Raw genomic sequence first — 144179 nt, forward strand, 5'->3', positions numbered from 1 at the left:
TAAGGGCTACAATGACAATAATAATGAGGGAATACGCTATTATTACAACAACCTAACATGCCCATATCCTTCAAAAAAGTGTTGTCCTCAACACTTGAGTAGTTCTAGATGCTTCTGTATAAAAATCTCATCCTCTCGTGTGGAACCTTCAATGGGTAAGTTCTTCCACTTGAGGAGATACTTTGAAATTGATCAATTTTGTAGTTGTCAAGCTATTGTTTCTGTGACTTCTTCAGGTTCCAATATGATTTTTCCTTCCTCATCAAGCTCTAGCAATATTATTTGAGATGGGAGCTTGTAACCTATAACCTTCTTTAAGCATGAAACATGGAAAACTAGGTGCACTCGGGAAGATGTAGGAAGTATGGCATAGTACCAATCTTTTGCAACACCTTGTACGGACCATAATATGTTGGTGATAATTTATTATCCTTCTCAACTTGCTTGAGGAACATTTGTTTGTATGGTTCTAGTTGTAGAAATACCCAGTCACCTACATCAAAACTTCTTTCATTGCAATGTTGATATTCCTATTCTTTCATTCTATTCTAAGAAAAGGTGAGGTTATCCTTGAAGAGTTGAAGAACTTGTTGTTGATGCTCGAGTGATCTTCCACTGCTTGAACCTTAGAATTTTCTCTTAAAGATGATGTGATAGATGGTGGATGATATCCGTAAAGTGCCATAAATGGTGTCATTTTTTCCACAGTATGGAAGGAAGTGTTATACCACCATTCATCCAGAGGCAACCCGTTGACCCATTGTGCATGTTTATTAGTTACAAAGCAACGAGGATATCCTTCCAAATATTTTTTCACTATCTTAGTTTTCCCATCATATTGATGATGATAAAATGAGCTATGAGCTAACTATGTACTCAAACAGGAAAATAATTCCATCTAAAAAATTTCAATGAAAATGGGATCTTTATCGCTTACAATAACTTTTGGGTTTCCATGTAGATTTTATATTGTTTCCATAAATTTAGTAGCAACTATATTGGATTTAATTAGATGTGATAATGCACAAAAGTGTGCATACTTCGTAAGTCTATCAACTACCACATTTATGACACTCTTTCCTTCAAACTTAGGCAGACCTGTGATAAAATCCATTAATTAGACCTCCTCCCAACATTAACTTGGAATGGATAAAGGTTGTAACAGACCTAAGGTATTAATTGTTTCAACTTTATTTTGTTGGAAAACTAAGAATTCCACCACAAACTTTTGAATATCAGATTTAAGGCCATCCCAAAAAAAATCCTTCTTAACCCTGTGGTAAGTTTTAAAAATCTCGAGTGCCCTCCTAATGGAGAGGTGTGCAATTTGAGAAGAATCTTTTGTTTGAGTTGGGAATTCTTACATAGGTGTAAGTGATGTTTTTACCATAACGAATCATTTTTCCAGCTAAATGTATCAGATGTATCGAGATCTTGCTATAAATTTTGAATGAATGCCCACACTTCTTCGTAATTATTCCATTCATCCCTTGCTTTGTTTATCCAATCTGGTTGGATAATAGAAATGGCACGAAATAATGCTTCCACATCCTCATCCTTTCTTGAGAGTGCATATTCAACAACATTTTTCTTCCATTTTTTGTAGATGATTACAAATTCATAACCCAACATTTTTGCCATCAATTTTTGTTGCTCTTCTAAAGGGAATCTTTGTTCTAAAAATTATTTAAGACTATCATGATCCATTTTTACCTTGAAGTGTCTTCCCATTAGGTAAGGTCGCCATTTCTTAAGTGAATTTAGTATTGTCAACATTTACTTCTCATAAATAGCTTTTTGTAAATACTTTATTTTGATTGGATGACTTTCAAAAGAAATGGGTCTTCCCTCTTGCATTAAAACTACACCAATTCCATTTCAGAAGGCATCACATTCCACAATAAAGGTTTTTCTGAAGTCTGGGGTAGCTAATAATTGTGCTCGGCACATTGTCTCTTTAATAGGTTCAAAGGCTATCGTTTCTTATGGAGTCCAAGAAAATGCATCTTTCTTCAGTAATGTTGTTAGAGGTGCTAATATTCTCCCATAATTCTTAACAAACTTGTGATAATACCTTGTCAACCCGAGAAATTCCACCTCCTGTACTCCAAAGAAACAATTGGAGGTTTTTGCATATAATTGTTTATCCTCCAATAGTTTGAGAACCATGTCAACATGTTGAAAATGATCCTTCCAAGAATTTCTTCAGATTAGTATATCATCAAAAAATACTAACACAAATTTTCTAAGGAAGGGTTTGAAAATGGAATTCATCAAGCCTGGAAATGTAGAAGGTCCATTGGTAAGGCCAAAAGGAATGACCAAGAATTCATAATGAACTTGATGAGTTCTAAATGTTGTCTTCATAATGTCTTCAGTCTTCATTATGATTTGATGATATCCTGAATGAAGATCCAACTTGGTGAAGTAAATTGCTCCGTGTAATTCATCCAATAATTCATAAATGACTGGAATGAGAAATTTATCATTAATAGTGAGCTTGTTGAGCTCCCTATAATCCGGACACATGCGCCATGATCCATCCTTCTTGTGCACCAATACTACTAGAGGAGAGAAAGAACTTTGACTAGGTTGAATTATACTAGCCTCTAGCATTTCTGCAACCATACGTTCAATTTCACTCTTTTGGGCATAAGGATATTTGTAAGGCCTGATGTTTGGAGTAACACTTCCTAGAATCAAATGAATAGCATGGTCATGATCACAAATAGGTGGGGGGACTTCGGGAGCCTCAAATTCCTTGGAATGATTGTCCAAGAGTTTTTGGAGATCTGGAGAAATAGATGATTTCGATGTGGGAACCTCTAGTGAACATAATTATGCAATTATGCCTCATTGTTATTCCTTTAGAAGTTTTGTCATGCTATTAGAGTTGATTATCTTTCTCAGTTTCCCTATGATAACCCTTAATTCAACTTCCTTTCCTTCCCAAAAATAATTCAAGAAAAGTTCTTGAAAATTAAAATATATTGCACCCAAAGATTGTATACATTGGACTCCTAGTACGAATTCATCACCACCCATTGGAATGGAAAGCATGGACTATTCAATACATATTCTCCCATGGATAACTTGATATTATGGCATGTTCTAGAGTAATTTATGGTTCCTCCATTTGCAACCATCACTTGAAACTCTAGTGTTGGATATAGGAAGCAATTCAATTCCTTTGCTATCTTACAATGAATAAAATTATCGCTACTACCCGAATCAATCAACACTATTAGCTTTTTCTTCTTCATATGTCCTTCTATCTTTAGAGTTTGAGGAGTGGTAATTCATGCCAATGCATTACGAGATATGGTTACATTAATTTATTCTTTCTCTAGGGTTGGTTCCTGGTGTATATCCTCTTATTTGTACATTTCTTATTCCTTTTCTTCCTTCTCTTCATAATCTATGTTAAATAATTTCTTCTCAGCACACTTATGACCTTTACTGTATTTTCTATCACGAATATAACAAAGCCCTTTTGTTTTTTTTTCTTCCAATTGTTGTGGTGTTAACCTTATATGTTCTGCAAGGCTAGGGGTAGAAACACTTCCATATTTATAGTTGTGAGTGGTCGGTTTCCTTGTTGCCATAAATTTTCTTTCAATTTTTCTTGCCAACCTGGATGCGTTTTCCAATGAATCAGGTTTCCAAAGGAGAACCTCATGTTGGATGTTATCCTTTAAGGTCCCTATGAACACATCAATCCTATTCTCCTCTAGAATATCATTTACCCTTACATTCAATTTTTTCAAAGTCCTGAATGTGCTCCACCATTGAACCTTTTTGTTTGAGATTTATCAATTGACTAAACAAGGTGTTTCTTCGTATCCTCATAATATGCCATCATTTCCTCTACAAAAATTGACCAAGTGACAATTTTTTTACTAGATAAAATCGAGCGATACCATACAAACTTATTGTGTTGTAGATCTGATCCAAAAGATATATGATAACAGAAATAAACCCAAGAGAGAACAAGATCAAATAGATAGAAATGATTCTCTTTACTATCAAAACCCTTACGGTAGGGCAACACCATACATTCACTCCTTAAGGAAGGAGAGCACTCCACAAGCCATATTACCTCGATCTCACTGGTGCCTCGCTCGCTTGATATGGAAGTTGACCGTGGCAGCTCTTCTGTGTGTAGTAGGTGGATCGTCTCTCCTTTCTATCCATCATGTGACTACTTGGTTTCCATGATGGTTGTCTTGCAGGGTGATGTGGGTGATGATATGTTGAAGTTTTAACCCACGATGGCTTTTGCTTGACTTCACCCTGTTGTGGTGCCTGTTGTGGTGTCTTCTTTTTCAATATGACTTCAACCACTGAGCCCTCCTCTGATGTATCATCACCTGTAACCTTTTCTTCTGCAGCCTCTGTTTGTGTTTGATTGTCGATCATCAAAGGCTCATCATCTGATATGTCAGTCCCTTGAACATCTTCTGCTTCAGCCTCCATGTGCTCTACCTGTTTATGGATGGAAATATCCTGTAATGTAATTTTCTTCTTTTTATACCATAGCTTCAGGAATTTCTTCTGCACATTAATATTGATAGTACCCACGGATTCCATCCAAGGGTATCCCAAAACAACATCCATGTTATCCATATCTGAAGCATAAAAATCACCATGAAACACATACTTATCCATAGAAAGCTTCAAATCCTTATAGATTTGAACATCCTTATCATCAACCTCTGTATGTTCAATTTGTTTTGCCGGGACTTGCAATTTCTTTGCCAAGTTGACATTTATAAGATTTTGTTTGCAACTCGGATTGATAGACACAATGATTTATTGAAATGGTCACAGATCCGTCAATATTGCTCAGAATCTCTATTATAACCTGTTTTCAGAAATGGAACAACCACTTTTCATCTGCCCATGTGGTAGAAATCTTGATCCAGGCACTTGAAATTTCAGATCTGCGCTGCTACTCTCCCGCCGTCACCCAAAATTTCTGCAAAAAGAGCTGATTTTAATTCAGCGATATCTCCCTCATCCAGACTCCGATTTGACTGATTTTTTTTTTTAAATAATGTGTTTTTTCCCAAAGATTCCAGATCTACAATTAGATCTTACATATCTAGCACCAGGACATCTAGATCTGCACCGCAAACTCGCTGTCCTGAAAATTGTCTGCAACCCCACTGATTTTTAAATCAGTGATATCTCCTTCATCCGGACTCCGATTCAATCGATTTTTTTTTTGAAATCGGCTATTTTTGCACAAGGAATACAGATTTGCAATTAGATTCTTCAGATCTTGCACTAAAATGTACAGATCTGATCTACAAATTCGCCACCCAAAAAATCCCTGAAAAATGAAAAAAAATTCTCCACGGTTTGCCCAAGAAAGTGCTCTGATACCAATTGTTGTAGATCTAACCCAGAAATATTATAGATCTGATATGAAAATCAAAGATAATGCAAATAATCCCAAGAATAAGATGAAATGATTCTTTATTATCAAACCCTTATGGTAGGCAACACCATACCAATTTTTTTGCTCTCTATTACCTTGGGTACCTCCCTTGGTACCCCATATTACCCCCCTTGGTACATAACATATTGGGTTGAAAATATAAAGTTACAATGTACCTTTTGTGTGTTTTTCACATTATGGAGATTAAAATATTGCTCCATCTATATTATCCATGTTACGGGATCTTTTCCATCAAAATTCCTCATATTGATCTTTGGAAAATGGTTGGTTTTTGATCCAATGTTAGAGTCTATGGAATCATGATTAGTATTTATTTTTTTCTCATCATGAGTTTCATCTAGTACCTTTTCTCCATTAGGATGCATTTCTTGTAGCAACCTTATCAAACTTTCCTTGAAACCTTCCATGTTTGCTTTTAACCCATCCTTAAAATCTTCCATATTATCTTTCATGTGAACCATATTAGCTTTCATGTCATCCATATTAGCTTTCATACCATTATTTAATCCTTCTATGTCTGATTTTAAGATATTCTTCAAACCATCCATCTTAGCTTCCTTTTCATTTTTGGTTACTCTTTGTGAGAGCGAAAATTGTTTCACTTGGTGTCGTAAGTTTGATATATCATGTTTCATTTATTCTTCTTCTTCATGCGTCATAGTAGAACTTTCGGGTTTCTTACTAGGTGTTTCCCTTTTCTTTCTGCAGGGAATGAATTAATGAGTATTATGCTTCATTATTCCCTTTGAATCACTTCAAATTATTTTTCAAATAAAACTGATGCAAATTTTTAAAAAAATGCACACCTTTTTTTTCTTTGTAGGAGCTTGATATTGAATATGTTGTATCTTTGTAATGGTAGATCTCCAAGGTATGAAATTTCAACCTGTTGTAGCCCTCTCAGTCCTCTTTCCAACCCAACAATTCTAAATGTGATTGGATTCTCCAAGAAAGTGTTATGCCCAATCTCCCACAATGGTTTGATTATAGACTAGTTCAGTAGAGCGAACTTGTACAAAGTGCCATGTGTCACTTTGTCTTCTTTCAGACTTGAAAACTATACCCAAAAAACTACAGTATGTTCTCTTTCTGTCACTCTTTACAAGATTAAAATCAAATGCTCACAAAGAATGTTATAATGATTTTCCCAAGGTCACCTGTTTGCGATGGAATTTTGGAGCCTGCAAAAACCCTAACTTCCTTCGATCATATCTCTGAAAATATAGCGCGAAATATATGAAATTCGGACATGATGTTCCTCAATATTTTGTGTCAAATGTGTTTTTTCAGCTTCGTAGATAAAAATTATAGATAAAATTCCATGAGGACTTGTTTGAAGCAAACAAACCCTAGAATTCAAACCTATGATACCAAATGTTATGCAACCAACTCACAAAAATGATAGAAAAATAGATCAACGACTTTAAAATTAGCCTCTTCAAGGGGAAAACCTCCTTTACATTACACAAATGAACAATTCTTGGATGATTCAAATGACAAACATCCTTTCTATATACAGGAATTTAAGGGTTCGCAATATAATAAGAGTCAACATAACAATAATAATGTAAGGGCACAACAATAACAATAGTGGGCTTCTATGGAGCACAATAATAACAATATGGGGACAACATGGGCACAACAATAACAATAAGGGCTATAATGAAAGTAATAATGGGGGAATACACTATTATTATAGGGACCTAACAAAAGATTGTTCTTGAATTGCACACCTCTCCATTAGGAGGGCACTCGGGATTTTTAAAAACTTATCACAGGCTTAAGAAGGAATTTTTTTGGGATAGATTCAAATATGATATTTAAAAGTGTGTGGTGGAATGTTTGGTTTTCCAAAAGAATAAAGTTGAAAAAATTAAGACCCCGAGTTTGTTACAACCTTTACCCATTCCAAGTCAACTTTGGGAGGAGGTTTCAATGGATTTTATCACAGGTCTACCAATGTTTGAAGGAAAGAGTGTCGTCATGGTTGTAGTTGATATAATTACCAAGTATGAACACTTTTGTGGATTATCTCATCCACTAAATACAGTGTCTACTGCATTTATGTAATCAATACAAAAGTTGCATGGAAACCCAAAGATTATTGTAAGCTACAGAGATCCCATTTTCACTCGAAATTTTTGGATGGAATTATTTTCTTGTTTGGGTACTCAGTTAGCTCATATCACATCTTATCATTCTCAATTAGATGAAAAAATAGAGATAGTGAACAAATTTTTGGAAGGATATCTTCATTTCTTTGTATCTGATAAACAAACAAAATGGGTCAAGTGTTTACCTATTGTTGAATGTTGGTATAATACTACAACAAAAATGACCAAGAGCTTCAATATTTATGATCCCCTATACATGTGAAACAACAATTATGCAAAGGTGTACTACCCATGGATCCACGGCACATGTCATTGGCTAGAGGAAGATCCTTCTAGGTATTGATACAACTCCTATAGGCTCAATGAACAAATCAACATAGCGGTAGAATGGAAAGCAACATTAGAGGAAATAGGACCACAAGAAGCAACAAAAACAACAACAATAGGAGTTAGCAGCAAACCCCCACAAGGAAAAGGGAAGAGGAATATTTCTAAGAGCGTAGAGGCTGAGAAAATCTACAGTTTCAAAGAAGATCCAGTTGTAGAGAAAGTAGCTTTGGAGATAGAGGGAAAGAGGTGACAACACGAAAGGAGAGTAGAGTGGAAGAAAAGAGAGAAGAAAAGGTTGGAAGATATAAAGAGGAGATTACAAGAGATAGAGAAGAAGTTGAAAGCAGAAAAAGGGCTCAGAAGGAGAGAAACGTAAGAAAGGAAGAAATAGGAACAAGAAGGACAAGGCGCACTGATAGAATAAACTGTGTAGATACAGGTTGAAGAAGTAGAGCATTCAGTAGATGAAGAAGAGGGTGAGAAGGTGCAAGTTTGGGAACTTGCTTAGCAGGTTGAGCAATTGGTTGAGGCAAAAAACATGGAGACTGAATAGGAGCTACAGGACCAAGTCCTCATTCTCATGCCATGGGCATGTGAGGTCGCACCAGAGGCTCTATCACTTGCATAATCACAACCAGTCCTGAGCGAGAAAGGAGAAGTTGTTCTTCTTGATGATGATCTAGAGAAGGATGTGTAAAATTTGGAATTTGATAAGCCACAATGGAGGACTTTAAAGGCATGAAGAAAGTAGCTCCCAGATGATCATACATCACTTGGGAACACAGAAGAAAAGGAGATTGTACCAAATGTGAGAAGTCATCTAGTTTCCATGGCTGAGGCTTCTAAGACTTATATAGAAGCCATGAATTCAATAGTCAAGTTCTTGATAGCAAAGAATGATTGGATGGAAAAGCAATTGGAAGAGGCCAGTTAGAGAGTAGAGTAGTCCGCAGGATCCTCTATGGCAGAAATGAAGAAAGAAATACTAGCAGAGGTATCAACTTTGGAGACCACCACGGAGATAATGTATAGTAGATTTGTCACTGTGCACAAAGTGGTTGTCCATCTATATGGATTTCAACAATAGTGCGTACAGACAACCAAAACTCTCAAAGACATTCACGCTACTATTGCACACATGGAGGAATGGACAATGAGGTACAAGTGACCCCCTATTTACTTCCACAAAAGGATGAAACCACAGGCTAAGCTAGACAAAGCACAGATTCAGATGTTGATGTGGAACCATGAGAAACTCCCTCCACTCATCACTAGCTTTGAGGCTTCCTATGCACAGCTGTTCAAGAGTTTGTATTTCATAGTGCAAATGCAGAAGATCTCTTCCATAGGAACTCTCACCCAAGCCATGAGGAAGAAACAAGTCATGCTGGATGTGGACAAGTACATAGAGCAGTTGATGCGAAAAGCCACCAGCGATGACTTGTAGCTCAGAGCATAGAACATGCATAAGTAAATCTGCGGTCCAGTGACACTCAAGATAATGTTGTACATGCTTTAGGATGAGCTAGACAGAGGCTTCAGAACCATATACCTGGAACCCATGGAGGCAAGAGTCTATTTCGACAAATACGTCACCAAACAGTATGGGGACATAATAGCACAATACCAAGCTTGGTATTAGTTTTTCACCGAAGACCATCATGGGGAGGTTACCGAGTTGGTATTTCCCTAAGACCCCAAGTGATATCGTTTGTCTTTTTAGGCCGACTCAAGCCTATTTTTGTCTCACATGGGTATATGTGGGAATTATATTATTGTAAATATATTGTAAGTTAAGTTCCAAGTGTCATTAGTTGAATGTGATAAGTCACTATGTAATGTGATGAGTCATGAGGATAGTCCAAGAGTCAAAGGGGAATGTCAAGGGTCACCCCACCCTTTCTTATATATAGAACCTCATAACTCATAGTACAGGATTTTGGGAGCTATGCTTTTGGCTAGGCATTTATCTGAGAAGGCTTGGAGAGTATTGTGATGAGCCTTCGCTTCTCCACAGTGTCGAGCGAGTACATCTCTTTGGAGAAGTAGATGGTGTTGGCTATAATGTTCCAATATTGGAGCTAGTGGTTGTCAAAGGTGTACTCATGGATGGAACTTTCACTTAATATATATAAAAAAGGAAACACGTTTTCATGCATATGTTTTTATTGAAGTTCTACTATTTTCATTACTTTAACAATGTATGTTATTTAACTTATGCATTTGTGTATGAACTATTTTGTATGCATTTGTATGAATCTTGGTGTAGACATGTTGTTTCTTCAACCCATCACTTTGGATTGTGGACTATTCCACTTTATAGCTTGTGATGTCATTAAGCACGCGTGTTCCTTTCATGATGCATACTATTATAGGATTCTAAGGGACACACTTCCTTTTCCACTTCATGTGATAGAACCCCCATGCATCTCACTTGTCTCACTGCAATTGATCCAGATTTAAACAAGAACACAAAAAACTATAGATATAACCAAAAATACATAGATGTAGCAGAAATGACACTTCGTTTCATTAATATCAAATATAGAAATATGTTTACAAATAGAGTGGAAATAGACTAGCTCAGGCAATGGTAGCTTATCTCTAAGAAGAGATGTGGCGGCTACATGACTTTGAGCCATGCTACAATGAGGCTCAAAGGCCTACTTTTATCTAGAAACAATGGAAAACCCTAAACATCCAAAAACCTAACTCTAGGAGTTCCAAACTATGGGCCCCATTTGGGTAAATTGGTATATCAACTTCTCGGGTTCGTAACTTTGGGGTATCATCTCCTTTTGATGCACACAATACCTCGTTAGAATGAAATATCCAAGGAATACAACTTTTGAATGGCCAGCATCAATCCATGACACATTTTGGCCCAAATTTTCCCAATACACGTCATTTAGGGCCTCAAAATAGCTCTAGAAGTTTAGGACCTGAAAAACTGCCAAAAATAGTAAATTGTGCTACAAATAAAGAAACTGAAAAAATGAAAGAAGCAATGGTGGGTGTTGGGTCCCTATAATACTAGTGATTAACCCATTACCATTATAGTTATACCCCTTATTTATATTGTTGTGCCCCTTGTTGAGCCTCAAACCTGCACCTTCCTATACACCCTCTCAGCCTTCCTTTTCCACTTATTGCATCCACCCAGTTGTTAAATCATTGCAGTGTAGTTTAAAAAGAGATCTTTACATGGTTTTATAACTATGCTTATGGTTTTTGTTTGGTTTAGTTTTTGTTCATGCAGCTGCAGAAACTTGTCAGTTTCCGCAGCCAACACAGGTTTCCGCAGCCAGCACAGGATTCCGCAGCTATTTTGTTAAAAGCTGTGCTACAGGTGTCCTATGAAGAAACGAGCCACATGGGCAAGCTCCCGGTGACGGATACATGGAACGTGTCCCTTCGAATCAGCCAAATCATCCATGGAAGGTCACGGTCAACGAAGGTCAAAGGCAGAGCCAACCAAGGAGTCCAGCGGTGGCACGTCTCTGTTTTGAGCACGTGAACGTTATGTGGCACAGTCCTCAGCTCACGAAGACACCGGCACACATGGAGATCACTTTTGTAACCGGAATCTAACAGCAACCACTCCAGAGATTTAATAGACATGATGACAGTTACGCTAGATCTCGGCTGAAGGGATCTACGTGTCTTTGGCAACACAGTCAATAGCGTAGAAGTTAGTTAGCTAGTTTCAACATTTTGTCATTATAAATAACGCATCGATGAACGCTGTAAAAGAGTTTTTTCCTTGATATGTAAATTCTGAACTGTTGTGTTATCACCCCATTGTTTATATATGTTGCTATTTTAATATATGAGAAGAATTTTTTGAGTCTATTCGTGTGACTACTTGTTGACCGGCTGAAGTGGCAGAGGGCCCCTGTGCGCTGAAGCCTTGTAAAGTTTTCATTTGGTTTTATTATGTTCTTGTATCATTAGCTTGTACATAAAACACTGTTTGATGTTTCTTAACTCACTGCTGTTTAGATTTTCACCTCTGTTTTCTTATAACTGTCAACTGATCAGTGCTTTTCTGCAGGTTTTCTTAGGCATCCCGGGCAAATTTTCATCTTTTTGATAACTATTGACATATGAGATCATCTTGTCCTTCCTGCTAACTTTCATTTTCTGAAGTTTAATTTCAGCACTGTCTTTTTCAGGTTGTGATTTGCTTACTTATTTTTTTGTTATTTAGATATCATACTGCTCATCAATTTATGGTTTCTTTCTATAGTGAAGTGACTCTATTAGCAAGAAATCAGAATATTACTAACTGTAGTATGGTTTAGTTATCATATTGATTAGACTTATTCATGATTGCTTCCCAAAAGGTAGATTGAGCTGAAGGGTAAAGGATCAGAAGAGTTGAAGTAGTGTGATTAGTTTCCTTTCTGCAATTTAATTTCTTGCAATTTAGTTATCATATTGCTTAGACTTATTCATGATTGCTTCCCACAAGGTAGATTGAGCTGAAGGGTAAAGGATCAGAAGAGTTGAAGTAGTGTGATTAGTTTCCTTTCTGCAATTTAATTTCTTGCAATTTAGTTATCATATTGCTTAAACTTATTCATGGTTGCTTCCCACAAGGTAGATTGAGCTGAAGGGTAAAGGATCAGAAGAGTTAAAGTAGTGTGACTAGTTTCTTTTATGCAATTTAATTTCTTGCCAATTAGATAGCATATTGCTTGACTTATTCATGATTACTTCCCACAAGGTAGATTGAGCTGAAGGGTGAAGGATATGAAGAGTTTAAGTAGTGTGAATTAGTTGCTTTGCTTTTGGTTTGAGTTGCTTTAAGTTCAGTTTTTACTTTCTTTTCATTCAGCAGCAAGGATACTGGGCCATTTTCATTAGTTCACTTTTTGATGCATTTACTTTCTCTTAAGAATTGATTTCAGTTTAGTTGTTTTAAAGCTTTCTTCTTGAGCACTTTCAAGTTTGAGAAAATCACCATAGAAACCACCATCACCATCCATACTTCATACTTCACTTTCACTCTCACCATCACACATTAGGAAAGATAAATCCAAAAATAAACTAAAAACTCAAAAGCGACAAAAGATTAAGGAAATGGTTATCTAGTACATATAGTACACTTCACTTCGTCAGTTTACGAATCCCGGATTGAAATTTTAAATAGCAATTTAGATCACACTAAATTGACCAAACATTTTGGTGCCGTTGCCGGGGAAGTGAAATTAGGTAGCCAATTTCTAAAAAAAAAAAGAGAAAATTTCAAGGAAGGAAAATTGATAACCTCTCAAAGTATGCTCTCTTCTTGCACCTAGAGTGACCTGGAAGATCAGAAAGAGAATTAGTAGCCCGACTTGAAGAAAAATAAAAAAATGACATGCATAGAGCAAGAGATTCTAGGGGAAGATTTTTAGCTAGAGCCAAGAGTTCGATTTTTACAACTCCATCTACTTCAAGGAATAGACAAGAGACACCTCCGTCATCTCCAACTTACACTCCTAGCCTTAGGATTATTGGAATTCAAGAGGTAGTAGTTGACTCTCACACACCTTCCATCGAATCTGAATTAGAAAGAGATCCTTTCCTTCCTTCTACAGAGAGACAAATTGTAATTGAAGAAGTAGAATCATCTGAAGAAGAAGAGGGAGAAATTCCTTCTTGTTCACCCTTAGTAGAGGAACCAGAGGACTCTGAAGTTTCCAGGGAAAATACCATGACAGAGGAAGGAGCAAATGGATTTGGTAGAGGTATAGGAGGAGGAGGAAATAATGGAGGAGGTAGAGGTAACATTGGGGGAAATCGGGATGGAGATAACTCATTCGGATTTCCTATAGTCAATGAGGACTCCCGAGCCACAATGAAAAACATCTCACCATCTGTCCTCCCAAACTTCCATGGGTTAAGAAATGAGGACCCTGAAACATTTCTATTTGAGTTTGAGGTCGTGTGTCGAACTTATGATTATCTGGAAGACTCTCAAAAACTCAAACTGTTTCCTTCAACATTGAAAGGAGCAGCCTTGAAATGGTTCATGGGATTACTCACTCAATCCATTAGGACTTGGAATGATATGAAACAAACATTTTTGGATAGGTACCTGGATGATTGTATGCCCACCAATTACAAGGATGAGGTATTCAAAATGGTGCAAAGAGAAGATGAAAACTTGGAGGATTTACTTGAAAGATTCCAATACAACCTGAAAAGAGAAAAAATGAGTAACTTAGATGAGGATACCTTGAAAGCCCTTCTATTAAAAGCCATTAGAGATGAATGGATAGATATTTTGAACATGATGGGGAAAGGAGACATATCTCAACTTCCACTTCATGATATAGCAGAGCTATGTGTCCATCTCTCAAGGGGGAAATCTAAAACTCAAAAAGGGCCTAGAGATCCTTCTCTCATCAGAGCAAACAAATCTGCAACTGGATCAGTAAGTAGGGCTGAGATTGGCAACATGCTTGATGAATTCAAGACTGACATCTTAGGGAGTCTTAGTGAGCAACTAGACACTCTTAAGATTCACAATAAGCAAAAATCAGAAGTTGAGGCTTTGGCCATCTTTTGCCCAAAGTGTAGAAAGAAACATGCTCTAAGGGAATGTCCCTTGGATGCAAAAGTTGTAGAAACATGTGTAATTTGTTCAGAGAATCATGAGACCAAGGATTGTCCTTCAATTCCTGGGCTCAAAGCTGTCTTTCAAGAAGATCCAAATACAATCGAGTCTCTCTATTTTGTTGCAAGGAGACCTTGGCAGGGGCAACAAAATCAAGGTTTTAACAACTCTATGAATTTTCAACCCCCACCAAATTGGAATCCTTGGCAACAACCTTGGTCCCAACCTTGAAATCCTTTTCAATCATGGGTACAAGGTATGCAAAATCTTTATGGGAGATTCGCTCAATTTTATCAATATCCTCCATCTTTTCAAAACCAACAAGCTACACAACTTCCAAATCAAAATCCACAATTATCATTGCCATTTCAACAACAACAACCTTCTCAACAAAATCCAAATTCTCAACTCTTGCTTCCATTCCAACAAAAGTTAAATCAACTTCCTTCTCAGCCATTGCCAAACCCCAATAACAAAAACCCTCAAAATGCTTACATGATGGAAGGTCAACAATTTCCTGCCTACGTGATTGTTCCTCTCAATGATGTACAACTCAGATCAGGTAGAGTCCTAGATAAGCCTTCTATAGATGCTCAAAAGCAAAGCATTTCTGAGGAAGATTCTCTTGAAGCCAATAACGGTTCTGAAGCATCTCTTCAAAACCCAAGCAATCAAAAAGAAAAAGAAAAAGAGTTAACCCCCACAACTCCTATAGTTGAGCAACCTGCATCTTCATCCACACCTCCTTTTCCTGAAAGATTACAAATTGACAAAGGGGTAGAAAAACAAATCTTGTTGCCTGACTATGATTTTCTAGATGAATTGAAGAATATCTGTATCAAGATTCCCTTGTTACAAGCCATTAAAGAGATTCCTATTCTAGCGAAAACAATAAAGGAGATGAGTCTTAAAAGACCAGGAAGGAAACCAGGAGATACAAGAAGAATCCACCTGGTAGGAAAAATTGCAGATATCATGATGGGAAATATTACTATGCAGAAGTATGTAGATCCCGATAGTCCAATTGTCAAAACACATATCAATGGGGTAGAAATACCAAATATTTTGATTGATTTAGGGGTTGATATCAACATCATGAGTAGACAGACTATGGAACAGCTAAAACTTACTAATCTTCTTTTTACACCTACTTTATTGCAACTTGCAGATCGATCAATTATTAAACCAGATGGTGTATTAGAAAACATCTCAGTCTCCTTAGACTCTTGGGAATATCCAGTAGATTTCATGATTTTAACTCCCAAGAGTAATTTAGGAGGACATCCTCTCATCTTAGGAAGACCTTGGCTAGCCACAGCTGATGCTTTTATTAGTTGTAGGTCTGGGGATATGTATATTTCTGATGGTAATTCGACAAAGAAGTTCAATCTGCATCCTCCAGCAAAAGCAATTACAGAAATAGGAGATAATGAGTGGGTTGATGATGAAGATACTATACAACCTGTCTTTACCATTTCTGAGATCAGTGAAGATAGTCAAATTCTGAACACATTAGAAAACTTTGAAATATCTTCAGAATATGACCACACACAATTTCAGTTGGATTCTAACATTGAGTGTCTATCATCTAGACAAATGTCTCTTTTCTCTATGGAAGAGTTTGGTAGTTCCGCCATTGAGATTTTTTGAGGAAAAACATTGAATATCAACAAAAACTTGGAAAAATCACAACAGGAAGAGCTAACCAAAATCTTGCAAAAACATTCTATTGCATTTGCATGGGAGTATACCGATATGAAAGGTATTGACCCTAAGACTTGCATTCATCACATCTACATTGAGGAAAACAGTAGACCAATCAGACAACCTCAAAGAAGGATGAATCCAAACCTTAGGGAGATAGTGAAAGAAGAGCTCCAAAAGTTACTTAATGTAAACTTCATTTATCCAATTTCAGATAGCCGGTGGGTTTCTCCTTTGGTTATAGTACCTAAAAAGAATGGTAAATGGAGGGTTTGCATTGATTACAAAGAATTGAACAAAGCAACTTTGAAGGATCACTTTCCTTTACTCTTTATTGATCAGGTATTAGATACTTTAGCAGGAAAAAAGTATTTCTCATTTTTGGATGGTTTTAGTGGTTACAATCAAATTCAGGTAGCACCTGAAGATCAAGACAAGAGCACATTTACTTGTCCATGGGGAACTTTTGCTTACTGCGTACTTCCTTTTGGATTATGTAATGCACCTGCAACATTTCAAAGGGCAGTACTAGGAATATTTTCTTGATCTAATTCATGATTGTGTAGAGGTTTATATGGATGATTTTACAGTTTATGGTAATTCATTTGAAGACGCATTAGAGAATTTGGAAAAAGTCCTTATAAGATGTAAAGAAACGAACCTTTCATTAAGTCATGAGAAATGATTTATGATGTTTACTGAAGGGATTGTTTTAGGACATCATATTTCAGGGGATGGGATTAAAGTTGACAGATCAAAAGTTGAAGTCATCTCCAAGTTGCCTATTCTAAATTGTCAAAAAGATGTTAGAAGTTTTCTTGGATTTACTGGATATTATAGAAGATTTATTGAAAACTTCACTAAAATAGCATCTCCACTCTTCAAATTACTTACAAAAGACTGTGAATTCAAATGGGATCCTGATTGTCAATCTGCATTTGAAACTTTGAAAACAAGAATATCTGAAGCACCCATTTTAAGAGGGCCAAATTGGAAACTTCCTTTCCATATTTCTACAGATGCTTCAGATACAACTCTAGGAGCTGTGTTGGGTCAAAAGGATTTAGTTCCTTATGCCATTTACTACACCAGTAAAAATTTGACTCCCACTAAGTTAAATTATACTGTGACTGAGAAAGAGTTCTTAGCTGTTGTTCATGCAATCAACAAGTTTAGACATTATATAACAGGCTATGAAACTTTTGTCCATACTGATCATTCTACAATTAGATATCTCATGAACAAACCTGTTACTAATGGCAGAGTTACAAGATGGATTTTACTTTTACAAGAATTCAATATTACTGTGTTAGATAGAGCAGGGAAACAAAATACAGTAGCTGATTTCTTGTCTAGAATCCAAAACACTAACGAAGATTCTCCTTCAGAGGATAAGTTTCCAGATGAATATTTGTTTGCAGTAACTACTAAAACTCCTTGGTATGCAGATATTGCTAACTATTTGGTTACAGGGAAGCTACCTCCACACTTATTTCCTAATGAGAAAAGGAAAATTATTTAGGAGAGTTCAAATTATTCATGGATTTCTAATGAATTGTTTAAGACAGGGCTAGATTGTGTGATCAGAGATGTGTTCGGGAAGATGAAATACCTGACATCCTCAAGGCATGTCATGATGAACCATGTGGTGGACACTTTGCTGACAAAAGGACGGCCTATAAAATCCTTTCTTTAGGATATTATTGGCCTTCTCTCTTCAATGATGCAAAACAATATGTCAGAAGGTGTGACAGCTGCCAGAGAGTTGGGAGACCGACTCTTTCAAATGAAATGCCATTACAGCCATAGGTACTCATCGAACCCTTTGAAAAATGGGCTTTAGATTTCATTGGACCCATTAATCCACCATCTAGACAAAAGAAATATATATTGGTTTGCACTGATTATGTCACTAAATGGGTAGAAGCCAAGGCATTGCCTTCTGCCACTGAAAATTCAGTTCTTCAATTTCTTTTTGAGGATATTTTTACTCGTTTTGGTGTTCCAAGAGAAATTTTGATAGATCAGGGAAGTCAATTCACATCTAACTTGATGGAGAAGCTGATGGAAGAATACAAAATCAAGCACAGAAAATCTACTCCTTACCATCCTCAAGCAAATGGTCAAGTGGAATCTACAAACAAAGTTCTTGAGAGCATCATCACCAAAACTGTTCATCTCCATATAAGAGATTGGGCAGAAAGGCTCCCTGAAGCCTTATGGGCCTACAGAACTACATGGAGGAACACAACAGGACATTCTCCCTATGAACTTGTTTATGGGAAAGAAGTCCTGCTCCCCATTGAGTTTCAAGTCAAGACTTTCAAGATGGCAGTTCAGTTGGGGATGAATCTATCAGAAGCCCAAAAGCACAGAATGGAGCAGCTGAATGAGCTAGATGAGATCAGACAAGATGCAATTTTAAGGACTAATCTAGTTCAACATCAGAGAGCTAAGTGGCATTACAGATATATTAAAGAGAGAAAGTTTCAAGAGGGAGATTGGGCTTTACTATTTGATTCCAAGTTTAAAGACTTCAAAGGGAAGTTTCAGACTCATTGGCTTGGGTATGAGATTGATAAAGTCTTTAACAATGGAGCAGTAAGAATCAAGACCATTGATGAATTTCAGACTCCTCTTATTGTGAATGGCCACCGATTGAAAATTTATCATAAGCCACTTTCAAAAGAGGAGTTTGTCAAAATGTTCCAAGAGAATTCTGCAATAAGGCTGGTGGAGAAGAATCCTTCTCTCCCACCAGCCTAATCTTGTTTCTTTCAGTTTTTGTAAAAAAAAAAAAAAGAGAGAGAGAGAAAAAAAGAAAAAAAATGTGTATAAGCCTGAAAACCAATCCCAGATTGGCGGTCTTATGCAGAAAATATAGAGTGAAAATCAGGGACACCTGGCACTCTATATTTTCCAAAAAAAAATCTCCTCTCCTTCTCTTTCCATCTTCACTTCATCCCACTTGTCATTTCACTTCATTCCACTTCATTTTCACTTCATCCCACTCATTCCATTTCATTTCATTAATAAAAACCCCTTTTAGGACTATTTTCATTCAGTTAGTTCTTCTCTAACTATCTTTGTGTAGTTAAAGGGGTGCTGTCTCAGTTTCCGCAGCTGGGAAACCGTTTCCGCAGCTAGAAACAGTTTCCGCAGCCAGAAACGATTTCCGCAGCCAGCATCACTCTGTTTTCAAAAATACAATCAACTGTTAGTGCCATAATAATGAAATGTAGGTGTAATTGAGCTAAAGACATGGGGCATCTCCAAGATATCAAAGAAGAGCAACTGGTTAGAAGCCTTGAGCAAGAATTGACAAAGTTTCCAAAGGTACGATCAAAAATCTTTATCAAATAACAATTCAAGTCATAATTACGTATAGTTATTAAACCATAACAGGCTCTCCTATGTGCAATGATTTGATATATTAGCCCACTATCACTCTAATTCTGCGATGTCACTCCACACACCTCGCATTTATCTCCCTAACGGTCTCATGATTACTCCGAGTTTGAACTCAAGTATTACTGCACTTCTAGTTATTACCCGTACTCTTGAGACGTGACCTATTGTGTTACGGCTCTTCCCAGCTGTAATTTCCATATCCGTCTGTTGAGACGTGTAAAATCTCATACACAGTCATCCTGCCGTTACTCCACTCGCTTATCACTCCACTCATACTCCACTTATATCATACTCCTTGCATTCGTCCACATTTCATTTTATGAACTCGTTTATCACTGCTTACCCACTGTTCCTCATGTAATTCGGGTATTTCCATTCACTGTTCTCTATTTCCAACTGCAGTCACTACAGTTTGCTCTAAACCCTGACTACCGTCATTACAGTCTATCCTAAACCCTGTAACAGAGCTATTTTTTCCCTTAACCCTCACACGCAGAAGAACTCTCAGTGGAATTTAAAACAGAGGATGGGAAAATTACTGAGAGCTGAGCTGGAAGGATCGAAATACTTGGAGGGTTATCCTCAAGTTAAGGAATTGCTGAAGAAAGTCAGATGGCTACGATTTATCCAGAAGTTTAAAGGCTATAACAAGGAGGTGACGAAAGCTTTTGCAAGGTCGTTTAATGGACAAACAGTGGAGATTGGAGATTTAAAATTCACAGTGACCGAGGCCACAGTAGCAGCTGCCACAGGCCTACCTCAAGAGGGTGAAAGGTGGTTTAAAAATAGAAGTGTGGACGATCAAATATGGAGAACCATGCTACAAAACCAAGGTATGGATACCACCGTATTCACAAGAGGCATCCCTGTTCATGTATTAAAAGAGGAATGGTCTAGTCTACTATTAGTCATTCAAAAATTTATCACGTGTGAAGGTCATTTTGGCTCTATGTATATGTATCATGTCAGGCTGATGATGAATTTCATAGACGGTCACACTCTTAATTTGCCTCATTTTCTGCTATCAAGTTTTAAAAATATGAGTTTTACACTTCAAAAGCAGGTAGGCAATATTGAACCTCATTTTTACCACCATGGGCTCATCAAAATTCTTATTGAGGATCAGTTGAAGAAAACTGAGGATACATGGGAGCAATTCTTAACAAGAAACTACTTCCAAGAGCCGTCTGAGGCCTCTGGAAGCAGTCCACCAAAAATTCCAAGGAAAAGTAGGAGGAAAGAAAAAAACATTACAATCCAAGACTCCCGTACAATAGAAATTCAAGAAACCGTCCAAAAAGGAAAAGAAGATAGAGCTAGAAGTAAGAAACAGAAGAAGGGAAAAGGCAAAAGGACCATCCAAGAAGTCTATTCATCCCCTGAGCAGTCCATAGAAGAGGATTATCAACCTCTGTCAGAAATATTAATAGATCTTCAAACCGCTGCCATAGCCAAAAAAAGCAAAAAGGAAAACAGAGTGCACAAGAGAAGAGTACTAGTTCATACTTAAGAAGGAGCACTAGGCTAAAAGGGAAGGGGAATAAAACCAAAGAAAAACAATCTCACTTTATTGATTTAGATGAAGAGACACTTGAGAAATCTCCAACTCAGCCAAGCATTGAGTCAAGTCCTCCACGTGAGGAAAGCCCTTTTCAGCTGGAAAGAGAGAGCAGTCCTCCACCAGATTTTGAGTTTAGGCCGAGAAAGACACCTGAGGTAGATTCTAATCAGCAAGAGGCATACATTACCTGGAAACCTTATAACAATCAGCTGCAGGACCAAGTACCTCTCTGCCACCTGATGCACAAGTTCAGTCTTCGAAACAGGAAATATTTGAGTTAGAAGTCCTAAATAGGCATATCATACAAGAAAATGAAGCACTCAAAGAGCAGAGTAAAGTAGACAAGATTGCCTATGATAATACTATGCTCCATTTAGGACTGTGGCAAAAGAAAAACAGAAAACTAAAGAAGAAGTGCAAAAAGTTAAGCAGAGCATTGATTAACCTCAAGTTCAAATGCCTAGTCAGGAAGCCAAGGATGATGTTAGCATCAAGGAAGAAGAAAAGAGGGCTAGATGTCCTTGCAGAAGCATTAGAACATATGGATTAGAGGGAAATAACTCAATTTTGGTTGCATGAGGACATGCAACACCTTCACAGTGGGGGTATGTTGAGCCTCAAACCTGCACCTTCCTATACACCCTCTCAGCCTTCCTTTTCCACTTATTGCATCCACCCAGCTGTTAAATCAATGCATTGTAGTTTAAAAAGAGATCTTTACATGGTTTTCTGACTATGCTTATGACTGTTGTTTGGTTTAGTTTTTGTTCATGCAGCTGCGGAAACTTGTCAGTTTCCGCAGCCAGCACAGGTTTCCGCAGCCAACACAGGATTCTGCAGCTATTTTGTTAAAAGCTGTGCTACAGGTGTCCTATGAAGAAACGAGCGACATGGGCAAGCTCCAGGTGACAGATACATGGAACGTGTCCCTTTGAATCAGCCAAATCATCCATGGAAGGTCACGGTCAACGAAGGTCAAAGGCAGAGCCAACCAAGGAGTCCAGTGGTGGCACGTCTCTGTTTTGAGCACGTGAACGTTACGTGGCACAGTCCTCAGCTCACGAAGACATCGGCACACCTGGAGATCACTTTTGTAACCGGAATCTAACAACAACCACTCCAGAGATTTAATAGACATGATGATAGTTACGCTAGATCTCGGCTGAAGGGATCTACGTGTCTTTGGCAACACAGTCAATAGCGTAGAAGTTAGTTAGCTAGTTTCAGCATTTTGTCATTATAAATAACGCGTTTATGAACGCTGTAAAAGAGTTTTTTCCTTGATATGTAAATTCTGAACTGTTGTGTTATCACCCCACTGTTTATATATGTTGTTGTTTTAATATATGAGAAGACTTTTCCGAGTTTATTAATGTGACTACTTGTTGACCGGCTGAAGTGGCAGAGGGCCCCTGCGCGCTGAATCCTTGTAAAGTTTTCGTTTGGTTTTATTACGTTCTTGTATCATTAGCTTGTACATAACACACTGTTTGATGTTTCTTAACTCACTGCTATTTAGATTTTCACCTCTGTTTTCTTATAACTGTCAACTGATCAGTGCTTTTCTGCAGGTTTTCTTAGGCAGCCCGGGCAAATTTTCATCTTTTTGATAACTATTGACATATGAGATCATCTTGTCCTTCCTGCAAACTTTCATTTTCTGAAGTTTAATTTCAGCACTGTCTTTTTCAAGTTGTGATTTGCTTACTTATTTTTTTGTTATTTAGATATCATACTGCTCATCAATTTATGGTTTCTTTCTATAGTGAAGTGACTCTATTAGCAAGAAATCAGAATATTACTAACTGTAGTGTGATTTAGTTATCATATTGCTTAGACTTATTCATGATTGCTTCCAACAAGGTAGATTGAGCTGAAGGGTAAAGGATCAGAAGAGTTGAAGTAGTGTGATTAGTTTCCTTTCCACAATTTAATTTCTTGCAATTTAGTTATCATATTGCTTAGACTTATTCATGATTGCTTCCCACAAGGTAGATTGAGCTGAAGGGTAAAGGATCAGAAGAGTTGAAGTAGTGTGATTAGTTTCCTCTTTGAAATTTAATTTTTTACAATTTAGTTATCATATTGCTTAAACTTATTCATGGTTTCTTCCCACAAGGTAGATTGAGCTGAAGGGTAAAGGACCAGAAGAGTTAAAGTAGTGTGACTAGTTTCTTTTATGCAATTTAATTTCTTGCCATTTAGATAGCATATTGCTTGACTTATTCATGATTACTTCCCACAAGGTAGATTGAGCTGAAGGGTAAAGGATCTGAAGAGTTTAAGTAGTGTGAATTAGTTGCTTTGCTTTTGGTTTGAGTTGCTTTAAGTTCAGTTTTTACTTTCTTTTAATTCAGCAGCAAGGATACTGGGCCATTGTCATTAGTTCACTTTTTGATGCATTTACTTTCTCTTAAGAATTGATTTCAGTTTAGTTGTTCTAAAGCTTTCTTCTTGAGCACTTTCAAGTTTGAGAAAATCACCATAGAAACCACCATAACCATCCATACTTCATACTTCACTTTCACTCTCACCATCACACATTAGGGAAAGATAAATCCAAAAATAAACTAAAAACTCAAAAACGACAAAAGATTAAGGAAATGGTTATCTAGTACATATAGTACACTTCACTTTGTTAGTTTACGAATCCCGGATTGACATTTTAAATAGCAATTTAGATCACACTAAATTGACCAAACACCCCCATTGCCCCCATATTGTTATTAATGTGCCCATAGAATCCCTCTATTGTTGTTTTTGTGGCTTTATATTATTATTGTTAGGTCGGTTGGATTATATTGTGACTCCTTAGACTCCTATATATAGAAAGGAGGTTTTGTCATTTGAATCATCCAAGAATTGTTCATTTATGTAATATAAAGGAGGCGGACCCCTCGAAGAGGCTGAATTCTAAGGCGTTGATCTATCTTTTCTATCTTTTCTTGAGCTGGTTTCATAACATTTGGTATCGAAGCTTTGGATTCTAGGGTTTCGCTACTCCAAATAGGTCATCGTGGAATTTTCGCTATAACCTTTTTTCTTTCACATTTCAGAAGTCGCAAAAAAAACCCATTTCAGAAGAGATCGCGCTGAACCTTGGGTCAAAATTTCAGAGATTTTCACGCGATATTTTCGGAGATATGATCTGAGGAATTTGGTCTTTTTGGAGACTCCTGAATGACACTCAAAACAGGTGACCTAGGGAAAATCATCATAACTTTCTTTCTGAGCATCAGATTGAAATTTCGTAAGAAGGTACAGAAAGAGGACGGACTTTAGTTTTCTTTTATATATTTTTCAAAGTCAAAGGTTGAGACAGTGACACGTGGCACTTCATACAAGTGTGCTCTACTGAACTAGTCTATAATCAGGTCACTGCGGGAGATTGTCCATAACGCTTTCTTGGAGAATCCAATTTGGATCAGACTAGTGCGATTGGAAGGAGGACATAGAAGGATACTACAGGTCACAATTTCAGAACTCGATGATTTGGAATTACAGAGATACATCAGATTCAATATCAGGCTTCTACAAAGTAAAAAAAAGGTGTGTCATTTTTTTTTTAATTTTTTCATAAGCTTGGTTTGAAGGAATTCAAAGGGCATAGTAAAGCATTATTATCGGTAACTGATGCCCCGAGGAAAGAAAATGAAAACACCTAGTAAGAAACCTGAAAGCTCTAGCATGACTCATGAAGAAGAGGAAGAAATGCTACATGATATATCAAAATTACAAGAACAAGTACAACAAATGCCACGCTCACAAAAGCTAACAGATGCTAAGATAAATGGTGTGGAATCTAAGATGAAGGGCATGGAAGCTAAGATGGATGATCTGAAGACAAATTTGAGGACAGATTTGAAGACAGACATGGCAGATTTGAAGACAGATTTGACAAATTTTCTACAAGAAATACTTACTAATGGTGAAATGGTTGTAAAGGAAACTCATGATGTGAACAAAAGAAATGTTAATCATGATTCCATAGACTCTAATTTTGGATTGAAGACCCACCATATTCCAAAAATCGATATGAGGAAGTTTGATGGCATGGATCCCACTACATGGATATTACAGATGGAGCAGTTCTTCGATCTCAATAATGTGCAAAACACACAAAAGGTACGTATGGCAACTTTATATTTGGAACCAAATCAGTTTGTATGGTATCAACGACTTTGCTCTCGTAAACAATTTATCACTTGGGCAATTTTTATAGAAGAATTGATAGCACGTTATGAGGATACAAAAAGCAACACTTTTTTTAGCCAATTGATAAGTTTCAAACAAAAGGGTTCAATAATGGAGCACATTGAGGAGTTCCAAAAATTGAACATAAGGGTAAAAGGTATTCCAGAGCAACATAGGATTGATGTGTTCATAGGGTCTTTAAAAGATAATATCCAACATGATGTTCGACTTTGGGAACCTGATTCATTAGAGAAGGCATTCAGGTTAGCAAGAAAAATGGAAAGCAAAATTATGGCAACCAGGAAGCATACCACTGACAACTATAAAGACGGAAGTGCAGTTGCCCCTAGTCTTCCACAACCTATAAGGTTGACACCACAACAATTGGAAGAAAAAAGAGCAAAAGGGCTTTGTTATAGTTGTGATAGCAAATACACTAAAGGTCATAAGTGTGCTGAGAAGAAATTATTCTACATAGATTGTGAAGAGGAAGAAGAAAAGGAGCAAGAAAGGTCAAAAGAACAGGATATGCTCTAGGAAAAAAAGCCTAGATGAAGAACGAATAAATCCGACCATATCTTGTAATGCATTGGCAGGAATTACCACTCCTCAAACCATCAAGATAGAAGGACAAATCAAGAAGAAAAAGGTGATAGTGTTGATTGATTCAGGAAGCACCCACAATTTTATTCATTGTAGGGTAGCGAAAGAATTGAATTGCTTCCTATATCCGGCACCAGAGTGTCAAGTGATGATTGCAAATGGAGGAACAATAAATTGCTCTGGAAAGTGCCATAATATCAAGCTATCCATGGGAGAATATGTATTGACTAGCCCAATGCTTTCCATTCCAATGGGAGGTGCTGATGTTGTACTAGGAGTCCAATGGCTACAATCCTTGGGTACAATAGCTTTTAATTTTCAAGAACCTTTCATCAAATTTTCTACGGAAGGAAAGGAAGTTGAATTAAGGGGTATTGCAGGGAAACCAAGAAAGATAATCAGCTCTAATGGTATGAAAAAGCTTCTAAAAAAGGAGCAAAGGGGTGTAATTGCACAATTATGTTCGCTAGATGTTTCCACATTAGAATCATCTATTTATCTAGATCTCCAAAAAGTCCTGGATAATCATTCCAAGGTATTTGAGACTCCCAAAGGTCTCCCACCTATGCATGATCATGATCATGCTATTCATCTGATTCCAGGAAGTGTTCATCCAAACATCAGGCCGTACAGATACCCCTATGTCCAAAAAAATGAAATTGAACGTATGGTTGCAGAAATGCTAGAGGCTGGTATAATTCAACCGAGTCAAAGTTCTTTCTCTGCTCCAGTAATATTGGTGCACAAGAAGGATGGATCATGGCGCATGTGTCCAGATTATAGGGAGCTCAACAAGCTCACTATTAAAGATAAGTTCCCCATTCCTGTCATTGATGAATTACTGGATGAATTGCATGGATCAATTTACTTCACCAAGTTGGATCTTCGTTCAGGATATCATCAAATAAGAATGAAGATTGAAGACATTCCGAAACGGCATTTAGAACTCATGAAGGTCATTATGAATTTTTGGTCATGCCTTTTGGCCTTTCCAATGCACCTTCAACATTTCAAGGTTTGATGAATTCAATTTTCAAACCATTCCTTAGAAAATTTGTGTTAGTATTTTTTGATGATATACTTATCTACAGCAAGTCTTGGAAGGATCATGTTGAACATGTTGACAGGGTGCTACAACTATTGGAGGAGAAACAATTATATTCCAAAAGATCCAAATGTTTCTTTGGAGTCCAGGAGGTGGAATATTTGGGTCATATTGTATCTCATGAAGGAGTTAAGGTAGACCCTACCAAAATTAAAGTCATTAAGGAATGGAAAATCCCCACATCCATAAAGCATTTGCGCGGATTTCTTCGGTTGACAAGGTATTATCGCAAGTTTGTTAAGAATTATGGGAGAATAGCAGCACCTTTAACGACATTATTGAAGAAAGATGCATTTTCCTGGACTCCAAAAGCAACAAAGGCCTTTGAACATCTTAAAGAGGCAAAGTGCCAAGCACCGGTCTTAGCTACACCAGACTTCACAAAAACCTTTATTGTGGAATGTGATGCTTTAGGAAATTGAATTGGTGCTGTTCTAGTGCAAGATGAAAGACCCATTGCTTTTGAAATTCGTCCAATCAAGGGAAAGTTTCTAAGCAAAGCTATTTATGAGGAAGAAATGTTGGCAATACTCCATGCACTTAAGAAATGGCGACCCTACCTAATGGGAAGACACTTCAAGGTAAAAACGGATCATGATAGCATTAAATACTTTTTAGGACAAAGATTATCCTCTGAAGAGCAACAAAAGTGGGTCACAAAGATGTTGGGTTATGACTTTGAAATCATCTACAAAAAAGGGCAACAAAATGTGGTGGCAGATGCACTCTCAAGGAAGGATGAGGATGTGGAAGCATTGTTGTGCGCTATTTCTATCATCCAACCAGATTGGATAAATGAAGCAAGGGAGGAATGGAAGAATGACGAAGAAGTGTGGGCACTTATTCGAAAGCTACAACAAGATTCCAATATGTATGATACATTTAGCTGGAAAAATGATTCGTTATGGTACAAAGATCACTTATACCTCTGTAAGAATTCCTAGCTAAAACAAAAGATTCTTATGAAATTGCACACTTCTCCCTTAGGAGGGCACTCAGGATTTTTAAAAACTTACCACAGGGTCAAGAAGGAATTTTTTTGGGATGGCCTTAAATCTGATATTCAAAAGTTTGTGGCAGAATGTTTGGTTTGCCAACAATATAAAGTTGAAACAATTAAGACACCGGGTCTATTACAACCTTTATCCATTCCAAGCCAACGTTGGGAGGAGGTATCAATGGATTTTATCACAGTTTTACCCAAGTATGAGGGAAAGAGTGTCATCATGGTGGTATTTGACAGACTTACCAAGTATGCACACTTTTGTGCATTACCACATCCATTTAAAGCCAGTACAGTTTCTACTACATTTATGGAAACAATTCAAAAGCTACATAGAAACCCAAAGATTATTGTAAGTGACAGAGATCCCATTTTGTTAAGTTATGGTATGTTCTATGCTTATAACAGTTTACTTCTTTTTCTTATTATATTCCATGAATTAGCAATCACATGTACATAAAGTAAAGTGCAGATAGAACATTAAACGATCGACAGAAAACAAGCCAAGACAAGAGACACAAGATGTGGCGGCTAGCCAGGGACAAAACTCACAATGTGTGGGGAAACCCTTTGATCAAATCTTCTTTTATCTTCAATAATTTAGCAGAGAGAAATAGTACAATAAATCTGATTCATATCAGCAGTAGCAAACCCTAGATCAGTAGCATCAGCATTAGCGGCTTCATTATCAAACTAGGGCAGATCATATCTCACAAACCGACAGTCGGATTGACTTCATTCCACCACCAAAAGTTTCGGCTTCCAGAGGAGGTTCAGATGAACCTATAGTGCAGTTCAGATGAGGAGATCTTCTAGGCCACGCAAGTCAATCTTCACTTTTGCAGTTGCAGCTTCAGTTTCAGCAGTTTCCGGCTTCAAACTAGGGCAGTCGATATCTTGCAAACCGTTCGTCGGATTGACTTCATTCCACCACCAAAAGTTGCGGCTTTCAAAGGAGGTTTAGATGAACCTACAACACAGTTCCAAAGAGGAGATTATCTAGGCCACGCAAGTAAATATTTACTTCTGCAGTTGCAGCTTCAAATTCAACAGCTTCCGGCTTCACATGTGTGAGAGAGAGAGACCCATTTCAGCGCAGTAGAGAGGAGACTCATATCTGTGCAGTAGAGAGAGAGAGATGTGATGAGATGAGTGAGTCTAAATGAGGAAAAGTCCTCTTATATTTATACACAACGTTGGTGGGTGAATAGATGCGACTGTTGGGCTTCTGAGCCTACGTGAGTTGTAGGTCGGCTTGATAATAATTCCATAATCAAAATAAATTCATATCTCCATGAATATTTATCGGAATTGGATGATCTTTATATCAATCCTACACCTCTCGACGAGAGGAATCTAATAAAAATATTATTAGCCTTGAATAAGATGACCCACATGAATTTTTGCCCTGGTTTCCAATTTTAACACTCCATCTCAACCATGGAGAACTTCATCTGCAATTTGTCTATCGGTCGTTACTATTCATCCATCAAATGCACTGCCTTGTATAGCCTGAACCTTGCCCTGCTCTGCTCTATTTTGCCTGTTCTGCTTTGTCTTGTTCTGCCCTGCACTGATCTGTACTGATTTGTTCTATTCTGCTCTACTCTTGCATTGTTCTGTTCTACTCTACTTTTTTCCGAATTAGGAAGAAGAAGAAATGATCGAGGATGTATCATACTGACTCAAAGTCAGTCTCAGGGTATGTACCACTGGTCCCAGACTAGTCTCAACCAACCCAAAGTTAGCATCATAGTGAGTACAACTCCAATGGTCCCAAACCAATATCATCATCCACTGACTCAAAGTAAGTCTCAGAGTATGTACCACTGATCCCAGACCAGTCTTAACCGACCTGAAGTCAGCGTCATAGTATGGTACAACTCCTACCACTGGTCCCAGACCAGTATCATTGATCCCAGATCAATGGAGGTCATCCTAGCGTAGGGAGTACGGTAGTTACAACGATGCGTCCATCGGTACTACTATGGTCCCTAACTTCATTTCCCTGCTCCTTGATTAGATGAGAGGTACTTCCCATGAGTCCCAGACTGCATGGGTAGGATGCCTCGACAGGAGAACTAATCAATCCTGTCCTCACAGGAGAACACATCAATCCTGCTACAATTGACATGGAGAACACATCAATCCAGGCCTCACAGGAGAACACATCAATCCTGCTACAATTTCCATGGAGAACACATCAATCCAGGCCTCACAGGAGAACACATCAATCCTGCTACAATTTTTATGGAGAACACATCAATCCAGGCCTCACAGGAGAACACATCAATCCTGATACAATGTCGCCACGGGGTGTACATGTATACCACTAGGGGATAGTGAATAATCGTGTGGTCATATGCTGCTCCAAGAAGCACCCCGCACCCCCCTGGAGCTCTCAGAGCTCAATGCATCATACATGACCCTCATTGGAGGGTCTTTGAACAACTCCAAGTTGTTCACAGAAAGTCAGAAATTTTACTTTCCCAAGGGGTTTTGTCAGAATGTCGGCGACCTCTTCATCTGTACCGATATGATGGAGCCTTATAGCTCCCCATTGCACCATATCTCGAATATAATGGTATCTGATATCAATATGCTTGGAGCGATCATCGAATACGGGATTCTTTGACAAATGAATCCCACTTTGGTTGTCACAAAGGATCATAGTGGTATCCAATGTGAATCCAAACAACTCACTGAAGAGCTTTCGCAACCAAAATGCCTCACAAGAAGCCATGCTAGCAGCAATATACCCTGCTTCGGCGGTGCTCAAAACCACCGACTTTTGTTTCCTGCTCATCCAGGATATCAAAGTAGATCCCAACGAGAAACAACACCTGGAAGTGCTCTTACAGTCCTCCACATTGCCTGCCCAGTCAGCATCTGTGTATCCAAATAGTCTCACATCTTTGGCAACGTATCTTAATCCATAAGTGATAGTGCCACGAAGATATCTCAGCAGATTCTTGCCACCAATCCAGTGTATGTGGTGGGGTTCAACCATATGCTGGCTCAACATGTTGACTGCAAAGCATATATCTGGATGGGAGTTCACTAAGAACATTAATGCTCTAACGAGTTGCTGATACTCGGTAGCATTTCGTAAAACAGGTCCAGCAGCACTACCGCTTAACTTCTTGAAGTCAAGCTCCATCGGAGTAGTTACAGGCTTGCAGTCCACCATTTCGAATCTTTCCAATATCTTCACCACATATTTTCCTTGAGATAGGAAAATTTCTCCTGGCTTTTGCCACACTTCAAGTCCTAGGAAGTAGTGCATCAGTCCTAGGTCTTTCATTTCAAATTCAGAGGCCAACTCCCTCTTACATTTGTGAATGAGAGGGTCTGCACCTGTTAGAAAGAGGTCATCCACATACAATACCAGTATGAGAGGCTTGTCATCTTCAACCTTAAAGTAAAGTTTAGGATCGGCTTCACTCCTAGTGAATCCCAACTTCATCAATTAGCTATCGATCCTCTCATACCATGCTCGAGGTGCTTGCTTTAGCCCATAGAGAGCTTTCTTCAACCTACATACATGAGATTTTCGATCATAAATCTCAAATCCTTCGGGTTGCTCAACGTACACCTCTTCTTTGATCGAGCCATGCAAGAACGCAGTCTTGACATCCATTTGATGTAGGTTCCATCCTTGTGAAGCGGCAAGGGCTATGATCAAGCGGATGGTCATATATCTGGCAACAGGTGCAAATATCTCATCATAGTCTATACCTTCCTTTTGGGAGAAACCTCGAGCAACAAAACGAGCCTTATACTTTTCCGTGCTTCCATCTGCTGCATGCTTTATCTTGTAAAGCCATTTGGAAGTAACAACAGTCTTGTCCTGGGGTCTAGGAACTACTTCCCAAAGATCATTCTTTATGATAGACTCATATTCTTCGGTCATAGCATCCTTCCATACTTGATGCTTGACGGCATCTGAGAATGACGAAGGCTCATTTTGTATGATCGTGCTCATGATGGTCAGGTATACTTGATACCTATTAGGTTTCTTACTTTCACGAAAGGTTCCTTGAGGTGCAGCATGTCCTTCAGCATCATCAAGTAACCCCTTAAGCCATGAAGGCCTCTTCCTAGAAGAGGAAGGCTCATATGGAGGAGGATCAATCGGATTCATGGGTTCTTCTACATCAGGAATTGATTCATCATCCTTTTCTTTCGGTTCCCTGACGTCGGCTTCTTAAGAGCTACTCAAAGTCAGCAGATTGTCCACCTTGCTGAGAGCCATATCTTTGTCAAAGGTGACATCATGACTAATCACGACTTCCCTTTGACCGGTGGTGAACATTTCTTCAGGAGTTTAGGAACCCAATGCTTGATGAGGGCATCCATTTTGTACATATACGACAGTGATTGTAGTTTCAACCCATAGAAACTTTGGAAGTCTTTGATCATGTAGCATGGCCCGGACAACTTCCATCATCGTGTGGTTCTTCCTTCCTGCCACACCATTCTACTCAAGAGTATGTGGTGTAGTAGTCTCCATCTTAATGCCAGCCTCAGATATGCCTGAGTGAACCAACTATAATACATCGGAGGTCTTGCTTTGGCTTGAGGGGAATGGTCCCCTTTTGAGCTTTCCTTCGACACATCCCGGACATACACCTTCTTTCTCTACTTGGAATTCGGGCATCCCTGTCACCATTTTTTTTACACCAAGTAGAGCTTTGTAATGAAGGTGGGCAAACCTCTGATGCCAAAGTTCGGACTGAAGAGTTGTGTCACAAGACATGACACCTAGCGGACTTCCATCGACCTGATATGATGAATCAACACTAAACCCAAGAGTAAAGGCATTTCCATATACATACCTTGCCATTGCTTAAGGTTACCTTGTAGCCTTTGTCTTCCATTGCCAAGATGGACACTAGGTTCTTTTTGAGGTCAGGTGCATTTAATACATCCTGGACTTTCTAGCCTTCTTCAATGGTTGTCCTCTTCCTCGATCCCCAGCTCTCCTCTTACCTTTGCTGTTGAATTTGTCATTCCTTTGATTTGCCATCAGAGGGATTTTGATCATTGTCCCGGTGTGAGTCCTTTCTATCAGGACATTCCCTTGCATAGTGACCTGCTTTATTGCAAATGAAACATCGACCTTTTCTTCCACCCTTAAATCCAGCCTTTCTTTTCGATTTAGACCCAAAATTATTTCTTTTCTTAGCATGAGAAGAAAAAACAGCAGGACGACCTTTAGGCAAGGGAATTTCCTGCTCTTCTACCCTTGTTTGTTCTTGAATGCATCTAGCCATTAATTCCACGAAACTAGGAATTACATTATTGTTCAGAAGAGTAGTCCTGAACACATACCATTCAGATGGTAATCCTCCGAGAGTTGTGAGTGCCATTTCTCTGTCAGTAATGGTTTCCCCAATAGATAGGAGATCGTTCTTGATCTCGGTGATTCTTAAGAAGTATGCTTGCATACTTTCATCTTTACCCTTTTTGATTTCCCTCAACTTATTTCTAAGAAACAAAACTTGATTTGCATCATTAACTTTAAATAAACTCACCAGTCTGTCGTAGATTTCCTTGGAGGTGTCTAGATCAGAGATGTAGGCCACCGATCGCTTGTCGATAGAGTCCCGGATGATCTTCTTTGTTTTGACTTCTCCATTTTTCCATTTGTTCCAGGCAGCAGCAGATGCATTTGATGAAGGCTCAACAATATTGCCTCTTACATGGTCCAGTACTCCTTGATCTTCAAGGGTTAGATCGATAGACATCTTCCATCTGTGATAGTCAACTTTCTCACGGAGCTTGTCTTCGGCAGGAAAGAGTGTTGAGGACCCCACAGTTCTTTTAGGATAGCCTTGCCAATCTTCTCTTCAATGATTTCTCTTGCTCTTGCTTGGGCTTTGTCTTCACCTCAGCTATGATACCATGTTAAGTTATGGTATGTTCTATGCTTATAACAGTTTACTTCTTTTTCTTATTATATTCCACCGATTAGCAATCACATGTACATAAAGTAAAGTGCAGATAGAACATTAAACGATCGACAGAAAACAAGCCAAGACAAGAGACACAAGATGTGGCAGCTAGCCAGGGACAAACCCCACAATGTGTGGGGAAACCCTTTCATCAAATCTTCTTTTATCTTCAATAATTTAGCAGAGAGAAATAGTATAATAAATCTGATTCATATCAGCAGTAGCAAACCCTAGATCAGTAGCATCAGCATTAGCGGCTTCATTATCAAACTAGGGCAGACCATATCTAACAAATCGACAGTCGGATTGACTTCATTCCACCACAAAAAGTTTCAGATGAACCTACAACACAGTTTAGATGAGGAGATCTTCTAGGCCACGCAAGTCAATCTTTACTTCTGTAGTTGCAGCTTCAGTTTCAGCAGTTTCCGGCTTCAAACTAGGGCAGTCGATATCTTGCAAACCGTTCGTCGGATTGACTTCATTCCACCACCAAAAGTTGCAGCTTTCAAAGGAGGTTCAGATGAACCTACAACGTAGTTCCAAATAGGAGATCTTCTAGGCCACGCAAGTCAATCTTTACTTCTGCAGTTGCAGCTTCAAATTCAACAGCTTCCGGCTTCACATGTGTGAGAGAGAGAGACCCATTTCAGCGCAGTAGAGAAGAGACTCATATCTGTGCAGTAGAGAGAGAGAGATGTGATTAGATGAGTGAGTCTAAATGAGGAAAATTCCTCTTATATTTATACACAACGTTGGTGGGTGAATAGATGCGACTGTTGGGCTTCTGAGCCTACATGAGTTGTAGGTCGGCTTGATAATAATTCCATAATCAAAATAAATTCATATCTCCATGAATACTTATCGGAATTGGATGATATTTATATCAATCCTACACCTCTCGATGAGAGGAATCTAATAAAAATATTATTAGCCTTGAATAAGATGAACCACATGAAGTTTTTCACTGGTTGCCAATTTTAACACATTTTCACTGGAAATTTTTGGACAGAATAATTTTCTTGTCTTGGTACTCAGTTAGCTCATAGCTCATCTTATCATCCTCAATCTGATGGTCAAACTGAGATAGTAAAGAAATGTTTGGAAGGATATCTTCATTTCTTTGTATCTGATAAACAGACACAATGGGTCAAATGGTTGCCTCTGGCTGAATGGTGGTATAACACTTCCTTTCATACAGCAACAAAAATGACCCCATTTATGGCACTTTATGGGTATCAGCCACCATCCATCACATCATATTTAAGAGAAAATTCTAAGGTTGAGGCAGTGGAACATCACATCGAACATCAACAACAAGTCCTCCAACTCTTAAAGGATAACCTCGTGTTGGCACATAATAGAATGAAACAACAGGCACATCAACATTGCAGTGAAAGAAGTTTTGATGTAGGTGATTGGGTATTCCTATGGCTACAACCATATAAGAAAATGTCCCTCAAGCAAGCTAAGAAGGATAGTAAATTATCACCAAAGTATTATGGTCCGTACAAGGTGTTGCAAAAGATTGGTACTATGGCATACAAATTGGAGCTTCCTGCATCTTCTCGATTGCACCCAGTTTTCCATGTTTCATGCTTAAAGAAGGTTATAGGCGACAAGCTCCCAGTTCTAACAATATTGCCAGAACTTGACGAGGAAGGAAAAATTATATTGGAACCGGAAGCAGTTATAGAAAGAGGAACTCGACAACTACGAAATCGATCAATTTCAGAGTACCTTATCAAGTGGAAGAACTTATCTGCTGAAGATTCCACATGGGAGGATGAGAATTTTATGCAGAAGTATCCAGAACTACTCAAGCGTTGAGGAAAACACTTTTTAGAAGGAGAGGGGCATGTTGGGTCCCTATAATTGTAGTGATTACCCCATTACTATTGTAGTTATACCCCTTATTTATATTGTTGTGCCCCCATTTCCCCCATATTGTTATTAATGTGCCCATAGAATCCCTCTATTGTTATTTTTGTGGCTTTATATTATTATTGTTAGGTCGGCTGGATTATATTGGGACTCCTCAGACTCCTATATATAGAAAGGAGGTTTTGTCATTTGAATCATCCAAGAATTGTTCATTTATGTAATGTAAAGGAGGTTTCCCCCTCGAAGAGGCTGAATTCTAAGGCGTTGATCTATCTTTTCTATCTTTTCTTGAGCTGGTTTCATAACAGTGGGCGTCCAAAGGGAATAGGCAGGTGGAAAAAATATCCACCTGGATCATTCCTCCCCCCTTAGGAATCAATGGTCCTGATTACATTGAGTTCCTCCATGAGATGAGGAAACTTCTGCTAAACTTGGTCCCTGGTGAGCCACTTGCCTTGGTGAAGGAGTTTGCCTACTTTGACAACTTGATATAGTTGGATCCTTTTCTTTCAGGTGTTCTTGATCTAGTTTTCCATGATTGGATTGGTTGTGGCTTGTTCCATGCAGTTTGGATTTAACGTTGTAGGTGTGAGTTGTTCAACAATCTTTGGTGTGTCCGGCAATGGTGGGAAGTATGGTCGAAGATGGTCCACATTGAATACTAGGTGTAGGCTAAGGAATGGTGGAATGTTGAGCTCAAATTCATTGTCTCCCACAACCTTGGTAATGGTGTAAGGATCATATCAGAGTGGTATGAGTTTCTGATAAGCTACGGTAAGGAATTACTTCTGCAAATGCAACCAAACTTTGTCACCCACCTGAAGCTTCTGTGGCACCCAATGTTGATCATGTCTCTAGTTGTAATTGGTGTTTGATTTCTACAAAATTTCATGGAACTGTTGGAATATGTGTTGGATGTGCTCAATCAATTTTTTTTCCTTGTGTTTGTATGAAATATAGGGGTCGGTGGTTTGTGTGGATGACTATTTCCTTCCCCAAAATGTAATTCTTCCATTGTCGGTAGGCCTTAACAATGGAATACATCTCTTTGTCATAAGTGGGATACTTCTGGACTGTGTCTAAACGTTTCTCACTTGGATATGCCACTAGATGCCCCTGCTGAGTAAGGATTGCCCCATTAGCATAGTGATAGGCATATGTCTCAATCTCAGATGGTTGTTCCAAGTTTGGTAATGTAAGCACTAGTGCAGAGTAGAGGTGATGTTTCAACTCTGCGAATGCTTTCTAGTGAGATTCATACCAAAAGAATTTTTCTTTCACTCCTCCCTTGGTGACTTGACTCAAGGGATAAGTGATATGAGAGAACCCCAACATTAACCTTTGGTAGAAATGGCAAAGACTTAGAAAGATACGGAGCTCTATCAGAGTGGTTTCGGTTGGCCAATACAAAATTACTTGGATCTAGGCTAGATCCACATGCACCCCACGTTCATCAATAATGTATCCCAGATATTGAACCTGGGTCATGCTAAAAGTGCATTTATCCAAATTGACACATAGTTTGTTTTCCTGTAACGTTTGGAGAACCTGTCGGATGTGGTGGAGGTGCTCTTCCCAACTCTAGATGAAGATCAGGATGTCATCCAAGTATACCACTCCAAATGAGTTGGTGAACGACACAAGATGTTAGAAAATTATATATTACGAAGCAATGGAACACATAAAATATTGCATAAATGTTAACACAAAAAACATATAAAACAAGAGAGACACAGATATACATGGTTCACCTAGTATGGGCTACTTCCACCCCGAACAGCTAGTCCTTCCTTTCTATTATCTAGGAAAATGAAGAGACACAACCTACAGTAGATCCACTGTAATATCCTCTATTTTCTCTCATAGTCTCACCTCTCAGTTTCTCGCTCAAAGAATACACATCTATATCCCAGCCTCAAATATAATGCCCTCGTACAAAGAGAGGGGTTTGCCTTCTAGGGCAAGAAAGCCCTAAACTAAACATAAGTTCTACTGTCAGATCATCCGCCTAATGAACAGCCCAAATTGACTAGAAATTACTATACTTTTACAAGGCAATTTTACATCTATTTTTGGCTTCAGGGGCGCTGCCCCTGAGCCCCCACCAGGGGACTGCTAGCCCACGGACCCCCCAGCCAGGGGGAATCAGCCCCCCCAGACCCCCGCGGGGGGGACAACCCCCCCCTCGCACCCCCTCGCGTGGAGGGGTGTACAAACCTCCTAGGGTATACATCCGGCTGAAACAAAGACCTCTGAAAAATCGTGCTCAATAATGTATCCCAGATATTGAACCTAGGCCATCTTAAAAGTGCATTTATCCAAATTGGCACACAGTTTGTGTTGCTGTAACATTTGGAGAACCTGTCAGATGTGGTCGAGGTGCTCTTCCAAACTCTGGATGAAGATCAGGATGTCATCCAAGTATACCACTACAAATGAGTTGGTGAATGGCACAAGATGTCATCTATCAGTCTCATGAAGGTTGTAGGAGCTTTCGTCAACCCAGAAGGCATAACCAACCATTCGAAAAAGCCCTCCTTGGCTTTGAAGGTAGTCTTCCACACATCTGAGGGTTAGACTAGTACTTCGTGATATCTAGACTTCAAGTAGACCTTGCTAAAATAATTCCCCCCTCTTGAATTGGTATAGAAGGTCATCCATCCATGGGATCAAGTACCTATTCCAGAGGTCTCCATGTCCCATCCTCCTTCTATACTAACATAATCAGGCTCCCACAAGGCGATGAATTTGGTCAGATGTGACCTTTCTACAATAGCTCTTGAATTTTCCACTTGATTTTGTCATTCTCCAAAATGGAGCATCAATAGATTGGCCCATTGGGAAGCGACGCACCTGGGATTAGGTCGATGGAGTTCTTGACCTGATAGTGCATAGGCACCCCTATGGGGGAGGTAAAGATATCCTCATACTCCTCCATGACCTTGTCCATCTGTTGTTGTCGTGTGGATGCATCCTGTCTAGCAGTCGTGTGGATGCATCCTGTCTAGCAGTCGTGTGCACCATCTTCTTCTTTCCCTGAGGGTGTATCATCACGAAAACAAATTTCTCGGTCTTGGAAATGAGCTTACTGTATTGTTTTGCAGTAACCAAGGATATGGCGGTAGGTTTTGCTATCACTGGTATACTATATAACTCATTTCCCAACATAACAATAACAGCATGAGGCCTCGACTCATACACAACATGTCTCTTCCACAAGTATGGTTGGCCTAATAATACATCATAAACATCAAGGGGAGTAACGTCACATAATACCTCATACGTGAAGGGCTTGATGCTTTATGGAAGGTGAGATTGTTGGCTCACAAAAAGATTCTATCCTTGGTGAAGCCACCCGATGGTGTACGATTGTGGGTGTGCTGTGGTTGGTAAGCCCAACTAGTTCATGACCTCTACTAAAATGAGGTTCTTTTTGGTTCTTGCTGTCGATAATGAACTATAGAGGGGAACCCTTTACCCACATCTAGTTGTTGAAGAGGTGCTCCTCTTCCTCTGGATCTTCAAGTTCCTCCTGAATCTTCGGGGTGGAAACACTGGTGTTGGGCTCCACATCGATAATATACTTCGCTTTTTCATTCCCCTTGTTAGAGTTTGAATTAGAGTTGGAACAAACATCTGATTTTGAAGCCTTTAGCTTGGTCACCAGTGATTTCTTGGCTCGACAGTCACTTGTGTTATGAATGGAGCTCTTATGGAACTCACATCACTTTCTTGTGTCCTTCTTCGGCTTTGTGGTGTTGTTCTTTGCTTGTGGCTTTGGTGGATTATCTTGGGCTGCTCACCTTGGATTTTTCCTTTGTACTATGGTTTGGGGGCACCTTTCCCTTACTTTGGATTATTAGATCCAAAGTTTTACTTCTTCGGTTTAAACTTCTGCTGAATCTTGATGGTGTATCGGTATGTCGTGCCAAGCAAGGAGATATCCATGAACTACATCTCGTCCTAGATGTACCTTTGTAGGCAGCCACAGTACTTGAGTACCAAATGTTTCTCAGAATCCATGATACCCAACTTCGTGAGAAGGGTATGGAAAACATTGGTAAACTCTGGCACATCTTAGTCCCTTCCCTGCCACAGCATGGCCACTTTATGTATTTATCCTCATAGCTCTCGAAAGGGTAGTACTAATGGTTCATGGCATCCCGGAATGGATTCCAAGTGGGTGCGGCTGAAAACAATGAGTTTGTACTTTCGTCCTTCTACTCGCAATAGGTTTCCCAATAGTCCTTAATGTGGAGGGTAATTGTGAGAAGAGAAAAAGAAATCTTTTCCCGGCTCGAAAAATTATGAATAGAAAAATATCTTTCTAGAAGATTTAACCATTTATCTATGGCGTCTTCATATATTTTTCCCTCAAATATGGGAATGTAAAAGTTTACTTGTACCTTAAAAGGAGTGGAGCCTCCAAAGTGGCTACTGGATGTGGATGCATCGCTAGTGGGCAATTGTTGAAGTATCTGGGCAAATTTATCCATCATTGCATTCCATTGCTTCTTAAGGACCTCCTCAAGCAATATTTTGATAGGATATCCTACTCCCTCGTCTTTCTTTTCTTCCCTCGTGGGTGACCCGCGAGGTTTGCGAGGCTGATATTGCAAAGGTTCAACTAGATCGAGCCTTAACTCCTTATATCCCGACCTCAATGGGGACATGAAAAGAAATAAGAGAAAGAGTAGACTGCTCTCATACCACTGATCCATATTTAAAAATAGATGCAAAAAATTACCAATATAACCATAAATATAGAGATTCAACAAAAATAACACTTCATTACATTAATATCAAATATTGAAATATACTTACAAACAGAATGGAAATAAGACTAGCTTCGGAGATGGTAGCTTATCTCAGAAAATAGATGTGGCAGCTACATGCCTCTAAACTATGTTACAATGAGGATCAGAGACCTATTTATTATTGAGAAACAATTGAAAGCCCAAAACATCCAAAAACCTAACCCTAGGAGATGAAGCAGCAAACTATGGGCCCCGTTTGGGTAAATTGGTACATAACCTTCCCGAGGTTGTAACTTTGGAATACAATCTCCATTTGATGCAAACAATACCTCGTTAGAAAAATCTATCCGAGGAAAACAACTTTTGAATGGCTATAATTGCTCTATTGTTTTGGAGAATTTGGGATCTATGAATAAATACTAATTCCCTAGATAAGTAGCCATATCTAGAACAATAGTTTAAAGTATTTTAGTCTTTTCCTATACGCAATAGATAAGGTGAGAAGATGAGAAGACCTACCTATAGTTCCACTTTCCTCTCGTCTCCTTTTTATCGATCCTGTTGCTCCTTCCTATACTTAATATGCTTGAGAAGTACTTGTAAACACAAATAGAAAACAAAGAATCAATCAAAGTGAAAGATCTGATGAATATAAGTGAATGGAATTAGATACATTTCACACATATAAGCATTATAAGACAATACAAACATATGGGAGAAAGGTTCAAATATTGAATTGAATAGAAGAAGGAATTACAACCATTGTGTGTGATTCAAAGTCATTCATCTAGCTTGGATCCCATCCACATCGCATCAAAAGCATGACAAATGTCTAGCATTACAATACTTGCTTCAAAGCCAATTCTCATAGCAACATTATCTCCTTACAATTCAACATAATCCAACCCTTGATCACTTAGATGAGTGGTAAATTTACAGGGAGATGAAGGAGGTTTTGTCATAAATGGTGGCATTGAATGGCCTTCCATACTTAGAATTAGTTCCATGGAGGAAGGGATGAGAGGATAGGATGCATATTAACTCATTCCTCATCCATTTTTGAGCTCATAGGAGTTGATAAGTGAGGGAACCTTCTAGATGACTCCAAAATATAAGAATATTCCCCAAACCCTATGTGAATTACACTCAATCTTGCCCAACACAGGTGAAAGGAAGCCTAAGTGCTCTGTAGTGCACCCTGGCATGGACTTAATTGCTCTACAACACACCCTTACATGGGCCTACCTACACTGGTCCCTCTAGAGGTCATTTCATAATCTCTTCATGTCATGAAACTGTCTGGGAAGGAGGCATTCAAAAGCGTGACTTGTTTAGGGCATGTAGCAACTGAAATTAGGGTGTGATGAGCCCTAGATCACTGATCTAGATGATGGGAGTGATGGGCCCGAATGGATCTGTAACAGTTTCTCCCTAAAGCATGAAGTTGGAAAAATCCAAATGTTGAATGAAATTATTTACGATGTGATGAGGAGGTTTAGAAGTGGAAGGTGACCTGCATCAATTACAATAAATATATCACGATATTTTGATTTTTACATGAATCACTGAGGGAAGGCATACCCATGCTCAACTTATAAACTTTCATTACATGTACATAAACAGTCCTATACAGATATAGACCCATGATATGATGACTATCAATGTAAAGCCATTGTACGTATGATTTGGTACATTTCCTGAAATCGTAGCCCCGATGGATGAAACTAGATCCAGGGAATTCTATCTCATTCAATAATTCAATCAAGTATGAGTCTAACCATGTGAATATATGATTTGAAGTTGAACATGCGAAGGCACCATCTGATTACCAAACAATGATGTAAGTTGTTAACAGATGCGAGAGAAATCACCAATAATGATAATGATCCTCAAGGTACTGTAGTGAATTCTGCATGGTGTGAATAGATGATTTGATGTCGAACACCATACAATGTCTTTTAGTCAAAGGCCATTGATGTCAACGTATCTTGGGAAGCGAGAAACTTGCCATTGATCTATGCAAGCCTCAAGGTACTGTAAGGGTGTTTCTAAGTCAATTTATTGAATAATGAGCTGATGTTGACAAGAAGCGACTCGTCACAGGAGGGCCTTGATGTATCCACATCAACAACACGAAACACGTGTAATGATTTTGGAGACAAAATTTGACTAATGACACAAGGTTTGGGAATGACGGTCATGAAAATGAAGGTTTATGATTATTGCAAAGGATGTCATTTAACTGAATGACTTCTCCTGAACATATCGGCGACACTGAATGAATTGGCAGCATTGACATAAAACCAAAGTAATGGATGGTGTGATAGACCATAGGTATGATAACCATCACACGGATAACCCAACCTAAATAGTCTGAATGAGTTGGTAGCATTGACCCAAAACCAAAAGTGATGGATGGTGTGATAGAGCATAGGTATGATAACTATAAAGCAGATAACCCAACCCAAATAGTTTGAATGAATTGGCAACATTGACCAAAAATCAAAAGTGATGGATGGTGTGATAGACCATAGGTATGATAACCGTCAAGCAGATAACCCAACCCAAATAGTCACATGATGGAGTGAAAGAATCATGTTCAAGAGTGACCTGCTACCATAAAGTTGTTTTCCCCCTTTTCCCCTTTTCCCTAATCATTGCTGACCAGTACCTCTTTATTTTTAATCAAGCTTGACGAGGATAGCATATGCTTGTTGTATAATTCCACCCCTTGGGGGAATCCATCGTTATTTGATGTTTTAACGAGTCTAGCGAAGGTGAAAATTGGTCTTGTCTACATGGACATCTTTATCGCTATTTTATGTTTTAACTAGTTTAGCGACAAAGATAACTTAGTCCTTTTCACGTTTAGAGAGTTTGAAAAGAGACAAAAAGAAAAATCCAGAAGTTCTTTTCATATATCTGTTTCTCAAGCCTGAAAAAGTGTAAAACAATACAAGAGAGAAACTATTGAGCATGTTCGGTCAACAAATTCCTCTTTCATCGTTAATCTATCTCAGCTCGAAAAAGGGTTAAGCTTATACTGAGTAGATGTCATTTCCAATCCTTTAACGAGCTGAAAATGACAAATGCTCAGAAATATTTTCATGTTTAGAGAGTCTAGAAAGAGCTTAAAGAGGACTCCACTTTGAGAAACAAGTGGTGTCCAGGATAGCAATTGGTCCCAATGATGTTGGAACTTCTCAAAACATGTTGATTTATGAGAATAGGCTGGCTAATAAGACCACTCATTGCAACTATTCCTCAAAAAGGGTAAAATAACCAAGTGAAAGCATATGATCAGCCAAAGGAATGGTGGCGATGGGATGACAACAACCAAGGCTCATCTAATGGAAGAGGTTGATAGAATGGAAATCACGATGGTTAAAATGGAGATGGGTTCATTTTTACACAAGCTTGAACCATCGGAAACTATGCTTAGATTCAGTTTCATGTTTGCACAAGCTTGAAATGAAAAAATATTCTTGGATTCAATTTCATTTTTACACAAGTTTGAAACGAAGAACTATGCTTGGGATTGGTTCACCTGCCCCCAACATGATGAAAGGGAGAGTCTCTTGTAACTAGATGGAAGTCGTTGCGGTGAAGCAGGATGATTATCCAACACCTTTTTGGCTTCATCCAGATAGGGAAAAAGGTGAATGGTGTGATTCCATTCACATAACCTACAGGGAAACTTAAATTTACCACTAGGTCGATGCCCCCAAGCTTCATTGCATTCACCTAAGTAGACTACTTGTAGACCAGGAACTATGCTCATATCCTTGGTTTCATTTTTTAACGATGTTGACACAAGATAAGGAACTATCCTCATGGGAGCTATTTCATTTTTTAATGAGGCTGACATAGTAGAAGAACTATCCTCATATTCCTTTGTTCATGATCCATAAGAGGTAATGACTTCTAAGATGTTCTCATCAAATGGGAGAACAATGCTTTAGAAGGAGAGATCTGGTTCCAATGCCCCCAATACATAATGTACAACATCACGAAATTGATCATCTATTGATGTAGGCATCGAACAGGTTTCCACATAATTAACCTGTGGAGGGGATGATACCTTTGGTACACAAGGACCATTTAGGGAAGATGGTTGACTGGAAGCCATATTTGTGTTGGGAAATGAAAGCTAGTCAACGGTGAAAATTCTGCCTTCATGCAGGAAACAAATCACTCGAAATAGTATTGAAACAATATCTCCCATGTCATAAACATAGTCACACCGAAGAAGTAAATTGTAATCTAAAGGTCTTGGGACTACCATCACATTCAGATAAATGAATTTTCCTCCCAAAGTAATAGGAAACTAACGAGGGATCCATAATGGTTGAGTGGTTCCTCTATTAAAAGCCAACAAATTCTGGGTGACAGGCACAAGTGGCGGAGAACCGAGTGCTTGCCAAGAAGTTGAGGAAAGGATACTAACATATGCACCTTCATCTATAACATTTCTCGATACAATCATATTACAAACTTGCACTATGATCTAGAAAGGCACATAAGAAGGAAGATGGAATCCTGCTAGTCGATTCCAATCAAAGGAAGTGACCAAACTACTTGGAGGGGTTACTGTAGAAATGAGAGAATTATTCCCTTGAGTTACTAGAAGGGGAGGATATTCCTCCTGTCTTGATGGAACATGAGGGTATCCTCTAAGCTCATTCGAATCTGAAGGAACAAAAATAACCTGAGTGGTATCGTATTCACTTTCTTTGGGAAAGGTACAATTAACTGAAGGTGAAATTAGGTCAAATGTTTCTTCGACCTATTGAATTGGGTAGGGTATAGACTCATAGGATTCACTTTAAGTGAGAATGGGTTTGACTAATAGTTGATTTGGGTCAGTCAATTTATCAACTAGTGAAGGATTAAGGGATAGTTTCCTGTAACCATATGGAAGTCGCTGCGGTGAAGCATGACAGTTATCCAACACTTTTTTGGCTTCATCCAGATAGGGACAAAGGTGAATGGGGTGATTCCCTTCACATAATGTATAGGGAAACCTAACTTTACCCTTATTTCCATGAACATTACTACCACTAGTTGATGGTGTGTCACCAGCATGATCTCTAGAAGTGGATGACATATGATGAGGTGAACGAGAAGACCATTCTTCTAGGATCTAAAGAATACCAGAACAATTTCGAAGAAGATGGTCTCCCACACAAATTTTGCATGGATATCAAACTTTGTGAGTCTTGACAGATGGTTTCTCATCAGATGTTGCATTCAAAGCAATGGTTGCTTGGTTGCCCCTTTGCTAAATTTGCTTCTTCTTATTCTTCTTCCCTTTCTTCTTCTTCTTAGCCACCTGGTTACTAGTACAAATACTTTCACCAGGTGAAGAGGAAGAAGGGGAGGAAGAAACAACTGAGGAAGAATGAAAAGGGTTAGCTTTAGGATCAACTAGAGGTTGATTTTGTCCAGTTGGAGGTATACTCGACTGCGGACAAATCACGACATTTTGAGCCAAGGAGGTTGAAAACAACAATACTGGCAACCAATGGTAAGTCCCAGTAGGGATAATGTAGCCATATGAGGAGCACCAATATTTATGAAAGGAGGAAAAGGACTAGGATTCAAATCAAAAGGAATTCTTTGATCATTGGACTCTGGATTTGTCGACATATGTTTCAACATAAGATCAACTGAGTGAGCGTGGAGGATGTTTTCCGCGATCAATTAATTTTATTTTAATCAAAGTAACATAACAAAACAAAATAGGGATAATCTAGGCAAAAGGTTTACCAAGCAACTGTGAATTGCAGAATACCTCCTGGTGAACCAAGAAATATGGGCAGGCAATCTCCCTGAATGTTGTGTTCGATGTATCATAGTGTACAAGGCAGCTGACACAGTTACCTAAGGATGTATATCAACCTAGTGTTGTCCTCCCATATATACCCAAAGGTACATGGAGGCCTAATCTGTATTAGCACTGTCTAATGCAAAACCACATAGTGAGAACATTCCCATATAATTTACGTAATGTAACACCATCCTATATACCCGAAGGTACGTGGAATGAGGTATCACACTCGTGATGTATTGCAGAAAAGTTAGTGACAACTAATATGTTTTATGATGCCAGAACACATCTCTAGCCTAGACGTCTAAATGTTTTTTGTTAGGTGACAATGCTCCATTAGGTAAATTCAGATAAATTTTAAGTTGATATTCTTTAGAATTTGCCTTTCAAGGTTCATCACATGATGTATTTTTGCAGTTACTAAAATGAAACTAATATAATAATCATTATTTTCATTCAATTGAATAATGAAAACATTAGCTAGTAGGGATAGATCAATCAGATCTTTGACAAAGAGAAAAGAGCACATCTAATGCAATTTCCCTAGCTATTCCTTTCAAGCATTCAAAAACTACAATATGAATGAAGCAAGTTTTTCTTTTCGATTACCTTGATGTTATGATGAATGAAAAAGGAAACTAATACACATACAATCAATCAACCTTTAGCAAGAATGAAGACTTTACGATAGTTTTGTTTCGAAGGAAAAGAATACTTTTACGACACTTTCTTTAAAACAAAGATTAATCAACTATAATCTAACTTTGAATATGGATTGATAATGATAAAGAAAACATTTAAGAAACATTAATCAATCAACTCAAAATAGGGCTAGCAAAGGAGATAGGAACTTGTTCTCTGAGACATGACATTCATTGATCAATCAACAATCAAAAAAACAAAGAAAAGATGGCAAAAACTCATTCCAAAGGTGGGAACTTTACCCTAGGAGGATCAACGTAGTCCTGAATGGGAGACAGTGTGCTTCAGAGTACTGTCCCTAAGCCAAGGGTGCTCTGCAGTGCACTGTGTCCCTCCCAAGCCTGCATTGGTGACAGTGAGCCATTTCAAAAGGAAATATGACACAGTTTTGACCAAAATTTCAATGAAAAAGAGCTGAAATACAATGAATGAACACAAGTAGGGTCTACAAGAATGCCCTAGGAGGTGGATAAGCTACTAGGAAAGAGGATCTTCCCTAGCGGAGTCACCAATTTGTTTTTGAGAATTTGGTATCTACGGATAAATACTAATTCCATAGATAAGTAGGCATATCTAGAACAACAGTTTAAAGTATTTTAGTCTTTTCCTATAAGCAATAGATAAGATGAGAAGATGAGATGACCTACTTGTAGTTCCACTTTCCTCTCGTCTCCTTTGTATCGATCCTGTCGCTCCTTCCCATAATTAATACGCTTGAGAAGTAGCTATAAACACAAATAGAAAACAAAATATCGATCAAAGAAAAAGATCTATTGAATATAAGTGAATGGAACCAGATACATTTCACACATATAAGCATTATGAGAAAATACAAACATATGTGAGAAAGGTTCAGATACTTTGTTGAATAGAAGAAGGAATTACAACCATTGTGTCTGATTCAAAGTCATTCCTCCAGCTTGGATCCCATCCACATCACATCAAAAGCATGAAAAACTTATAGCATTAAAATACAAGCTTCAAAGCTAATTCTCATAGCAACATTACCTCCTTACAATTCAACAGAATCTGGCCCTTGATTACTTAGATGTGTGGTCAATTTATAGGGAGATGAAGGAGGTTTTATCATAAATGGTGGTATTGAATGGCCTTGCATACTTATAATTAGTTCCATGGAGGAAGCGATGGGAGGATAGGATGCATCTTAACTCATTCCTCATCCATTTTCAATCTCATGGGAGTTGATAAGTGAGGGAACCTTCTAGATGACTCCAAAAGATAAGAATATTCCCTAAACCCTATGTGAATTTCGCTCAATCTCGCACAACACAAGTGAAAGGAAGCCTATGTGCTCTGCAGAGCACCCTGGAATGGACTTAACTTCTCTGTAGCACACCCTTAAATGGGCCTACCTGCGCTAGTCCCTCTAGAGGTCATTTCAGGATGTCTTCATGTCATGAAATTGTCTGGGAAGGAGGCATTCAAAATGGTGACTTGTTTAGGGCATGTAGCAACTGAAATTAGGGTTTGATGAGCCCTAAAACACTGATCTAGATGATGGGAGTGATGTTCCCAAATGGATCTGCAACATCTATCCCCCATGTTGGCCCCAATTTTCACAAAAAATGTTGTTCAGGGCCTCAAAACAGATCCAGAAGTTCAGGACCCGAAAAAATGACAAAAATAGTAAATTGTGCTATAAATAAGGAAGTTGAAAAACTAAAACAAACAATGGTGGTGGTCCAAATGGAATAGGTGGGTGGCCACCAATATCCACGTGGATCTGTAAGGTCACACACTTGCTTTTGACAAAGATATCACACTTACCTTTGCACATTATCGTAGTCAATGCAGTACTTTACTATCCACTACTCGGACTCCTACTCCAAATAGTTTAAGGTTTAGTTGGGACTTCTTACTAGGGAGATCCCCTAACATGTTGGAAGGTCGAACACCGTCAACATTTCTGGCACTAGAAGGAGGGCCGCATAACTCGTTTTTAGAGCTCCCAAACCCAAGATGGACAAGGTTGCTGTCACAAGTGTCCCTCTGTCTACTTCTCATCAAACAACTCTAGCATTGCAGTGTGAGGTTGGAGAAGTTGTGAACCCATCTCTTGAACTATCACATCCTCCCACCCCACTTGCTCAGGATATCTGTGCAGAGTTGGTTAGCAAGCCTATCGGTTTTCATGTGAAATTGTTCTTTCAACCTCCGTCCTCTCGTTCTATTGATCCTTCAGATTGTATTGCGTTGTGTTCTCCCATTATAGAATCCACATTTGTTGTTCACGAGGTTCAATTTGTCGACATAGTTGGTGTTGAGAAACCAACCTACGATGTCATTTATGATGAGTATGTGTGGGAATCTGAAGAAGAACATACGATGAAGGATGACCTCCTTCCATCTGCACCTCATACGATGTTTCCTCACATATTTTGTGATTATTCCATTTCTGATTAGTCTTGTGAAATTTTTTCCCAAAAAGTTTTTACTTCTAATCATTGACAGAACACACGAGATGTCAATTTTTCATTTGATTGTGGAGATGACACATATTTCTTTCTAAATCTACCCAATCTATCATATTTTATTTCTAAAAAATCAAATGGTGAACGTTTTTTTTTCTCATCAACCCCTCTGTATGATTCGTCAGATCATGAGGATGTCGATGAAAATATCAAATTTTCTAATCATGGTTTTCATGATTTCTTTACTCCTTCATTTGATCACGATTTTGATTCACTTGTTGTTGATATTTCTAAGCAACTGATATTTGATGACCTACCTGGTGATGAAGTGGAAACTCCTCAAGATGTCAAGGCACTTCAGGCTGGTTTGATGTTTATGTAAGCTCCTCGTTGTCTTGATTTCAATTCCGCTTCTGATCAGAAATGTGTTGAAACACCCAGGATCCTCATCATTCTCTTGTTTTCATTGAAAATCAGTCTGATATATAGATTTTACATCCTCCACCAGAATCACATGATCCCGTCACTCATGCATTAGAGGAATCATACACAAGGAGTATTATTGCTAAGTGAAAGTTGTCTTCCTTTTTCATTTTTTCTCGTTTTCCATGGTCAAAAAAGTGTACATGCTCATCGACTATGCACAGTGTGTTTCAACAGCATGGTACATCCACAAAATGTTTGTCTTGTACTTTTAGTCTTTTCTTTTCTGTGGATGCATTCAAACATCGACCATGTTGGTTTTCACTATTGGCTTATGGGGGTATGACCAAGTTTTAGAGTTATTTAGCCAAACAAATCCATACACTACTGGCCCTTTCTGCATCAGCCCACAAAGAGTGGACTCAAGTCTCACCCGAAGAAGTATGGGGGGATGGTGGAACCAAGTTTCCTCACCCTTGAGATGGTTGTGATGTTGTTTTATTACAACTACACCTTTCCTTCACACAAGTCACTTTGCACTCTGTTCTAACCTTTAGTACCTCCACAATCCATTACAGTCAGCCTTTGCGTAGCCCTAACCAGGGGCTAATATGCTTTCGTGGTGTTATGGAAATGAACTGCACTATTTCCCTAACTACGCCAAGTATCTTACTTATCTTATTAATAGATCTTAATTATATTCACATAAATAGATATTCTAACTTGCGTTCAGTTAACCAATACAGTTATACACATTCGAGCAACATATACGCATTAGAAGTGAAATTCATACCCAATATAATATATGCATAAAACAGGAAATAAAGTCATAGAAATGATATAAACTTCTCTTTATTAATAATTCCAACTCATTACAGACTCGACTCGCCCCGCACACTCAGCTGCAGAGCCTCTTCCTATGCTATGACCCAAAAATAGACTTTACACTTCAGATCTATCTTGCATATATCATCATTCCTTAGACATTTTGTGATGCCTTAATTACTTAGAGTTTCGCTCTATATATACAATCCCATGGTCTACGGACCATGGGTAGATATTCTATAGCTGACATTACATTATCAAAATAAGGATGGAAAACCCTATGAATATTTTAGAACTACGCGATTTGCTCCCACAAAATGTGGAGTCTTTACATTGGAATTAAAAACTTGGACCAAAATCTGGGCTCTAAGCCCCAAAACTGCCCTTGGGGGATCCCGTGCCCAATAGGCCCCCAACACAAACATCATGACTCACCCTTGAGTCACTCTGTAGGTGCAAATATCTTTGCCTGAAGACCTCCCAACTCTAATTGGATTAATGCAAGTCTATGTTATAGACATTTTTGGGCCCTACAACCCCAAGCATGAAATGTCCATAAACCAAGGGCTACTAAGTCCCTAAAAGTGTTGTTCTACCCCCTAAAGGAACAAGGTCAACTCATTATAGCTTCTCCCAGAAGTTCTCCATGAAAAACTACTCAGAACTGGTCAAAACTGGATCATTTCACTTGCTCCATGGCTAGAGTGTGATGCATTGCACCTTCTACACATGGGAAGTGCGTTTCATTTCAGAAAGCCCTTCTATGGGGTGCGATGGACGAGAAAAGACAAGTGGTGGAGACAGTTTGCGAGGTGGATGATCATGGAATCTTCCAGAAACTTCTCCTGGGACACTTGCCTCTCAGAATCACCCAAGGATGAGTAAGAGATCAATGAGATCTCCAAGTGACATCAAGAACTATCAGAGAGAAGACACTAATAAAAAACCCAAAGCTGACTCACACCTCTGCAAATATCTATATATAGATCTCTCATCCTAGAGATCCAGAGGTTGGAGGCTGGAATTTTGCATATTGTAAGGAATTGCTGTTGGTTTCTAGAGACAAACATCAGATTGTTGGGTGATCTATGCTTTGTTTGAGGTGAAGAGGGGCTTCTTTGCTCAAAGGTTGATGCTGGGTCGGAACCACTGGTTGTAACTCCTCTTGGATCTTTTCTTGTTTATCAATAAAAGCTATTTGAGTTCTCCTCCATGCTTTTGTATCATTGATGCTTGTTACATTTGTATGGTCAATTTAAACCTGATCCTAAGTTGTTTATGAATATAGATCCATGTCTTTGTATAGTGCTATGCTTATGTGATCTTACAGGTACTTTGTGAAGCTCGACGTGCAAGGGAGCAGGTAGCTGAAAACTATCAAAGAAGAGAGGGATTGAATCAAAGGATTAGCGCAAGATGCAGGTTGGTTCTTTCTATTCCTCTCTATCTATAATTCATAAATGAAATACAAAAGTAGCTTTTTTCTGTTTGTTTCTACGGTAGCTGTCACACCTTAGTGGGATAGAGCAGTTCTAAATAGACACTTTTCCCTGTAACAAAATGGCGACTCTGCTGGGGACGTATTAGTTTGTTTGTTTATCATTCTTTGTTGTTTGTTTCATAAACTTACAATTAGCATTTGAACTGCATTTGCCATAACGAATGCAAAGTAGATAACTGCTTCTTCAATCCATTCACTGGATCTGTTTATGATTTAAACAACTAATTCAAAAACTATCTGATTGCCCTTGTGATATCTCTTAGATCCTCCTTGGATCTACCCCTGATTGTTGCATTACTAATTGCTTTTTACTCGGCTAAAAACCAAGGACTGAACTGCAAACTGTGACCCGGAACCCAAACAAAGTCTCGTTTCTGGTCCAACGCAAGTACTGTTCAGAGATTCTGAACTTCAGCGCACTTCCCGAGTGGACAACCTGTGCTACATTTTAGATTCTCCGTGTTACAGGTGCGCTGATCAGACCAACTCTGTGCAGCTGTGGCTTCTTTGCTTCATTCTTTCCAGTTCTGCCCCTGAATTTTGCTGCCTGTGATCAATATATGTCTGTTTGAAACCCCTTTTCCTTACTGTTATTCCGCCTCCTTTGTACAAAAGAACTGTAGATGTTTTTGTGTGTTTGTTGAGTCATTTACAGTTTTCATTTGCAAAAGTAGCATAGTCGTATCGTCGTCCTTTGATTTGAATCTGTCGCAAGTGTCGATTTCGATCATAGGAGAAAGTTTGATTGCTGTTGATGGTCGATTATCCTGTTACTATTGCTTTTGGTCTGAATTTGTAATTTTCTAGTGTCAAAAACAAGTATTCATTTCAAAATCGTAAGGTGTCGTAATCATCTCTATTTTTGATTTCGAAAAGAAGCTTGTTTATGTTTGTCGCTTGAAAAGAAATTCAGATTTGTACATCAACTTTCTTTTTAGCATCTATATACTAAGAAAGTCGAAAATAAATACATGCATGTGCATTTGCATATAGACAGTCTGGTTGGCTTGATTTAGGAAAGTGCATTTAGAGTGTGCTCTTTTCTCTTTGTGAAAAGATTCTATCTTTCTTTTCCCTAGTAGCTAGGATTTTCATTGCATAAAAGAGATAAAAAGTTTTTTTATCATCTTAGATTTCATTTTAGGAATTACATCTACATCTCATGGTGAACCTGAAAGGCAAACTTCATAAACAAGATCAACTTAAAATAAACTCAATGAATCTAACAACGCTTTGGAACTTAATGCACAACATTTAGAAGTCTAGGCTAGAGACGTATTCCGGCGTCGTAAAGACTGGTAACTGTTGTTCTCACTGATGGTTGGGTGATTCCTCCACTTTGAGACGATAAGTGCCAGTATGGACTTTTGCTCCCACGTATCGTCAAGTATATTTTAGGAGACCCTAATAGGCTTAATCCTTTATCCATAGGAAGCCGTGTCTGCCGCCCTATCGATGGCAATGCATTGAACACAACATTCGGGAAGATTGACTGCCGTACCGTAAAAAGTATTCTGCAGTTTTGCGATTGGTTTGATAATCCCTCTACCTAGATTTCCAGAGCAGTCCCTTTCGTTCCTTTTCAGACTCCTTAACAAAAAAGGTCCATCTGAGCACTTGTCACTTCAGGCTCATTTAAAATCGAAGGCGACTAGAGTCATCTTTTGTTTTTCCTCGACTCTTAAAAACTGAAAAAACAAGTTGTGTCAAAGCGTCTAAAATTTATTTTAAACGGAATAATCATCACTGTTCCCTCGTGGGTCTGAAATGTTAGTCTCCCTTCATCGCAAGTTCTTGTAGAATCGCTAGAAAGTCTTTTGGATAGACTAGATATGTCTGAACAACCGTTGACATCGAGGACTATGTCATCCGACACAGCAACGGCAGAGCCTCTTGCTGCTACTCCAACAATGTTCGCCGATATACCATCTTTCCCGGAAAGTTATCAACAACAGGCCGGAGTCCAATCAGAGACTGTTTCGACGACATGGTCTGTTCCTATTTCTTCATCTGGATTATCATCTGGTATTTCTTATGTTGAAACTCAACAAATTGATCCAATGTGTCTTCAAAAGCCACTTTACCCTTTAAGTACTGGATTTCCACCATATGGAGGGCAGTATGCCTTTTCATTATTCCCTCCCGGAGAACAACCATATGGGAGTTTACAACAAAGTTTAGGTCAAACTGGAATTACATCCAGCGGTTGGGTACCAATACTGCCTCAATAACCAAGGGCTGTATATTCAATGCAACCAGTCCACCCTGTGTCGAATATTTCCTACTATATCTGATGTAGTGACTATGTCGCAAGTACAAGTGCTACCTATTGTATGTCAACCCCAAGTTTCTCAGGTTGCAATACAACAGCCTCTTGTCTCAACGACTAAATCACAACCTCAGGTTAGTGCCTCCTTATCTGGAGCAACTCAGACTCAAACATGTACTATGACTCCTCATCTTGGTCAATCATCTAGTATTGGGCAACAGCAAATGGTCCAACAACCATGGCTGGTTCAATCTCAACAACCGCAATTCCAGCAATCATATCAAGGACCTGAGCAACAAGTTCAAGCTCCCATGCAATAAATATAGTCTCCTCAATAAAAGCTATTTACTGTGTCAACCTCATTAAAAAATGAAACAACTGCCCTATCCAAATCTCAAAGGTAAACCTTCATTCCAACCACCAAGTCGAATGCAATGAAGCTTGGGGGGCATGTACCTCGATTTGCGTTATTATGCTCGGGGCATGCAAACTTATCACGAGCAGTGTTACTGCAGGGTTCAAGCTCGTTAAAAAATAAACCCGCATCGAGCAGTTTTAGCACGTAGTTCAAGCTCGTTAAAAAATAAACATAAGACATGAGAAAATTTTTCCACCTGCGTTTAAGCTCGTTAAAAAATGAACTATTCCGCGGTAAATAACCATCGTAAATGTAGTACTTCAGCCATTAAAGCCTTGGTTGTGTTTGCACCATCACCTCCACTTTTCATTGGTCGATCATTCACCTCCATTTGATTGTTTACCCATTTTGAGGAACAGCTGCAAAGAGTGATTTCACTAGCCATCCTTGGGACACTACCATGATTGGAAAATTCCAAACCTTACCTGGAATCAACTGCTACTCGTTTTATCACTTGTTCCTCAAAAGACGAGTCTCCTTTAAGCTCTTTTCAACTGACTCGTAAAATATGAAAAGATTGCCGAGCCATTGGCCTCTCCAGCTCGTTAAAGGGATAGGAAGTGATATCCCTCCTCTAGATTTTAATCTTTTTGGACCTGAGGGATTATTACAGAAAAAGATTGAGCGCTTGTTTTGTTCGGCTCGTTAAAACTATCGAAAATTCATCCCTTCTGTATTGTTTTATACTTTTTCGGACTTAAGGGATTAGATGACGAAAAAGGAATTTTGGAGTTACCTTTACGTTCCTTTTTAGAATCTCTAAAATTGAAAAGGACCGAGTTATCTTTGTCATTAAACTCGTTAAAAAGATTAATAGCGACAAACTTGTCTATAGACGAGAACGAGTTTCACTATTGCTAGGCTCGTTAAAACATAGCGATGGGTTTGCCCAAAGGGAAAATTATACAACAAGCATATGTTATCCTCCTCAAGCTTGACAAAAATAAAGAGGTACTGGTCAGCAATGACTGGGGAAAAATTGGGAAGGAAACTCAAAGAAACTTTGTTGGTAGCAAGTCGCTCTTGAACATGAGACTTCCACTCCATGTCTGAGTCGGGTTGGGTTGTTTCATTCACCGGTCACATCACCATGGTCACACCATACCATCCACATTTGGGGTTAATGCTACCAATCCATCACATCAGTGTCACCGATATGTTCAAGAGAAGTCATCCAGAGAAGTCACCTGTGTCTCACCCACTACCATACATTATACTCCATTCTTTCATGACCGCCACCCTGAACCTTATCTCACCAGATCGTTTTCACCTCCATCAAAATCATTTGCTCCGTTCCGCGTTATTGATGTGGGATTCATTAAGGCCCTCCTGTGACGGATCACTTTTTGTCGACATCAACTCATTATCCAAGAAGTTGATCTGGGAACACCCCATTCAGTACTTTGAAGCTTGCATGCCTCAATGGCAAGTTTCTCACTTCTGGCGACAGGTTTACATCAATGGCCTTTGACAAAAAGATTTTGCGTGGTGTTCGACGCAAAGTCCTTTATTCACACCACGTGAATTGTACTGCAGTACCTTGAGGGTCATTATCATTATCGGTGATTCCTCTCGTGCTTGTTAACAGTTTACATCATTGACTGGTAATCAAGCGATGTCTTTCCATGTGCGACTTCAGAACATTCCTCACATGAATCGACTTGTACTTCGAGTGAAGATCGAACGAGATTGAAGACCCCGGATCTAGTTTCATCCATCCGGGCTACGATATATATTCAGGAAAAATAAAGACATCAAATGTACATCATTGTTGCACAGATGATCATCCAATCAAAAGGATGATGGCTCTATCAGAATCATCAGTCTACACTCAGACGATTGTCTGTCCTATGTACATGAAAATGAATTTATAAAGCTGAGCATGGGAATGCCTGCCTCAGCTAGATCATGAAAATATTATGAAGATAATGTATTGTATTGTATCTTATTACAGGTCTCCTCCCAGCATTGAAAGAACTTCGGATCCTCATAATAAAGCATTTCACTCGACATCAAAATATTAACGACCTCATGCTTTAGGGGGCAACTGTTATAGACATTTTTGGGCCCTACAACCCCAAGCATGAAATTTCCATAAACCAAGGGCTCCTAAGTCCCTAAAAGTGTTGTTCTAACCCCTAAAGGAACAAGGTCAACTAATTACAGCTTCTCCCAGAAGTTCTCCATGAAAAACTACTCAGAACTGGTCAAAATTGGATCATTGCACTTGCTCCATGGCCAGAGTGCGATGCATTGCACCTTGTACACACAGGAAGTGCGTTGCATTTCAAGAATCCCTTCTATGGGGTGTGATGGATGAGAAAAGACAAGTGGCGGAGACAGCTTGCGAGGTGGATGATCATGGAATCTTCCAGAAACTTCTCCTGGGACACTTGCCTCTCAGAATCACCCAAGGATGAGTAAGAGATCAATGAGATCTCCAAGTGGCATCAAGAACTATCAGAGAGAAGACACTAATCAAAAACCCAGAGCTGACTCACACCTCTGCAAATATCTATATATAGATCTCTCATCCTAGAGATCCAGAGGTTGGAGGCTGGAATTTTGCATATTGTAAGGAATTGTTGTTGTTTTCTAGAGACAAACATCAGATTGTTGGGTGATTTATGCTTTGTTTGAGGTGAAGAGGGGCTTCTGTGCTGGGAGGTTGATGCTGGGTCGGAACCACTGGTTGTAACTCCTCTTGGATATTTTCTTGTTTATCAATAAAAGCTATTTGAGTTCTCCTCCGTGCTTTTGTATCATTGATGCTTGTTACATTTGTATGGTCAATTTAAACCTGATCCTAAGTTGTTTATGAATATAGATCCATGTCTTTGTATAGTGCTATGCTTCTGTGATCTTACAGGTACTTTGTGAAGCTTGGCGTGCAAGGGAGAAGGTAGCTGAAAACTATCAAAGAAGAGAGGGATTGAATCAAAGGATTAGCGCAAGACGCAGGTGGGTTCTTTCTATTCCTCTCTATCTATAATTCATAAAGGAAATACAAAAGTAGCTTTTCTCTATTTGTTTCTAAGATAACTGTCACACCTTAGTGGGATAGAGCAATTCTAAATAGACACTTTTCCCTGTAACAGTCTAGTAGTGCATTGAGCGGCTACCTATTGGACTTCCTCAATGCAATGTTTAGTGATCGCTATTGTTGAACTGCTATCCTGAATCCTTTCCTAAGTTTCTTGCAGCTATGCGAGCTTTGCTTCAATGGAGGCTGTAAAGGTATAAGCCTCGTCGATCGATGGTTGTAAGCATGCTTTCAAAACTGACTCTTTATGCCAAGCAGCATCCACCTGCTCCTTGAGTGCCTTTTCTGCTGCATCCTTGCAAGCCTCTTTGTAAGGCAACTGTCTACACAGTCCCTTTTACCTCATCGTACTTTTGCTACAGCTCGCGCATCTATATCTCTAGGCGCTCTATGTTTGGTTCCTCCTGTAGGGTGGTGAGGACCTGAAATGCCTGTTCGAACAACTTCATGCAGTTTATCACTGCACTTTCAACCACCGCCATCACTGTTGTGACCGCAGTGGTAAATTGTTCTCTAACCTCCAGTGGAGTTGAAGGCTGAGCCATTAAATATAGTTATGCTATCTGTAGGTTCATCTCCAACTGAACCCTGGCCATTTCTGCTCTGGCGTCGCGCACATATGTTGCTAACCTTCGGACGTGAACATCCACCAGTTCCTCTGCTGGGATGGCCAGCCTTGGGACCATCTGGGAGGCTTCCTCCACAACCTACACTATCTGTTCGTTCTACTCCATGGCCTCATTGCATTTCCAACTCAAATGATCAATGTTGTTACGCTGCTTACTCATTACATGTATAGCGCAGCTCTCCCTAGCTTGAAGTTCAACCATGACTCCATCCTACCAAAGATAGAGCATCTCCCAAGGGAGAGAAACCATGTTTAACCCAACCCCTTTCAAGCTGCTAACCATAGGCCTATTGGCCTCATTCTCTGTAATGAGTGCTCCATCTCACAACACTATTGTGTTGTTCATCCAGGCACACAACATTTCCTCGACCGCGGAAGTGCCAACTGCGAGGCTCGTTGAAACTGTGCAAACCTTTGGAGTGCACACCTGTAACTCCTGTATCTATGTTCGGAGAGCCCCCAATACCAACTAGTGTTGCTCCTCAAACTGTTGGAGGGCCTCCGCGGTGATATCCCTCATCGTTTCGTTGATATCACGTAGATTCTTTTTAATAACTGTGATAGGGTCAAAAGATGTCTTTGAGGCCTTTGTTTTCTTTCGTGGCCCTACCTACTCTCGTGGTTGTGGGCGTTTTAGCTGGGTGGACATCGTCTGCAAGTCCATGCCACCTTGTTCTATATTGGTCTCTAGTTTGGGCGAAGGTGACTTTTGTCCTTCATGCTCTCCTTCTATTGTTTTCTGTTGCTCTGCCTACTATGTAGCGTCACATGCCGCGTGGGCCTTAACCGCTGCTTCTTCTTTCCTACGCTTTTCTGCCAGTTGTGTCATTCGTAGTTTTGTATCTTCCTTATTCTGCTGTGTGGCAAAAATTTTTGCTTCCTCCATGGAGCCAACTGGAGTGCACCATTCCGGTGGCCAAGACTCAAGGACTGCAAATATGACATCGTCAATCACCAAATATGGTAACTCATGCAACGTATTCATGGGGTCCTTCCGCACCCTTATGAATACATGGTGGAACTTTGCTTTGAACTCTGAAGCTCTATATACTATTGTAGATAGTGGGCTATAATTGTGGCTTGTGATTAATCCCCATCCTGTTGTTCATCTCCATGAGCACCCAAAATATCTTGCTCTCCATTATCCTTTGTGTGTCCCTAGTTGCCCACAACAAAGAATACTTCGCTACCTCTAGAAGGTCTTACACAATCGATGGGAACTGGCTATCTTTGGGAAACTCCCATGCCGCCAGTACTATCGACATCAGGAGCCATGCATAATGAAATGTTTTCCCTGCTCTTGTGTCTCGGGGCAGTTCACAAGGAACTTACCGCATAGATAGTTTTCCTTGTTAAACTGGACCCCTATTGTGCACTGCCCTGCTACTGCAACCACTGGTGTGGGCACCTCATCTGTGTAGCACTTCCATATCACCTTCCCTACCAATATCTGTGTTGTGACCTTGACTGTATGGTTGTTGTTGCTAGAGATGGCATAGCCTTGCTTCTTCTTCTCCAACTTAAATTTCCTTTTCATGGACTCTGCGATGGCTATCTCATCACTTTTTCCCTATGAAATGTTTGTTGGGTCCTCCCCTGGGAAAGTTCATTATGTGATCTGGTGAATCATATGATTTGTGATGGGGATGGGCTCCTCCAACCACAAGCACCCATCATGCACCAAGTAGAGCAGCTTCCTAATGACAAAAATGGTCGTTGGGGCGCGGTGGTAATGCGGTACCCATAGCAGGTTTACCAACCTTGCTTTCTCAACACCTCTGAGCCATTTGCATGGCTCAACCTCTATCATTCTAGTCAACGCATCTATCTTCTAGCACATTAGCTTTGTAGTCACTAAATGCAGAACTTCTCGTGGTCTGTGAGGTCCCAATCTTCAAATTTCAGCACAAGAACTAGTCCAAATTGTGCTCCTTCAAACTCAATATCATTTGGGAGCAGAGGATTTTGTATAGAGCTCTTGCTCTCATGTATATCCTTTGGAAACTTAGCTTTACCCTTTTGTGGAGGAACATATTCTGGCAGCCTGGTGATAGGGTCTACGCCCTGGGTTTCAATTTCCATCTCTACATCCTCCTCCTGCACTAGGATTTCTTCAAACTCTTCCTTCTGATCGACCTCCAAATTAATGGCCTTCCCATTTTCCTCCATTGTGAGCTTCATCCTCAGAGGATTTCTAGGCAATACGCACACCGGTATCATGGCCTACTTGTCCTTCTTAGGTCTCGGCATGCGCGATGATTTAGGGACCTCAATTATTATTCCGGCACTTTTGGGGGCTTCTACTTCCGTAATTTCCTGCGTGGCTTCTGTGGGTGTCAACATCAGCCTAGTTAGAAGGTACTACATCTCCTTTAGAAAGGTTTCAAACACTGAACTTGCTCTCAAAGCCTCAAAGTTCAACAGCTCCATAAACACTTGATAGTGCAACAACTCAGTTCTCAAAATGGCAAGTGTTGTTTGCTGGACAGCCACTTGTAATTTATAGTGCTTTTCAAATTTGAATTTGACTATTCCCCCCACATTCGGTCCATTAATGCTAGATTGGTGGTAGATTTTCAAGAATCTAACCCATAAAGTTGGCCTTAAATGCCTATCGCCCACTCCATTTGGCCTCAAATCAAGTAGCACACCGTGAATAGTGACTGTAACGGTCACTTTCCGGCAAACCTGCATGGCAGCGCAACTATCTTCGCACTTTCACGGACCCTGTGACACTTCTCTACTGTGTGCAATCCTTACATTGCGTAGTTCTCGGGCATAGTAGTTTATAGTCCCCCACCTCCTTTCAGTTTCCTGGAGTTCTAAGACTGTGCTTCAGATGGCTAGTTAGGCGGTCGGGCCACCTGTGTATGGCTTCAAATGACTGTCATTCACTTTTCCTGGGAAGGGTTCTCCATTCAACTTTACCAATTTTACTGTGCCACTGTCAGTAACCTCCTTAATAACATACGACCCTAACTAGTGCATTCTAAATTTCCCTGGGAATTTATCAAACTTTCTATCATACAGCAAAACTAGATCATTGACCTTGAATGTGCGTAGCTTAATATGATGATCGTGCCAAGCCTTTTTGCACTGCTTTTCGACATGCTAGTGGAATCTAGCCAAAAATCGTTCTTCTTCAAGCTCTTCCAACTACGTGAGTCTCTCCTCCAAGGCTCCATGATCCATCATACCTGTGAGTGTTGCTATGCACAGACTAGGCACGATGTATTCCATAGGCATTACGACTTCCACTCCTTATACAAGCCTAAAAGGTGTTTGTCCTGATAGTTTCTTGCATGTCATCCGATAAGCCCATAACACTGTAGGTATGCATAGGTCCCAATCACTTCAATGCGCATTGCATACCTTGGTTAGCGTGGTTTCCAGTACTTTGTTGAACGCTTCTACTGTCCCATTATCCTGTGGGTGATACGATGTGCTCTTCTGGTGATACACCTAAAACTTTTTCATCAACACACTAATCGTTTCGTTCAAGGAATGTGTACCATGGTCACTCATGAAGATCTTCGAACATCCAAATCATGTGAGTGCATGTTCAAATAAAAACTTCATAGAAGTTGTGCCTGTGCAAAACTTCACTGGCTACGCTTCTGCCCAACGAGTCAAATACTCCATTGCAGTGATAATATACCTTGCGTCTGCCTTTCCTTGAGGTTTAATATGTCCTACAAAATATATTTCCCATTTTTCAAAAGGTTGCAATGTCTTTTATGGATTAAAAGGCATCTAATACCTCTGCGATGGCCTACTTGTTCTTTGACATATATCGCACACCTTGCAATATGATTTTGAATCCTGATGAAGGGTTGGCGACCACAACCCTACGCGTAGAATCTTCTGCACGGTTTCTCTTCCTGCATAGTGTCCTCCCAACATTAAGAGCCATTTGCAAATTCACCCCCCCCCAACAGATGCTTATTGACCTGGTATTTTAGCATGGAGTAAATTTTCCTTTGCACAAGTTAAGGCTTTTCTCCATAGGCCTCTGTCCACTTGGTCAGATGTCCACGTGGGTCATTGTATCCATCGTATTTGTTTATCAATCGCACCTTATGCTTCCCAAATCATACTCGCATCATTCTCCTACATTCACACCAATCATCAAAGCTTCTTTTGTGCATACCCCACCATCTCGCGGGTGTAGTGCGCAGTACCCAGTCCAAGGCCTGGAAGCATTGATTTTCTGGCACCTCCCTTTGGAATGCATCCAAGAAGGTATCTACCTCATTTAGAACATTATAAGTAGGTAGATCTCTTACTTCTGTCGACATGCAGTGCAACGACCTTGTCATCATATTGCAGTTCAGCGTAGTTACTTCGTGTAACCAATTCTGCCAGCGTTCTATTTCCTCATCAGAATCCAAAGTGCAGGATCTCTCACGCTCCCATGTAATCTACCCATCCACGGTGGGATTCACCCAGTCTTGGTCTCGCACTATTATCTTATAGATGTAGTCTAGATCATCATCAATTTCATAGTCGTAGACCGACTATGTCTAGCACGATCGTTTAACAGGGTTCAGGGGTATAATTACGTGCAGTCACTTCTTTTCAAGGATCATTTTTTTCTTCTTCAGATTAATTACCCTATTCATATAAGTGGCCAGTCAATTCCTAGGAGCACGGAGTAGGGATTGATGTCATCAACAATCTCTATCACTTCAAAATCTGCTAGTGTGCTCGCTCCCTCAATATCCATAGTTATTCCCTGCAATCGCCCCATACATATTATTTTCTACTGATTCACCATTCTCAGTTGAATTAGAGACCATTGTAGTGCAGGTATCCCCATTCACTCTCATGTCTGTTTCGGTAAAACATTCACGTCTTATAACAAATCCAGAATGACTTGGTCCATCTCGTATTCTCTGATCTGCACGGTTAGTCTCATTTCATGGCCTATCCTTGTCTTATGCTTATTGATCTTCTGGAATACACACGGTTCTCCTGGTGTAGTCGCAACACATCTATTTATGAGCTCATGTAATCCCTTCACAGCCTTACTGTCATGCAGTAACTTCATACAAGCTTCCAAGAAAGTTGTAAGCATGGAGGGATCCATTTCCAACTTAGGCTGATCTTTTCTCCCTGATTTGGAGGCCTCAGTGAAGCTTTTCTTAGCTTCTGTGAAGGTTTCCCGAATGTGCTCCAAATCAAACTCAAATTCTTTCACTGGAAGTTTGCGAACCTAGGTACTATCTTCTGGTTGTTTCTCTTTTTCATCCCCCATCGCGATTCCATTTCAGAGCATAATGTTTACGTTCAAATCTTCCTCGCATGACTCAAACCTCATCATCTGTAGGTTTTGAGTTGAGGGAGGGGGTAGTGATCCTTTGTCACAGATCCTAGCTATAAGTGTAGGACAATCTTTTATCTCATGAGCAAACAACGTGCAATACTTGCACAACAGGCGTGTTGGATTCGTGCAATTGCGGGCATAGTGTCTTGGCCCTCCGCAATTGTAGCAAATCAATTGTCCACGACCTCTACTAGGTCCTCCTTTTCCTCGGTCTCTTTCACGCCCTTGAAATCCTCTCCATGCCATTCCTACATTCTATTCAAGGTGCAACGTTTCAACCTGAACTCTGTAGGTGGGCGTTCTATCCATCATCAACTCGTAGCTTCTGCATATACACTTGTCATGCCCCACCAACCTACAAAAGTTGCATAACAGCTGTTGTGATGTTTTCGTATACTTTTGTAATAATTGATAATCATCCGTGGCATGTTTTCCAGCTATTTGACAGATAACACACCACAAAGTAGGCACCACGCTAGGTCCTACCTGAACTTCTGACCTTAAAGGCATCAGTCCTCCTCCTATAAGTTAATTCGTAAAAACTGGGTAGTGGTCTTTGTCATGACCCTGACTCTTACATTCTACGCACCACAGTTCTTCACGCACTTCTGGTCGAACCATCCTATCCTGTTTCAATATCTGCATCTCAAGGCATATATTCTTCAGCTCCACGTGGATCTGCTGAATTCCTAAGTTAGGATCCTACATTAAGGCCTCATGTAGCCTCACAGCGATCTCTAAGGCCAATGCCTGAGTTCTTATATTATACTACGATATCGCACTCCTTAAATGTGGTAGTAGCAAAGCTGCAAACCACTCGCAATGTTTTCCATCTGTCAGATTCATATTTGCTTCATGAATCATACATTTCATCCTCTCATCTAGTTCCCAAGGAGTCTCACTTGGTAGCATCGTGATCTCTTTAAATCCCATGATCGACTATGCTTCAAATTTGGGCTTTCTAAATTCTCTATTTAGTGCTATTTGGATATCCACGACTCTTGCATTTTGGTTATCATTGGAGTACTTAATATTCCAGGTCAGCATGCAATCCTGCAGGGTGCTAAGGAACGTCGCTTTATTGTATGGTCATCTATAACACCTTGTGCTCCCCATACAACCCTTACAATGAACCATAATTGGTCCAGATCTTCATTTCCAAAACCTTTGAACACAAGAAACTTCACTCTGTTTGCCATGCTGAATCGCGATGGTGGTGGAGGTGGTATGGGTGAAGATGAAGGTGACAATAGTGAAGCCTGTGGTGGTGTGGGTGGAGGTTGGATTCGCGGAATTTTTTTCTTATCAGATGAATATCACTTCACAGAGAGACCTTCGCGAGCTCTTCCTCATTCCCTCATAGAGGTGAAATCAAGGGGTTATTTTCTGGACCCTTATTTCCTTCGTTCCTGTAAACCTTTCCAGTTCACGTAGCCCTGAACATCAAGGTAACTGCATAACCCACTTTTCACACAAAAGAATTTTAATCCAAGTATTCAAAACCTTTATGTACTTACCTCACGGTCCTTTGAGAAAGTGTTGCTCTGCCTCACTATAGATGATTGAGGTGTCGACCGCGAACTCAGTAACAAATCTTCCTATAATATGCTGGAGCCAATGATCGATGATGCGTGTGATCTTATCCTCCAAGGCTTCCAATCTCTGCACTAGCTCTAGGGTCCACACAATAGGACCATCAAGTTTCCACCTTCCTTGGCTATTTGTTAGATTCACGATCCACTCGTATAGCTCAGTAGGGAAGGATGCAAAAAAATATTTCATGGATCTCTATATATAGGTAGCTGTCTAGCAAATCTTCTTTTGATAGTCATGGGTTTTTGTTCTCTTGCGTCGCGAACTTGTGAATTCTTTTGACCAACCAGCCTTCAGTTTCTTTCTTAGTTGGATACCAGTGATACAACATCACTCATCTCTATGCAGATTCTAGTCCCGGTAACAGAACCATTTGTTGGCTTATGGGGGCCTGACCTAGGTTCAAAGTTATTTAGCCAAACAAATCCCTACACTACTGGCCCTTTCAACATCAGCCCGTGGGGCGCGGACTAGTCTCACCCGAAGCAGTATGCAGGGATGCTGGAACCATGTTTCCGCACCCTTGAGATGGTTGTGATGTCGGTTTATTCCAACTAGACCATGCCTTCGCGCTGGTCACTTCATACTCTATTCTAAACTTCAATACCTCCACGATCTGTTACAATCAGCCTTTGGGCAGCCCTAACTAGGGGCTGAGATGCTTTCACGCTCTTATGGCATCAGACTGCTCTATTTCCATAACTACACCAAGTATCTTACTTATCTTATTAATAGATCTTAATTATCTTCTTGTAAACAAATATTCTAACTTGCATTCAATTAACCAATATAGTTATACACATTCATGTATCATATAAGCATTAGAAGTGAAATTCATAACCAATATAATAGATGCATAAAACAAGAAATAAAGTCATTCAATTGATAGAAACTTCTCTTTATTAATACTTCAAATTAATTATAGACTCGACTCGCCCTGTGCACTTAGCTGCAGGGGTCCGTGTACTTAGCAACGAACTACTAGGCCTCTGCACACTCAGCTGCAGAGCCTCTTCCTATACTATGATAGAAAACTAGACTTTACACTTCAGAGCTATCTCGCATACATCATCATTCCTTAGACATTCTATGATGCTTTAACTACTTAGAGCTTCGCTCTATTTATACAATCCCATGGTCCGCGGACCATGGGTAGATCTTCTATAGCCAACAGTACATTATCAAAATAAGGGCGAACAACGCTATTTCTCGTTTACAACTACGCGCTCCGAGCCCACAAATTGTGGAGTATTTACATTGGAATTACTAACTTGGACCAAAATTTGGTCTCTAAGCCCCAAAACTGCCCTTGGGGGATCCCATGCCCAACATTCACTATCTTATCTTGTGTGCTATTTTACTTGAATATATTTCTTGTCAACCATGGCTTCATCAACGTTGGTCAATCAATGTGCTGGTGGCTGCATTGGAAATATCACTTCACGTGAATAGCCCCATGTAGTACTTAGTTTAGTAGTAGGAGTAGTGTTTTCTTTTTTGTTTTTTTCTCTTTATTGTTTTCCTTTAATTTACTTTTGTCCTTTTCTTGTTTGTTTCCTTGCTTGTTATGCACCCGTAGGATTAGCTTCACATGAAACTGTGTTTGGCTCTTGAAACAAGGAGGGTAAATACAAGAGGACTTGTACAACTATCAACAATTGGTTAGTTGTTGTCCTGACTCTTTATGAAGAGATTGATTTCTTTATTCAATGATACCTTGATGGAAAATATGTTCTATTTAAGAGTGAGTCTTGGTGAAAACACAACTAGTACTACCTACTCTAATCAACTATTCTATATTCGGTTAATTCTTGTCAAATTAGTGAAGTAGAGTAAGGTGAGGGGGGAAACCTTAACAAGTATGTCAGAGGTATATATGATATACTTCTCTTAAGGGACAACCTATTCTGCTCTCAAAAACTTGAGATCCCTCTTCTGCCTCATGAAATAAAGAAGTGCCTATGCGCAATTGTCTGAAAATGAAAAAAATGAAAAATGAAAAATAAAATAAAGGTGAAAGAAGAGAAAGGATTCCTGCACAGAGAGGTGAAGAAACTAACTCTGCCAGGGTACCTTCTAGGCTCACTCTTACTAGAGTAATGCTTGCATTCTTGAAGTGACTCCGTCAAGGTATTGTACAGGCCTACTAGCAGCGGAGCAACACCAGAGATGAATCTAAAACTCTAACAGTTTAAATTACTTGTGCATCAATATACCTCTCATCCCTAATCGAAGCAACTTATTTGACTTGGCTTGGTATGTGTGCTGACCAATCAAGAGAATGGAAGGGACTATATCTTTAACACAAGCTAGTGAAGAAGCCATAACAATAAAAAAATCGAACAATACTTTTGGAGGAGTTAGACTCACTTTGCACTAAACAAGGTCCATACAAAGGGTTGGAGTTCTACCAGTATGTTTCCAATGTTGTAGAGGCTACGACCACCCTCCAAAATTTTTCCTTAGCTTTGTTTTGAGTCACCCTCCTCAAACTCTTAGCACCTTGTTTTGCACTACTCAGGTACTTGTGTTTCATTCAATTTTATCTTTCACTTTGCATCTTGTGTTCGCTTGCTTGCTTTGTTGACAAACCATAAGCTGACCCCATGACTTGGTTTACATTTGGTTCTTTCGTTGTCTTGGAAAAATGTGTATTCCTAAAGGGTAACCTGCCTTGCAATCAAGAATTGCCTAGAGAAGCCCAACAACCTTCCTTGCTCTCAAGAATTCCGTAGAGTATCCCGACAGTTAGCCTTGTTCTCCAAAAAGTGCATAGCACACCTTGAGAGTGAGCTTAGGCTCTAAAACTTTGTAGTACCAGTTGAAAGCTTTTCTTTAGCTGGGAAACTCCACAGAGCATGAGAGACAACATAAGCCATTCAACCTAGGAATTCTGCAGAAGGATTCCCTTAGCTGCTGTCTGATGCATGTGCCAGCATGTTGCCTAATTCCATCCAAAACTGCAAAATTTCTCCATGAATGCATGGCAGCCTTTCCTAAAAAATAAAGAAGAAAAAAACAAAAAAAAATCCCTAAAATATAGTGACCTATTTTTATCAGTAGGAGTTACACTCATGTCAATTTTGGAAACTTCTCGCCACTTGTCCTTTTTTCCTAGATTTTTGGCATGCACGTCATAAACCCTAAATATACCAAATCTAACTAATGGATGATAGAGAGCTCATTCTAACCATTCAATCTTAGATCTATGTCATTCCCAAGGCATCTAGGAATCTTCAGCACAGTCGGTGCAACTTTTCCAACTAAATTTTGTTTTTCAAGTCTTTTGCTGCTTTTTCTGTTCTTTTGTTTCCTTGGCTTATGTGAGTGTTTTTTTCATATTTTATTGAATGAACACTGGATTTTTAGTTTTTTTTTTTTTAACTTGTAGAAGTGTTGTTTCATGTGTTTCATTGTCTTTCTTGAGTGTCACATTCATAATATTGTTTTTTCACTAACGGTCATCGTTGCGGTGACTCTCCCCACCAGCTTTGTTGTTCGTCCATTTGACTAATTATTGCATTGGTTTTGATTGCATGCATGATCATTCCCTCCTATCTACACCATTCTTCCTTCATGAATTCATATCTACTCGTTTTCAAGTTTCCCTTGGGTAGATATGGGCTTCCTTGGGTCAAATCTTGGTTCTCCTGGCTTGCACTACACATTTTGGAATTCAAGGCTCTACCTTGGCTCCAGGAATTACGCAAAAGCTTCATAACATTGGCCTCGAGCTGTGCTCTGCGTAGTTCTAGGAGACATTGCCGAGTCTTTCCCACTGGGACTACACAATGCATAATCCCAGCCAACAATAAAGCTAGACTGAAATGTACATTACGCAGTTCTAGTCAAAACCCCTCTCACTGGAAGCTAGGACTGTGTAATGCAGAGTTCCAACTGAAAACCCCTCATCTCTGAGAGTCACCACTATGCAATATTTCCCAGTAGTCACCCAATTTGTTGCATGATCGATCCATGAATTTCTTTTTGTTTTTAAGCTGCCATTTTCTTGCCGTGTTTGCCCACTCTGTCTCCAAGTACATCAATTGTTGAGAAGTCTCTCAGCAGTATAGGCATCATGGTTTCCAAGAGAGTTAGATCAAAGGAAACTATAGAGAGAAACACTTTAGACATGGTTGAAAAGGTGCCAATGAACTTTTCCACCTATGCAAACACATAGCTCTTTGTAGAGAAGGACATGAATATCACATGCAATGAAATAAATGACATGTTTGTGAGTAGTTTCAAGGAAGATCTGGAAGATCCTTAAGTCTATGTCAACATTCACAAGTCAGGCTTGTACAAGGTTACATGTAGGTACCCCATCCTCCCGTCCATGGATATCATTCATTGGGTTGTCTCACATACCGATCCCAAGATGATGACATTGAGAAATACTAGTGGGACATAACTTTCCACCTTTAGGTCAGAAAAAAATGATTAGATATATCACTTTCCACAGCCGATGAACCACATCGATGCACTGTTCTTCACTCCCAATAACAATGTAAACATTAGAGATATCATGAAGCATTGGTTAAAAGAGCCATTTGAGTTTAGGACGATACCCAACAATGTCTACAAGACGAAGTCACTCAGGAAGGCTTACCAACTCTTGGTCATATTTGCATGTCACTTGAATGGTCAAGAGAGCACGAAGATCTTCTTGCGGAGTGGGGTTGTTATGTTATATCAATTTGAAAATGAAGGAAGGCATTTTGAGGGTTGGACATGTTGGCTTTCCAGCGGAAAGTGCATGTGTCTAATGATCAAAGTCCTCCTAAGGATGGACAAGCAAGATTCGTCATGTCTTCATACCTTCTTGATGCAATCTGTTCCCAACAGTAGTTCCCTGGCATGGGTTGGACATAGACACCATCAGATGCTGTTGTGCATGTCTATTGCAAGTTTCTCTCTGAGTGTAGCTACTGAGGAGCCATGACAAGCTTGCCTGAACACTTCATCACCCTGTTTTACAATATGATATTCGAACAAGATCCAACTTGCAAGTCCCAAGAAGCGATGTAGGTATTGCTTAACATTTCAAATTCGTATGCCTCACCCCATGGCACCTTCATCAGGATTTTTGGTGCAGAGAAGCCTTCGCATGAGCTACCAAGGTTTACCATGGATAGGTTCTCATATAATAGGTTACATACCATATCTCCATAGGGTTATCAGCAGGACTGCACAGGAGGAAGAATGCACCATGACCCACTCTTCTTTGTAGATTAGGTTGTACCAGATTTGTACCTTGAAATATGTAGATACCGAGGCTGAGGACTTGAAGAAGTTCTGGTTTGGCACCAAGAGTTTCAATCCGTATGATCCCCACTACATATGGAGGAACCACTATGTGAAGGTGTACTACCCATAGATCCACAGGGCATGTCATTTTCCAGAGGAAGACCTTTGGAGGTATTGTTACAACTCCTCTTGGATCAATGAATCTATTATCATAGTGGTAGAATTGAAAGTGGCACTCTAGGCATCAACACCACATAAAGAAACAACAACGGTAGTAATAGCAATGAGTAGCAAACTAGCATAAGACAAAGGCAAGAGGAAGATGGCTTAGAGTGCAGAGGTTGAGAAAAGCTAGAAGTTCAAAGAAGATCCACTTGTTGAGAAAGTAGCTTTGGAGATATAGGTGAAGAGGCGATAGTGAAAAAGGAGAGTAGATTGGAAGAACAGAGAGAATAAAATGTTGGAAGATACAGAAGGGAGATGGAGAAGAATATGAAATCAGAACAAGAGCTTAGGAGGAGATAAAGGGAAGAAAGGCATAAACAAGAATAGGAAGAAGGACAAGGCATACTGAAAGATCAAACTACACAAATTGGGTTGAATAAGTCGAGAAGCCACCAAATGAATAAGAGGGTGAGCAGGTGCAGGTTCATGAAATTTCTGAGCAGGTTGAGCAGTTGGTTGAGGCAACATACATGGAGATGGAACAAGAGCTACAGGACCAAGACATCGATATCATGCTAAGGGAATCTGAGGTCGCACCACAATCTTCACCACCTCGAGAATGAAAACCAGTCCTGAGCGAGCAAGGAGAAGTTGTTCTCCTTAATGAGGATATGGAGACAGATGTGTACAATATGGAATTTGACAAGTTATAGAAGAGGATTGTACAAGTAGGAAGAATGCATGTGCTAGATGATCATACATCACCTGCGTACACAAAAGAAAGGGTAATTGTACCAGATGTTAGAAGACATCAAATTTCCATGGCCAAGGCTTCTAAGGCTTATGAAGAAGCCAAGAATTCTAGAGTCAAGTTCTTGATAGCAAAGAATGATCGGATGGCAAAGGACTTGCAAGAGGCGAGGCGGAGAAAAAATCAGTCCACATGATCTGCTATGGAAAAAATAAATAAAGAAATACTGGCGAAGATATCAACTTTGGAGACCACCATGTAGACAATGTATAGAAGGTTTGTCATCGTGCACAAAGTGCTTGTTCATCTATAGGTCTTTGAGCAGCAGTGAACCTAGAAACACAAACTCTCAAAGACATTCTTGCTGCTATTTTTCACATGCAGGAATGCACAATGAGGTACAAGGGATCCCTACTTTACTTGTAAAAGAGAATGAAGCCACATGCTGAGGCAAACAAAGCACAAATTCGAATGTTGATCTAGAACTATAACTCCACTCATTACTAGCATTGAGGCTTCCTATACATGGTTGTTAGGAAGTCTGGATGTCATAGTGTGAATGCATGAGATCCCTTCCATCATAACCCTCACCCAAGCCATGAGAAAGAACCAAGTCATGTTGGATGCTGACAAGTACATAGATAAGTTGATGCGCGAAGGCACCAAAAATGACTTGCATCTCAACACAGAGAACATGTAGAAGTACATCAGTGGTCCAGCCACACTCAAGAAATTGTTGTGCGCTTCAAGATTAGATGGACAAAGGATTAATAACCATATACCCGCAAGCCATGGAGGCAAGATTCTGCTTTGACAAAGACATCACCAAATAGTACGGGGACACAATAGCATAGTACAAGGCTTGGCATTTTTTCATCACTGAATACCATCACGAGGTGGTTACCGAGTTGGTCTTTCCCCTAGACCCCAAGTGATGTTGTTTGTATTGTCATGCTGACTCAACCCTATTTTTGTCCCACATGGGTATATGTGGAATTTGTATTATTGTAAATATATTGTAACTGAAATTCCAAGTGTCATTAGTGTAATGTGAACAATCACTATGTAATGTGAAGAGTCATGATGATAGTCCAAGATTCAAAGGGGAATGTCAAGGGTCACCCCACCCTTTGTTTTATATAGAACCTCATAACTCATAGTACATACTTTTGGGAGCCAATATTTTGGATGGGCATTTCTTATGGAAGGTTTAGAGAGTATTGCGATGCGCCTTGGCTTCTCCACAGTGCAGAGTGAGTACATTTCTTTGTAGGAGCCGATGGTGTTGACTGTAATGTTCCACTATTGGGGATAGTGATTGTTAACGGTCTATGTATGGATGGAACTTTCAGTTAATATATATATTAGAGCCAAAACATTTTCCTACATATGTTGTTAGTTTATTTTGACTATTTTGGTTACTTTAGAAATGTTTTTTATTTAACTTACACATTTGTGTATGAAATATTTTGTATGAAATTGTATGAATCTTGTTGCAGACGTGTTGTTGTTTTAACGCGTCACTTTGAATCATGGATTATTCCTATTTCCACCTTGTGATGCCATTCAGCTCATGTACTCCTTTCAGGATGCCTACTATTATAGGATTTTAAGGGACACAGTTCCTTATGCCCTTCGTGTGATGTAACCCCCATGCCCCTCACTTGACTCATTGCAAGGTCACACACTTGCTTTTGACAAAGATATCACACTTACTTCTCTGTGCTATTGCAATCAAGGCATTTCTTTACGATCCACTGCAAGGACTCCAACTCCAAATAGTCTGAGGTCTAGGTGGGACTTCTTAACGGGGAGATCCCTTGACATGTTGGTAGGTAAACCACCATCAACAGGTTGGTAGGTGCAACTGACTCACATCCTCTATTGAAATGAGGTTATTTTGGCTCCCTTTGTTGATAATAAACTGCAGTGGATAAACCTTCACCCACATCTATGAGTGGAAGATCTGCTTCCCCTCCTATATATATTTGGGCTCATCCTTCTAGATATTGTTGGTGGCAATGGTGACACTAGGCTTCGCATCGATAATCTATTTCCATTTGTCATTCGCCTTGTCAGCTTCCAACACAGAGTTGGAACATGCATCTGATTCAGAAGCCTTCAGCTCAGCTACCAGTGATTTCTTTGCTCAACCCTCATCTGTGTTGTGAGTGGGGTTATTATGGAACTCACACCATTTCCTTGTGTCCTTCTTTGTCTTCATGGTCTTTTTATTTGCTTGAAACTTTGGAAGGCTATGCTTAGTCGCCCTGCCTTCACTTTTCCCTTTGTTCGGTGGTTTACATGTGACTTTCCCTTCTTTCATATTTGTAGATCAAAGTCTCTGACACATCTTAGTCCCTTCTGTGTCACAATATGGTCCACTTTATATATTTATCTTGGTAGCATTCGAAAGGGTTATATTGTTCCTTGATGTTGCCTTTGAAATAATTTCAATTGGGTGTGGTTGAAAACAATGAGGATTCCCTCTCATCCTTTTGTTCAAAGTAGGTTTCCCACCAGTCCCTGACCTGCGGGGTAGCTTTGAGGAGTGAAAACATAATCGTTTCCCAATTGGAAAAGTCATGAACTAAAAAATATCCTTCCAACACATGTAACCATCTATCTATGACGACTCCATCTATTTCTCCAAATATGGGAATGCCAAAGTTAACTTATACCTTAAAAGGAGTGGCACCTCCAGAGTCGCTGCTGGATGAAGATGTGTCTATTGTGGATAATTGTCGAAGGATCTCGACAAATTTATCCATCATCATGTTCCTTTTTCGCTTGAGGGGTTCCTAAAGAAATGATTTGAAAGGATCTCCTGCACCTTTATATTTATTTTCTTCCATCATGGAAGGATATTGAGGTTTGTGAGGCTAGTCTTGCAAATGTTCAACTAGTTTGAGCCCTAACTCCTTATACCCTGACCTCATTGGGGACATGAAAACAAAAATAGGGAAAGAGAAGACCGCTCTGATACCACTGATCCAGACTTATGCAAAAATCTAACAAATACAGATATACACATAAACGTAGAGATGCAATAGAAATAAAACTTCATTCCATTAATATCAAAGAACTGAAAGATGCTTACATGCATAAATGGAGATAAACTACCTTGGACAATGGTAGTTTATCTCTAAGGAGAGATGTGGTGACTACATGCCTCTGAACTATGTCACAATGAGGCTCAAATTCCTATTTATTATTGATAAACAATGAAAAACCCTTAACATAAAAAAACCTAACCGTTGGAGATGAAGCAGAAAATTTGCGGGCCCCATTTGGGTAAATTGGTACATAAACTTCTTGAGGTTGTAACTTTGGCATATGTTCTTCGATTGGTTATCATAATAACTCATTTCAAATATCTCCAACAGAAGGCTGAAAATATACCAATATTCCAATTTGAGACATTGTCGGTCTCTTCGTTTACCTAAAAAACGCCTTTTATGCTCTCAAAATGTCTTTGGAAGTTCAAGACTCCAAAAACTACCAAAAATAGTAAGTTGTGCTACAATTAAGGAAACTAAAAGAAACAATGGTGGGGATTTAAGTGGAATATTTGGGTGGCCTCGAATATCCACCTAGATCATTCCTTCTCCTTTAGGAAGCAATGGTACCCATTACATTGAGTGACAACATGATATGGGGAAACTTCTGTTGAATGTGGTCCTCAGTGAGCCACTTGCCTCGGTGTAGGAGTTGGCTAGCTTTGACAACATGATATAGTTGGATCTTCTATTGGCGAGTATTCTTGAGTTGTGTGTCCACGATCTGATTAGTTGTGGCATGTTCCATGCAATCCAGGTTTAACTCTGTTGGTGTGAGATGTTTTGCAATGTCTTATGTTTCCAGTAATGGTGGAAAGTATGGTTGAAGGCAATCCACATGAACACTAGCTGCAATCCAAGGAATGGTGGAATGTTGAACTTGAAAGCATTGTCCCTTATAACCTTAATGATGGTGTAAGGCCAATATCAGAGTGGGTGAAGCTTGCACTAAGGCCAAACCAGATCCTCCTTTTGCAAATGTAACCAAACTTTGTTGCCCGACTGGAACTTGTATGGCACCTGATGTTGATCATTACGTTGCTTGTACTTATTACTGGTTGTGTCCAATATGTCATGGACCTATTGGCTGATGTGTTTAATGCACTCAATTAAGTTTTTTAGCCTTTTCATCTTCAGACTGGACATGAGATAAATATTCCTGAGTAGTTGCAAATTGTATGGCCACATAAATGGGAAATAGTGGCTCTAATCCCAAGCCCACATGAAAGAGGTCATGGCCATAAGGGAGGATTTCATCCCAAGTGTGTGGATTCATGAAGTTGTACATATGCAGAATGTGTATGATCATCACGTTGACGACCTCTATTTAGCCATCAATTTGGGGGTGGAATTTTGGGGACTTAATGAGATTGGTATCCAACTTCAATCAGAGATGACCAAAATGTACTTAAGAAACTACTATCCTGATATGAGATAATGGACTGTGCGATCCCAAAATGTACCCACACTCGTTCAAATAAGAGCCTAGCAATGGATTCTTCTATGATACTCTTTCTGCAGGCCACCACAAGGTCCATCTTAGATAATTTGTCAACGACCTCGAAAACATAGTCGTTACCATGCTTAGTAGAAGGAAGTCCTGACATATAATCCGTAGATATGGATTCCCAAGGTAAACTAGGAGTAGGAAGAGTAGATAGGCCTTGCTTATTGATGGTTGGTTTAGCAATTGTACAACAAGTGTAGGATCTGATGTACTTACCAACATGTTTTCGAAGGCACGACCAATAAAATTACTTCTTTAGCACTGCCACTATTTTCTCTACCCCGAAATGTCCAATGACCCGACTATAGTGTGCCTTTGAAATCATCTGGGCATGATCACTTGAAGAAACACAAAGGTATCCAAGGTGGCATAAAATTTCATCATGGAAGTGAAAATTTGGAATTTCTTCCCTTCTAGGAGTGTCTGGTATGTGTTGCTAAATTGTGGATCGCTCTTATAAAGATGTGGCCACCCTCCAGTCTCGTGTCCAAAAGAGTCAAGCAGAGTGGTCAACACCATGGCCAGTGGTTGGCTGAGGTAGTCTACAACATTGTTGGTGTTCCCCTTCTTATATTTAATGTTCAAATAGAACTATTGTACATATGTGGACAATTTCTAATTTCGGTCATTTTGCAACTTCCTTTGTGTTTGTATGAATTGCAGTTGATGGCTAGGGTGGATGATTATTTTCTTCCCCAGAATTTAATGCTTCCATTATCGGCAGGCCTGCACAATGGAATACATCTCTTTTTCATATGTGGGATACTTTCAGACTATTTTTGAAAGTGTCTCATTGTGATATGCCACTAGATGCCCCTGATGAGTAAGAACTACACCAATAGCATAGTCAGGCATCTTTCCCAATCTCAAATGGTTGTTGAAGGTCTGGTAATGTGAGCACTAGTGTAGATTTGAGGCGATGATTCAACTCAGAAAATTCCTTTTGTTGGGATTTAGACAAAAAAGCTTTTCTTTCGCTCCTGCCTTGGTCACTTGACTCAAAGGCCAAGTTATATGAGAGAACTCCAACATGAAACTATAGTAGAAGTTGGCAAGACCCACAAATATGTGAATCCCGAATGGGGCTTGCTAATCCTGAATGACTTGTATCTTGGTTGGTTCCACATGCACACCCTGCTCATCAATGATGTACCCCATATATTGAACCTAGGTCATACAAAAAGCGCATTTCTCTAAATTGGCACACAGATTGTGTTGTCGCAGGGTTTGGGGGACTTGTCAAATATGGTGGAGGTGTTCTTCCCAACTCTGGCAGAAGATCAGAATGTCATCCAACTACAACACCACGAATGAGTTGCTGAAGGGTCACAAGATATCTTCCATCAGCCTCATGAGAGTTAAAGGGGATTTGTTAACCCGAAATGAATGACCAACCATTTGAAAAGGGCCTCCTTAGATTTGAAGGAAGTATTCCACACATCCTAGGGTTTTATTGGTACCTAGTGATAACCAAACTTCAAGTCTATCTTGCTCAAATATTTGGGCTCCTTGAGCTTGTCCAGGAGGTCATCAATCTGTGGGATTGGATACCTATTCTTGACAATGGTCTTGTTTAGTGCCTGATAGTCAATATAGAGTCTTTAGGTCTGAACTTTCTTTTGTACCAACACAATTAGGATCCCAAAGGGTTATGAACATGGCCTGATGTGCCCTTTCTAGAACAACTCTTGAATATGCCTCTTTATTTCATCATTCTGCATAATAGAGCATTGATAGATCAATTCATCAGTTAGAAACGCACCCAAGGACAAATCGATGGAGTGCTTGACCTAAAATTGTAGAGGTACCCCTATGGGTGAGGTGAAGATGTACTTTTAATCCTCTACAAACTTGTCTATCTGTTGCTACGGTGTAAAGGAGCCTTGTCTAGAGGTTTTGACGACAATCTTCTTGTTTCCCTCAGGGCCAATCATAAGGAAAAAAATTCCTGGTCTGGGAAATAATATTATTGCATTGCTTTGCAGTGATCATAGAAATTATGGTAGGTGGTGCTACCTTTGGTATCCTATACAACTTGTTGCCAAAATTAACAATAACAATGTTAGGATTAGACTCATACATCGCATGCTGCTTCCGCAAGTATGGTTGGCCTAATAAAACATCACAAACTTCAAGAGGTGAAACATAACACAATACCTCATCTATGATGGGCTTCATGCTGTAGGAAAGGTGACACTGTTAGCTGATGCAAAGATCATGCACTTGGTGAAGCCACCTGATGGTGTAAAAATGTAGGTGTGGTGTGGTGGGTAGGCTCAATTGCTTCATGACCTCTACTGAAATGAGGTTCTTTTGGCTCTCGCTATTGACAATGAATTGTGGTGCAAAAACCTTCACCCACATCTGTGAGTGGAAGAGTCACTCCCCATCCTTTGGAACTTCGATCTCATTCTTCTATATTTTCATGGTAGCAACAATGGCACTAGGCTCTGCATCAATAATATGCTTCCCTTGGTCATTCCCCTTGTGGTTTCTGAAATAAAGTCAAAACATGCATCTGATTCATAAGCCTTCAACTCGGCCACTAGTGATTTCTTGGCTCAACACTAACCTGTGTTGTCAGTGGGGTGATGAGCCTTGGTATTGCAACAAGAATGCTGCAACTCCCAAGGTTACTGACTTTAATTATCAACCTGGGGTTCGTACAAACTTAAGAGGTGTCGACACTATATGTGCGACATACAATGTGTCCCTCCTTTGTTGTCATGATGTAATGGAGTGCATGTATTGAAGTCAAATCCTAAACTAATTGCAGAAAATTAAATACTCAAAATGGAACCTTAAGCTATTGCAAGAAAGAAAGTACATTGGGAAAGAAACAGAAATTCAATACTAAATCACACCATTTTCTAATTAACTGCTAAGAAACTATGCTTTGCAATAATGCTAAATTATCATGAACCAAATGCTACTATATAAGCATGGAAGTAAGAAGCATAAAACATCAGTAATGTGAAAGTAAGGGATTGAACTAAATCTGTTTTTGGTTTTTTTTGTCTTTTTTATGCAAAATCAAGGATGCAAACTAATTTCTTTTGTGGATGTGGCAGGTGAATTAAGGATGTTTGAAGATGGATGGAAGGGTTATGAGATGTTTGGAAGGTGTGGAAGACCCTTGGGAGGATTTTGGTGACTTCCTAGAGGTTTTCCATCAATTCAGCCTTAAAATAGGTCATTTCAGGAAAACCTACAGGATGTACTAGAAACCTACAGGATGATCCTGTAGGAATTACAGTGAACCTATAGGATACAACCAAGAGAAAAATGGAAGGTTTTGGAGGTGATTAAAGGCCTAGGGAAGGTGGTAGATGGGTGAAATGGAGTGAGAAAATGCCTAGGATCACTCAAAACACAAAAGCAAAGTTGGGAGATGGATGGATTTTCTCAAAACGCTTGGAGAAGTTCCCTTGTGAAGTGATGAAATTGGTGAGGGTTTAATGACCAATAAAATCAAATCCAAATTGGATGGGACACTTTTTTTTATTAACTAGGATGTATTAGGTCCTTATTCCAAGTGTAATCACTCAAAAATACCTATGTTAATCCATTCTAAAAAAATAAATAAACATTACTAGTGGAAAATCTAGAAATTCGAGAACTAGTGAGCTAGTAAATCTAAAAAATGTCTAACCAAATCAAGTGAAAATGCATTGGGGTGATTTTTGTTATGAACTAGAATGTATTTTTGATCTAATTCAACTATAATCAAGTTGATTGAAGCTCGTTAGCATGCTCTAAAAAATAGCATAAATTTATTGTTCTTTACTAAAAAGAAGGTCTCACAATCTAGATTTGGGAATGAGAAGACTAATCCCAGCAACTGAATAATTATTATGAACTTAAAAAGATTTTCCAAGCATGAAATAGTGCTTGTGATCCCATAAAATAACTTACATCAGCCATCTAACTCAATCCTACGACAAGAAATTATTAATCCTAAATGCAGAAATAGAAATACATAAAAGTTATAGATGTATGTGAATAAGCAACGAAAGGAAGGAAAGAAAATGATACAAGAGGTCTCAGAGGTTCCTGGGATGCAAAATCCCAAGGAAAATCAGATACCTATGGAGGAGAACAAGATTTAGAAGCTAAACATGACACCAATCTTCATTATTTTCATCAATAGAATTACATCCCTGCAAGAAAATACAATGGAGCTGCAAAAATACAAGCTCTCTGCACAATAACACTAATGAAAATCCACCCCTAGAGGAAAATTTGACTTGGTAATTATAAAAAATGATTAGAAATCATTCCCCATGAATGGAGCAAACTTTCCCCACCAAAATCCCTTGATCAGTGCATCTAGTCCCAAATACTAGGAATTTGCATTAAATGGTGGGGAACACATTCCTAGATTTTATCAATCATTCCCTAGAGGAAAATTTGACTTGGTACTTATCAAAAATGATTAATATTCATTCCCCATTAATGGAGGAATATGTCCCCACTGAAATCCCTTGATTAGTGGATCTGCTGCCTTGATTGGTGGATCTACTGCCTTGATTAGTGGAACACATTCCTAGATTTTCCCAATCATTGGAGCTCCACAATTTGTGCCATAATTCCATAATATCTTGTTGACTTATTATTTATTATTGATCCTCGAGTAGTAGGGAGTAAGTGCCTAAATTATCTCCTCCTCCAACTCTTCATAATCTTCCCAATATTCTCATAATATTCCACAATAATAAATAATATTAGGCACAAATATTTAATTATTCATAAACTTTCCTAATGAATATATTAAAGTTAAAAAATAAATTATCTAATGGAAAATGAGAGGTTTAATGTGCTGAATGATGGTCATAGGCATTTATTTATGTTTTAAATTGGAGGCATGGGCCTTAATTTATGTCTAATTTAGAGGCCCATCATGGGACTCTTATGGATATCACACCATTTCCCTTTGTCCTTCTTTATCTTCGTGGTGTTTTTTTTTCTTGCGACTTCACTGGGTGGTATTGGGTCACCCTGCATTGGATTTTTCTTTTGTTCTATAGTTTTGGGGCCCCTTTCCATTGCTTCGTATTCGCATATCCAAAGTATCACTTCTTCTGTTTAAATTTATGCTCGATCTTAGCATCGTATCGATAGGCAGTGCCAAGCAAGGAGATGTCCAGGAATTCCATCTCATCCTAGATGTACTTGTGTAGATAGCCGCAGTACTTGAGTACCAAATTCCACTTAGAATCCTTGATACCCAACTTCGTACAAAGGGTATGGAAAACATTTGTGAGAGTCTCGCACATTTTGGTCCCTTCCCTACCACAACATTGTCAACTTTATGTATTTATCTTCATAGCTTTAGATAGGGTAATATTGTTCCTTAATGGCACCTCGGAAAAAAATTCCAGGTGGGTGCGCTTGAAAATAGTGAGGATTCCCTCTCGTCCTTTTGTTCATAGTAGGTTTCCCACCAGTTCTTCACATGTGGGGTGACTTTGAGCAGTGAAAAAGTAATATTTCCCCGATTCAAAAAGACATGAACTGAAAAATATCCCTCAAATAGATTTAAACATCTATCTATGGTGTCCACATCTATTTGTCCTTTAAATATGGGAATTCCGAAGTTAACTTGTACCTTAAAAGGAGTGGCGCTATAAGAGTGGTTGTTGGATGAAGATGTGTCACTTGTGGGTAGCCGCCGAAGGACCTTTGCATAGTTATCCATCATAGCATTCCTTTGTCACTTGAGGGCTCCCTCAAGTAATATTTTGAGAGGATCTCTTGCCCCCTCATCCTTTTTGCCTTCCACTATGGTAGTTCATCGGGGTTTGTGAGGATAACTTACAAATGTTCAACTAGTTCGAGCCCTAACGCCTTTACCTTTATCTCCTTAGGGATAGGAAAAGAAAAACAAAGAAAAATAATATTGATCTAATACCACTAATCTGGACTTATGCAGGAACGCAACAAAATAAAGATATGCACATAAATAAAAAGATGCAAAAAAATAAAACTTCATTTCATTAATATCAAAGACTAAAATATGCTTACATGCAGAAAAGAAAATAAACTAGCTCGGGAAATGGTAGCTTATCTCTGAGAAGAGATGTGGCTGCTACATGCCTCTAAACTATGTTACAACAAGGCTCAAAGACCTATTTATTATTGAGAAACAATGGAAAACCCTAAACATCTAAAAACCTAACCCTAGGAAATGAAGCGCCAAAATTGTGGGCCGTGTTTAGGTAAATTGGTACATCAATTTCCCGGAGTCGTCACTTTGGCATGTGATCTCTGTTTGATTATCGTAATACCTTGTTTTGAAGATTTCGAAGAGAGAAGGTCGAAAATAGACCAATAAGTTGGTTTGGGACATTTCTAGCCTCTCTTTTTTCCATAAAAACTTCTTTCAGTCTGTCAAAATGGCTTTGGAAGTTTAGGACCTGAAAAAGTTCCAAAAAAGTAAATTGTGCTACAATCAAGGAAACTAAAAAGAAACAATGGTGGGGGTAAAAGTGGAATAAGAGGGTGGCCATAAATATCCACCTAGATTAGTCCTCCCCCCTTAGGGAGCAATGACATTAAAGAAAATTTCAACCTAAAAGTGGCCATGAAGTTTTCACATAATTTCCATGTTATAATATCTAAACCAATCAAAATCTTTTAAATTTAAAAAGAGGTACATCTCCTAAATAATTTTAAATTGTTTAATTTGGGTACCCGTGAAATATTTTATTATTAATTTGGGTATCGGTGAAATATTTTATTATTAATTTGGGTATTTGTGAAATATTTTATTAATGCTATTTACCTACCTTACCCATATGAATTAGAATATTGAAAAAGATATTAATGCAATGCAAATCTTGATATTAGTAAAAAAAAATAAATTAAAACGCGAGCTTATTTCACATTGATAACCATGCCCAAAAACACAACAAAAACAATAATTAAATATCAAAATGTATATAGCTAGTTAAATATAGTTAAATATAAAAATTTGGTTAAACAGTTAAAAATGTATTCCAAAAAGGGAAAATTATTTGGCCAAAAATATAGAATATATAGTTAGATATAAAATAGTTGAATATATTAAATATAAAATAGTTAAATAGTTAACAAATAATTAAATAGTAAAAATGTTTTCCAAAAAGGAAAAATTACCAAATTCGGAGAAAAAAATATATTCCAGGAAAAATTGTGTCTTCAGTAGACAATGTTGATAAAAAACACAAAAAAATGGTTACATATAATATATATATGTATAGACAATTAAATAGAAAATATAAGTATATAGAGTTAAATTAAAATATAAAATATATGTTGAGAGTTATTTTAATAAAAGTGTGATATATTGAGGGATTTCGATAAAACAAAAAGTTAGAAATAATATATTAATTTTTTTTATTAAATATTGTGGAACATAAATAGAAGTAAAGTAATATTAAAATCTTGTTTACATGTCATTTTTTATTAATTTCTTTATTTTTCCTTAGGAGGCCACTTTTGGGCTAAATTTTCCTCTAATGTCTTCATTTTTAAATAATGAGATGGGGAAACTTCTGCTGAGCTTGGTCCCTGGTGAGCCACTTGCCTTGGTGCAGGATTTGGCCAAATTTGACAACTCGATACAGTATGATCTTCTGCTGGTGAGTGTTCTTGATTTGCGTGTCCATGATTTGATTAGTTGTGGCCTGCTCCATGCAGTCTTGGTTTAACACTATTGGTGTGAGTTGTTTTGCAATATCTGATGTGTCTAGTAATGGTGGAAGGTATGGTCGAAGGTCATTCACATTAAACATTGGGTGCAGGCCAGGGAATGGTGGAATGTTAATCTTGAAAGAATTGTCCCCTATGAGCTTAGTGATGGTGTAAGGCCCATATCACAGTGAGCGCCTTGTGGTGGGGACCAATGAAGTGCTCCTTTTGCAAATGTAACCAAAATTTATCACCCACTTGGAACTTGTGTGGCAACTGATGTTGATCATGACATTGCTCTTACTTAGGATTGACTCTATCCAATATGTCATAGACTTGTTGGAGGTGTTGTGGCCACAACCACGACCCTATTAAAATTTTCCCTAGTAAAATTTTTTAATTGGTCCGAATGATTTGTTTTATCCCAAGGATTTAAACTCTTTGCCAAGCCAAATATTCAATGTCTAAGTGGTTAAGGCCCCCTTAATAAATCTCTACTGCATATTTCATTTGTAACCCAGCCTAGCCATTTATTTAGTCCCTTCATTAACGGTTTTGTAATAGTCCAAAAATAAATATCTAATTAACTTTTCTAATTAACATTAAATTCAACTAAGAATAGTGCTTACCTGTCATAGAAGTAGGCTTACCGCAACAAGCTTTTGGGGATGACTCTCCACCCAACAGTAGGCTCAATTGTGCAAGGATTTGCTACAATTGGCCACCCCCGAGCCCTCAATCAACATACTACTGCTAGTGACTCCTAAGTCTTAGAACTCAATTCTCCCAAGATAATGCAAGATAGAATCTCGGAATGATGGAATACAGGAATGCCTCTGATCTTCCTCACCATCTATTAAATAGATCAACATTGGAAGGGGAACCACATGCACACACTCCATGTGTCTACATGCAACTTTCTTTTGATTTTTAGCTTTCTTGTTTTACTTCTTTACTTTTCTTTTGATTTTTACCTTTACTGATTTTTTTATTGTTTTCCTTGTTTTATTTCTATTTATTCTTATTTAGAACTTTAGTATAGTTATTACTATTTTTATTTATTTTCTTGTATAGTTTTAAATATCATTTATTACTTAACACTTATTATTTATTATTGTTATTATCTATTATTAAGTGATTTATTATTTATTATTTATATTATTATTACTTATTTGTATTATTTATTATTTATTATTAAGGGGAGGGATATTACATACTCCCCCCCTTTAAGGAACTTCATCCCGAAGTTATGTTGAATTATGTATTATGTATTATTTTTATTATTTATTATTTATTATTTATTATTTTATTTACTTCTTGTTGCCAACACCCTCTGCTGAACTAGTATAACCAGCAGGCATCGAAAGTCCCCAACACCCCGGGAAATCTCAAGGAATCTCTGTCCTTTTTCCCACGTTCGGCACCAGGCTAAGCCTGACCTGGTCTGTATCCTAGTCCAAGGCTGGCCCCAAGGCTCGCGCCTGACTCAAACCTCATCTGCCCCAAGGCAGGCATCCAGTCTCGTACTCAATGACCCCGGGCATCTGGCAAGGCTGACCCACTCCCTCCACAACTACTAAGGCACACAACCCAAGGCATCGAAGTCCTTTACATCCATTCCAGACTTCGGCATCCCAATCCAATAACAGGCACCAAGCCTAGAACATCAGGCACCTGGCCTCCTCAAGATGGTCCCATAGCTCTTCTAGAGCTATCCATCAAGAGCTATAACAAGACAAAGGAACCACTGGCATATGTAGTGTTGATTGAGTTTTGTCCCCAGCTCATATGGTGTTACTTATTCTCCCTCGTGCGTATGGGCTCGCATGAGATCATCAAATAAACCGACCCTCTCGGACCATTTGTGGAGTCCTGTGAATCATCACATCTCCACATGCATCCAATGCATTAACCATACCATCATAGTATCATAGGAAATAATCCACATGCCGACTCTTGCATGTCATCATAAGAACGTTCATCTTTGTTAATTGCAACATTATGAATAATAAGGAACTGCATGCTCATGCATGTCATAGATTTGTACGAAACTATCGCATGCTTTAGTTATACCATCAACATAATTATATTAAAGACATATCATGACTTCTCATAAATGAACCACATGTCAATAATCCTCATATTATAGCATCATAATTCCTATGCCACATTATCCATATCATATCCATCATGAGTATTGAACATTAAATACCTATCATAACTTAGTAAATGAATATATCAATATATCTTGTCATAATGTCATAATACCTCTTCGTATCACTACTATTGTATGGATACCTTCATTATCTTCCTACCATGATAGCATGAAACATCGTCAATATGCTTTCATCAAGTTGTCAATTACTTTTCAATAATCAGTTCGACTTCTTTCTACTAGGTAGTTGATTATTTACACCAATGGTATAATCATCTAAGTACATCGTTAAATTTCACATGAGCCTCATCATCTTGAGTCTTAATCTCTCATCATATATTCTTCCTAGTGATAGCATCATTATTTAAATCATCTATCTCAAAATTAAAATCCTTTGATTTTACATCCATTTACCCTTTGGCTTACTCATTCCAATACCGCTATATGCAATTGCATATAAACATTTTTTCATCATGATTTAATTTTATATCATGCTTAATTTACTTGCAAGGATATGCTAATCCATGTTGACTTATTTAACAATCAACACTTCATCCACAGAAATATTTTCTGATCTCGTCGAGTTCGTAAAGTTCGTATCTCAATACCACTTGATTGCTTTATCATAAATTCAGTTTCATCAAGTTGGGGAAAAGACTCTTTCTTATTAAATAGTATCATTATTTTAGATTTTGAAACAGTTGGAAACACTACTACAATCATTGTCCATGAGAAACTTAAATGTGGAAACGACCTCTTTTAACATTATGGAAGTCCTACTCCTGAAATAATGAGTCAAGTACAATCTCTATTGATTGACTTTCACTTCTTTTGTCACTATGTACCCAATCCTTCTCAAGGTATCCGTCTAAAATTTCTAGCAACATTCCTTCCTATATCTTCCTCGTTTATTATCATTTGGTCATCATGCAACTTCACACCTTCACATTTTTAAAATATGTAGATCATCATTATGACCATTACCAATGGTGTTTCTAGCTCTACTCATTAATACCTTTAAAAGAACTTTCTTCTTGATAGAACATCCCTTCATTTTCTCCTATCATGTATTCATAGATATATTTTTCTTTTTCTTCCTGTCTTGATTTCCTACTATTCCATGTCTATTGGCTTCAAAAATGGAAGTTTCTTCACTTCATTCTATTTTATTAAATTGACTTGAATTTCTCACCTCCAATCATTGTGCTTTTTCCTCGTCTCCTATAGCGCTGATATACCTTGGAAATGTTGTTACTATTTCCAACTTGGTTAAGACCTGATAAATAAATTCATTAAGATAGCTACCAAGTGTAATCCACTTATCTTTTCCTGTTTTAAGACATCAACATAATAAAATCTTCTTATCATACGTCTTGTTATCCATAATTCATACATATAGTTAGTCACCTAAGAAAAACTTTACAATGTAGCTCTCCCATTGTTATAGATGTTATTATGCACACAACTTATCTTCTCCAATCATTTTATTTATCATACCTTACAGGTTCCTTAAAATAACCTTCATTATTACCCTGATTTTTCAAGTTCATTAGTTGATTGCCAATATTTTCTTCTTTATGTTCATCATCCTTAGATAGACTTTATAGTGATACATTTATAGTACCAAGTCATGATTATACCAACTCTTCCATTATGCTCTAAAATCGGTTGTTTCTTCTTATTGATTTCTTACCCCTATTGTGATACTTCTTCTCTACGATCCAAGTTGGCCATACTCACATGAACTATCATTAGCAAGTTTCTCCTTTCCATTTCTCTTTCGACATCTTTATCCACTATATGTAATTAAACTTGAATCACGAAACCTCATGTAACATTATACTCAACATCTAAACTAAAATCCAAGTCTGTACGATTTTCCATTGAGAATATAGTAGTAAATGAGCAGATACATGTAATTTGAATGGCAATGGCAGTGTAGAATTAAATTTATTAGAAGATCATATTGAGAGAGTTGTGTTCTTGTAATAATAGACCAGAGAAATGCCAAGTAACTGTTATTGCTAAAGGACAATGAGAACAACAATCCAACCCAAATAATTAGTGAATAGTATGATCAATATTCAAGGAATGTTATCTCTGTATTTTTTAGATCAGATTTGAACAATGAAATAATGAACATATGCTAGTGAACAATGATCATCTAAAGGTAATAAGATATCAGAGTTTATCCATTGTCAATTGGAACATATTTCACTATTTTAGAGCACTTTAATTGGTGACAAATTTCCACTTCAATTATCCAAATACATCAAGTGCTATGTAAATTGTGTTGTAAAATGAACCAGTGGTGAGTAGTTACACCAGCATTAAAGATTTGTTACAAAAAACATACCAGTATACCATTTCAATAGTGCAATCTTTTAGAGAATTATACATCATCAATTATGGGTAGATTATCAGTATCCAAGATTAAAAGATTATATACTTTTCCAATGAATTAATGAGTCATAATAAAACTATATCTTTAATTATGTGACTCATTTAGATTTTCACTTTGTTATATGGTTGTGAGTTATGAGTTTAATAAGATATGTTTTTATCATAATTTATCAACAATCACAATACTTAAACCATAATTAAACCATAAATTATCAACAATTACAAATTTTTGTAGTATAAACCATGGAAACATGAATTAGAAGGTACTAATGATGTCAAAATAAAACTTAGAGAATTGTCTCAATGTTGGTGGAATTATTGTGTTAAGAAGGTACTTTGATCTTCGAAAGAAAATCATTATATGTCACACCAATATTAATTCCATAGATTCATGATTTGAAATTTTGTGCTGTAGAGTGAAATATTTAAGTATCTGTTTAAGCAATCATAACTTATGTTAGAAGAACTAAATGGACTGCTTTTAACAAAATAAATCGTTAAACAAATTTATTGAATGTATCTTGAGATTTTTATGGCTAATAAATAATTACTCCCAGGAAATTTAAGAAATCAAACAATCAAACAAATATTCCACACCATAATAAGAAGAGACATTGCCACCCGACCCAGAACTGGATCAGATGACTGGGAAGGTTATTCCTCCCCGACACCAAAATAAAATCATTTTATTAATTATATGGCCTGCCTGCAAGTGCACCCGCGAAGGCAACACCATATCGAATACCTTAAATTACAATACATTTATCCATATTAATTGCCCGGATAAGACATAAATTTCCTGCATAAGACATAAGATTGTAAGCTTGCGGCCATGGATATGCGTGTTCCTGCAAATTCCATTGTTCCTTTCGACAACAATGTCGAGAAATATGCACACACTATAAGATCAATAGTACCATTTACACAATCAATAGTACCATTTCCTCATCCAAGGTAGGTAATTGTTCCTTCAACAAATTATATAGAACTGGTATTTGTTTATACTCTTTTATGCTAATGATGGTAATATCATATGTATTCTTGATGGAGATGAGGATAATATTTGCAGCCAAAGAAAAGAACCAAAAGAGGAAATGCATGTGAATTTGCATGTTGAAGAATTGTATATGAATCTTAACTCAGCTACCTAGAGGAAATCAATCACAGAAAATAAATGAAACCATACCGATGATATTTACAGCAATCAAATCATTGTTGAATGGGATAGAGAAGATGCTTTCTTCATCAATTTTCTTGAGGATATATCTTTAGAAATTAAATATGTTGATGTATGTAACAGCCTCCAAACAGCTCCAGATTATTCCCATAATGTCTTGGACAGTCAAGAAGAAGTCTGCCATGTTTTCTTTAAAAATTCTGAATGTAAAGAGCAATCATTTTAATAAAAGAAGGTGTCAAAGTGTTGTTGGCAGCCATACAAAGAGAACACTTGCTGACTCTTCTTGAAAATGAAAAGGTTGTTTCTGATAATGAAAACGTCACAGACTTGCGGTTGGAATAGGCATACAATCACCAACAAAATGATGAAATTGTTATCATGGTAGGCATGCCAGATTATAAGATAGCTGAGCAAGATATTATTAATAATGTATTGCTCCAGATTTCAAAATGAATATAGGAACTTCTATAAATTATGATCATAGGACTATTTCTCTAAAAGAAGACATAGAACTGCCTTTTAAAAAAAAAATGAAGCTACCGTTGAAAACCATTCAAAGATGAAGAATGGACATATAAGTATGACATGTTTCTTCGATGATGACATTGTTGGCCGCCTCATAGAAGGAGATATTTCTAGCTTGCCAAAAAAAAAAATGATGAGCAGAATATTTGTATGATATACACCAGCAAAATGATACAGGATTAATGGAAGATTTCAGAGCTGTTGAGGACAGCACTCTGTCACAAAATTCAGCAGTTATACAGGAGTTCTTATTTGCAAATCAGAACTTGGATATTTAACTTTCATTTGTTGGTGATGAATTGGACCATATGAAATTGACTGAAATGGGATATGAATTTTAACTCATTCTCTGCGTTGCTAATCTTGGAATCACGAGGGTTTATTTTTTTTAGTCTGTTGTGTATGGTTGACTTTGTTTAAATCTCTGCTTCAGCATCTGTGGCCGTGTGCCATCTCAGTCAGTCAGTCAGACCATAATGTTTGTGTTCATTAAAAACAACAAAACAAAGATCAGGGATTCCAAATTTTCCTCAGAGAATTAATATTGGTTTGATGCTAATGCTGAAACTTAAATTTGCGATGAAACTTTCGGTTTCCTGATGCTCAAATTTGCGGTTTCCAATGGTAAAAGCGTGGTCACACAGTCACCTGGTGCAAAGTGGTTTTTACACGATCTCTGCTCTGCAGCTAATTTGTTGTTATTTCACAAATAAAATTTTCATAAAAAGCGATAAACTTCTATTGCTGCTCAGCGCTATAATAACCAGGGAACAAGTGTATCCCCAATCTAATTCTAAAGAAAATGAAATGAAAGGATTATTCATCAGGCCAATTGCGCCATCCATTTCTCTGAGTACCCTACATTACGTTGTGTAGAACTACCAAAGACCGAGAAATGATTATTTTTAGAAAAGACTAATATGCAATGATGGCTTCTGTGTTTTCATGTTTAATCTGTAACTCCCTCGTTGCAAAACAAACTCTTTTGCAGAAACGAACTATGGCCTTTAACAGAAAATTGTGAATGAGAAAAAGCAACAGAAAAATGTTAAACCTCCATAAACCTAAGAGCTGGTATTTACCCTCTTACAAGAATAATTATGTTTCTTAATCAGCCTTTCGAGCACAACTAAGCTAAAATATAGAAAAAGGCAACTATTTAAAAGGAAAACTAGAGTTTATCCATGCAGATGCCCAAGGGACCGATGCCCATTAACACAAGCCCTAAACGTCAAACTGCCACCCTCGTCCAAAAAGACTGGTTTGATTTAATTTCCAAAAACATACTTTTCTCAAGTACGAGTTAAGCCTGATACTTCCAAGATTAAGTGTGATATCGGTGTGCCAAAAATCACAGTAATTCCACACATCTGCTAAAGAGATAATAGCAAGATAACAATAAAGCAACATAAGCAATATCTCTAGACTCTAAACTATAAAACGATTAAAGAAAATGAACCATGTAACGACTGCAATAATGTCTTAGTAGAAGAACTACCCACCTAATAATTATGTATTTCAATTTGTGGATAATGCAATAGATACCCATAAAGTCAAGAGTATGACTCCAACTTTATGTACTTCTCGTTCATGTATAAATAAAAATAAAAGTTTTGATGAAAATAAAGTCGACTTGCGAGTACATTAAAGCAAACCAATCGCAGATACCAGCAGATGTGAAACTAAAATTACACACAATACCATCCTCTTAGAACTAAAGCCTGCCCAAAGGATGCTATAAAGAATGACACCAAGTATTAAATTTGTTACAAAGAATTATAGCAGTGTGTTGAAACGTTATCCTATTAAAAGAAAATTGAGTAAAACCATTCATGCATAACAAAACAATTACATTTCACACCAGCTCGGCAATTGTAATGGGATATAAAAAAAACATTCAGAGAATAATGTAAAGTTTACTTATACAAATATTCACAAATCAATCGACAAAACTCAATTAAGTTACTGAATACTCAAAATGAAACAAAATTCAGGAAAAATCGCACACATTTTAGCTCAATGATAGATATATTGCATACCTTACAATTTATGGTACCTTGTAAGGATCATCAATACCAGTGAAGGAAAGAGTGGCTTTTACAAGAATAGAGAAAATAAGAGCGGTTTTATTAATACCTTTCCTACAAAATGAGATTGAAGTTTGGCTGGATCACAATAAGCACAAGCTCTCTACAGAAATCATCAACATGCTTCGGTAGCATCTCTACCAATACCTTCTCTGCCAGCACTATGAAGCATAGACGGATGTACGAAACCAAGTAATAAATCCATAATATGTACAGGATAATATTTGCAACGAAAATTACTCATAGGAATGAATTTAAAATAAACACCTTCAAAATATAACTATGCTAAAAAAATTACATATATAGAAAGAGTTTGTGGAAGAAAAAAAAAATATGCGGCCTCCCGGAAGTACCCATCCGGTCTTTCAAAACAAGTCAAGTTAAAAATTCCAACAAAATAAATTTTTTCTCTAAGATGCCCATAGGCCCTATCGGTTGAGCCAAAGCTCTGATACCATATGTAACAGTCCAAAAATAAATATCTAATTAACTTTTCTAATTAACATTAAATTCAACTAATAATAGTGCTTACCTATCGTAGAAGTAGGCTTACTGCAACAAGGTTTTGGGGACGACTCTCCACCCAACCATAGGCTCAATTGTGCAAGGATTTGCTACAATTGGCCACCCCAGAGCCCTCAATTAACGTACTACTGCCAGTGCCTCCTAAGTCTTAAACTCCATTCTCCCAAGAGAATGCAAGATAGAATCTCGGAATGATGGAATACAGGAATGCCTCTCATCTTCCTCACCATCTATTAAATAGAACAACATTGGAAGGGGAACCACATGCACACACTCCATGTGTCTACATGCAACTTTCTTTTGATTTTTAGCTTTCTTGTTTTATTTCTTTACTTTTCTTTTGATTTTTAGCTTTACTGATTTTTTTATTGTTTTCTTTGTTTTATTTCTATTTATTCTTATTTAGAGCTTTAGTATAGTTATTACTATTTTTATTTTTATTATTTTTATTTATTTTCTTGTATATTTTTAAATATCATTTATTATTTAACATTTATGATTTATTATTTTTATTATTTATTATTAAGTGATTTATTATTTATTATTTATATTATTATTATTTATTTGTATTATTTATTATTTATTATTTTTATTATTTATTATTTATTATTAAGGGGAGGGATATTACAGGTTTCAATCCTCATAAGTAATCATGGTACATTTATTCCCGCACATATAATCGCCCCTACCTTTACTATGGCCGTTCATGCACTTAACACGCAAAACCTTCTATCACATATTTATCCCCCTTTTAACTCTTCATAAGGGAAATGCTTCTGACAACATTTTTAACATACCCATTTATCACTTATCGCAAGTCACCTTGATCAAGGGCAAAGGCTTGTTTATCATGAATAATTGTGATGTAATTAAGTCCTCAATCGCATTGCATATCGTAATCAGCAAGACCCAAGGGTTATTCATAATGCAACCACAATGCACTGGATCCACCAGGGTCATTAACCATAGCGTATATAATTTTTGGTTCAGAGCCCCCACCGCATATTGCATATCGGCGGAGCCCGGGATCATATACAAAACACAATGCGATATGGTGGACTCGTCGCATTATTAAATACAACCGATATATATATATATTGTCTGGCCGAATCGCATATCGCAATCGGCGAGGTCTAGCGCTTCTGGATAAGGTCCAATTCGATAAAGCAGACCCACTGGATAACTATGCATTCGGGATTATAAATTTTGAAATCTGGCCTTGTGGTCAAATGCGGTCTTTTCCGTGTATTCCTTTCTTTTCTATAAGATGTCATGGTTCGGGTTCTCAAAGGAAATTCGATTTGGCTGATATGGCACATGATTGCCCATTGAGACGTGCGATTGTGACTCGGTTGCGACACGACCTTGGCTAAGCTGGGGGCCGATTCTTTCACCCTCACTCCTTTTGATTTCATAGCGCGTTATCATTTAAAGTTTCAATGATGACGAGAGATGTTCTAGGGAATTTTTATCATATTTTCATAATCACAGCTAATATGAATTATCTCTGCACTTGAATTCAAGTGGATCTGGTAGTAGATAAAGGTGATGTGTGTCAATATGACACCTCTGCACCCCCGGTGTCGATATTGCAAAAGCTTAGTTTGCAGAGAGGGGGATGAACCACCACAATGCATAATGAAGGCACGCTCTGTGTCAAAAGGGAAGCATAGTGCTAATCCACCAAGATGTCACTCCCTCCACATAAACCTCAAGACATGCCAGATGTGGGATGATGAGCACATCATCTTCGGTTTCCTTCAAGAAATGACATGGAATAATAGCCATCCCGCACAAGTGCAATGAAATGATATGCAGTTATTCTCTGTCCCTCCCCTAGGAAGTAGAACACTCCAGCAAACATGACTTCGACGTGTCAACAACGCATCGACTGTTCTCCTCTATATGTTCAGATCTGTTTTGGGTTTTGAGATGGACAACTTTGATTATTGTGAATAAAGAGAGACTGTTTAGCTCAATAAGGAGCCTTGTTTTAGATTTATTTTCCTCTTTTATCATGTGTTTTGATCAGAACGTTGTCGCTGGTATAAATGCAAATGTATATTTGTTTTGTGCATATTGATGACTTTTATTTCATGGTTATGCCTGGTTATTTGAATATGATTCCATGTCATGGTTAAATCATGAAAGGTTACTGACTCAAAACTCTGTTGGACATCAGTTGCAAGATTCTCTTCCATAAAATGGAATGTGTGTTCCTGTATGAATGATTGGATTGTAATTAAGTATTAATGCAGCCTTGTTATTACATGAACCAGTAATTGATTCATTTAGACTTGGAATTCATATATGATGTATAACCTCTCTTTGTCAAGCTCCTACATGATAGATTAGGGAAATTAGGACTAGATTAGAGTAGTTAGAAGTAGTGTAGATAGGATTTAATACATAGTGGTTAACTATTTTATTTGGTTGATTTAATTGAAGTCTTCTTCCTAGAAGCAATCTTTCAACACCTATTACAGTTTACGGGGTTGCTTAAAACTTGTTGGAACTAGCCATCCCAAACAAAAGCAGGCCTAATTGGGGTCTGTGATCGGGTTAGTTCCCCTTTGTTGGTATAGCGAAAATTCGCCATATCAACAAATTGGCGCTAGAAGGAGGGCCTGAATCACCGTCCATAAATTTCATGATTTCCTTTATAAATGTCTGCATGGACTCGAAAATATTAATGCATGGACAGTGAAGGTCGAAAAGACCCTTCCTCATTCGGAAAAGCCTCATTTCGAAGAAGAGACACTATGGGAGCATCTTGTCACTCAGGAACAACCAGTCAGAAGACTTGGGCTTACACTCGTTCCCTATCATAGCTCCCTATATTTCAGTCATTACCTCCGATAGCAAAAAGAAAGCCAAGGGTCTATCACATAAACAAAAAAATGTCTACAGCCCCTTCTCTTGAAGATATTGTTCTTGATTCTTTACAGAGTATCAACTCTCCTTGGGAAGAAATCCTTGAGGATTCGCCATCTGAAGGCAATCCCTGGCCTGATTGGGAAAATCCTAACGAAGAAACCCTCAACCAGAACATCCCTATCCTTGATATGGCTAATATTCCTCAACTGGGTGGGAACCAACTCCCACCTCCTCTAGTAGCACTACCTCCCTGGCTTGCTCAAGATTCTGTGGTGATACCTAGGAAGCAACATCCCTTACCCAAGAATGTAGAAAAGGTACTGCCTAAATTCAACCCTGAGCGGGGAGACACCACTGAAAACCACATCAATTCGTTCTTCCTGGTTGTGCGCATGCTAGGGGTGGCTGATGAAGATATATTCTGTCACCTATTCCCTTTTACCATGGCTGGTGCAACTTCCACATGGTACTTTAGCTAGAGAACCAGATCGATCACCTCGTGGGCTGCCTTCCAACAGGACTTTATAGACAAGTATGGTGATGACAAAACCCCTGCTGCCTTAGTCTTAGAACTATCCCATTTGAAAATGGAGACCAAATAAAAGGTTAAGTATTTTAATATCTGGTTCAACACCTTGTTCAACAGAATCGCAACCACCGCTGGACCTATAGAAAAGGTGCTCATGGAATTCTACATCACTGCTCTCCCTATCCCTATTGCGATGTGGGTCAAAAGGAGTAATGTACAGACCTTACAAGGTGCTATGCATCCCTTTACCGACCCATTGATAGGAATCGAATAATAGAGAGAGAGTGCATTTATGTGCTCGACCAACTGCACTCGGCTGATAGGATTCCCTCGACCTATGTAAGGAAGGATTGTGTGTGGCGCTCGACTTCGCCATTAATATTCTCCAATCCAGCGAGCTTCATTATATTATGAACTTCAAAACTTCACTGATTCGAAAGATTCGTTCATTCATCAGACTCGACCGGCATTAACGTCAGGAGGTCGAGGGAGAGGGAGAGGACATTTATGTGCTCGACCCAGTAAAATTCGAGAATGAAATGCTTAGTCTCACAACATGCCACCATACAACCAGAGAAAATAAATCCTCTCAAGCATCCAAGAAAGTTAATGGGAGTGATAACAAAGGGGCTGAAACCAAAGAAAAGTGTACCACATATGTAGAAGGTTTGCATCAGATCATTAAGATGCTGACAAATACAGTCATCAATATGAAAAGGAATTCTAGAGAGAGTATGAGTGGGAGTGGAGGAGAGTATAACAATAGAAAACCTTTCAAACCTTTTTATCGTAAGAAGATAGAAGGTAGTCATGGTCCACATGCATTGCCTGCTCCACCCAATGAAGGGAATTGTAACATAGAAGAGTTGGCTCTTATCGGATCGCTCCTTAACTAAGAAGAACCTATAGTGGAGCTAGAGCCAGAATAAGAAGATGAGGAAGAATACCAAGTAGAAGAGCCCTTGGAAGAAGAATCCCAAATCAATGTACTGTGGGATTTCTATACAAACGAGAACGATGATGACCAAGGAGAAAATACGGCAGAAATCCACACTAATGAAATGCACACATGAAGCAAAGGGCCACTTGCAGGTGTGATGAAGCCTGTAGATCAGACCAAGAAAGATGCCTGCCCTATGAAGGCACCTTCTCTCAAAGTTCCTATTGAGAAGAGTAGACCTAGTGGTCGATCCAAGAATAACCCTGTTACAAACCATCCAAAGGAGGAAAATGCATCTCCCACTGCAATGAAGGCTACTCAAGATGGTAAACTCCCACCTAAGAATGGAAAAACGGGTATGTTTACTCTGCCCTATCCTATTTATAACATTGATTACAATATTGTGGATGTTATTAAGAAATCTTGGGCTAATATCACATACTTTGATTGCTAAAATTAACATAGAAAAGAGATTTGCTCTTGAAAGCTATGAATGAGAGAAATTCCAAAAGTCGCAAGTAGCCAAACCAAGAAGTCAGTGTCTAGTCCTATCAACACCTCCATTGTAACCTAAATGCCATCAGCTATGGAAGCCACTATGTCCAAAATGAAGTGAAACCCCAAAGATATCAGTGCACCCATGATAGGGAAAAAATCAAAACCATGACCCCACCTTTCCTTATCACGTTTGAAATCCTCAACATGAAAGTACACAATTTCTTGGTAGATTCTGGTGCCTCATCCACTTTGATGCCTTATGTTGTTGCTAAAAGACTACATGCAATACCTGAGAAAACTGCGACTCGAATTATGCAATTGGACAGGACAAATGTGAAAGTAATTGGAGAATTGAAAGATGTGTTGATTTGGATGGTTGCTAAACCATAGTACACAGAAGTCATTGATATAGTGGTAGTCGATATACCCGAAGCCTATGGAATGCTTCTTAGTAGGTATTTGTTAGCAAAACTCAATGGATATTTCTCAACTAATTGGACCCATCTCTTATTGCCTTAGAAGGGAAAAGGTGATATGATAAGAGTTGATCGAGACATATACATGAAGTATGTGGCATAGAAAATTTTAGGGGCGAATTTTCGCCTTGTGGCAAAATTAAGGGGTTTTAAATTTTTAGTGGGCGAATATTTTGTATCATAGTACATTTCTACAAATCACCTCAAATAGCCCACCTTATTTTAAGGGAGAGGGTAAAAAAGGTAAATTTAGCCCTTGAAATTAGGAGTTACAACCTTCCATTCACCCATTTTAAAGAATAGGTTTTATTTAAGTGAATCCATTAGCCCATTTTCAAGAATAGGTTTTATTTAAGTGAATCCTATGGGCCAAAGACCCAAATACCATATTTAGAAAAGAGGTATGGTAAATTAATAAAAAAATAAATAAATGAGAGGTATGGTAAATAAATAAAACATTTTTTATATTTACTCTATAAGTCACCTTATATACATGCAAGGGTGTAAACAAATAAAAATATAAGTAAAGTGGAGGTATGGTAAATAAATAAAAATATAAATGAACTAGACACATGGTAAATAAATAAAACCTCTTTTTATATTTAGTCCATAACCCTCGTTCTATTTATGAAGGCTCAAGAAAAGGTTTTATTTAAGTGAATCTATGGGCCAAATACCATATTTGTAAAAGAGGTATGGTAAATTAATAAAAATATAAATAAACGAGAGGTATGGTAAACAAATAAAATATTTTTTTATGTTTACTCCATAAATCACCTTATATTTACGAACACCCAAAAAATGCGTTAAACAAGCATAGATCCATCTTTACTCTGGATCTACTAACCCCCGAGAGGTATCAAATATCGTGATATGCAAACTAGCATAGAGTGAAAAAATATATGATCTGATCAAGAGTAAAAAGAATGTTGTAATTTAATGTATGTTAAACATTTTAGCTTGGTTATTTAAATAAAAAATAAAATAAAAATCAACTATTAATTTTATTAATTTTTATAAATTACTAATAGTAATTTTTAAGCTCCAAGTTTATGATAACCCATGGTATTGACCCATGGTAATACAATGGTATTCATGTGAGCATAGACTATTTAAAGGGGAAATTCTATCATCTTAGATCCATCTTAATTCTGGGTCTACCAAGTGCTCAGAGGGATAAATAGATTTCATCCCCCTAAGAGTGGTAGATGTGGAGTTAAGATGGATATAGGTTGGTTTTTATGATAATGAAGATACTAAATAGACTTAGGAAATTATATTGTAAAAACATCTTAAGGTGAATGGTTAAAGCATAGACATTGGACAAGTATATTTGTATACTTATGTTTTAAACTGAAACAAACCCAAGTCTAAAAGGAATGGATTGATTACACTAGTCATCCTTCTATAACTTTCCAACATATGTTGGAATAAACAGATTGTAATTTGGGTAATATTTCTAATTGCAAGCAGGAACATACTTGTGTATTGGCAGGGTGGTTACAAGGTCCCTAGAAGTGATGAATTTGAATTTTTCTTGGTTTTATATATAGTATTAGGTTTTTTTCTCATGCTTTCTATGAATGGCAGGGGTGAATTTTATCCTACACCCACTAGGTTATCGATATGTAATTTCGGTAATTTTGATTTCAAAAGGTATTTTAAAGAAATGCAATGATTTCATTTGTGTATTCAATAAACACAAGATTTTATAATTGAGTAAAATATTCGCCATGCCTGGTGAGAGATTCGCCAAAAAATTATATATACATATCATATTATTGATAAAATTGCCTTCCATTTTTCCTATATACCATGGAGATTCCCCCATTTATTATACATGTAAATTTGGGGGGGTTCCTAAAATTTTCCCTATGTGGTAGCGGAAGTAAATGGTCCCAATGAGCCTGTAATGTTTACCAACTCCATATTTGGGAATTATAGTTTCAATGTGTGTGCCGGATAAACTTGTTTTGGAGAATTCCATATAGAAATAGTTGAAGAAACTTTGACATACACACAACTAGAAATTCCCTCCCATAATCCAATTCATGAACTATCCTATATTATAGTAAATGTTAGGACTAATTTCTTATATAGTAGTTCAATCAATGTAACATTAGATTCTATATTCTAGACACTCTATTTTGATGGCTCTAACTGCCTTGAAGGTGCAAGTGCTGGGCGTATTCTCATTAACCCGCAAGGGAACCAACATTTGATGGCCAGCCCATGCACTAACAACACAACAAAATATGAAGGCTTGCTGGAGGGCCTGAAGAAAGCCATTGATATGGGGGTGAAAAATCTTAAAGTTTTTGGTGACTCACACATAATTATGGATCAGGTAAGGAAAAGGATACCCTGCAATTCACCACACCTGGTAAGGTACCAGCATGAGGTATGGAGCTTAATTGACAGTTTTGATTCCTTTAATATCACATACATACCTCGAAGGCAAAACCAAGGTGTTGATTTGATGGCTAGTATGGTTGCAGAACTTTTGCCTGATTTCATATTAAAGAAGAATAAATGTTATGTTGAATTGATTTTCAGACCATCTGTGCTTGATAACATCTCAAATTGGCAGGTGTTCAAAGATGATGAGCAAATCCTAAAGTTCTTGCATTGCGAGGAGAAATTCAAGAATGCAGTAATTGATGAGAGAGAACACGACATGCTTATGAACGATAGGGAAGATGAGGAAAAGGATCAGCCCATTGTGATTGCCAAATCAGTTGTTAAGATGGAGAACTTGTATGACTTGCATGATAAATTCAAGAAACCAACTAACTGCAAAACTCATAGCTCGTCCATGAAGTATGAAACGGTCAACCTTGGGACAAAAGAAGACCCAAAAAATGTCAATTTGGGCCTTGGGTGCTCTCCACAAGAAAAGGTTGTATTCATCAAGCTATTTACAGACTACAAGGACGTCTTTGTGTGGACATATGAAGACCTAAAGACCTTTGATACCAGTGTTATGCAGCCTTTGGAAAAGGAGGCCAACCCCTACCAATAAAAGCTGCTTAAGATGCATCCAAGCCTAGAACCGTTGGTAAAGAAAGAGTTAAATAAAATGCTGGATGCCAAAATCATCTTCCCGGTTAGACACACCCGCTAGGTAGCCAATCTCGTGCCAGTAAAAAAGAAAAATGGAGACATGAGGCTGTGTATTGATTTCAGAAACTTGAACAAAGTATCTCAAAAGGATAACTATCATGTCCCTTCTATGGAACACATCCTTCAATTCATTTCTGGGTCTGAAATGTTGTCCCTATTAGATGGGTTTTCCGGGTATAATCAAGTATTGGTATCTCATGGGGATCAGCTTAAAACAAACTTCAACACTAAATAGGGCACCTACGCATATCGTAAAATGCGTTTTGGACTCATTAACAGAGGCGCCACATTACAAAGATCTACGGACATAGCTTTCCGAGGGTTGATTAACAGATTAGTAGTGGTTTACATCGATGACTTCACTATGTATTCATATCACATAATGGATCATATTTATCACCTGAGACAGATTTTCAAAAGATGCCAAAGGTATGGAATTTCATTGAATCCAAAGAAGAGCATCTTTGCAATCACAAAGGGAAAACTACTAGGTCATATCCTCTCTAAAGGAGGGATTTTTATTGATCCTGAAAGAATAGAGACCATCATGAGAATACAACCCCCTACCAATAAGAAGGCCATGCGATCTTTCTTCGGGAGGATTAATTTCGTTAGAAAATTTGTCTCAGGTTTCGTGGAAATAGTGCACCCCATGCAGGTGATGATGAAGAAGGAATAATTTTGACGAAGCTAAGAAAGCATTTCAACAAATCGAGGAAGCCATCGCTAAAGCTCCTGCATTGGTCAGCCTCGATTTATGCAAGGAATTATTCTTGTACACTTTTGCTTCTGATGTTTCATACGCCACAATACTCACTTAGAAAAATAATGAAGGCAACGAAGTCCCTATTTCTTATATGATCTCTAATCTCCAAGGGGTAGAACTCAACTACCCAGACATGGAGAAATAAGGCTATGTAGTTTTCAAGGCCGTAAAACATTTCTGCCCTTATTTACTGAAAGCCAGGACCAAAGTAATCATCCCCCATCCTGCTGTAAGAGCCCTCTTCATGCAAAAGGAAATGGGTGAACAAAGAGGGAATTGGATAAACGCACTTCAACAGTTTGACCTCGAGATAAAGCTAGCACATATAGTTCGAAGGCAGGGACTTTGCAGGCTAGCAGCAGAAGCCTTGGTGAACAAATAAGGGGCATCCGAAGAACCATAAATGTTGAGCATGCGGTATGCACAAATGGAACTCAGGGAGGGGTCCTTATGGATTAATGAACCGCTGGTGTATGAGTGAGAAATGTCGGAAGCCTTTTTGGACCCTGAGTCGTGGTACTACGACATACACTTCTATCTAATATGGGGATCGTGTCCTGAACACATGGATGCATCACAAAGGAGAGCACTTAGATTGAAATCCAATCAGTATCATTTGGCCAAAAATGTCTTATACAGGAAAAATCATGATGGAATTTGGCTGAGGTGTTTGGAAAAGGATGATGCCAACCATGTATTCAAAGAATTGCACGACGACTCAACAGGTGGTCACTACGGTGGAGAGACCACTACTCACAAAATATTAAGAGCTAGGTATTATTGGCCCATAGTGTTCAGAGACTCGTATACCTACACTCGCAAATGCAAGGTGTGTCAAACCGCGACAGGATGAGAAAGAAATCCTATTGTTCCCCTCAGGCCTGTTATGATTTATCGACTGTTCCAGCAATGGGGCCTAGATGTCATAGGCGAAATCACTCCAAACTCTTCACAGCAGCATAAGTATATACTCACAGTGAATGACTACCTCACTAGATGGACCGAAGCCATCTCGCTTCAGAAGGTGAACGAAGATGAGGTAATATCATTCATTGAGAAATTCATTATCAATAGGTATGGCATCCCCGACACTATCATATTTGATAAATCTTCTTACTTTTCATCACTGAAATTGGCTGATTTTGCTATTGATAAATAAATCCACATAAGGTATGAAACAAATTGCTACCCCCAAGGAAATGAAGTTGCAGAGTCTTCAAATAGAAACCTTATCCGCCCTAACAAATGCCCTTTGGGCTGATAGGGTCACCCTTAAAGTGACCTTAGGAAACTCCCCATACTTCCTCGTCTATGGATAGGAAGCCAACTTGCCTCCAAATGTTACCCTTACCTCCTTACAACTCTCCCAAGCTTCAAGAGGAACCCCTTCAAACTTGCTTCAAGAAAGGATCAACCAACTGATGAGGCTGGAGGAATTAAGAGATAAAGCCAGAATTAACTTCAAAAACCACCAAATGATTGTAAGGAGATGGTTTGATCATCATCTGGCAGGAGATAAAGACTTCGAAATAGGAGAGCTAGTCTGAAATGGGACAAGTTAAATGAGCCAAAAGGTAAACACATGAAATTCCAACAGTTATGGCTCGGCCCATTCCAAGTTGTGGAAAAAATTAGTCAAGGAACTTATAGGTTGAAAACTTTACGGGGAGAAACTGAGAAACTCCCTGTTAATGGCCAGCATCTGAAGAGATACTTCTAGTAGCCACTACATGGTGGTTACCTCCTTAGTAGGTTATAATTCATTTTAGTTTTGTTGTTAGTTTAGTTGCATTTCTGTCTTTTTCTTTTGTTCCCTACAAATTTTTTCTTCCTTCTGTTTTGAATTGTAGTCTATTTTAGTGAGATGATTTCAATCGTCCAGTCTCGTTCTACCTTTTAGATTTTCACTCATTTACCACTTTCAGTCTTTCCCTTCCTCATTAACCTGTTGATGATTCTGCTATTCCTAAATCTATCATTACCCTGCAAATGAAATAAATTTTCTATCAACCCATGAGAACTTGAAAATCAGCTATAGAATTCAAACCAAGTCACTCATTGGCATCTGTTGAGAAGCGGGTAAGATCTGTTGATAACTTGGATATCTGGAGCATGTAGGGGCATCTTTATAAAACAAGAATGTGTAACTATAGCTGGAGTGGCATGGAGGGACACTGCATTTTGCATAAATCCCACTCAGACGTAGCCTATACTTAGTTGTAAGGTTTGTAGTCATTCTCCATTCGTTCCATCCACCACGCTAAGTTTCCCAATGCCTTTCATCTACAAGTAAACCTCCTTTCATGGGCTAAACTCACTGTCATATACCTGTGGCAAATCCAATTGTGCTCTAGTCATTGTGGCTAAAACTGGAAGGACTTATTTAAAAGGAAAATGAAATGTCAAGTCCTTGTGCCAACCTGGAAGGACATGTTGTTTGGGAAGATGGTTAGAGTAGGGACTGTTTCTAGGCTCAAAGAGCTGATTGATACAACAAGCCCAAACTTGCTTAAGCGGTTTAAAAATATGGCAAGATCCATGATTGTGCCAAATTCAATCATATGAAAGTATAGCACTAACATTTCTATATAAAGTGCAGATAAACATATTTACATCAAGTTTGATGAGCAATAAAGAGCTGAGGTACACACCTAAATGGGTATTGACAGATAAATGAAGGCCCTGAAAGGATCTTGAAAGTAGAAAACAAGTAAAGGGAGGTCAATAAACCCCATAATATGACCATTGGAGAGTTCCTGTCAAAACCTTATCAGTGAGAAGAAGCTATTTGTCTTTATTGCGCCTGAAGCAAGTAATGTTGAAGTGGAATCCATGCCTGTCCATCTATATAGTTTTCATTTCGTGTTTATCTTAACACCGTGAAATTTTATGAATCCAAGGTTTATTTGGAAATAGAGACAATTGGTTCGCCCAGTGGTTCGCCATATGTTGTGGCCACAACCACCACCTTATTAAAATTTTCCCTAGTAGAAATTTTGAATGGGTCCTCTAGAGGTTGATCTTGCACTCCTTCGAATGATCTGTTTTATCCCAAGGATTTTAACTCTTTGCCAAGCCAAATCTTCAACATTTAAATGGGTAAGTCCCCCTTAATAAATCTCTACTATATGGTTCATTCGTAACCCAACCTAGCCCTTTATTCAGTCCCTTCATTAGGGGTTTCAATCCTCATAAGTATTCATGGTACATCTATGCCTGCACATATAATCGCCCCTACCTTTACTATGGTCGTTCATTCACTTAACACGCAAAACCTTCTATCGAATCTTTATCCCCCTTTTAACTCTTCACAAGGGAAATGCTTCCCAAAACACGTTTAACATACCCGTTTATCACTTATCACACGTCACCTTGATCAAGGGAAAAGGCTTGTTTATCATGAATAATTGTGATGTGATTAAGTCCTCAATCGCATCACATATCGCAATCGGCAAGACCCAAGGGTTATTCATAACGCAACCACAATGCACCGGATCCGCCGGGTTCATTAACCATAGTGTATATAATTTTGGGTCCAAAGCCCCCAATGCATATCGCATATCGATGGAGCCCAAGATCATATACAAAACACAATGTGATATGGCGGACCTGCCGCGTTATTAAATACAACCTATATATATCTATCTCTCTCTCTCTCTCTCTCTCTCTCTCTCTCTCTCTATATATATATATATATATATATATATATATATATATATATATATATATATATATATATATATATCGGGTCTGGCCAAATCGCATATCACAATCGATGGGGTCCTAGGCCTGCACACATTGCGATGAGATTTGGTGGACCCGCCATTCTTATTAAATAAAATATATATATTATTGGGTCCACCTTCCGATTTCTAAATCGCTATCAGCGAGCTCTAGCGTTTATGCACAAGGTCCAATTCAATCAAGTAGACCCGTCGATAACTATGTGTCTGGGCTTATAAATTTTGAAATCCGGCCTTGTGGTCAAATGCGGTATTTTCCGTGTATTCCTTCGTTTTCTATAAGATGTCATGATCCAGGTTCTCAAAGGAAATTTGGTAGGGGTGATATGGCACATGACTGCCCATTGAGATGTGCGATTATGACTCGGTCGCAGCATGATGTTGGCTAAGCCAGGGGCCAATTCTTTCACGCTTGCTCCTTTTGATTTCATTGCGCCTTATGATTTTAAGTTTCAATGATGACAAGAGATGTTCTAGGGAATTTTTATCATATTTTCTTAATCACAGCTAATATGAATTATCTCTGCAAGCGAATTCGAGTGGATCTCATAGTAGATAAAGGCGATGTATGTCAAGACGACACCTCTGCACCCCCGGTGTTGATATTGTAAAATAGTAGTCTGCAGAAAGGGGTATGAACCGCCATAATGCATAATGAAGGCATGCTCTGTGTCAAAAGGGAAGCATAGCATTGATCCACCAGGATGTCACTCCCTCCACATAAACCTCAAGGCATGCCAAATGTGGGATGATGAGCGAGGCATATTCAGTTTCCTTCATGAAATGACATGGAATAATAGCCATCCCACACAAGTGCAACGAAATGATACACAGTCATTCTCTGTCCCTCCCCTGGGAAGTAGAATGCTCCAGCAAAGATGACTTCGACGTGTCAACAGCCTCACTTACCGTTCTCCTCTGTATGTTCAGATCTGTGTAATGAAAGGAAAGGAGGTGAAAAATCAGTGGGGGAGAGTCATTTTTAGTGGTATAAGTATTACCTCCGCATAGGAGAGAAGGGATTTTTCAGTTTTGAGATGGACAAATTTGATTATTGTGAATAAAGAGAGACTGTTTAGCTCAATAAGGAGCTTGTCTTTTAGATTTATTTTCCTCTTTTATCATGTGTTTTGATCAGAATGTTGTCACTGGAATAAATGCAAATGTATATTTGTTTTGTACATATTGATGACTTTCAGTTCATGGTTATGCTTGGCTATTTCAATATGATTCAATATCAGGGTTGAATCATGAAAGGTTGCTGACTCAAAACTCTATTGGAAACTAGTTGCAAGCATCTGTTCCATAAAATGGAATGTGTATTCATGTATGAATGATTGGATTGCAATTAAGTATCAATGCAGCGTTGTTCTCACATGAACCAGTAATTGATTCATTTAGACTTGGAATTCATATATGATGTTTAACCTCTCTTTTCTCAAGCTCCTGCAGGATAGATTAGGATAATTAGGACTATATTAGAGTAGCTAGAAGTAGTGTAGATAGGATCTAAGACATAGTGGTTAATTGTTTTATTTGGTTGATTTAATTGAAGTCTTCTTCCCAGAAGCAATCTTTCAACACCTATTACAGTTTATCGGGTCCATTAAAACCCGTTGCAACTAGCCATCCCAAACGAAAGTAGGCCTAATTGGGGTCTGTGATCGGGTTAGTTCCCCTTTGTTGGTATAGCGAAAATTAACCATATCAATAGGAGGATGTGCTCAATGTGCTTAATGAAGGTGTTAGCCCTGACATATTTGGAGTAGATATGAGCAGAATATTCCTGAGTAATTACAAATGGTATGGCCATATCAGTGGGTCATAGTGGCTAGAATCCAAAACCCACCTAAAAGGTGTTGTGGCCAATTGAACTATGCAGATGTTTGTTGTAGCTTTGCTAGACATAGGGGAGGGTTCCATCCCATGTGCGTGCATGCATTGAGTTGTACATACAAAAAATGCATACGATCATCCTATTGACGACCTTTCTTTAGTAATCAGTTTGGGGGTGGAAAGTTGTTGACTTAGTGAGCTTTGTATCCAACATCGACCTAAAATTTCACTAAACTGTAATTAGGAACCTACTATCCCGATTTGAGATAATGGACTGTGGGATACAAAAATGTACCCACAGTTTTTTAATGAAGAGCTTAGAATTGGCTTCTGTTGTGATACCTTTCTTGCAGGCCGCTAGAATGGTTGTCTTAGGAATCTCTCGAAAACCACAAAAACACAGTCATTTCCATGCTTAGTAGAAGGAAGGCCTTACATGTAATCCATGGAGATGGATTTCCAAGGTCGATTAGGAGTAGACAAAGGAGTATACAGGCCTTCCTTATTCATGGTTGGTTTGGAAATGGCACAGGCACTGTAGGATATGATGTACTTCCAAATATCATGTCGAAGTTTCATCCAACAAAAATACTTCTGCAACACTACCACCATTTTCTCTACCCCAAAATGACCAATGACCTGATTGTAGTGCACCTCCTAAACTATCTTTCCACGATCACTTGAAGGAACACAGAGGTGTCCCATGCAGCATAAAGTGCATCATGGAGGTGAAAATTTAGAACTTGCTTGGCTTCCAAGAATGTATGGTATGTGTGGTCGAATTCTAGATCACTCTTCTAAGTATGTGGCCACCCTACATTATCCTACCCATAAGAGTCAAGCATAGTGGTCAACGCCATGTCCGGTAGTCGAGTGAGGAAATCTGAAACATTTTTGGTTCTTTTGTTCGTGTAGTTAATGTTCAAATGGAACTATTGCAGGTATGTGTATCATTTATGATGGTGATCGTTCTACAACTTTCCTCGTGACTGTATGAACTACATAGGTCGGTGGTATGTGAGGATGACTCTTTCTTCCCTATAATGTAATGCTTCCATTGTCGGCAAGCCTGTACAATGGAATACATCTCTTTGACAGGTGAGATACCTTTGGACTGTGTCTAAATGTGTCTCACTATGATATGCCACTGGATGCCCATGTAGAGTAAGAAATGCACCAATAATATAGTGTGATTAATTTGTCTCGATCTCAAATGGTTGATGTAGGTCTGTTAATGTGAGCACTGGTTGAGAGTAGAGGTAATGCTTCAAATGGACAAACACCTTTTGTTGGTATTCAGACTAAAAGAGCTTTGCTTTCACTCCTCCCTTGGTGACTTGACTCAAAGGCCAAGTTATATGAGAGGACCCCAACATAAACCTGCATTAGAAGTTGGTAAGACCTAGAAAGATGTGGAGCTCTGTTAGAGTGATTTCAGGTGACCAGTCCCGAATGAATTATATCTTGGTTGGGTCCACTCGCACATTCTGCTCATCAATGATGTATCTCAGATATTGAACCTAGGTCATACCAAAAGTGAATTTCTCCAAATTGGCAAATAAATTGTGTTGCAGCAAAGTTTAGAGGACCTGTCGAATTTGGAGGAGGTGTTATTCCTAAAACTGGCTGAAGATTATAATCCCATCCAAATACACCACAACAAATGAGTTGGTGAAGGGTCGCAAAATGTCTTCCATCAACCTCATGAAGGTTGCGTGGGTATTCACTAACCCATAAGGACTGACTAGCCATTTGGAAAGGCCCTCTTTGTATTTTAAGGGTGTATTCCACACATCGTAGGGTTCAATTGGTACCTAGTGATAACTAGACTTCAAGTCAATTTGGCCCCTTTGACTTGGTCCAAAAGGTCATCAATCTGTGGGATTGGATACCTATTCTAGACAATGATCTTATCCAATGCTCGATAGTCAATACAAAGTCTTCAGGTCTCGTCCTTCCTCTATACTAAGACAATCGATCTCCCACAAGTAGATGAACATGGCCCGATGTGCCCTTTCTGTAACAACCTCTAAATCTCCCTCTTCTTTCATTGATCTCCAAAACATAGCCTCGATAGATTGGTCCATTGGGTAGCGGTGCACCCAGGGTCATATTGATGGAGCCCTTGACCTCACAGTGTAGAGGTATCCCTGTGGGTGAAGTGAAGATGTCCCATGTCTACAAGCTTGTCCATCTATTATTTTCGTGTAGAGGAGCCATGTCCCGAGGTCATAGCTGCAATATTCTTCTTGTCTTGTGGGGAAATCATAAGGAGACCAAATTTTTGAGCCTGAGAAATGATCTTACTACATTGCTTCATTGCGATTAAAGATACCTCCAATATCCTATAAAACTTATTTCACAAAGTAATAATAACAGTGTGAGGACTAGACTCATACACGACATGCTACTTTCATAAGTATGATTGGCCTAATAAAACATCATAGACTTCAAGAGGAGAAAAATCATACATTACCTCATCTATGAAGGTCTTGATATTGTAAGGAAGGCAACATTGTTGGATGACACAAATATCTTACCCTTGGTGAAGCCACCTGATGGTGTACGAATGAGGGTGTGGTGTGGTTGGTAGGCCCAACCGCTTCACGACCTCTGCTGAAATGAGGTTATTCTAGATCCCACTATCAACAATGAACTGCAACAGAGAAACCTTCACCCATATCCGTGAGTGGAATATATTCTCCCCCTCCTTTGGATTTTCAGGCTCATCCCTTTGGATCTTAGTGGCGGAAATCGTCGCACTAGGCTCTACATCAATAATCTACTTCACTTTGTCATTCCCTTTGTCAAATTATGAATCAGAGTCAAAACATGCATCTGATTTAGAAGCCTTCACCTCGATCACCAGTGATTACTTGACTCAACACTGAATTGTTTTGTGAATGGGCATCTAATGGAACTCACACGATTTCACTATGTCCTTCTTTGTCTTCATGTTGTTTTTCTTTTCTTTTGGCTTTAGTAGGTTGTCTTAGGTCGCACCACCTTGGATTTTTCCTTTTATCTATTGTTTCAGGGCACCTTTCCCTTGATTTGGTTTCAGAGATCCCAATTATCGCTTCTTTTGTTGAAATTTTTGCTTGATATTGATAGTGTATCGATAGGCAACACTAAGTGAGGAGTTGTCGAGGAACCTTATCTCATCCTGGATGTACTTGTGTCGAAAAATGTGCTACTTATGTACCAAATCCCGCTCTGAATCCTTGATAACTAGCTTTGTATGAGGGGTATTGAGAAAATTTGTGAACTTCGACACATCCTAGTCCCTTCCCTGCTATAGCATGGTCCACTTTATGTGTTTATATTCATAGCTCCCAACAGGGTAATATTGTTTCTTGATGGAGTCTTAGAAAGAATTCCAAGTGGGTGCGGCTGAAAATAGTGAGTATTTCGTCTCATACTTTTGTTCACAATAGGTTTCACACTAGTCCTTGACATGTGGGGTGGCTTTGAGGAGTGGAAAAGTAATCTTTTCGTCATTGAAAAATTCATGAACTGAAAAATATCCTTCCAACATATGTAACCATCTACCTACGACATCTGCATCTATATGCCCTTCAAATATGTGGATGACAAAATTAACTTGTATCTTTAAAGGAGTGGCAATTCCTGAGTGGCTGTTGGATGAAGATGTGGTGCCATAGGTAGCCGCTGAAGGATATGCGAAAGGTTATCCATCATCACCTTCCATTGTCACTCGAGGGATTCCTCAAGCAATATTTTGAAAGGATATCCTACCCCCTTGTATTTCTTTTCTTCGAGCATGTGAGGTTGTTGGGGTTTGCGAGGATGGTCTTGGAAAGGTCATCTAGTTCGAGCCTTAACTCATTATACCTAGAACTCGTTCGAAACATGCAAAGAAAAACAGAGAAAGATCAGACCGCTCTAATACCATTGATCCAAACTTACGCAGGAACACAAAAAATACAAATATACACATAAACATAGAGACACAACAGAAATAAAACTTCATTTCATTAATATCAAATAACTGAAATATGTTTACATGTAAAAATGGAAATAAAATAGCTCGGGCCATAGTAGCTTATCTTTGAGAAGAGATGTGGTGGCTACATGCCTCTAAACTATGTTGCAATGAGGCTTAAAGGCCTATTTATTTTTGAGAAACAATGGAAACCCCTAAATATCGAAAAAACTAACCCTAAGAGATGAAGCACCAAAAATGTTGACGTTGTTTGGGTAAATTGGTAAATGAACATCTCGGGGTCATAACTTTGGCATACGATCTCCATTTTGTTATCATAATACCTCATTTTGAAGATCTCATATGATCTCCATTTAGTTATCATAATACCTCATTTTGAAGATATCAGAGAGGAGGAAAAATGCAAACCAATACATGGTTGGAGTCTTTTCTTGTGACTTCCTTTTCCCTAAAAACGTATTTTAGTCCCTCAAAATGGCTTCGAAAGTTTAGGACCCAAAAAACTGCCAAAAATATGAAGTTGTGCTACAATTAATGAAACTAAAAAGAATGAACATTGGGGGTCCATGTGGAACAGGAAGTGGCCTCCAATATCTCAGTGTTTCACTTATGGTCTAACAAAAATGGGTCTAGATAACTCTATGATAAAGAGATAGACTAGATTTGAAAAATACATAATGACATTTTTTTTAAATCACCGGAGAGACCAAACAAAGAAAAATGAGGTTTCAAACCTCCAGATAGTTGGGAAAAATAGTTACCCACTCGTGTCTCTCTTACCGGGATGGGAAAAGCCCATCTAAGTTGAAATACAAGGAAAGTAGAGGAACACAAGAAGATGGAGAGACACAAGAGGATTGTGAAAGGTTACCTTGCACAAGACATTGTGTACATTGACAGGATGTCGTCAGAATGACGTATTCTTGAGCTGGAGACAGAGGAACTCGAACCCTTGTGAAATATCCCTGAGAATAGAACTCTGCACTGGATTGTGTGGTCTTGAGGTTCAGAGGAAAGGCTAACTCAGAGACCTTTTTTTCCTGAACTATCTAGAAGGAGAAAGCTAGGAGGCAGATAGGATGTGATTGATAGTATCGTGGTTGGGAGGAGTGGTCTCCCAAGTTGATTTTATTTATAAATGAGACAAAGTTCAGATAAGTACCATTATGAGATGTATTTTAACTCCTTACGTTGATTAAAATAGATATTCTAACTTACAGATTAATTTAGAGGCTGAGTTTCCTTCAGAATAATTTTAAACCCTCTATAGCATATGAATTGATGAAAGGTTAATGAATCAATAATTTTGTGGGGTATGTATTTTTCATTGTTAATCTTGTACATTAAATAGAGAGAGGATTATTAATTATGCAAACATGGTAATAAATATACAAAAGGGAGAAAATAAAATCCGTGAAATGAAAAAAAAAAAAAAAACAAAAAAACAAATATCAGAACATGCACAACGGGGTAATCTTGGCCTAGTTTTCAAAAGGAAAAAAAAAAAACTTATGCAAACAGACCAGATAGAGGTTCTGGTTAAGCTAGGAAAAAACAAGCCTAGAAATAGTCAAGGCAGTCTAGAACCGAAGAAAAAAAGTTTAGTTAAAATTCCCTGTGAACGACGAGTAGACTCGAGATCAAGACCCAGGTTCCGCTTGCAACTAGGCATTCGAAAACTATTATGTAAGAAAAGGAAACAGGTGATACTGACTTGTAAGCTAAATTATTTCCAGTCTCTGATAAATCAGGTTCTAACCCGCCAGTAAAAGAAAGATACTCGAGATTTCTAGGGTATTTCCATCTTAAGAACTGCATTTAATTTAAAACCAGAAGGAGAGAGTTGAGGTACTCTTTGGGCATGATAAGTGGTTAAATTATCTATAACCCTCAGTAACTAATTAATAAAACGAAGAATATAATTGCATGTAATTTAAAACCAGAAGGAGAGAGTTGAGGTACTCTTTGGGCATGATAAGTGGTTAAATTATCTATAACCCTCAGTAACTAATTAATAAAACGAAGAATATAATTACATGTACATTGCATGGGAAATAATATCTCGTGTATTGAAATTTTCTCAATTAAGGAGAGCAACAAAAACAGATATAAAATAATGGTTTCTCTTTCCAAAACTTATTTTGGACAAAAAAAAAAAAAAAAAATTATTATATTTAAGGTCAGACTGGGCCACGCCACATGGGCCACTATTTATACTCAATTCGCCAAAATTACTTAGTCATAGGAACCTTAACCTCAGTTCGGGTAATACATAAAAATTATGATAAATGCGATTGAGCAACCCCAACTGTGCCAAGAATGGAAAAGGAAATGCTACGACAAATCCCAGGAGAGCAATGTTTAGTAGAAAGCCTCCAAAATATATCACATTTAAAATTAACTCATAATGTAACTGGAGCACCAACCTCTCGTCATAGGGTTTTTTCCAAAGAGATACATGTTTAAGTTGCGAACAAAAAAGAATATGGAGAAGCAGGAGAGCAACAATAAGGTTTTGATGATAAATCCAACCGTAAATTAGTTAGTAAGAAAAAGCTAAAAAATGTCATGAATATAACCTACAGCCAAAAACAAAAACAAACAAACCATAATTAGATAAGGACTTTAAGAATTCGAAAGACGAATAAAGAGAAAAATTAAACATAGCTGTTAGCACTGCTTACCTGGGCAACCTGATAGACTCTGGAGTATAGACCTCGCAACCGTGCATTTCAAGTTAAGTTTTAGTCTACCAATGGAAAAGGGAACCTATGAAAAAAGATAAATTGTCATTATGTTAACTCGGTTACCTGCAACAGTGCGTGTGACCTCCATTTCTTGTTGGAGCCGACAAGTTTACAAACTATGAGAAACCTATAGAGACCGGAGGTGCGTTTGTAATTGTTCCGAAGTAGAGTAATATAGAATCAAAGTCAATGATGTACTGGGTTGTAAAGGTTATAAGTGAGGGTTACCTGCAAGGAGAAAAGTGGAATTGAACCATGGTGTCTTAAACGCAGCATGACCAAAAACCCTAACGTCGACCGAAATAATGACAGATTGTCCCGGAGTGGGGGGGGGTGAATTGGTTACCACAACCACACACTCGATTAGTCACCATTGGCTCAAAGTTAGGGAAAATGGACGAAGGGTATCAACTCACATATCCGAGCAAGACGATAAAATTAATACATAGAACCCGTATAACATAGAAACTCACATTATATTGAATGAAGACTAAGGTGTACAACCAGAGGAGGGTTAGCGGGTCAACAACTCTGATGTGGAACCTATGGAGTACATGGTTAATTTCAAATCCATCCCCATCATATTATTAATCTCTATACATAAAAATATCCTCCCCATGATAAGTGGAGGTATATTAATATAAACAAAAAAGCATAGGTTATTGATTATGATGACTTTGTTAATACTCAAAAGTAAATATTCTTATGCTATGATAACTTAGGAAAAAATGAATTTAAGGAAAAAAAATTATGGTGCTAAGCATGTGACATTTGTGCTCGATTTTACTGCCACTGCATTGGAATTTCACGCCATATGCAACGACGGTCCGAAAACCTAAGTTCAAACCTATATTTTTTTGTCCTTGAGTTTGTTTCCGTTGCATTGGGATTTGGAGCTGATATTCAGTGACAATCCAACATCAGTGGCATATGGAACATTAAAACCTAAGTTCAAATATAATTGTTTTCTTTAACGGAGAAAAATATTTGATGTACGTTTAAAACTAATACAACACAACGGATTCTATAGACCACACAATAACATAATAAATTACGAAATTATATAACAATAATGATTTTATAACTAAATAAAGCAATAAAATTGTATATTTATTCTTAAATATCAATCAATTATATTAAAAATATCATTTTTATTTTAAATATAAATAAAATATATTTTCCTCAAAAAAAACTTAGTTTTATTTCATTTGGAAAATGATACAAAATTACATTATGCACATACACAATATTGTGTGTATTTTAACACAACTAAAAAAATAATCCGAGTTCATGACATATTCTTATACAAAAAATACAGTTCACATAATACATTCCCATAATTACATTAAAATTTCAAAATTGTGAAGATGTACTTCACTTTTAAACCTATTTTCAAAAATGTGATATCATTATTGGTTGAAAAGTTTAAAAGAGGTTATGGATGAAATATAGATAAATGTCTCAAAGTAATACGTGGGAAGTATTATTCAATGAAAGGCTTGTGATAGTACTCACATAATGTGTTGTTCCCTTGTTCATTGATTTTCCATTGGTACCGGTCAAGAGCTAAGCCTTCCCTTAAAGTAAATGTGTGAGTGTAAGGCAGTGTCAAAAGAATATTTTAGCCACATAACCTCTTCCAAAATTGGGACAAGTAAAATGTTTCTACATTATTGTGCTCAAGAGTTCCAATTTATTACTAATAAAGAGTCACCATAAACTTTTAACTTAGAACAACATCCTCTAAAGGAAAAACAAATAGAAATTTGCATGACAATAGTTCTACGCGATTGTTTGTTTGTCTACCGAATCCCATTTTGATTTTGAACGAGTGTTTCTAAAAAGGGTTACGAATAACACCATCCCCACTTAGATGGTTATCCTGTTGAGATGCCCCATTGAGAAAATCCCACATAATTATTTTATCAAGATCTTTTGAAATGATGGACCAAGGAGGAGGGGTGCCTTTTACTTGAGAAAAATGTGTCACTATTGCTAGACCTTACCCTCTCACACACAAGGGAAAGGATGGAAGCTCCCGAAAAATAGCCTTATTCTAATCCAGCTGACCCACAATAAATAAGTAATGGTAAGGATTTGAAGTTTCTAGTTAGAGTAGAAGAGCTCCAACTTCTCCAAGACTCCTCAACACAATCCCTCATCTAAACATAGTCCTGCCCCAGGACCAAGTGGCAGTAGTCCAGTGGAGTGAATGGAAAATTTTAGAAGGGGTAGGTGACCATTTCTTCATTCGTCTTGCATAATGTACACTAACCTAGACCTATCTTAAATATTTGTTTCATGACATCCTAGGTAGGGGCTTTATTTCTTAGCACACAGATAAAAATATGACCTTTCGTTAGGCATTAAACTTTCCAAAATATCTTCCACCACATTTTTGTTTGGCCAAAGTTCTTCCCATATTTAGTTGTTGATACCCAAGCTTAGGGTAGTAAGATCGAATAGGACATACTACCCATACCAATTCATCTTCTGTACTTTTTAATATAATATGTCCTTCCCTAAGCACTTCCAAGTAGTCCAACCATACTTCCTTGAACTCATCACCTATACCTATATTAGCTGCAAACTTCCATTGCCTAGCTCCAAATAGTAGAAATAGATTGATTTTCCAAATGGGAGAGCTTTGAAATTCCATTGTCTCTTAGGATATCGACAGGTGGTTGTGGTAATAGATGTTTCCATATAATTCTTGGCCAAGGGTCAAATCCTATTCTCACCTTGTTTCCATTACCTATTCTCCATGTGAAACATGTACCAATAAGATGAAAGGAGTTCAAACCAACCCTCCACATGAAAAAAATATTAGTCCTATAATTTTCATCCCTCCTTATCCACTCTTCTAGCGGGATCAATGCAATGTATTTCTAAAAATCACCATTGTCGAGAGGCTTGGAAAAGTCAATAACCACTAGCCACATATTTTTGCAAAAGATTTGAAAACGAGAAAGACATTTTTTAACCCTCACCCACTAAGAAATTTTGGCATAGCTAGTTGATGCTATATTACCTAAGGGATAACCGAATAATCTTGATGACCCACCCATAAAAACATGAAGTATAAATTTCTTGCATTTTCTAAGGTGTATTTTGGAATCCAAACTAGAGACATCCAGTATAGTTGAATTCCCTCTAGAAATGATTATATGAAAACTAATATTCCTGCCTTAGGTAACCACGTGTGACTCCAAGTGTTGTGAAGACAATCCCTTCTGCAGACATTGGCGATCTCTCTATTCCTATGAGAGGATCTAGCAAAAAACTGGACAAACTAGTGCAGGCTTTCCTTGTTTATGTTGAAAATGCAAAGTGAGAGAGAGAAACCTACCTCACTTTGATGTTAAGCGATGAGCCTTTGATGATGATATCGATCCCTTAGATTCCATGCTCTCTCCTCATTATTCCTTGCATTTGAATACCTGCAATAGAGATCAAAAGACAACAAGAGATACAAGAGCATACATAGTATAATTCAAACATAAACTACATGATAGATCAAGAAGCATCATGTTAAATGAATAAATATTTATACACTTATGGAAAGTAAACACCATATGTATTTATTAATGAATAAAAAAGGGAAGAACACAACCATTTCCTTGATGTTGTAGACCTCATTTGTAGAGGATTTCCAAGTCCAAGCCAAGACCACTAAAGCACTCCTTCTGCTTAGTTAGATGGGAAACATTTGGGCATAGTTTTAGCATAGGAATGTAGGCAAGAAATGGCCAACCATTTGGGGATGGAAGGGACTTGATTTATAGGAAGGGAGAAGGAGTTAGGGATCCACAAAAGAGTGTGGAAGGTACTCTTCTCAAGAGGAAGATCCCTAAAGGTAGGATCAAGGACTCAAAATGGGAGAGCTTAACCATATCTCTATTCAACAACATCCAACTCGTTGTTCTCGAAGATTCTAGTGGGTGAAGCTTCTCCTCCACTTTAGGAAAGAATGTGAGAATAGGTTCAATGTGGGCTTTCATATAACAGTCCATGCTAACAACACTAGGTCAACATGCTGGAAAAGGCCATTAGCACGAGCTAGTAGTGGTGCAAATCATGGTGATCTTGAAAACTAGGGTTTCAAGCAAATTTCTTCAAAAATTTCTCAAGGCAATTCTTCTTCTATTCTTCAAGGATGTTTCTATATGTATTGCATGGCGAGTACACTTTGATTGTTTTCGCATTTTTGATGCTTCAAGATAGGAGATGGGAAGTGTGAAAAAATATTGTGTAACAGATGCCCCCTAAAGCATAAAGGAAGAACATGGAGTGATGGGTGAAATGCTTTACATATCAAGGCAATAACCCAAAGAAACACCGTCACGAGACCTATAAATGAAGAATAATACAATATCAATACTTGAGATCTCTAAAATAGATATCTAACAATACATGAATCCAAGGCATGGACAGAACCATCAAAATAGAAGGGATCATGTATAAGGATCCACGACATGGACGTGACCATCTAAATAGAAAAGATCATATGTATGGACCCATAGTATGGTCACAACCATCTGTATAGAGGGAAACATGTGTACAATCATGAATAAATCATAATTCCACGCAACTTGGATTTATCCAATGAAATTGAGGGCCTTCATCTTTGTCTCGATATGATAAATGTATGAATTATGCCATTTGAATATATGTGTGGAAGTCGAACATGATAGAAAACCACCTGATTGCTGGTCAATGATGTAAATCGTTAATAGGAACGAGAGAAACCGCTAGTAATGACAATGGATCTCAAGGTACAACAACACAATCCATGAGTGTGAATAATGAAGATGAAGTTGAAAACCCACATAATCATTCAATCAAAGGCCAATGATGTAAATCTATCGTTGAATGCGAATAACTTGCCATTAAGGCATGCAAGCTCCAAGGTATTGGGAGGGAGTTTCTAGACAATCTTCCTGGATAATGAGTTGAAGTCAAGAGGAAGTGATCCGTCAAAGGAGGACCATAATGTATCCCATTACATCGACATGAAAACAAATATGTAGTAGAGAAGGTAGCTTTGATTTAGGACTATGGAAGAAAATTCAAACAGTGTATAAGTGGTAAAAAACTGTAGATGGGACTTCTCTTAAACATATCAACGACACAACTCCAGAGTTTGGCAACATTTGACTCATCATAGGATTAGAGGTCATGATGATGATGTAGTATAATTAGATGAGAGGCAAAATGGATTCCCAAAATCAAGGAAGGGAAGTGATGAAGTGAGGATAATCCAAACCTGATAGGAACAACAGATAAGTGTCATGGTAAAGAGCGACATGTTACCTTTATACAAAATACGGGATGTATTCAATTTCATTTTTCACCACTATTTGTAGCGAGTACCTCATTAGTTTTTTTCATAAGCTTGAAGAGGATAGCATATGCTTGTCATATAATTTCATCCTTCGGATGAATCCATCTGAGTAAGTTTAATGAGCCCTAAGAAGGAGTAACTCGGTCTCGACATGGTGACAAGTCCTGCGTCGTTTAAGTTTTATGAGTCTGATGGAGGAGTAACTCGACATATTTTTCATGTTTAGAGAGTTTGAAAAAGAGGCAAAAGGAAAAATCCTAAGGTCCCTTTTTGTAGATAGTCTCTCGAATCCGAAAAGGTAGAAAACAGTATTCAAGAGAACCGCTTAGTCATGTTCGACTATGTTATGAAACCAGCTCACAAAAAGATAGAAAAGATAATCAATTCCTTAGAAATAAGCCTCTTCGAAGGGGAAACCTCCTTTACATTACACAAATGAACAATTCTTGGATGATACAAATGAAAAGGCCTCCTTTCTATATATAGGAATCTAAGGGGTCATAATATAATCAAAGCCGACATAACAATAATAATGTAAGGGCACAATAATAACAATAGTGGGCTTCTATGGGGCACAATAATAACAATATGGGGACTACATGGGTACAAAAATATAATAAGGGGGTTGTACTAATAACAATAAGTGGTTACACTATTAGTATAGGGGCCTAACATGCCCCTCTCCTTCAAAAAGTGTTGTCCGCAATGCTTGAGTAGTTCTTGATGATTATGTAAAAAATTCTTGTCCTCCCATGTGGAATCTTCTGTGGGTAAGTTCTTCCACTTGATGAGATACTCTGAACTTGATCAATTTCATAGCTGTCAGGTTCTTGTTTCTGTGACTGCTCTAGGTTCCAATATGATTTTTCCTTCCTATTCAATTTCTCACAATATTGTTTGAATTGGGATCTTCTATAACTTTTGAATGAGTGGCCACACATCCTTGTCCCTCTTCCATTCATCACTTGCTTCGCTTATCCAATCTGGTTGGATAATAGAAATAACACAAAACAATGCTTCCACATCCTCATCCTTCCTTGAGAGTGCATTTGCAACAAACATTTGCTTCCCTTTTTTGTAGATGATGTCAAAGTCATAACCTAACATATTTCTGACTATCATAAGACTGTCATGATCCATTTTTACCTTGAAGTGTCTTCCCATTGGGTAAGGTTGCCATTTATTAAGTTCGTGTAGTATTACCAACACTTCCTTCTCATAAATAGCTTTCTTTAGATGTAGCCATAAATAAACGCAATCACCTACATCGAAACTTTTTTCACTGTGATGTTGATCTACCTGTTGTTTCATTCGATTCTGCACCAAAGTGGTGTTATCCTTTAAAAGTTGGAGAACTTGTTGTTGATGCTTGATGTGATCTTTAACTATTTGAACCTTTTTAGTTTTGATATGTCCTTCTATCTTGAGAGTTTGAGGAGTGGTAATTTCTTCCAGTGCTTTACAAGATATGGTCGGATTCATTTCTTGACGGTGGATGTGATCTTTCACTTCTTGAACATTTTTCTTCTTGATATGTCCTTCTATATTGATAGTTTGAGGAGTGGTAATTCCAGCCAATGCATTACAAGATATGGTTGGATTTATTTCTTCTTTCTTGATGTGATCTTTCACTTCTTGAACCTTTTTCTTTCTGATATGTCCTTTTATCTTGAGAGTTTGAGGAGTGGTAATTCTTGCCAATGCTTTACAAGATATGGTCAGATTCATTTCTTCCTTCTCCAGGGTTGGTTCCTAGTGTATAACCTCTTCTTTTAATGTTTCTTGATCCTTTTCTTGATCCTCTTCATAATCTATGTAAAATAATTTCTTCTCAACACACTTATGACCTTTAGTGTATTTGCTATCACAAATGTAACAAAGTCCTTTTTTTGTTTTTTCTTCCAATTGTTGTCGTGTAAACCTTGTGGATTGTGGAAGGATAGAAGAAAAAAAACTTCCATATTTACAGTTTTGAGTGGTAGGATTCCTTGTTTCCATAATTCCGCTTTCAATTTTTCTTACCAACCTGAATGCCTTCTCCAATGAATCAGGTTCCCAGAGACGAACCTCATGTTGAATGTTATCCTTTAAATTCCCTATGAAGACATCAATCCTTTGCTTCTATGGAATATCATTTGCCCTTATATTCAATTTTTGAAAGTCCTCAATGTGCTCTGCCATTGAACACTTCTGTTTGAGATTTATCAATTGGCTAAAGAAGGTGTTTCTCTTTGTATCGTCATAATGTGCTATCATTTCCTCCGTGAAAATTGACCATGTAACAAGTGGTTTACAAGAAAAAAGCCCTTTGTACCATAAAAATTGCTCTGGTTCTAAATATGAAGATGCAATACATACCTTTTGTAACAGTTTCACCTCATGTACATCAAAACATTGCTCCATTTATAGTATCCAATTTACCGGATCCTTGCCATCAAACTTCTTCATCTCGCTTTTTCTTGATTTTACGAGCTCGATTTTGAAACGATTGTAACTCCGTACTTTCAGATCTTGAAGTTCTAAAATTTCGATCTATAATAGCCCTTTAATTCCTCTTTCTAATCCCACAAGTCAGATCAATATTGGATCCTCTAAGGAAGAATTATGCCAAATCTCCCATGGTGACCTTCTTATAGACTTTTACATTATAGATAACGTGTACGACGTGTCACAGGTCACTGTTTCAACCTTAGGGTCTAAAAAGGGTACCGAAAAAACTACAGTTCGTCCTCTCTCTACAACTTTTTACGAAAGTTCAATCTAATTCTGAGAGAGAAAGTTATGAAAAATTTTCCAAGCTAACTTGTTTGGAATGTAATTCGGGGGTCTACAAAAACGCTTGCTCAGATCATATATCTGAAAATATAGGGAGACAAGATTGGAAATTTATACCTAAGGTTCAGACCGATTTCTTCTCAAATGGGTTTCCTTTGTAGCTTATGAAACTTTGTAGCAAAAGTGGTATAGAGAAAATTCCACGATGACCTATTTTAGATGAAATTATGGAGCTTGCAAAAACTCTAACTTCCTTAGATCATATCTCCAAAAATATAATGAGACAAGATCTGAAGTTCGGATTCGAGGTTCAAAGCGTTTTATTCTTAAATGGGTTTTTTTTTTGGCTTCTGAAAAATCGCATACAAAAATTTATAGTGAAAATGCCACAATGACCTGTTTGGAGCAGTGAAACCCTAGAATCCAAAACTCTCATACCAAATTTTATGAAACCAGCTCACAAAAAGATAGGAAAGATAGATCAATGAGTTAGAAGTAAAGCTCTTCAAGGGGGAAGCCTTCTTTACATTACACAAATGAACAATTCTTGGATGATACAAATGAAAATACCTCTTTTCTATATGTAGGAGTCTAAGCGGTCATAATATAATCAGAGCCCACATAACAATAATAATGTAAGGGTACAATAACAATGATGGTGGCCTTCTATGGGGCACAATAATAACAATATGGGGACTACATGGGTAAAACAATATAATAAGGGGGTTGTACTAATAAAAATAAGGAGTTACACTAGTAGTATAGGGGCCTAACAGATTGACATGGCTAAGGTATTCCTTTTTTGTACAATAATCTATCTTAGTCCAAAAAAGGGTTAAACTCATACTCAGTAGATGTCATTTCATTTACTTTAATGAGTTGAAAACGACAAGTACTCACCAATATTTTCATATTTTGAGAGTTAGAAAAGAGATTAAAGACAACTCCACGGGTTCCTTTTTCGTTTATTTTTTTACGAGTTTGAGAAAGTGATAAAATAAAACTCATTGATACAGTCAAAATTAATCATTGCAACCATTTATCCATGTCCTGTTGCTATAGAAGTGAACGCACATTACCAATATTCGAGAAAAATATTAAAATATAAGAAAAATGTACCCTAAATGGTAAAAATATGTCAAAGAACTTATAAAAATTTAAAAAGTAAAATCATTTTCACCATTTTGACAATTTGGAGAGCACTTTTTACCCCATTTTCCCTAATTTTTAGGTGTGGGGTGCGACCAATCCAGGACACTGTTCCTCGAGCCACTTGTTGCAGGTAAGAGATTTTTCCTTTCTCTTAATTTTGGTTATGATTTTAGGTGTTTTCATCCATAGGATAGGCAGTAAGGAGGGCTTGGAAAAAAAATGTGTCGAGGGTGCTTAGAGCTAGTTTTACCCATCGAACCCACACTGCTCGCCCTGTGCTCAACTATGTCAACATGCGCGAAGCGCGGAAAAATATAGAAACAATCAGGCTGATGCATTGTTACAATTTTTTTGAAAATCCTCTATATTTAATGATTATTTTCTAAATTTCTCTCCATAGATGCTGATGAAAACTTGTTTTATGGATGTTCCACAGGTGAATCAACAAAAAATGGTGATTGAATGGAAAGAGAGAGGGCATGGGGCAGAAGATCATCAGGCATCCCAAGACCCAAATTTCATAGTTTCTCTTTGAGCATGCGGGTTACTGAAATTCTTTCGGATTCCTCAGATTAGAAAATAGATCGAGCTACTATAACATTTGGTCGGTTGCTGGGATGTTGAACACCAATTGTTCATCATTGGGGACCAGGAACTTGAGAGATATATCTAAAATATATATTTCATTACGGACTTGTCTTAGAGGGGATGCCATATTCAACTATTTAGTTCTCGTACCGGAGGGGAGAGTACATATATGTTAATTGCAAGACATTGCCCAAGCTCTTGGAAAACCAAGAGTGGGAAGATAGACATAAAGATCATCACCAATCTCCCTCTAAGAACCATTCTCCACACCATGGACCGAATAGTTGGATATCGGGCATTGAATGAAGCTACTAAGTCTCATTTTCAATATATCATCGATTGCTTAAATCCCATGATTTTCAATTGGTGTGAATGACTGTTGGTCAACATGAAGGATCAACTTACAAAATGAAAGATAGGGCAGCTGAAACAATTTAGTTATGGATCTATCTTAGTGATGTTCTTCTTGGAGCGTGTACCATTTTTCAGATATTAGTGGATAGAAATGGATGCCCTAGTGCCTGGGGATCCATGATTATTGAGATGGGGTGAGTTGATGCCTCAACATGGAGGTGGTAAGAAAATATCATTTCCTCCAGCATTTTTTGGATGGTTGTGACAACAATTAATCATGATAGGTGATTGGGCATATGTTGGCATGTAATTTTAGGGAGATCCAGACCTTCCACTTCCAGCTAGTACATAAAGGACCGATGTAGGTAAAAGACTATTTTTTAAAGTTTTTGATTTTTTTTGTTTCATGTGTACTGATATTTGATAATTATGATTTTTGCAGATGTTGGACTAGAGGGACCTCCAGAGGTTTCTCCGATAGCCAGGCAGGTGGCATGAAAGATAGAGGATGCTCCCTATGAGGAGGGAGATGACCCAATCGGGTGTAAACTCTTGCAAATCAATTATGTAATTGTTTTTTTTTTTATTAATAAAATTACGTGTCTGAGGACACTTCTGCCATTATTGTGGTATCAGAGCTCAAGTAATGCTGCAGTGGATTTGAGGAGATTTCAGCTCAACAAAGTCCTGGAAAACTCCATTCAGTTGGCCAGCAAATCATTGGTATGGAAATTGTACAGTTTTGTTTAAAAGGAAAATAAATTTTATCATTGATTTTAGATTTTTTTAAAATCTAAAATTCATTTTTTTTATAAAAAAATTTGCCTCTGCTATCTTGGAATTTTGTATGATTGTTTCAAATTGTTTGAGTAAATTGAAACAAAAAAAAGGAGGACAACGCTAAAGTTGCTGTTTGAACGAGGTTGCTTTGAGTAATTGTAGTCGCTGGGCGTTCTTTTTTAAAAGTAATTATCTGCTGCAAGACTCTGAGAGAAAACGGAGATTCCCTGAAGAAGTCCTCGTTGGAGCAAAATGCAAAGCAATTTAATTGTTTTAGCATTTTTGCGGGCATTTTGAGGCAGAAGGCTCGAATATTGGAAATAAAAGGATCATCTAGTTCATAAGTCCGGGATTATTTTGTAAAACATTTATGGATTCACTGTTTTCTGAATAAGAGATCAAGAAAATCGTTCACTAAAGTGACTTCAGAGCGCACTTTTTGGACGGCAGGGGATTATTTAGAAAATAATTAGGGGATTCAGAGATTTCTGAACAAGAGATCAAGAAAATTGTTTGAGAGAAATTGCAGTAAAGAAAGTAGAGTCCTTTCACTAAAGCGAGTTGCTTGCATACTAATTTGATGCAGAAAATCCTGTAAAAGCGCTTACTACGCTTACTAGATAAATAAAGGTGATTCTTGGATTCCTTAACTTTCTTGGATTCCTTGACTGCTAAGCCAACGATGGGCGTTTCGATCTTCCTTTTGTTGTCAGAGCTTTGACTGGTCGATTAAAGTTTAAGCACAAAGCAACCATACCTGCAAGATATCAAGCGGAAAGCGGGAAAAACAAAAGGTCGGCATCTTGAGGCTCTGTACTGGTTCTTCTAATTGAATCCAGAATATTTAATCTTTAAAGGTGTGTTAGCGAGTAGTTTCCTTAAATTTCGCAGCGATGCATCTCGAATTAGTTCACCAGCAATGGACACGCAGCTATGCATCATCCACTGCAGCCTCAGCCAGTCCCAGCAGCGTTGTTAGTTTGCCAATCAATGAAGCCTGCCAGCGTAAAGCTAAAGTGAAGCCTGCCACCTGCCAGCTTGATCATAAAGTTTTTTTTTGTGTGTGGGGTAATTTGATGCATATTGTATTTTAAAGATTTGATCACTTTGTAATTTTGGGAATTTATTGTAATGGAGCAATAAGGTGATTGTAATTTTTTGGAGTAATAAGGAGTTTTATTTGTAACTTGGAGAGATAAGGTGTGTTTGATAATTTGAAGCTATTTTTTTAATTGGGATCATCATATTTGTAACTCAAAGTAATTTTACTTTGAGGGGGGGTAAATTTTTTTACCAGATTGTGCAAAAGCACCATTGTAAAAAGTCAAATTTTGAAAGTTGCCCTGTAAAAATTTGAGAAATTGACTAGAGCCAAGTGCAAAGCTCAGTCAATATTCTCCTGTTTTGACGACTATTCGAGGGTCAAGGCCAAGCCCCGATAGATCGTGTTTTTTGCATGGTGTGTTGTGTTGACTATCTTGTCCTTTCTGTTCTGCTTCTTGGTGCGTCTCTTCATTGCTAAAAATGTCTAAGTTGATTAACTTATTTTCTGATTCCGACAAACTTGAGGGCACCAAATATTATAAAACGTGGCATCGTCTTATTGAAAGCACACTCATTTACAATGAATTATGGCAAGGAATATGTGATGGAGATGTTAAGCCTAATAAACCCACAGATGCAGATCCACTGGCAAAATGGGAAATCAAGAATGCTAAAGCCCTAGCTCTTATTAAATCGTCTGTGAATGATGAAATGTATGTACATATAGAGAATGCCACAGATGCATGGGCTGCCTTGAAAACTTTTAAAGACCTCTTTGATACTCAGCCAGAATCAAAGAAGGTTGATCTACAGTTAAAATTGTTGCAACAAAAATTAACTGAAGATGGTGATATTCTTGAATATCTCTCCAGACTTAAGAATATTAAGCAGGAAATTATTAATGCTGGTTTTCCTGCAATTGATGATAGCTTTATGGTCACAATTGTAATTGCTGGGCTTCCTTCTTCCTATACGCATTTTTTAGAAACTTTACAAGTAACTGGGAAATTAGAAAAACTAAAGTTTGATGAACTTTGTGAAATGTTAAGTCAGCATGATAAAACTTTTGGGAAGAAGAAGAAAGTTGGTGAAGATGTTTTTCTCACAGAAGCCAGCACAAGTAAGTCTTCAGCAGATAGTTCTCGAGGAAGAGGCCGATGGAATCAGAATCAAGCAACACATAATCAAGGTCGAAGCCCAAGTAGAGGCAACAATTTTAACAGAGGAGGAAGAAATAATTTTCAAGGTAGAGGAAACAACCAAGGAAGAGGCAATTTTCAAGGACAAGGATATAATAGTCAAGGTAGAGGTCAATCTCCAAAGAGAAGTCAAAGCAGAGGCAGAGGACAATCTTCAGGACGAGGAAGAGACTTAAGTCAAATTGTATGTCGCAGATGTAAGAAGGTTGGTCATTATGCTGAAGATTGTCGAACTTCACTTAATAAAATTCCCAAGTTTCAGCAGCATTCAGCACAATTTGCAAATGATCAAGATGAAGATAGCTCAGAATATGTTTTTACTTCCTCACCAGCATCACAAATTTCATCTCATCTTAGAAGTGACTATGAAGATGCCTGGATCTTCGATTCCGGGGCAACTTAGCACATGACATGTCGACGTGATTTTTTCTGGAATTTTCAAGAATGCCAACTTAATTCAATTTTTCTTGCTGATGATACAAAACATACTCCTTATGGAAAAGGATTCGTAAAAGTTTTTCTCCCTGACATTGGAGAAAAATTGATTTCCAATGTATGGTATGTACCTAGTTTCAAGAAAAATTTGCTCTCTTTAGTCACGATTCGACAAGCAGGACATCAGGTGATTATGGAAGATGGTTTAGTGAAGATTAATTCAGTGAAACAGAACTTGAAAACAGTTATGACAGGTTATGAAGATGGAAAACTGTTATGGATGAAAGGGACAGTTATTCCAAGGCATTCTGATTTTGCAGGGGCAGTGACTATAGGTATTTCACCTATCAGACTATGGCATGTAAGATATGGACATTTGAATTTTGAGAGTCTTTCTCAATTGCAGAAACAAGGAATGGTTAAAGGACTTCCCACATTCAAAAGGGAAAATGCAAAATGTGAAGATTGCATTTATGGGAAACAAAATCGAGAAAGTTTTCCAACAAGTTCATGGCGTGCAAACAGGTGGCTACAACTAGTTCACAGTGATGTTTTTGGTCCATTACAAAATTCATTTGGTGGTTGCAAATATTTCTTACTATACATTGATGATTTCAGCAGAATGACTTGGGTTTACTTCTTGAAGAACAAGTCAGAAGCATTTGATAAGTTTAAACTTTTTCGCCAACTTGTTGAAAATGAAGTCAAAGAAAAGATAGCTACTCTCAGGACGGATAATGGGGGAGAATTCACTTCAAATGAATTCAAAACTTATTGCAGTGAAAATGGCATAAGACGACATCTCACTAATGTTTACACTCCACAGCAAAATGGAGTAGTCGAAAGAATGAATCGCACTTTGTTAGGAATGGCGAGATCCATGTTAACCTTCAAGAGGTTAAGTCCAACATATTGGGCGGAAGCCATACATACAGCTGTCTACTTAAGAAACAGATCTCCAACCGCTTCTTTAGACGGAATCACACCTTATGAAGCTTGGTTTGGTTTCAAACCTCGAGTTAAACATCTTAGAGTTTTTGGGTCAGTGTGTTATGCCTTAGTTCCGAAAAAAAAACGAACTAAGCTTGACTCAAGAAGTTTAAAATGCACAATGATTGGCTATTCTGATGAGAAGAAAGGGTATCGTCTTTTGACCAATGGAAAATTCATTGTGAGCAGGGATGTCATTTTTGATGAAACAGAGAGTAAGAGTGCTGAAGAAATTGAAAATCTTCTTCACAAATTAGAAACTAAGGGAAGTAAAAGAAATGGAAAAATGCAAAGTCAACCAACGTCACCAAATTGGTATGAACTTGATTTTCCTTCCTCTGATGATGAGTCATCCAGTCCATCTACATCAACAACATCATCTGGGACTTCTAGCAGTTCATCCGCATCTCCAAGCAGCAGCAGTTCTTCAGACAGTGAGTCTCCACATTCTTCACCTGAACAACGTACATCAGTTTATATTAATCCTCTTTACAATGATGGGGACTTTACAGAAGCACAAACAAGTGAGCACCAACTTCCGAAATGGGCAATTCAACTTTTGAAAGATGTAAAGCCTGATAAACAGAATAAAACTGGCACCAGAAGGACACATAGAAGTGAAGGCAATTTTGCCTTGATAGCAAATGATTTTAATGAACCTTCCACATACAAAGAGGCAGTAAAACATAAAGAATGGCAACAGGCTATGGTTGAAGAATATAAAGCAGTAATTGATAACAACACTTGGAAACTTGTTGAATGTCCAGCAAATGTTAAACCCATAGGATGCAAATGGGTTTACAGAATTAAGTATAATCAGAAGGGTGAACTTGATAAGTATAAAGCACGACTTGTCGCAAAGGGTTTTGCGCAGTAGGAAGGCATTGATTATGAAGAAACTTTTGCTCCAACAGCTAAATGGAACACCATCCGATTAACACTTGCATTGGCCGCTCAAAAAGGATGGAAAGTTCATCAAATGGATGTGAAAAGTGCTTTTCTCAACGGGGATTTACAGGAGGACGTGTATATGACCCAACCACCAGGTTTTGAAGTGGAAGGACAAGAACATAAAGTCTGCAAATTGATCAAGGCTTTATATGGGTTAAAACAAGCACCCCGAGTCTCGTATGCAAAGATGGATGATTACCTTAAGAAAGTTGGTTTTCATCGCAGTGAATCTGATGATACTTTGTATGTGTGACAACAGGGAAAATATTTTGTAATTCTTGTTATGTATGTAGATGATTTGATCATCACTGGCAATCATGATGATCATATTGCGCAGGTAAAAAAGGAGTTACATGCAGGTTTTAAGATGACAGATTTGGGATTACTTCACTACTATCTTGGAGTTGAAGTCTTCCAACGTCCACATCATATTTTCATTTCTCAGAGTCAGTATGCCGCAGAGGTTCTTCAGCGATTTGGCATGCAAGATTGCAAGCCCGTTCTCACCCCCATGGAGCAAAACATGAAACTTTCAAAATTTGAAGGGGGGGAAAAGGTGGACAGTAGAACTTACAGACAGTTGATTGGCAGCTTGATTTATTTGACCAATACTTGTCCTGATCTATCTTATGCAGTCAGTATTCTTTCAAGTTTAATGCGGGAACCATGAGACAGGCACTAGAATGCAGCCAAAAGAGTTCTTCGATATATCCAAGGAACAAAAGATTTTGGTCTTCTTTACACAAAGACTAAAAATTTTGTACTTGGTGGATATTCTGATGCCGACTTTGTTGGGAGTATTGATGATCGAGCATCAACATCAGGTTATTTAATGAATATGGGGTCAGCAGCAGTATCTTGGAGTTGTAAAAAACAAGCTATAGTGGCCACTTCTTCAGCAGAAGCAGAGTACATTTCAGCATGGGAAGCAGCATGTGAAATTGTTTGGTTGCGCCGAATTTTGCAGGACTTGGGCATTTCTCAGGGAGAAGCTACATCATTGTTCATTGACAGCCAGTCAGCCATCAAACTTGCCAAGAACCCAGTTTTTCATTCAAAGACAAAGCATGTGGACACCAAGTATCATCATATCAGGTCGCTCATTGCCAAAGATGTCCTCAAACCAGTTTATTGTCCTTCCGAAGATCAGATCTCCGACATTTTCACCAAACCGCTTGGCAGAATAAAATTTACTAAGTTCAGGGATGAACTTGGTATCTGTTGTAATGTATCTTTGGATCATAGGGGGGAATGTTAGATGATCCAAAAATACTTTATTATCATAGGTTATAAAATTGAAATAAAATAATTATTAATTTAAGAAATTAAATTAATAATTATTCTAGAATGATTAATTATTTTAGAGACAATTAGAATTAGTATATTGTTGTAACAAGATATGACTCTCCAAATGTGTCGTATCTTAGGCTCTATTATAGGAGATTAGTTAGCTAGTTGGTTTGAATAGCATTTATTGTAAATGGACACTTGTTATTTAATAAGTGCTCCATAATTAGAGGTAGTTAGGACATGGAGCTTATAAATAGCTCATTGCAAGAGTGTTTGGTTGTTCGGGTGTAAACTCTTGCAAATCAATTATGTAATTGTTTTTTTCTGATTAATAAAATTACGCGTCTGAGGACACTTCCGCCATTACTAGACTCATACTGAAATGATAATGAGTTTCATAAGTAGTCGCAGAAGCTGAAATGACAACCTGATATGCTTTCTCTAAGGGGCTAAGTGACATCACATCACCAAAAATGTCAATCTGATCAGGACAGGGAATGACCCAAGGATTGTGATTAGTCAAGACCATGTTAATCAAATTGATATTTGGAGGTGGAAGGGAAAAATTACCCATAAGGAAAGAGTCTTTGAAAATACCCGCCTCAACACTCTCGTAAGGGATATTGGTATTCCCAATATATGGCACATTTCCATTTGAGGATTTGGAAGAGAAAAAGGCGAGTTGATTGAAAATGACTATTTTCCCTTGATGAGGAAGATGGAGCACACAAAATAGGGTAGAAACCATGCAAAACATTGCATGGGTCTAGCTACGACCAAGTAGAAGATTGTAAACCAGATTGGCATCGACAACTTCTACTTCCAGGTTCACAGTTTTTCCTTCCAATTTAATTGGCAAGTCATTGACAATACTGTTACAGGTCTATTTCGGTGCATCACTCCCGCCATTCAGATCAGTACAATTAGGTCTCATCAAACCCTAACTTAGTTGTTACATGCCCTAGACAAGTCATCACATTGAATGCTTCCATCCAAGAAAGTTTCTTAGCCTGAAGCCTTGCTAAAATGATTCCTTGGGACACCAGCACAACCTTGGTCAGGGGTAACTATGTTGCAGAGTAGGCAGGCCCATCCTGGCATGCACTGTAGTGCACTTCGGCCCTCTTTGACCTATGCTGGGTGAGATTGAGTAAAATTTTCATAGCATTCTTGGAATATTCCTTGATTCTAAATCATTCTAGAAGGATCCCATCTCTTATCTCCTCCTATGAGCTTGAAATTGGATTGGCTAAGGATAAATTAACCTCCTATCCTCTCATCCCTTGCTCCATGGAAACTAAATCCATGTTTCGAAGGCCATTCAATACCCTCACTTATGAAAAAACAACCTCCATTTTCTATAAATTGATCCCTCATCATAGTGATTAGGGGGCTAGAACCTAAAGTTTGTAAGGAAATTTTGCTAGTTTGAGATTTGATTTCATGTCAAGCAATGTTATGCTGCTGGATTGGTGTGTTTTTGATGTTGCACGGGTTGGACTGGAGCTAGAGTAGTGGAACAAGATCAAACTGTATTGGGTAAAACTCTTTTGTCTACATTAATAAAGTTCTTATTCCTTTTCTCGTTTCTTGTTCATATCTATGATTATTATGTGTTTCAATGTCTTCGATTCCATTGGTTTATAGTAGATAGATCATGTATGCTTTGATGTTTCTTGTTTATGTTTTTGTTGATATAATTACCAATTGAGAGGATTTAGTTCAAGTGGGAGTGACGGGAGAAATTAAAAGGGGATTTAGGAAGTGAAAGACTACAAGTAAATTCCTTCATCTCATCTATCTACTATAATAAAGGGCTAAAATACTTTCTTTCTCTTGTTTTAGGTGTAGCTACCCACCTATGGAAAATATGTTTATCCGTAGATGAAAATTCCATATAACAAATTGGCGACCATACCAGAGAACGATTATCATTACTGGTGGCTTACCCTCACCATATTACACCTTAGTAAACTTTTCTTGATTTCATTGATCTTATTTCAGTCTTTTTGAAGTGTTCTTGGTCAAAAAGTGTGCTTCAATGTCTCTTGATTTGACTCTCTAGCATCAGAGCAATGTTTGTCTTGACACAGTGTGCTGCAGAGTAGCCCTAGATTAGAGATAGTGCATTGCAGCACAATGTCTCCCACTCTAACCTACGGTGATCCCTCTTAGGCTAAAAAATCCACCTTTGGTTTGATTTTTCCAAAGTTGCTTCTGATGTTGTTTGCTAAAAGCTCAATGTTTCTTATGGTTCTGAAATCAAGTTGTATTTCTCCTCCTAGCCCTACTTTGGCCTTGATTATTTAGTGTTTCTTAAATGATTTCTTTATCATTATCAATTCATTGTCAAATTTTTCTTATAATCAATTAATATTTTCTGAAAAGGAAGTGTCGTAAAGTCTTCATTTCTTTCAAAAGGGAACTATCGTAAAGTCTTTGTTTGTTGCGAAAAGTATTGATTGATTGTATGTGCACTTAGTTTCCTTTTGTTCATATAAACATTAAGGGAAATGAAAAGAAAAACTTGCATTATGCATTTAGAGGTTTGTGTGTGCTCATATGAATAATATATGGAAAGTTGCATTAGATGTTCTCTATGCTCTTCAATTAAGAATTCTGATTGCTCTATCCCTTGTAGTTAAGGTTTTCATTGTTCAAACCAAACGAAAAGAATATTTCTCATCATAGTTGCATTGTAGGAATTTCAACGACATCACATAATGAACCTGAAAGAAAAACTCCTAAACGAGATCAATTTAAAATTATCTCAATTAACCTAACGGAGCATTATCACTTAACACATAACATTTATAGGTTCTAGGTTAGAGACGCGTTCTAGCATTGTAAAAAATAGCAGCTGTCCTTAATTGTCTACGATACATTCTAAGTGTGATACCTCATTCCACGTACGTAATTATATCGTTTCTCATCCATGTACCTTCATATATATAGGGCGGTGTTATAATACAGAAAGTATAAAAGAATTCTCTCACTGTGCGGTTTCGCATTAGACAACCCTAACAAGGATTGGGCCTCCATGTACTTTAGGGTATATATGGGCGGACTACAATAGGTTTCTATCCATGCTTAGGTAACTGAGTTGGCCACCTTGTACACTGCGATACATTGAACACAACATTCGGGGAGATTGCCTGCATGTATCTTAAGTCCTTGTTTTACTAAGGCAGTATATTGCAGTTCATAGTTGCTTGGTAATCCTTTTGACTAGATTACCCCCTTCTTGCTTATTTCCTTTTGTAATAAAATCAATCAGCAATCATGGAGGACATAAACCTTTACCTTGTCATTCACAGAGAACAGTGATTAAACCACCTTTACCCCATGAAGCTACACCTAGCCGGCAAAAGTGATCTTGTTTAACTTAATCCAGTACATCACAAAATTATGGTTCTTCATTTGAATTACGAGAGTCACCCATACCAGTAAGTGCTGTGACCCCAGTTACTCCTACAATTACTGGTACATCTGCTACTAAAATGGAACGTTTACAATTACCTTAGGACACTAAAAGTGAACTTAGTGAAGTGGTATCCCAAGTTTTCCAACAAGAAGTGGATTCTCAACCCAAAGTTGTTCAATAAGAAATTACTTCTTAACTTTACTCTGTTCAACCAGAATTTGATCCTGAACCTATCACAGTTCAACCATAAGTTATTTCTGAACCAGAAGTTTTTCAAGAAGCTCAACCCGAATGAGTTGTTATTTTATGAGAACACTTGGATATTGAAGTTGAATAATCAAAAGTTTTTCCCATACTAGAAGATGATCAACTAGTTTATCCTCAGACATCTGTAACTATTGAGAATTCCCCTTTACCGCAGAGTCAAACATCAGAAATCTATTACAGACCTCACAATGAAATCCTTCCACCTAGTTTGGTTTCTATTGAAGAGGAACATGAAGAAGAAACACCCAAAAATGCAACTCGCTTTGGACCCGGGCTTTATATTTATCCTCATACTCCTCATTTTATTGCTCCTTTCGATCCTGTTTACTTTCAGACTACTGTTCATTCATTAGGACATTTATTGGGTCTTTTGACTATGGCTGAATCAACATCCCAAACTGTGCCATCTATTACAACTGTGGCAAAATCTACTATCGCTACTTTTTCGATGTTTACCACATCACTTCAGTCACATTTATATGGCATTCTCTCCGTTCCATTGGGTTACCAATCTTTATCTAGAACTCACTTAGGTGTTTCTTCTAGTACATGGTCTTCACCCATTTCGTCCATAGGAATTTTACCTAGTTCTTCACTTATGGATACTAAACAGTTTGATCCATCATGTCAATACCAAGCTAGTCCATCTGGTTACCTATAATGTATCCACTTCACACTTGATTACCTCCATATGGAGAACAATATGCCCAATATTCTTATCCTCCATTTCCCGGGGGGCAACCATACGGCAGTATACTGTCATCTTTAGGTCAGCCCAGAATGACTGTTTTTCAGTGGCAACCTACAATGACTATTCAACCGAGGCTTGTGCTTTCATCACAACCAATGCAATCTGTTTCATACATACCTACTATGCTCGTCATTACAAATTTACCACCGTCGCAAGCTCAGTTAATTGTATCTCAACTTTTGCAAGTTGCTCCTTCAACCTCTGACCCTCAAGTTTTAGGTTTACAGACTGAGTCTTCTCATGCCATTTTACAACAACCATTTTTTTCCTGGAATCCAACAACCTCAGGCTAGTTTACCATTTACTGGAATGACTCAGCCTTATACTAGTATAATATATTCACAACTTGGTTAAACTTATATTGGTAGGAAACAACTGTTACATCAACAACCGTGGCAGCCACAATATCAACACTAACAATTACAACAATACCAAACTTATCCTGGACTTAGTCAACAACCCTATGATGGGTTTGGTCAACAACAAGTTTACCCACGTCCTGGTCTATAAGCCTATGTTGGGTTTGGACAACAACAAATTTATCCTGGTGCCCAACAACCACCTTATATTGGATTTTCTCAACAAACTTACCCCTATCAAGGTTACCAAGAGTAGATTCCTTACGCTAGTATGCAAAGCCCTATTGCCAAAACAATTCCATCTTACCCTGGTTACACTTAACCTAACCTCAACCGACAGTTTCCTTTTGTCGCAACACTTCAATTACTAGATTTAAATTAGCTTACCAATGATCCAATTCTTTATGCACCTTGGTGGCCGATGATTCATCATAAATTTCATTCTCATATTGCTAAGTTCAATGGAAACCCTGGAGAAGATCCGTCCAACCATTTTATGAATTTTCATTTATGGTGTTCATCCAACTCCTTGAATGATGATTCAGTTAGACTACCTCTTTTTCAGCAAATGCTTACTAGTCCAGCTACAAAGTGGTATATCGAGTTACCACGAGCTTCATTTGACAACTCTACATCCTTAGCCACCAAAATTTTATCCCACTCCCAATTACCCATCATATATGAAACTGGAACAAGACTATTGACCAAATTTAAACAGACTACTGCTACTCACATTTCTGACCATATTCATGAGTGGCATCGTTTTTGTCAAATGGTCAAAATTTTTTTTCCTAGTCAGCTTTTAACTGAGTGGTTTATCAAATCGTTGTTGCCATCTATCACTGAGGATGTGGCTAAAGGAGGAGTTGTCACTGAAGAACAAGTAATTTCTCGTGCCCAATACTTAGAAATGATTTACACCCAGTTTGGCATGCTCTATGAAAAAAATTTCAAATGCATCCAGACCCGATTTTACTATTCCACCACCCCCATCTAGTAAGGACTCTCATGCCGGTGATAGTGTGATTGGTTCTTGAAGCACACAAATAGTAGGTAGGCCATCTGGTCAAACACTTGCTTTTTCCAATCAAACTTCCAGTGTATCTGATAATACTCCTGCTTCTGAAATAAATGCCGTGTCATCTGACAAAGGTAAAAATGAAGAGAAATCTGGAAGAAAGAATAAGGGGAAAGCTAAAAAGAAACAAAATCCCCCCCTTCAAGAGAAGTCATGTGATTCCTCTTCTCTAGTTAGGAAACCTCATTATCCATGTTTAATTTCTAATGAGGATACTTTTACGTGAGACTATCTTCACCGCTCTCAAGTCTCAAAACTTCTTAAGGCTTCTAGTGCATCTGTTGTGTTGACAAACCCTTTTCCAAACCTAGAGACTCATTTGGTTGCTACAGATCATGCTTCCACTTCACAAGTGCTTATGCTATCTACCTCTAAGCCTAAAATTTATGTTTTGGTGACTACATGAAGTAAATATTATGCTAATCCATCATTGTCTTCCAATAACCAGGCTACAGATAAACCACATACTTCGACTTCAACTTCGTCTAATCCTATTCCACCATCCATTGCAGTAGAGTTAACAATAAAATAGCTTAAGGGAGTTGTACATAAATCTACATTCAACCCTTGAGCTTGAGCGATGGAAAACTATAACATAGTAGAAGATTTGGCTCAGTCACCTTCAGCTATGTCAACATTTGAGGTGCTTTGTTGGGTCGTTAATATGCCATTATTATTGTCACTTGTGAACGTTTATTCCACCCATTTCTACCATTCTTCATCATGTCATTTATTATAATTTATTATATAAACCCATTTTATGATGATTTATGCTCTTATATTATTTATTCTCCTTTATTTCTAATAAATTGATTATTATGTATTATTTTACCAATGATAGTTCTAATAAGTTGGTTATAACATTATTCACCATTTTTAGCCTCCAAGGTAACTTCCAGATTGAAGATTGGATTTTTAAATCTGCCAACTCAGAAATTCGCTGGTTTAAGGAGTGACAGTTTTGCGGTTGCGTTTCTGAGCAAATGAAGACAAATTTGAGAAATCCGGAACACGGGTTTTGTCCAGAATGGGCCCAATTAACTTTGTTTTAGAATGGTTTGCCCAAATTCGGCTTGTACAGAGAGAAACGTAGGATTCTTTGAGCACGATTTTCTCAGATTTGCAGTTGCGGCCGTCCTCCAAACTTTAGCTGCAAACCCAAACTCGTTTTGCTTTTGTTGAGAGATGAAAGGAAATATATTTTCTTGTTGATCATCTGGTTAGAATCAACCCAATTTTGTAAAAGAAATCATGTTGTACTTATCTATGTTGTAATTGCTCTCTGATCTTTCTCTATTTAAATGAAAACAAAGATCAGAGAGAGGATGGCTTCAGGATGACTTCAGAAGGACTTTTGGGATTCGAATGATGGAATTGAGGATGTAGAATTAGAGATTCAAGAGTGATAGGATAGGGGGGGAGATGGAGCGAGTATTATGTTGAACTGTAATTTTATTTGCAGACTCTCACTGCTGAGAAGGCACCACTCAATATAATGCTATTCAATTTGATGATCAATATATAAGCAGAGTTATTATTCCTTCGCATCTTCTGAAGCACTACCGGCAGTGATCGCTGGTGGTTACGGGCCCAACCGCGGTGGATTCACTTGTCGTTCTTGTACCATTATTTCATGATCTTTATTGTGTGATGGTTTGATTTTATTTCTACTTATCGTAATCATGTAATTTTACTGATTGGTATTTCCAGACTGAATGAACTGATATGTTTTATATACTGTACTTAAATTGCGTTGCTGTTCATTTCCTTCTTAACAGAGCTCACTGCTTTTTGTCAGCATGTTGTGCGCTGTTCATTTCATCTTCAAAGCTGCGCTGATCACTCCAGTAATTTAACAATTTTCTGTTCATTACAGTTATATAAGTTTGGCTATTCAGTTCTAATACTTAGCGTTGTTATTTATTTACTTTCTGCAATTATTTAAGCTTACCTTTCAGCATTCTTTTAATTAGCACAATTGTTTCATTTTCATCGAGTTGTAGTAATATGATTGATTTAATTCTTTGCACTTTCCAATTGGTTATTTAATGTTGTGTGTTTGATTTCAATTGCATCAATATCCAGAGGAATGAGTTATTTCTACTGTATCCTCAATTGATGGTTGTTTGAGTGAATGATTTAGTTTATTGGATTGCTGTTCCATTTACTTTCTGCTGTTCCATTTACTTGCATTTGCTGTTTTGGTGTGAGAGAAGGTCTAAGTCTGTCGTGAGCCTCAGCAATCGCCGCCTAGCTCCCAGAACTTTGGTCCATGCTCTAATTTCTTTTCCATCAGTTTCTAGAGGGATGGGTTATCGCTTCTGCACCCTTGACTGATAAGCTGTCTTGTGTGATTTCATCCTTTTGAGGTAATTTGGTCATAGTTTAGCATCCGTCTACTCTTGTGTTCTCTGAACCCTGTACTACTAAACATTACTCTTGAGTAAATAGCCGCCTCAGACTGAGTACACTCTTGAAATAAAAAGTCGTCCCTGGGTTGATAATTAATGTGAAGGTAATTAGGAGTTCAAAAGACACCTTTTTATCGCTCCACATTTTGGCGCCGTTGCCGGGGAGAGTGTAGCCATTTCTAAAGAGTAGTGTGAATCTGATGAGTGCCTGCTAGGGAAGAGTTGGATCTTAAAAACGGAAGGTAAGAACCTACGTACGGAGCATGTAAAAGCCCTGCTCCCCCATCCGCTTTCCAGCAGGACTGTTAAAGAACCTAGAGTAGAAATAGATGTTTGAATTTTTGTGTGAATAATTAGGAAAAAGATAGAAATTTTTAAAAAATGAATCACATGATCTCACGCAAGTGGTGATGTAAGCACCACCCATTTCACTAACCGATTGACAGGAACATTTGAAGAAGGAGCCTCGAAGAAACACATGAAGAACATCTTATATTATGGTAAGAAATGGCTCACGTTTCTACTTTTGAATTTCCTATCAAAGATCAAGGAGGAGTGACACAAATGCACATAATTCCCCCATCTTTACCAAATTTTCATGGTTTAGCAAATGAAGATCCAGATACATTTTTATTTGAGTTTGAAATACTTTGTAGAGGATATGATTATTGTACTGACGATCAAAGATTGAAAGTGTTTCCTCTTACTCTAAAAGGAGCAGCTCTCCGATGGTTCATGAGCCTAGGTGGGAATTGCATCCAATCATGGGAGGACATGAAGAACATATTCTTGAAGAAGTACCAAGACTATTGCAAAGCCAATGAAGATATTTTCGATATGATACAAGGGGAAGATGAAAGCTTGGAGGATTATGTAAATCGATTTCAATACAACCTTCAAAAATCAAAATATAAGCATTTGGAAAAAAATATCTTAAAAACACGCCTTCTTAAAGGAATCAAAGATAAATTTTTAGAACTCTTAAATCTGATAGGAAAAGGTGATGTTTTTCAGTTATCATATGATGATGTTTGTGAATTATGCATAAGGTATTCAAGAGGAATCTCCAAGGCTGGTAAGAATTCTAGAGATGTTTTTTCTTTGTTTTCCAAATCTGCTACAAGAATAGGAGACATAAGAGCTGAAATCAATGTTTTATTTGAAAATTTTAAAGTTGATTTTATTAGCTCTCTAAATGAAAAATTGGATGTTTTGCAGGTTCATAAAAATGAAGAATTTGATGAAATGTTTTGTTCTCATGACCGAAAGGAGCATCTCATAGATATTCACTCTTCCTTATCTAGGATGGAAGTAGCATATCAAAGAGGTAAGAAAGCTGCAACAAGGCCTACAGGTATGGTTCAAAACACTTTTTCTCCATTGTCATACTTGCATAATCCATTATGGAATGCTAATGTGTTAGGGCAGCCATGTCAATTTCAATATAACCACCTATCTTGTTTACAAGTTGGGCATGGTTCATCTTATGATGGCATGACTACTCTCCCTCATCTTGTAGCACAAGCACATTCTCCATATTCTCCACCAGCTCTTTCACAACACCTTGCTTTCCCATCAAAACCATTCACACAACCCAATCAGCCACATCATCAAAATGCTCCATTCTATACACATTTTCCTGCTCAACTAATTCCACACCCTCAACATAATAAACCAGTACAACATGCTTACAATGTTGAACTGGTAAATTTACCCACCCTTCCCACCCATTCTATCTCACATGTGTTATTAGAGAAAACCTACAATGAGATTCAGAATGTTTCAAATGCAAAAATTGTAGAAGCTATGGAAGAAAATGAGGTTTCTTTTACTATGCATCAACAAGCTATTTTAAAAGCTCAAGAACTTCATGGTATGATGGCTATGGGAAATCAAGAAAGTAAAGGATATATTGAAGATTGGTTTCACTCCATCACTTGTTTGCAACATCACTCTATGCTTCAACAATTTTTGAAACCATCTTTTCAAGGGAAGTTGGCTTCTCATACCCTAATTTTTATCAACATGCATTTTTCGAATTTGGGTATGTGCATACATGAGGCCTTATTTCTAACATGGTTCCACTGGAAATACTCTTATACATAAACATAATCAATTCTCAAAGAAGAGTAGGATAGTGGAGAAAATAAAATAAATAAAGAAATAAAACAAACACATTTTTTTTATTTTTTATTTTTGTAAAACTAGTTGTTTCTTTTGTTGCAACACGCTATCGAAATCAACATTGGTGATAAATATTTCAATCTATTTGTGTATGTAGATGAATCATAATAGAAATAATAAGTTCTACAAACACTCATTTTTCATTTTTATCACCAATTTGAAAAAATGCTTGAATATCATTTTTTTGGCTTGCGGGCTTGATGAACTTTCTGGAAAAACAGTCGGGACAGTCATGTTTTGAGGGACCAAAAGTGAATATTTTTAAAACCTGTTTTTAACCCAATTATCCCTTGATGTCTACTTTTTAACCCAATTTGAACCACTCAATTTGGATTTGAAATGAAAAAGTTAGAACCAAAACATTGACCGGATATCTAGCGGGCAGCTCAGGAACAGAGTTGGGACAGTCAATTTTTGGAGGCCTAAATGACCATATTTTTAAAACCTGTTTCTATGGTAGATTCCCCTATGAATCGCGTTTACAATGCAATTGGAATCACTCATTTTCGATATCGTATGGGGAAGTTATGATCAAAATACTGACTGTCTATTGTAAATCAGCACTCTTAAAACTATGTCTTTCTGGCTGTTCCTTACAGTATTTGACCTATCAATTCTTCTTGTCTTCAAAACCTATTTCTATTGGAGATAAATAAGTGAATCTATTTTCATTTCCAATTTGAATCATTCGAATCCGATATCAAACGAAAAAGTTACGCTTGAAATATCAACTGTTGGTCTAAGCCGGGTAATCGACAATGACTCTATTATGCAAGTGGCTCTAACTAAAATTGACATATCATATAATTGAATATTTAAAACCTGTTTCTAATGGAGATAAACCTTTGAATTAGCTCTCATTTGGCTTTGGAATCACTCAATTTCGACGAAAAACAAAGAAGTTGTGATTAAAACACTGCAGGTTAGTATGATTGGCCACTGCTCTCCCGCAGGTAACAAATAAATTTTACTTTGTTATTTTCTCTATGGATTTGTTCTACAGAGTAACTACTTGTCAGTTTTTTACATAATTCTTGGATTAGGGGAGCCTGTACACCTCTCTTTCTTCATGATTTAATGTTTTATTGCAGGTAGATACTCGTTTTTTGCAGGTCTTGGGAAAATAAAGAAGGTCAATTTATGGACGAGTGATTCTTGAAAGAAATTTTTAAATGAAACAAAGGAATTTCATCCAACTTATTACCCAACGGATTCATAATAGAAGAAATGAAGAATTGATTTCCATTTGAAGATTCATGTCATCTCTTTGCTGCCAAAACATTTTTTAAAAAGATCATTTTTTTACATAATATCATAGCTGTTGTAACTTAATTTACATATTGTTTTTAAATAAAATGTTGTTTCTTTTCTAATTTCTTTTATATTTTGTGTTTCAGGTGTTGCTTCATTCAAACTGTGACCCATCCTCAGCTTCAATACAGTGAACAACTAACTCATTCTTTGCGTGTTTGCATTTTATGGTTGTGTATTTTGCTGTTCATTTTCTGAAGGGACAACATTTGTGTGCATTTTTGTCGTTCCTGCTGTTCTTTTTTCAAAGGGACATCATTTTCGTTTTGCTATCTATTTTCGAAAGGAATAGCACTGTTTGGTTCAGCTATTTTGTTGTTCCTTTTTCACAGTTCATTTTGCTGTTCCTTTTCGAAATGGAACAGCTGCTGTTCCTTTTTGAAATGGAACAGCACTTCTGCACTTTCACGTTGGGTTTGTTTTTGCTGTTCCTTTTTCAAAAGGAACAACATTTGGTGTGTTTTTGTTGTTCCTTTTTCAAAAGGAACAACAGTTCGTGTTTTTGCTGTTCCTTTTTCAAAAGGAACAACAGTTTGAGTTTTTGCTGTTCCTTTTTCAAAAGGAACAGCAGTGCGTGTTTTTGCTGTTCCTTTTTCAAAAGGAACAGCAGTTTGAGTTTTTGTTGTTCCTTTTTCAAAAGGAACAGCAGTGCGTGTTTTTGCTGTTCCTTTTTCAAAAAGGAACAACAGTTTGAGTTTTTGTTGTTCCTTTTTCAAAAGGAACAACAGTGCGTGTTTTCGCTGTTCCTTTTTCAAAAGGAACAGCAGTTTGAGTTTTTGATGTTCCTTTTTCAAAAGGAACAACAGTGCGTGTTTTTGCTGTTCCTTTTTCAAAAGGAACAACAGTTTGAGTTTTTGCTGTTCCTTTTTCAAAAGGAACAACAACGCGTGTTTTTGTTGTTCCTTTTTAAAAGGAACAACAGTTTGAGTTTTTGCTGTTCCCTTTTCAAAAGGAACAGCAGTGCGTGTTTTTGCTGTTCCTTTTTCAAAAGGAACAACAGTTTGAGTTTTTGCTGTTCCTTTTTCAAAAGG

This window comes from Pinus tabuliformis, chromosome 1_2 (assembly GCF_031772625.1).
Source record: "Pinus tabuliformis cultivar Carrire ecotype Pingquan chromosome 1_2, CPIR1, whole genome shotgun sequence".
In the NCBI taxonomy this organism is placed as follows: domain Eukaryota; kingdom Viridiplantae; phylum Streptophyta; class Pinopsida; order Pinales; family Pinaceae; genus Pinus; species Pinus tabuliformis.